General features: G+C 45.4%; 1 protein-coding gene across 1 annotated transcript; it reads right to left on the bottom strand.

Annotated features, from left to right (window-relative positions):
* Positions 1 to 35,988: 35,988 nt before the first annotated feature.
* yes1 (YES proto-oncogene 1, Src family tyrosine kinase) lies at positions 35,989 to 123,254 on the bottom strand. The gene is made up of 12 exons (XM_067979726.1): positions 122,898 to 123,254; positions 75,133 to 75,405; positions 64,459 to 64,558; positions 62,473 to 62,571; positions 52,364 to 52,467; positions 50,456 to 50,605; positions 49,624 to 49,779; positions 49,061 to 49,240; positions 41,011 to 41,087; positions 39,863 to 40,016; positions 39,637 to 39,768; positions 35,989 to 37,583 (listed from the first exon to the last, which is right to left on the bottom strand). Exons 2-12 carry the CDS (start codon positions 75,395 to 75,397, stop codon positions 37,375 to 37,377), a joined length of 1,626 nt encoding a protein of 541 aa, XP_067835827.1. The 5' UTR covers positions 75,398 to 75,405; positions 122,898 to 123,254; the 3' UTR covers positions 35,989 to 37,374.
* Between the last annotated feature and the right edge of the window lie 20,925 nt (positions 123,255 to 144,179).

Genomic DNA, 144,179 nt, shown 5'->3' with positions numbered 1-144,179 from the left:
CTGCTCTAAGGAGAACAGCCCCAGCTTCTCCAATCTATCCTTTTTTTCATTCGTTCATGGGATGTGGGCATCGCTGGCGAGGCCAGCATTTATTGCCCATCCCTAATTGCCCTTGAGAAGGTGGTTTTGAGCCGCCTGCTTGAATCATGTAACTGAAGTCCCTCATCCCTGGAACCATTCTAGTAAATCTCTTCTGCACCCTCTCTAAGGCCTTCACACTTCACATCCTCCCTAAAGTGCAGTGCCCAGAATTGGACACAGTGCTCCAGTTGTGGCCGAACCAGTGTTTTATAAAGGTTCAACATAACTTCCTTGCTTTTGTAATCTATGCCTCTACTTATAAAGCCCAGGATCCCATATGCTTTTTTAACCGCTTTCTCAACCTACCCTGCCACCTTCAAAGATTTGTGCACATATACCCCCAGGTCTCTCTGTTCCTGCACTCCCTTTAGAATTGTACCATTTAGTTTATATTGCCTCTCCTCATTCTCTCTGCCAAAATGTATCACTTTGCAGTTCCCTGCGTTAAATTCCATCTGCCATGTGTCCGCCCAGCCTGTCTATGCCCTCTTGAAGTCAATTACTATCCTCCTCACTGTTAACTACACTGCCAAGTTTTGTGTCATCTACAAATTTTGAAATTGTGCCCTGTACACCCAAGTCCAAGTCATTAATATATATCAAAAAAAGCAGTGGTCCTAGTACTGACCCCTGGGAAACACCACTGTATACCTTCCTCCAATCTGAAAAACAACCATTCACCACTACTCTTTTGTTTCCTGTTACTTAACCAATTTCGTATCCATGATGCCACTGCCCCTTTTATTCCACGGACTTCAATTTTGCTTACAAGCCTATTGTGTGCCACATTATCAAACGCCTTTTGAAAGTCTATATACACATCAACCGCATTGCCCTCATTAAACCCTCTCTGTTACCTCATTGAAAAACTCAATCAAGTTAGTTAAACACAATTTGCCTTTAACAAACCCGTGATGGCTTTCCTTTATTAATCCACACTTGTTCAAGTGACTATTAATTTTGTCCCGGATTATTGTTTCTAGAATCTTCCCCACAACAATGATTAATCTGACTGGCTTGTAGTTGTCGGATTTATCCTTGCACCCTTTTTTTGAACAATGGTGTAACATTTGCCATTCTCCAGTCCTCTGGCACCACCCCTATATCTGAGGAGGATTGGAAGATTATGGCCTCTGCAATTTCCACACTTACTTCCTTCAGCAACCTAGGATGCATCCCATCCGGACTGGGTGACTTATCTACTTTGAGTACAGCCAGCCTTTCTAGTACCTCTTCTTTATCAATTTTTAGCCCATCCAGTATCTCCACTACCTCTTCTTTTACTGTGACTTTGGCAGCATCTTTTTCCTTGGTAAAGACAGATGCAAAGTACTCATTTAGTACCTCTGCCTCCATGGGTAGATCTCCTTTTTGGTTCCTAATTGGCTCCATCCTCCTCTTACTACCCGTTTACTATTTATATTGCCACAGAAGACTTTTGGATTCCCACACATAAGATGTCAAAGGAAAACTTAGCAGAAATGTCTTATTATTAAGAAAGGACATTTTTACTGAAGTTCTCCTTTATAACACTAAACAAAGTGAGTTGGTGCTACTAATATTTCACATATCAGTATAGATAATTACCTGCTTTGTACCAGAACGATTTAGCTACCAAACGTACCATTTTACGTTGACCACACATTTAAATATAACCATTTGCGGGGCACTCGGGCAATCTCCCAATTTCCCATATGGCTAGTCTGCCCCTATTGTGCACCACTTTCACCATTTTATTTTAACACTGGCTTTGTTGTTATCAATACATATTTCTCCTTAGTGTAATAAACTGAGTATGATACTATCCTCTATTCTATACACTTATCACCTTCTGGACAAAGTTCTTTGCTCCATGTCCCCTACCCCAGCTGTAATGGGTCACAGATGAAAGGAGGTATGCATTCTCACTCCATCACCCATTTCAAAATGTCCACAGTACAAAATTTCCATTAAAATTTAGTAATCTCACTCATAAAAAGGGAAGATTTGTGTTTGGAAACACCTTTCTGGTGCAGAAGTAGGGACAGGATAGGTTGTGTTTGGAAGTAGCAGTCCATGCAAAAACAGTTAGAAAAAACAGCATTGCTGTGGGATTTTGTCATGTCCCTGGATGCAAAGTGGGAATAAATGCTTAACGATCAACATTAGCATACTTGCATGTACAAACACAAATATGTTTGTAAAAACAGATGATAAATTATTGGACCCTTCACTTTAGCACACAAACCCCTAAAGGGAATTGAGAACAGCTGCTGTGGCTGAATGCATGACATCTTTCTTTAAACCCATCTGTAACATGATTTACATGAGCGGATTGTTGATAATGCTGAACATGTCTGTTACTGTAGGGGTCTCAACATTTCCATGGGAATTACTTTTATTTTTGGTGAACTTTGGTGTTCGTCAAAGTGAGGTGATGAGAACCAAAATTCAAGAGACATATAAAAACAAAATACTGGGAAATGGAACACTTTTTTTATTTCAGGCACCCAAGCCCTGATTTTAATATGGGGCGAGAGTACAGAGTGGGGGTGGCGAAGCGAGTGGCAGGCTCGCTCTGACTCACCGACGTGAGGCCCTGGCCAGTTTAGCTTCCAGGCCTCATTTCCGTAGTCCAGGCCCGACCGACACATGAACTGGCGACAATGACGTGGAGGCCACCAGGTGGGAGCGAGAAATCGCCAATGACACAAGAAAACAGTCCCTGATTTTTTTTCATTCGTTCATGGGATGTGGGCGTCGCTGGCGAGGCCAGCATTTATTGCCCATCCCTAATTGCCCTTGAGAAGGTGGTGGTGAGCCGCCTTCTTGAACCACTGCAGTCCGTGTGGTGAAGGTTCTCCCACAGTGCTGTTAGGAAGGGAGTTCCAGGATTTTGACCCAGCGACGATGAAGGAACAGCGATATATTTCCAAGTCAGGATGGTGTGTGACTTGGAAGGGAATGTGCAGTTGGTGGTGTTCCCATGTGCCTGCTGCCCTTGTCCTTCTAGGTGATAGAGGTCGTGGGTTTGGGAGCTGCTGTCAAAGAAGCCTTGGCGAGTTGCTGCAGTGCATCCTGTGGATGGTACACTCATCCAGGCAAGTGGAGAGTATTCTATCACACTCCTAACTTGTGCCTTGTGGATGGTGGAAAGGCTTTGGGGAGTCAGGAGGTGAGTCACTCGCCACAGAATACCCAGCCTCTGATCTGCTCTTGTAGCCACAGTATTTATGTGGCTGGTTCAGTTAAGTTTCTGGTCAATGGTGACCCCCAGGATGTTGATGGTGGGGGATTCTGCGATGGTAATGCCGTTGAATGTCAAGGGGAGGTGGTTGGACTCTCTCTTGTTGGAGATGGTCATTGCCTGGCACTTGTCTGGCACGAATATTACTTGCCACTTATGAGCCCAAGCCTGGATGTTGTCCAGGTCTTGCTGCATGCGGGCTCGGACTGCTTCATTATCTGAGGGGTTGCAAATGGAACTGAACACTGTGCAATCATCAGCGAACATCCCTATTTCTGACCTTATGATGGAGGGAAGGTCATTGATGAAGCAGCTGAAGATGGTTGGACCTAGGACACTTCCCTGAGGAACTCCTGCAGCAATGTCCTGGGGCTGAGATGATTGGCCTCCAACAACCACTACCATCTTCCTTTGTGCTAGGTATGATTCCAGCCACTGGAGAGTTTTCCCCCTGATTCCCATTGACTTCAATTTTACTAGGGCTCCTTAGTGCCACGCTTGGTCAAATGCTGCCTTGATGTCAAGGGCAGTCACTCTCATCTCACCTCTGGAATTCAGCTCTTTTGTCCATGTTTGGACCAAGGCTGTAATGAGGTCTGGAGCCATGCGGTCCTGGTGGATCCCAAACTGAGCATCGGTGAGCAGGTTATTGGTGAGTAAATGCAGCTTGATAGCACTGTCGACGACACCTTCCATCACTTTGCTGATGATTGAGAGTAGACTGATGGGGTGGTAATTGGCCAGATTAGATTTATCCTGCTTTTTGTGGACAGGACATATCTGGGCAATTTTCCACATTGTCGGGTAGATGCCAGTGTTGTAGCTGTACTGGAACAGTTTGGCAAGAGGCATGGCTAGTTCTGGAGCACAAGTCTTCAGCACTACAGCCTGGATGTTGTCGGGGCCCATAGCCTTTGTTGTGTCCAGTGCACTCAGCCGTTTCTTGATATCACATGGAGTGAATTGAATTGGCTGAAGACTGGCTTCTGTAATGGTGGGGATATTGGGAGGAGGCTGAGATGGATCATCCACTCGGCACTTCTGGCTGAAGATAGTTGCAAACGCTTCAGCTTTGTCTTTTGCACTCACGTGCTGAACTCCGCCATCATTGAGGATGGGGATGTTTACAGAGTCTCCCCCTCCCGTTAGTTGTTTAATTGTCCACCACCATTCACGACTGGATGCGGCAGGACTGAAGAGCTTTGATCTGATCCGTTGGTTGTGGAATCGCTTAGCTCTGTCTGTAGCATGTTTCTTCCGCTGTTTAGCATGCATGTATCCCTGAGTTGTAGCTTCACCAGGTTGGCACCTCATATTTAGGTACACCTGGTGCTGCTCCTGGCATGCTCTTTTACACTCCTGATTGAATCAGGGTTGATCCCCTGGCTTGTTGGTAATGGTAGAGTGAGGAATGTGCCAGGCCATGAGGTTACAAATTGTGCTGGAATACAATTCTGCTGCTGCTGATGGCCCACAGCGCCTCATGGATGCCCAGTTTTGAGCTGCTCGATCTGTTCTGAATCTATCCCATTTAGCATGGTGGTAGTGCCACACGATACATTGGATGGTGTCCTCAGTGCGAAGACGCAACTTCGTCTCCACGAGGACTGTGCGGTGGTCACTCCTACCAATTTTACAACTGAGTGGCTTGCTAGGCCATTTCGGAGGGCGATTAAGAGTCAACCACATTGCTGTTGGTCTGGAGTCACGTATAGGCCAGACCGGGTAAGGACGGCTGGTTTCTTTCCTTAAAGGACATCAGATATAAGGTTAGTGATTGGGGTGTGTCTGAGCCGATCATGGTCACGGGAAGGGGAAATGAAGCCTCGGGCGGGAGAGGCCCAAGGATTCTTTGTGAGGCCTGAAGGAACACTACTGCTCTACATGGCCCATAAGGAAACCTTAAAAATGTTTTACTTACCTGGGCCTCTCCTGGCTCAGGTACCTTCAAATGCCAACTTCCCCAGGCGCATTTGGCACTGCAGGAGTCATGTGATCTGGGGCTAAAATGATGTCATCAGACCTTGACTTTCGCCTGCCTGGGAAAGAGGGCTCTGACACTGTACAACACACGCCTGTTAAAATGGCGCAGGATGTGAGTGCGGCACAAAGAAGGTTAGTAGCATATTCCTGCGATTTTAATCCCCCTACCCCATAACGTCTGTTCTATTCGGGTGTGTGGGGTTAAAATCAGGGCTCCAGTGTCATGATTGAGCAGACTCTGATCAGATTCAGTATTGTTAGATGCATAGTAAAACTTCCTCTACTCAGCCTGCACTTCATTTTATTTGCCACATCAGCTATCCTGTGGCCTCACCCGTTGAGATTTGTCAAGTTTGCTGTCAACTACTAGTAAATTTAGGATAGTTTCGGGCTTTGGCCAAGCACCCACATGACTGAAACCCCCCCCCCAACATCATTTCATATAGGACTCTTTTGGCCAACAGACAGAGGAGACTTTCATCCCATTAGTTTGAGCAAGATTTGAACAAAGTGGAAGAAGTGAGGTGGGGAGCCTTGCCCACTGAGAGTGCATATTGGAAATTTTGGCATGTACTGCCGCCAATTTTCTAACAACATCATGGGCAGTGGGTACCCGAATTTCTGATATGCACTCTCAGTAGTTGAGGCTTCCTGCTAAGAATGCAAAGTTAAAAGACTATCCCTATTGTGCTAAGCCACAAGTCCATTCGAGTCCTGTTTCTCTCCCTCCTTTTTCCCAGTGAATGTTAGGACCAAGCAGGTGCTCCTGGTGCCTGCCGTGCCTGATTTTCCATCCATTCATTTAAGTTGGCGGAAAATCACGCAATTTCCCAATGGGCGCTCCCTGCGAGCGTACAGTTGGGGAATCAGCCCTGTTACTTTTAGCACTTGATTTCCAGTGGTTTACTTGTTGGTTATAGTGATCACCAGGTAAAACCAATTTTCTAACATTACCCATGTTGCTGGTAATGATCTACTGTAAATGTTAGCAACTGGATCAGCAACAATGCTTCACAACCAATGAAGTACTTTTGAAGTACTGTTGTAATATAGGGAAATGCAGCATCCAATTAGCGCACAGCAAAGTCCCACAAAGATTAATGAAATAAATAACCAGTTAATCTGTTTGAGTGATGTTGGTTGAGGAATAAATGGTGGCCAGGACACCAGTGCGGCTTTTCTGCTCTTCTTTGAATAGTATCATGGGATCATTTACGTCCACTTAAGAGGGCAGACGGGCCTCAGTTTAATGTCTCATCCAAAAGACAACTTTGGTTGTGTCTAAGTGTCGCCTCCTTCTCTTCAAACCAGAAGAATATTTGCAGATACACCTATGCAGCAGGTTAACTGGGTACAGCTGCAGTGTTGTAAAAGACAAGTTTAGATTAGACATCAGAAGTATTTCTTTACACAGAGGGTGATCGACAGATAGAATGGAACAGCATTGAGCCCAGGAGATGTAACAAACAACCTGCTGCTATAATGAAAAAGCGGTCGGGTTGGTGTTCTGCAAGGATGAAATCAAATAGGCAGAAGGAGCTTCTTCATCCAAGTCTATCTTGTGATCAGCGTGCAGAGCTCCCAATTGTTATGCAGTGGGATAAGTGTCATGCACTTTAAATTTCTGGCTTTCTTGGCTTTGTCAAACTTCAAATATTACAAGAATGTCAGGAAATATTGTTAATACTGGCCCGAGAATTTATTGCTGTCACTTAGACACTCTGCTCTTCAGTTACTTCCAGAACTGCCGATTTAAAAGCATAATTTTATTTGGCGTGCCAGTGCATCACTGTGTTAAAAATTGAGACCATAACAAATTATTAAAATACATTATATTCAAAGCATTAATTGAGGCAGTTCTGAGGAATGAGTGCAGTAGGAAATTAGTCACAGTTCCTGCTTCTAAATAAATTATGCAAACGAGAGACCATTAAATAACAAAAAATGATTCAATGATTTGGACCCCCACAGAAGCAGTACAAACACCAGATCAAACAGTTCTGTTTAAAACTTCATGCTTTACAACTACATGGATCTGTTTCTTTGATGTGGAGATTTTTTGATAGTGTTAAATCTGAAAGCAATGTCATGTGACGTTTGATAAAGTACTGTAGCAGTTTTTGTGCTGTACACTGGATATGACAGGCCTGTCATATTGTCTGAGTTTCTTCCCACAGCTTACTTCAGAAAAAAAATTACTCTGCTATATGCTAGAAGGCTGTGTAACGGAAGTTAGTTCAGAACCTCCTACTAGATTGAATGAATTCTATTGTTCCCCATTTTGGATGTGTCACAATTCTTTTTTCAATTTATGGTAAGTCACTTGAATTCAGATTTTAAAAAATAATTTATTCCAATTTTATTCCCTTTTCTCTCTCCACTTCTAAAGGTGGTGACTTTGGCTGGGATATGATTCCATGGATGCTTGATGTTTATGAGTGGTCTTCATAAGTCTAGACTGGGACGGGGTCATTTTAACTTTTATCGCCGGGTGATAAACGGGCGATAGTGAAATGGTTGCCAGTTTTACACCCCCTCTCAATTTTTTTTACGAGGCGGCGTGTAACTATCATCTGTTTTTTGCCTGCCGATAAAAGCTAAAATGACTTTTGCTGACTATCACTGTTCCATTTCAAAATGATAGTTCACAGAAAATAAACCTAAGCCCTGCGGATACGTAACCTATAATTTGCACAGATCCAGAGAATTTTTTACCATCGTCGCTGTGATCTGTATCTTGTTTATACCACAAGTGTCCTTTTTAAAAAAAAATGTTATATTTTAATTTACATTTTAAGATTTTTATGGTGAACAATTTTCTACGGAAGTGGATTGGCTACTGAGTTCATACCTTTGGTCTCACAATCGAAATGGTGCAATCATATTAGAGTTGAAGCAGATATCAAGGACAATTCTGAAATTTGGAGGGGAGCAGAAAAGGAGCTATAACCCATTTGAAGAAGATTTGGGGGAACACGGGTCCACTGCTTGGGTGACGTTCTGCTGACCCAGGAGAGAGCACATAAATTTCCACTCCCAGCAGTTAAAGTGTAAGTGTTTAGAAAGTGTGGGCACCAGCATCCACACTGTCTAAATATTTAAATTAACTCCAGGTCCAGGAGGTCTAAGGGATGCAGTCAAACAGAAGTGTTTGGGAGTCTCACTCCATTGTGCTCTGGAGTCAGATCGGGTCCTGACTGGATTTACACTATGGGGTGGAATTTCCTGATCTCCCACCCTAACTTCAGCGGAAGATTGGTGAAAACCCCAAAGAAACAGGGTAGACAACCATTTATGCCTTCCTCACGGATTTCTGTTAAGGTGGGTGATTGGGAGAACCCCTGTAGAAATTACTGCCGTATGACTGTAGCATTGATTCAAAGTGGGGAACTTGCAACTGCCCTTTAGTTGCAACCCAGTCTCTGGCCCATTTCTTAGGGTAAAGGACATCTAAATACTTAGGGTGGATGCCTGGGCCATTTCTGGTCCTACTGGAGTGTCTGCCTTGGGGAAAGGGGGTGGGGGGAGGATAATAGCTTCAGCACCTTGTTGCAGCGTAAATGGATCCATGGCCCCAACCCTGAAAACATTTTAAAAGTGCATCAATTTGTAAGATGTTAGCTTCCTGAAAGCAAGCAATCACTTTGCTTCAGGGAAACTGGGCATTTAAACTTGAAATTACACCCCCAAAGCTCTTAGACACCAGAGACACTTGTACCCAGTCTTATTAGGGCACAAATGATGGGAAATCCGATGTATGACATGAAACCTTTATTTACATGTTGTCATGATATTTACGCCTGGAACATAGTGTTTTTGTGTCGCTAGGCCCAGAAGTTTTAAGGCCATTGTGTAATTGTACCCTTAAAATAAAACCAGGCAGGAAAACAGTATTTAGAAAGGAGACTAGGATAAATGGTGGCCAGGATGATAGCAAACAGACAAAAAGAAAGATAGATGGGAGCAGGGGAGAATTGAGCTGAGGAAAAGATGGTGCAGCAGTGAAGAAACGAAGTCAGTGTGAACCAGTGAACAAATGGGGAGAGAGTGCAAAGTTGCATTTCAAAGTGGTACCAGCAGTGGTAGCCAATGGCTGTAAAATCCAAATGTTTGTATAATTCTCTCTGAGGTGTCATTCTAAATATAATCTACAATTGTAAGGGATATAAACTGTAATCTGATTAGCGCTGGTTAAGGTGTATGAAAGCAGCCACAGATTTTATTCTATACAATTTCAAAAAGACGAGCCTGGACAGTTAGGAGATTGAACAATGCCCAAAAATTGCCTTGCATTGCAACTAAACTGCTCAAATCGAATAATAAAAAAACCTGGAGTAGGAGGAGAAAACAAGTAAAATGTAATTACCTGTAATTTCAGTTTCACCAGTAATGACAGGGAAATTGATGGCTAGAAGTGAGGGCTCAGATAATGTTTGTTTTGTAATATAATCAGTGTCTCATTACAGTTATGGCAGCATAATTATAGCCTGTCACATTTTTTCATAGATATTAAAGGATAGCTGAGTTTGTTATGGGATGTTATACCATTGAGGGGCTCAACTGATGCCATAAACAATGAGTAAAGCTTGAGTGGATTGCACAGTCCCCAACTCCCAAATATTTTATTTTTTCATTACATATATTTTGGGAATTTCCAATGGGAATTTGAACCCTTCCCTTCACCCAGTTACCACGACTGGGACACACGCAAGGGAGTTGTGAGACACTGACTGCTTTTTGACGAGAGCAGCCTGGTGAAGGGCTACCATTGTATAAAGAGTAAAGTCGCATGCATTTGGGGGCTGTAGATGATCACAGAAGTACCTCTGACCAGAGCTTTACTGGAATACTTTGGTTAAGAAGGGGCAATGAAGTGGGATTAAATGCATCCATGCCATTCAGTGTTTTGATGGGGAATAACTTGGTTACGGCAGCTGTGGGGTGGGGGGTTGTTATAGACGAATGGTTGGTTCAGGGAAGAGGAGATCAGAGTGATTCAGCGCAGCACTGGCCTTGTTAGGCCAGCACAGGCAGCTGCAGCAGTTGCTGACCGAGTTGCACCAAGTCTTGGGCACCCCCATACCTGAAGATACTCAGTGGACTGAGGCGATGTCACATGGAGAACTTGTCAGTTCGACTCTGAGCACCGCGAAGGCAGGCAGAGAGGTGGCAAGCGGTGTGCCACTCATTGCTAGGAGTTTCACAGTCTGGAGCGGCCTTGATAATACCTTCCCAAGTGGCGTAGAGGAGGTGCACACTGTCAACTATGCCCAAGGGCTCAGGCATTGGCAGACAGGATGCTTACCGCTGACCACACAAACCGAATTTAAAAGGGTACCGTATCCTGAGGCGGCTGTCTTCAGCCACCCAGAATGACAGGTATTCAGGAAGGGTGACAGATCTGTTTTTATTTCAGATTTCCAGCTTCTGCAATATTTTGTTTTTGTCTCAATGTACATAAGTGACTTGGAAGCGGGGACAGAAATAAAACTCTCTAAGTTTGGAGGTGCTACCAAACTGGGAGTGACTGCAAACAACAGGGAACAGGATGATCAAATACAGAAGGACCTGGATAGACCGGGGAGCTGGGCTGATGAGTGACAGGTGTTATTTAATGTTGGCAAATGCAGAATCATGGGATTGGGAAAGGATAATAAACAGAGGTAATATAAGCTAAATGGTATTATTGTACAGCACACAACTCAGGAGAGGGATTTGGTGATACTGGTGCGTTGGTCACTGAAACCATCAGCAGTATGTGCAGTGACAATAAGGAGAGCAAATAGAAGCTTGGCTGGATAGCCAGATGAATAGGGCAAAAATCTCAGGAACTGATTCTGAGTTTGCACAGAGCACTGGTCTGGCCCCAAGTGGAGAACCTTTTACAATTCTGGTCATTGTACAATGAAAGAAACAGCCAGGCATAGAGAGGGTGCAGTAAAGGAGAACTGAACTGATAGCTGGGATTAGGCACCTGAACTATAAAGAAAGCTAGAAGATAGCAATGTTTAAACAGAAGAAGAGAAAACTCAGGATCACCTTATAGAAGTATTCAAGATCCTTAAGGGTATAGACAAGATAAACGTCAATATGTTTAACATAGTCACATTTGACAACAAGAAGGCATAGCCTCAAACTTAAAAGAGGAGGGTAAAAATACAGTTTAAATTTAACTAAGTAGAGGGTGGTAAATGTATGGAATGGACTACAGTGGAAGATGATGGGGGATAGTAGGGGCTGATTGTATCAGGAAATTCAAGAGAGAGTTGACAAAATGCCAGTTGTGCTGTTTTTTCAGTGTTTCTGTGGCTCTTCTGCTGGTTATGGTGGACGATCGGGAGAACTTCAATGGAAATTTATCCCATTGAGTACACTCGTATCAAATTTGTCTCTGCTATTTCGAAGGTGACCTTAATGGGTTAATTTGTTATGAGCGCTTTGAAGCTTTCATATGCTAATATCTCACATTGTAATGTTCAAGCTTATATTTTACACAGGTAAAATATTCGTATCTATATTTTATATAGATCAACATGAGTGAAATTCTGCTATAAGCGTATAATATATTAGGGAGTGTTAAATCTTAATCAAAACAGATTACCATAGAATCATAGAAGTTTACAATATTCAGTCCATTGTGTCTGTGCCTGCTCTTTTCTAGAGCAATCCAAAACTAATCCCAATGCCCCGCTCTGTTCCCATAGTCTTGTATCTTTCTCTGCTCCAAATGTTTATCCACTTGTCCCTTGAAAGATGCAATGGTGTCGGCCTAAACCACTCCCTGCAGCAAATCATCCCATGCTCCAGAAACCCTGTGTCTAGAAATGTCTCCTAATCTCTCTCCTCAGTCTCTTAGGGACAACTTAAAATTGATGTCCCTTAGTCACTGACTTCCCAACTAGAGCAAATAGTCTTTCCCTGTATAAAAAATACAGGGAATTTCCCACGAATTAAAAAAAAAAGGGCAATTAGCAGTCCTATCACCACCCCAGCTGAGATCAACTAACTTTTTTTATTCGTTCATGGGATGTGGGCGTCGCTGGCAAGGCCAGCTTTTATTGCCCATCCCTAACTGCCCTTGAGAAGGTGGTGGTGAGGTGCCGCCTTGAACTGCTGCAGTAAATGTGGTAAAGGTTCTCCCACAGTGCTGTTGGGTAGGGAGTTCCAGGATTTTGACCCAGCGACGATGAAGGAACGGCGATATATTTCCAAGTCGGGATGGTGTGTGACTAAGAGGGGAATGTGCAGGTGATGTTGTTCCCATGTGCCTGCTGCCCTTGTCCTTCTAGGTGGTAGAGGTCGCGGGTTTGGGAGGTGCTGTTGAAGAAGCCTTGGCGAGTTACTGCAGTGCATCCTGTGGATGGTACACACTGCAGCCACAGTGCGCCGGTGGTGAAGGGAGTGAATGTTTAGGGTGGTGGATGGGGTGCCAATCAAGCGGGCTGCTTTTTCCTGGATGGTGTCGAGCTTCTTGAGTGTTGTTGGAGCTGCACTCATCCAGGCAAGTGTGAGAGTATTCCATCACACCCCTGACTTGTGCCTTGTAGATGGTGAAAAGGCCTTGGGAAGTCAGGAGGTGAGTCGTTCGCTGCAGAATACCCAGCCTCTGACCTGCTGTTGTAGCCACAGTATTTATGTGGCTGGTCCAGTTAAGTTTCTGGTCAATTGTGACCCCTAGGATGTTGATGGTGGGGGATTTGGTGATGGTAATGCGGTTGAATGTCAGCTAATTAAGCATAGATCCTGATTTGAACCTGAGAGCTTCTGGTCTGTATGACTTGGTTACATATTGACTTTACCACTCAGTCAGTGGGGGTGAGGGTTGGACAGAGGTTATCAATGGGCTTCTTCATTCTACATTTTTGATAATTGTCATTATATTGCTACTTTTCAAAAGAACACTGAAATCTGGGTTTGAACATGTTATCCTATTTATGTGAAGAGTGCCCTGTACTGCCTCTTCATGCATGGACAAGTTTAACTTTGTGAAACAGCCACTTCATGACATAGGATTGCAGCTTCAGTAGGAGTGGCTGCCATATACTCTCTTAATGAGGGAGCATACTGTGTCCACAGTATGCTCCCTCATTGATCCTAACACTGGATAAAATGCTAAACTTTTTTGAGCTATCAAGTGCTATGAGCTAGTAGAAAAAAAAATCCAGGGTGCCTTCTAAAGATTTTATAACAACATTCAGAGTTCCTTCTGCAATCTTACAACTATAAAGTGACCTCAATTGAGGAGGCATTTTAGTTAATTGCAGATTGAGAAAGACTTGCATTTATATAGTGCCTTTCATGACCTAAGGACGTCTCAAAACACTTTACAGCCAATGAAGTACATTTGAAGTGTAGTCACTGTTGTAATGTAGGAAACGCGGCAGCCAATTTGCACACAGCAGGGTCCCACAAACAACAATATAACAATAACTAGATAATCTGTTTAAATAATGTTGGGTGAAGGATATATATTGGCCAGGACATCAGGGAAAACTCCCCTGAACAGCTACAAAATAGTGCCATGGGATCTTTTGTGCCCACCTGAGAGGGCTGACAGGGCCTAGGTTTAACATCTGATCTGAAAGACGGCATTTCCGACAGTGCAGCACTCCTTCAGTACTGTACTGAAGTGTCAGTCTAGATTTTGTGCTCAAATCTCTGGAAGTGGATTTGAACCCACAAACCTCTGACTCAGAGGCAAGAGTGCTACCAACTGAGCCGTGGCTGACACCTAAAATAGAATTAATAAGATTATTAAACTGAATATGATCACTGTGTGCTCCACCGTTACCATTTACAGAATCACTCATAGAATAGAATCATAGAAAGGTTACAGCATGGAAGGAGGCCATTTGGCCCATCGAGTCCGCGCCGGGTCTATGTAAGAGCAATCAAGCTAGTCCCTCTCCCCAGCCCTATCCCCGTAGCCCTGCAATTTTTTCCTTTCAAGTACTTATCCAGTTCCTTTTTGAAGGCCAGGATTGAATCTGCCTCCACCATCTCCTCGGGCAGTGCATTCCAGATTTTTAAAAAAAATTCGTTCATGGGATGTGGACGTCACTGGCGAGGCCAGCATTTATTTGTCTATCCCTAATTGCCCTTGAGAAGGTGGTAGTGAACTGCCTTTTTGAACTGCTGCAGTCCATCTGGTGAAGGTTCTCCCACAGTGCTGTTAGGTAGGGAGTTCCAGGATTTTGACCCAGCGACGATGAAGGAACGGCGATATATTTCCAAGTCGGGATGGTGTGTGACTTGGAGGGGAACGTGCAGGTGGTGTTGTTCCCATGTACCTGCTGCCCTTGTCCTTCTAGGTGGTAGAGGTTGCGGGTTTGGGAGGTGCTGTCGAAGAAGCCTTGGCGAGTTACTGCAGTGCATCCTGTGGATGGTACACACTGCAGCCACAGTGCGCCGGTGGTGAAGGGAGTGAATGTTTAGGGTGGTGGATGGGGTGCCAATCAAGTGGGCTGCTTTGTCCTGGATGGTGTCGAGCTTCTTGAGTGTTGTTGGAGCTGCACTCATCCAGGCAAGTGGAGAGTATTCCATCACACTCCTGACTTGTGCCTTGTAGATGGTGGAAAAACTTTGGGGAGTCAGGAGGTGAGTCACTTGCCGCAGAATACCCAGCCTCTGACCTGCTCTTGTAGCCACAGTATTTATATGGCTGGTCCAGTTAAGTTTCTGGTCAATGGTGACCCCCAGGATGTTGATGGTGGGGGATTCGGCGATGGTAATGCCATTGAATGTCAAGGGGAGGTGGTTAGACTCTCTCCTATTGGAGATGGTCATTGCCTGACACTTGTCTGGCACGAATGTTACTTGTCACTTATCAGCCCAAGCCTGGATGTTGTCCAGGTCTTGCTGCATGTGGGCAAGGACTGCTTCATTATCTGAGGGGTTGCGAATGGAATTGACCACTGTGCAATCATCAGCGAACATCCCCATTTCTGATTTTATGATGGTGGGAAGGTCATTGATGAAGCAGCTGAAGATGGTTGGACCTAGGACACTTCCCTGAGGAACTCCTGCAGCAATGTCCTGGGGCTGAGACGATTGGCCTCCAACAACCACTACCATCTTCCTAACCACTCGCTGTGTAAAAAAGTTTTTCCTCGTTTCACCTTTGGTTCTTTTGCCAATCACTTTAAATCTATGTCCTCTGGCTCTTGACCCTTCCGCCAATGGGAACAGTTTCTCTCTATCTACTCTGTCTGGACCCTTCATGATTTTGAATACCTCTATCAAATCTCCTCGCAACCGTCTCTGTTCCAAGGAGAACAGCCCTAGCTTCTCCAGTCTATCCATATAACTAAAGTCCCTCATCCCTGGAATCATTCTAGTAATCTCTTCTGCACCCTCTGTAAGGCCTTCACTTCTTTCCTAAAGTGCAGTGCCCAGAACTGGACACAATATTCCGGTTGTGGCCGAACCGGTGTTTATAAAGGTTCATCATGACTTCCATACTTTTGTACTCTATGCTTCTATTTATAAAGCCCAGGATCTCGTATGTTTTTTTTACCGTTTTTTCAACCTGACCTGCCATCTTCAACGATTTGTGCTCATATACCCCCAGATCCCTCTGTTCCTGTGCCCCTTTTAGAGTTGTGCCCTCTAGTTTATATTGCCTCTCCTTGTACTTCCTACCGAAATGTATCACTTTGCATTTTTCTGCGTTAAATTTCATCTGCCACGTGTCCGCCCATTCCACCAGCCTGTCTATATCCTCTTGAAGTCTATCACTATCCTCCTCACTGTTTACTACCCTTCCAAGTTTTGTGTCATCTGCAAATTTTGAAATTGTGCCCTGTACACCCAAGTCCAAGTCATTAATATATATCAAGAAAAGCAGTGGTCCCAGCACCGACCCCTGGGGAATACCACTGTACTCCCCCCTCCAGTCCGAAAAACAACTGTTCACCACTACTCTCTGTTTCCTGTCACTTAGCCAATTGTCTATCCATGTTGCTACTGCCCCCTTTATTTCATGGCAGCAATCTTGATGATAAGCCTGCCATGCAGCACTTTATCAAACGCCTTTTGAAAATCCATATACACCACATCAGCTGCATTGCTCTCATCTACCCTTTCTGTTACCTCATCAAAAAACTCTATCAGGTTAGTTAAACATGATTTGCCTTTAACAAATCCGTGCTGGCTTTCCCTTATCAATCCGCATTCGTCCATGTGAGTGTTAATTCTGTCCCGGATTATTGTTTCTAAAAGTTTCCCCACTGAGGTTAAACTGACTAGCCTATAGTTGCTGGATTTACCCTCACACCCTTTTTTGAACAAGGGTGTAACGTTTGCAACTCTCCAGTCCTCTGGCACCATCCCCATATCTACGGATGTTTGGAAAATTATGTCCAGTGCCTCCGCAATTTCCACCCTTACTTCCCTCAGCAACCTAGGATGCGTCCCATCCGGACCGGGTGACTTAGCTACTTTAAATACAGCCAGCCTTTCAAGTACCTCTTCTTTATCAATTTTTAGCCCATCCAGTATCTTAACTATAACTTCCTTTACTGAGACTCTTGCAGCAATCTCTTCCTTGGTAAAGACAGATGCAAAGTACTCATTTAGTATCTCGGCCATGCCCTCTGCCTCCATGAGTAGATTTCCTTTACGGTCCCTAATCATCCCCATCCCTCCTCTTAATACCCGTTTACTGTTAACATGCCTGTTGAAGACTTTTGGATTCCCTTTTATGTTGGCCGCCAGTCTATTCTCATACTCTCTCTTTGCCTCTTATTTCCTTTTACAATTCCCCTCTGAACTTTCTATATTCTGCCTGATTCTCACTTGTGTATCAACCTGACATCTGTCATATGCCTCTTTTTTCCATTTCATCTTACTCACTATCTCTTTTGTCATCCAGGGAGCTCTGGCTTTAGTTGCTCTACCTTTCTGCCTCATCGGAATATGCCTAGACTGTACCCGAACCATCTCTTCTTTAAAGGTCGCCCACTGTTCAATTACAATTTTGCCTGCCAATCTTTGATTCCAATTTACTAGGGCCAGATCTGTTCTCGCCGCATTGAAATTGGCCCTCCTCCAAATGAGTATTTTTATTTTAGAGTGGTCCATGTCCTTTTCCAAAGCTTTCTAAACCTTATGATACTATGATCGTTGTTCCCTAAATGCTCCCCCACTTACACTTGCTCCACTTGGCCCACCTCATTCCCTACAACCAAATCCAGCAATGCCTCCTTCCTCGTTGGGCTGGAAACGTACTGATTAAGAAAGTTCTCCTGAATACACTTCAAAAATTCATACCCCTCTTTGCCCTTATTATTATTGTAATCCCAGTCTAAATTAGGATAGTTGAAGTCCCCAGTTATCACTACTCTATGGCTTTTGCACCTCTCTGTAATTTCCCTGCAAATTTGCTCCTCTATATCCTTCCCACTAGTTGGTGGCCTATAGAATTCACCCAGTAGTGTAATGGCGCCTCTTTTATTTCTTAACTCTAACCCCAAATAGATTCTGTCCTTGACATCCTCTCTTTGCAGTACTACAATATTCTCCTTAATCAATACTGCCACCAACCCCCCCCTTTCTTTCCTGAACACCTTGTATCCAGGAATATTTAGTACCCAATCCTGTCCTTTTTTGAGCCAGGTCTCCATTATCGCCATGACATCGTATTCCCATGTGGCTATTTGTGCCTGCAGCTCACCAACCTTGTTTACCATGCATCGTGCGTTTACACATGTGCACTGCAAACCAGTCTTAGACTTTCTTGTACTCACTCTTAGTCTGATCCCACCTAATGCTGTACTATTACTTGCTCTAGTGCTATCTTTCTCCCGTGATCCTTTTTGCCCTTTGTTTCTCTTTTCCAATGCTACATCCTGGTGCCCATCCCCTTGCCAAATTAGTTTAAACCCCCCCCACCCCCACCACAGCACTGATTAACCTCCCCGTGAGGATATTGGTCCAGCTCCATTGAGGTGCAACCTCCTATTTCTATACTCACTAGCGCGTGGCACCGGGAGTAATCTGGAGATTTCTACCTTTGAGGTCCTGCTTCTTAATCTCTTTCCTAACTCCTTAAAATCTGCCTGCAGGACCTCATCCCTTTTTCTACCTATGTCATTGGACTGATATGGACCACGACCTCTAGCTGTTCACCCTCCCCCGCAGAATGTTCTGCAGGCGCTCAGTGACATCCTTGACCCTGGCACCAGGGAGGCAACATACCATCCTGGAATCACATCTGCGGCCGCAGAAACACCTGCCTGCTCCCCTAACTATGGAATCACCTTTCACTATTGCTCTCCTGACGTTTCTCCTCCCCCGCCCCGTACAGTTGAGCCATCCATGGTGCTGTGGATTTGGCTCTGGCTGCACTCCCCAGTGGAACCCTCTCCCTCACCAGTATTCAGAACTGAATACTGGTTGGAGAGTGAGATGCACTCAGGAGACTCCTGCACTACCTGCCTGATTCTCCTTGTCTGTCTGGAGGTCACCCAGACCCTCTCTGCCTGCTCTCTCCTGAGCTGTGGGATGACCACCTCCTGAAACGTGCTCTCCACGTAGCTCTCAACCTCGCTGATGCACTGCAGTGACGCCAGCCACTGCTCAAGCTCCGAAATCCGGAGCTCGAGCTCCTCGAGCTGACGACACCTCCTGCACCTGTGGTTGTCCAGGACATGGGAAGCGTCCTGGAGTTCCCACATGGCACAGGCCGGGACACTGGGGAATTTTTTATTTTATTAGGTAATAAAGATCGACAAGCATTAAATGAATGTAAATGGATTCCTAATTTTATTAAATTTCTCTTAATGAAAAGCAAGAGGGGCATTATCTTTACTATGTGCAGTCTTGCTCGTATTACTTAGTGATTATAATCGATTGGCTTCCACTGTTCAGAAGTCATTTTAGTTAAATGTCTGTGAAGGAAACAGTAATTCTATTAAATTAATTTAATTGTTCATAGGAAAAGTTTTATTTCACCAGTGACACAGTTCAGGAAGTTTTTGATTACTTTTAATTTCAGTCAAATACATATTGAGGCATTGTCTCTCTGCTTGTTGTGGTGAAAATATTGGACTATCAGATCCAATTCAAAATAGGTTTGATTTCATTATTTTAGAAATGTGAGGCCTACTTTGAGTGTTGGTAATTTTTATGTGATTTAACATCAATGGGAAAATGGAAGTTTTGGTGATGTTAATGGCAAGTTATGTTAATGCCAAATCACATTATACAAATGTGATTTCTATGGAAGTTTAATTTAGCAATAAACACTTGTATCAGTGGATTAAAACCATTAACTAGGCCAACTATTAGGGAATGGATCCAACTAAATTAACTAATGTACAATTTTGCAATATTATTTATTATTGAATCATCTGCACTACAAATCATGTTTGGATCTGTCTTTAATATCACTAAAGGACTAAAGTCTGTCAGTTTGGCTAGAGTAAGAAAGAGAAAGAAGTACTTGAATATATATATAGTGCCTTTCACAACTTCAGGATGTCCCAAAGTGCTTTACAGCCAAGAGTGCTGCATGATGTTATCAGCATTGCCTTTGCATTGTTTTTGTTAAAGGTAGACCAAGATGAAAAGGCAATGTGACAACAAAAAAGAGCGAGGACCAGTCCTGACCTTTGAAAGGACATATTTCTGCTTGCTTCCATTTCCTAAAAGTATCAGATGATCAGTGCTTTCTGAGGTTCAGGCTGAATAGATTCATCTATATCAAATATCATTTCCTCAATGATCCTAGATGCTCTAATTGTGGCCATGAAGTTGACAGCAGCATCAGTTGCTTAGAGACAGGCTCGTTCCAGAGACCAGGGTGTGATTTTGCTGTATTAGCAAAGGCCCCACATCCACCTGCATTCAGAAAATTGCTACTGGCTAGAAAATCTGAATTCACAGCAGACGGAGTAGTTTCCTGAGCGCCGGGGGATCTAGAGGGCCTTCCGGGTCAGTTTGAAATCACGGCCCCAACTATTTACTGTGGTGTTACTCCAGGACACATGGGGATGCTCCTTGTCAGTGCTGTCACTGAAGTGATTGGCAGTAAAAGAGATCTGACTCGAGTCCATACCAGTAAGAAAATTAACAATTTTAGAATCATTATTACTCAGTTATCAACACCAACAACATGCATTTATATAGCGCCTTTAACATAGTAAAACATCTCAAGGCACGTCACAGGAGCGTTATTAGATAAAATTTGACACTGAGCCACATAAGGAGATATTAGGACAGGTGACCAAAAGCTTGATAAAGAGGTAGGTTTTAAGGAACGTCTTAAAGGAGGCGAGATAGAGAGGAGGTGGGGTTTAGGGAAGAAATTCCAGAGCTTGAGGTCTAGGCAGCTGAAGGCACAGCCACCAGTGGTGGAGCGATTAAAATCGGGGATGGGCAAAAGGCAAGAATTGGAGGAGTGTAGAAATCTCGGAGGGTTGTAGGGCTGGAGGAGGTTACAGAGATGGGGAAGGGCGAGGCCATGGAGGGATTTGAAAACAAGGATGAGAATTTTAAAATTGAGGCGTTTCCTGACTGGAAGCCAATGTAGGTCAGCGAGCACAGGGGTGATGGGTGAACAGGACTTGGTGCGATTTAGGATACGGGCAGCAGAGTTGGGAGACTGATGGAGATAACAAATAAAATTAGTAAGGTGTCAAAGAAATATTTTTTGCTGCGTGAGATGGAAGTCAGTATTAAACACTTTGTCTAAGTTTTAGTTTGGCATTGACTCCTTTCAGTCAAAGTACACAAAAAGTTTAAAAACTAGGATCGCTCATGCCCTAACCTAGCTTGATACAATGGGGGAGAAATTCAACCTCATTTCGCCAGTGTTTTCAGACGAAAAGTTACGGTTGGAATGACCATTTCCGGGATATGATTGCCTGATCTCCTCTGGAAGTGCGCCGGCTACCAAATTAGAAGCCAGCGACTGACAGATGTGCAAGGCTTGCGCCTGATACAGATATTAGGCACCTCGAGTATGCAAATCAGGGTCCTAACATTGGTTTTAGGACCCCGATGTAAAATTGGTGAGCAAGTGGGCGGAGCATTCAAGTGCAGTTGTTCCAGGTCTTCAGAGGCCCCTTTAAGGATTTGGAAGTCCCTTTGAGGCCGTCCACTAAAAGTAAGCAAACGTCTTCAATGCTCCATTTCTGTGGAGCCAGGATGTGGTCCTATTATATCATGGATACCCTGAAAGAGGGAGAGGAAGGCAAGATTACATACCTCTTATCCAGTAAGACAGGCTTCTCAATAGATGAGATCACTCCAGCAGCTCAGTTATCTCCAGCACCATAACAACAAGCTAGGAAGTTGTTGCTCAGTTTTTGCTCACTCTTCTTGAGAATGCAAAGCAACTTCTACACGAGGTAACCACAGGCACTTCAAATCCAGTGCTCAAATGTGCCTACACCATACCACATTATATAATTGAGCACACAGCTAAAGAAATACAGAAGATGCCTATGCCTCTTCTAGAACTGTTATTGAGAGAACTATAGGAGTCTTAAATAGGTGCTTTTGCTGCTTTGAAAGATCAGGAGGGGCTGAGACTGCAGGACGGGAAATTAACTGGCTCCTATGCTGAGCCGTTTGACACAACGGGTTGAGGGAAGCGATCCTAGGGTTGGGCCTTGAATGGACCAGAGTTTTTTGGGCTCACCTTGTCCTGAGGCCTTCCTTGTGATCTCCCAGTATCTGATGTGGAAGTTGAAATGCAGTTTTGAGAAAACAGGTGGAATCATTTTGGTAAGAAATCACTGCAATTAAGCATTCCTGTCAAAAACTGGAGGACAAAACATGCCAATTACATCCGTACCTCCAGGAATCCGCTGGCATCTTAACTTGTTGCAGATTTTTAAATCCTGCAACGAATTTCCTCCCCCTCCCAGAAATGTACTCCTAGATACACCATTTGTTACGGTAATGAGCGCACAGCACAATTTCAGCAGTGATTCAGTAACTCACTGGCTGTTAGAAGTCCTACCCTGCTGGTGTCACCGCAGCACAAATGACAGTCCCATAGTAAGGACTGGCAGCACATGAGAAAAGAAAATGTTTCTGTAGATCAAAGACTTTTGCCTACTCTCCCACTGCCTTGCTGCGAACATAAAAGCCTCATTTATAAACCTGTGGGCATCTTTAGAGTAAAACGTTCAACAAGTAATACCAGTTCTTAAACATTCTTGAGGTGATATAGTGTGTGATTACCTATGATTAGATATTTTTCCCTCATTCTTTGACCAATTAAGCATCTACATACAAATGAATAGGCCATTAGTCATAAACTAGTAGTGCATTGTTCTTTTAGTCGTCTGGCTTCATGCAACAGCTGCAGTGGTCATGTGGCTCTTTCCATTGCTACATTATATAGGGCCTCACTGTGGAACAAAGAATAGCTCCTGAAAGGAGATAGCGGCTAAAATCAAGGTGATGCAAAAAAAATTCCAAATACACAAAAATGTGGTCCCAGTGCATTGTCAGTGGGATGAATAGGAAGGACTGATGTATGACAGTTTGCGCTAGATTCAAAGAATGAGCAAATCCATACATGCAGCATTCAGTTTTTGACAAGCTGGCAGACTTTATGGTTCCTTAGCTCACAAAATATCTTAACTGTTGAATTTCACAACTTGCCACTGTAGGATTTAAACTTACTACCTTACTCTACCATAAATATTACACTACCATATCCACATTTAGCAGGTCTTCCTCATAAGTCATGATTGAGGTCTTTCAGTATCTTAAAACCTGAATGCAATTGTTTGGATATTGATAAGATGAAACAACTTACATTTATATAGAACCTTTAATCAGAGGTGGCGGGAGCGGATCTGGTCGTGAACCAGAGCATCAAAGGCGGAGGGAAACAAATAAAGGTACAGGCTCAAAGACCTAAACCCACTCAGAGCATCGGAGGCGGCAGGAGCGGACATGGTCGTGAACTGGAGCAACGGAGGTGGAGAGAGCGGACTTGGTCGTGAACTGGAGCACGGAGGCAGCAGGAGCGTAGCTGGACATGAACCAGAGTATCGCAGGCGGAGGGAATGGACCGGGACGTGAACCGGAGTATCGGAGGTGATGGGAATTAACCTGGTCGTGAACCGGAGTATCAGAGGCCGGGGGAGCGGAACTGGTTGTGAACCGGAGTATCGGAGGCAGTGGGAGGACACCTGGTCGTGAACCGGAGTATCGGAGGTGGAGGAAGGAGACCTGGTCATTGTATCTTCCGGAGTATCGGAGACGGAGGGAGCAGTCCCGGTCGTGAACCGGAGTATCGGAGGTGGAGGACAACACAGTGTGAACAGAGAGTTTGGTAAGTGTGGGAGTTTAAGGGTTAATCTCTTTAAAATCTAGTGCATATTGCTTTCAACTGTTTAAGTTCAATTTTAAAGTTTAAATTTTTAAGTTTCTGTCAGGCTTCAGCAGAGAGAGCTGCTGTAGCAAGTTAATTGGTTAGCTAGATTAAACTGGTACTTGAAGGTGGGGCAGGCCTGAGTCACAAACTGTAGAAATACAGGGGCCTGTCAGCACGGTGTGCGGACAACACAGTGTGAACGGAGAGTTTGGTAAGTGTGGGAGTTGGGGGAAGTGGGGGAAGGAGGTGCTGCTTTGTCTTGCTTTTCCTAACTTTTTCCCCAGAGCGGCAATGGACCTGAGAGTAGAAGACTGAGATTGGGGAATAAAAGCAGCAGCAGACCTGCAACAAGAGACAACTACTGTGCGACGTCACAGGTGAGGCAGGAGAGTCCAAGAGGTGAGCACAGTATAAAAGGAGAGACCTAGAGCGGGAGGAGAGTCTGAGAGTCTAAGGCAAGTCATGGCAGCACAGCTCGCACCCATGATATGCTCCTCCTGCACTATGTGGGAAGTCATGGACACTACCAGTGTCCCTGGCGACCATGTGTGCAGGAAGTGTGTCCAGCTGCAGCTACTGGCTAACCATCTTTCGGAGCTGGAGCTGCAGGTGGATTCACTGTGGAGCATCCGCGATGCTGAGACTATCGTGGATAGCACGTTCAGTGAGGTGGTCACACCGCAGGTAAAGATTACACAGGCAGAAAGGAAATGGGTGACCGCCAGGCAGAGTAAAAGGACTAGGCAGGTAGAGCAGGAGTCCCCTGGGGCCATCTCCCTCTCAAACAGATATTCTGCTTTGGATACTGTTGGGGGAGATGGCTTATCAGGGGAAAGCAGCAAGAGCCAGGTTCGGGGCACCACGGGTGGCTCTGCTGCACAGGAGGGGAGGAAGAAGAGTGGCAGGGCTATAGTGATAGGGGATTCAATTGTAAGGGGAACAGATAGGCGTTTCTGCGGCCGCAAACGTGACTCCAGAATGGTATGTTGCCTCCCTGGTGCTAGGGTCAAGGATGTCACGGAGCGGCTGCAGGGCATTCTGGAGGGGGAGGGTGAACAGCCAGTAGTTGTGGTCCATATTGGTACCAACGATATAGGTAAAAAAAGGGATGAGGTCCTGCAAGGTGAATTTAAGGAGTTAGGAGATAAATTAAAAAGCAGGACTTCAAAGGTAGTGATCTCAGGATTACTACCAGTGCCACGTGCTAGTGAGTATAGGAACAGGAGAATAGACAGGATGAATGCGTGGCTGCAGGGATGGTGTAGGAGGGAGGGATTTAGATTCCTCGGACATTGGGACCGGTTCTGGGGAAGGTGGGACCTGTACAAGCGGGACGGGTTACACCCAAGCAGGACCGGGACCAATGTCCTCGCGGGGGTGTTTGCTAGTGCTGTTGGGGAAGGTTTAAACTAGAGTGGCAGGGGGATGGGAACCTGAGCGGGGAGTCAGAAGGGAATAAAGTTGAGAGCAGCAAGAGAGGGGAAGACCCAGGGGAAATCTACAATACAAATAGTACAAACAGTTGTTCAAGAACAAGTGAAAGGGAAAAGCGTAGAGCAGCGGAAAGAAAGTGTACTTTAGGCACGTCAGATAAAATAAAAACTAGAAGGCGTAAGGCGATTAACCCAGCATCAAAGCTGTGGCAGGGAGTTGGGAACCTGAGCAGGGAGACAGGGGAAAGCGTGTCAGGAAGGGACAGAAGGTATGGAGCAAAAGGTAAAGTGTTAAAAAAGGAAAAAGCAGGAACTAAGTATCACAAAACATTTGAAAGTTCTTTATCTGAATGCACGTAGCATTCGTAACAAAATGGATGAGTTAACGGCACAAATAACTACGTATGGGTATGATCTTGTGGCCATTACAGAAACATGGCTGCAGGGTGACAACGACTGGGAATTAAATATGCCAGGGTATTTAACAATCAGGAAGGACAGGCAGGAAGGAAGGGGAGGTGGGGTGGCTATGTTAATAAAGGAAGGAATCACTGTAATACAGAGAAATGATATTGGGACAAAGGATCAGGATAATGAAACAGTTTGGGTAGAGATAAGGAATAATGAGGGGAAAAAAACACTCGTGGGCGTAGTATATAGACCTCCTAATAGTTGCAACTCTGCTGGAAGAAGTATTAATCAGGAAATAGTCGGGGCATGTAATAAGGGAACAGCTATTATTATGGGGGATTTTAACTATCATATTAACTGGACAAATCAAATTGGGCAGGGTAGCCTTGAGGAAGAGTTTATTGAGTGTATTAGGGATGGATTTCTTGAGCAGTATGTAACTGATCCTACAAGGGGGCAAGCAACCTTGGACCTGGTCCTGTGTAATGAGCCAGGATTAATTAATAATGTCCTAGTTAAGGATCCCCTTGGAATGAGTGACCATAACATGGTTACATTCCATATCCAATTAGAGGGTGAGAAGGTTGGTTCTCAAACAAGCGTACTGAGCTTGAATAAAGGAGACTATGATGGTATGAGAGCGGAATTGATTAAAGTGGACTGGGAAAATAGATTAAAGGGAAAGACGGTACATGAGCAGTGGTGTTCATTCAAGGAGTTATTTTACAACTTTCAAAAAAAAAATATTCCACTGAGGAAAAAAGGGTGTAAAAGAAATGACAGCCATCCGTGGCTAAGTAAAGAAATTAAGGATAGTATCCGACTAAAAACAAGGACATAAAAGGTAGCCAAACTTAGTGGGAGGATAGAAGATTGGGAAGTCTTCAAAAGACAGCAAAAAGTAACGAAAGGATTGATTAAGAAAGGGAAGATAGATTATGAAAATAAATTAGCAAAAAATATAAAAACAGATAGCAAGAGTTTCTACAGTTATATAAAAAGAAAAAGGGTGGCTAAGGCAAACGTAGGTCCCTTAGAGGATGAGACCGGGAAATTAATGGTGGGAAACATGGAGATGGCAAAAATGCTGAACAAATATTTTGTTTCAGTCTTTACGGTAGAGGACACTAAGAATATCCCAACACTGGACAAACAGGGGGCTCTGGGGGGGGGGGGGGAGGAGCTAAATACGATTAAAATCACTAAGGAATTGGTACTCAGTAAAATAATGGGATTCAAGGCGGATAAATCCCCTGGACCTGATGACTTACATCCGAGGGTCTTGAGGGAAGTGGCAGTAGGGATTGTGGGTACTTTGGTAATAATTTTCCAAAATTCTCTGGACTTGGCAAAGGTCCCGGCAGATTGGAAAACTGCTAATGTAACACCCTTATTTAAAAAGGGTAGTCGGCAGAAGGCTGGAAATTATAGACCAGTTAGCCTAACATCTGTGGTGGGTAAAAATTTGGAGTCTATTATTAAGGAGAGAGTAGCGGAACATTTGGATAACCATAATTTAATAGGACAAAGTCAGCATGGCTTTACGAAGGGGAAGTCATGTCTGACAAATTTGCTTGAGTTCTTTGAGGACATAACGTACAGGGTGGATAAAGGGGAACCAGTGGACGTAGTGTATTTCGACTTCCAGAAGGCATTCGACAAGGTGCCACATAAAAGATTATTGCTCAAGATAAAGAATCACTGGATTGGGGGTAATATTCTGGCATGGGTGGAGGATTGGTTATCTAACAGGAAGCAAAGAGTTGGGATAAATGGTTCATTCTCGGACTGGCAACCAGTAGCCAGTGGTGTTCCGCAGGGGTCGGTGCTGGGTCCCCAACTCTTTACAATCTATATTAACGATTTGCAGGAGGGGACCGAGTGTAACGTATCAAAGTTTGCAGATGATACAAAGATGGGAGGGAAAGTAGAGAGTGAGGAGGACATAAAAAACCTACAGGGGGATATAGACAGGCTGGGTGAGTGGGCGGAGATTTGGCAGATGCAATACAATATTGGAAAATGTGAGGTTATGCACTTTGGCAGGAAAAATCAGAGAGCAAGTTATTATCTTAATGGCAAGAAACTGGAAAGTACTGCAGTACAAAGGGATCTGGAGGTCCTAGTGCAAGAAAATCAAAAAGTTAGTATGCAGGTGCAGCAGGTGATCAAGAAGGCCAACGGAATGCTGGCTTTTATTGCTAGGGGGATAGAATATAAAAACAGGGAGGTATTGCTGCAGTTATATAATGTGGAGATGCCGGTGATGGACTGGGGTTGACAATTGTAAACAATTTTACAACACCAAGTTATAGTCCAGCAATTTTATTTTAAATTCACAAGCTTTCGGAGATTTTCTCCTTCCTCAGGCAAATGTTTCAAGAGCTCCTTGAAGCCTACGCATTTATACATATAGAACAATACATGGTGTTTACAGACTGCCCCTGCAACTGCCCGTTGCCAAGGCAATCACCGTGTTCAGACAGAGAGGTGTCACCTGCAGAACCCCCGAATACACATTCAACAAAAAAACAAACAGGGAAAAAAAACAGAGAAAAAAAACACAGAGAGAGGCAGAAACATCCGGAAGGCAGAGAGAGCCAGCAAATGACCCATTATATTAAAAACAGATAACATTTGTTCGATGGTGGGGTAACGTGTAGCGTGACATGAACCCAAGATCCCGGTTGAGGCCGTCCTCATGGGTGCGGAACTTGGCTATCAATTTCTGCTCGACGATTTTGCGTTGTCGTGTGTCTCGAAGGCCGATTTTGCGTTGTCGTGTGTCAAGAGAACAGCGTCCACGACGCCACACAACCCTGCCACGGTAACCTCTGCAAGACATGCCAGATCATCAACACAGATACCACCATCACACGAGAGGACACCACCCACCAGGTGCATGGTTCATACTCCTGTGACTCGGCCAACGTTGTCTACCTCATACGTTGCAGGAAAGGATGCCCCAGAGCATGGTACATTGGCGAGACCATGCAGACGCTGCGACAACGGATGAACGGACACCGCGCAACAATCGCCAAACAGGAGGGTTCCCTCCCAGTCGGGGAACACTTCAGCAGTCATGGACATTCATCCACCGACCTTCGGGTAAGCGTACTCCAAGGCGGCCTTCGAGACACACGACAACGCAAAATCGTCGAGCAGAAATTGATAGCCAAGTTCCGCACCCATGAGGACGGCCTCAACCGGGATCTTGGGTTCATGTCACGCTACACGTTACCCCACCATCGAACAAATGTTATCTGTTTTTAATATAATGGGTCATTTGCTGGCTCTCTCTGCCTTCCGGATGTTTCTGCCTCTCTCTGTTTTTTTTCTCTGTTTTTTTTCCCTGTTTGTTTTTTTGTTGAATGTGTATTCGGGGGTTCTGCAGGTGACACCTCTCTGTCTGAACACGGTGATTGCCTTGGCAACGGGCAGTTGCAGGGGCAGTCTGTAAACACCATGTATTGTTCTATATGTATAAATGCGTAGGCTTCAAGGAGCTCTTGAAACATTTGCCTGAGGAAGGAGAAAATCTCCGAAAGCTTGTGAATTTAAAATAAAATTGCTGGACTATAACTTGGTGTTGTAAAATTGTTTACAGCAGTTATATAAGGTATTGGTGAGACCGCACCTGGAATACTGCATACAGTTTTGGTCTCCATATTTAAGAAAAGACATACTTGCTCTCGAGGCAGTACAAAGAAGGTTCACTCGGTTAATCCCGGGGATGACGGGGTGGACATATGAGGAGAGGTTGAGTAGATTGGGACTCTACTCTGGAGTTCAGAAGAATGAGAGGCGATCTTATTGAAACATATAAGATTGTGAAGGGGCTTGATCGGGTGGATGCGGTAAGGATGTTCCCAAGGATGGGTGAAACTAGAACTAGGGGGCATAATCTTAGAATAAGGGGCTGCTCTTTCAAAACTGAGATGAGGAGAAACTTCTTCACTCAGAGGGTAGTAGGTCTGTGGAATTTGTTGCCCCAGGAAGCAGTGGAAGCTACATCATTAAATAAATTTAAAACAGAAATAGACAGTTTCCTAGAAGTAAAGGGAATTCGGGGTTATGGGGAGCGGGCAGGAAATTGGACATGAATTTAGATTTGAGGTTAGGATCAGATCAGCCATGATCTTATTGAATGGCGGAGCAGGCTCGAGCGGCCGATTGGCGTACTCCTGCTCCTATTTCTTATGTTCTTAAGTTCTTATGAGGGAGGAGACCTGGTCGTGAACCGGAGTATCGGAGGCGGTGGGAAGAGACCTGTTCGTGAACCGGAGTATCGGAGGCGGAGGGAGGAGACCTGGTCGTTGTATCTTCCGGAGTATCGGAGACGGAGGGAGTAGTCTCGGTTGTGAACTAGAGTATCGGAGGTGGATAGAGGAGACCTGGTTGTGAACCGTAGTATCAGAGGCGGTGAGGGGAGACCTGGTTGTCATGAACCGGAGTATCGGAGGCGGTGAGGGGAGACCTGGTTGTCGTGAACCCGAGCATCGGAGCTGGAGGGAGGAGACCTGGTCATCATGAACCGGTATATCGGAGCCGGGGGGAGGAGACCTGGTCATCATGAACCGGTATATCGGAGCCGGGGGGAGGAGACCTGGTCATCATGAACCGGTATATCGGAGCCGGGGGGAGGAGACCTGGTCATCATGAACCGGAGTATCGGAGGCGGTTGGAGGAGACCTGGTCGTCGTATCTTCAGGAGTATCGGAGGCGAAGGGAGGAGACCCAGTCATGAACTGGAGTATCGGAGGCGGAGGGAGGATAATGAAGCAGTCTGTGCCTGCATGCAGCAAGACCTAGACAACATCCAGGTTTGGGCTGATAAGTGACGAGTAACATTCACGCCAGACAAGTGCCAGGCAACGACTATCTCCAACAAATGAGAGTCTAACCACCTCCCCTTGACATTCAACGGCATTACCATCGCCGAATCCCCCACCATCAACATCCTGGGGGTCACCATTGACCAGAAACTTAACTGGACCAGCCATGTAAATACTGTGGCTACGAGAGCAGGTCAGAGGCTGGGTATTCTGCGGCGAGTGACTCACCTCCTGACTTCCCCAAAGCCTTTCCACCGTCTACAAGGCACAAGTCAGGAGTGTGATGGAATACTCTCCACTTGCCTGGATGAGCGCAGATCCAACAATACTCAAGAAGCTCGACACCATCCAGTGCAAAGCAGCCCGCTTGATTGGCATCCCATCCACCACCCTAAACATTCACTCTCTTCACCATCGGCGCACTGTGGTTGCAGTGTGTACCATCCACAGGATGCACTGCAGCAATTCGCCAAGGCTTCTTCGACAGTACCTCCCAAACCCATGACCTCTACCACCTAGAAGGACAAGGGCAGCGGGCACATGGGAACAACACCACCTGCACGTTCCCCTCCAAGTCACACACCATCCCGACTTGGAAATATATTGCTATTCCTTCATCGTCGCTGGGACAAAATCCTAACAGCACTGTGGGAGAACCTTCACCACACGGACTGCAACGGTTCAAGAAGGCGGCTCACCGCCACCTTCTCAAGGGCAATTAGGGATGGGCAATAAATGTTGGACTCGCCAGCGACGCCCACATCCCATAAACGAATAAAAAAAAGACCCGGTTGTGAACCCGAGTATCCGAGGCAGAGGGAGGAGACCCAGTCGTGAACCCGAGTATCCAAGGCGGTGGGAGGAGATCTGGTCGTCGTATCTTCCAGAGTGTATTGGAGATGGAGGGAGGAGTCCTAGCTTTGAACTGGAGTATCCGAGGTGGAGGGAGGAGACCCGGTCGTGAACCCGAGTATCATAGGCGGAGGGAGGAGTCCCAGCCGTGAACCGGAGGTGGAGGGAGGAGACCCGGGTCGTGAACCCGAGTATCGGAGGTGGAGGGAGGAGACCCGGTCGTGAACCCGAGTATCGGAGGTGGAGGGAGGAGACCCGGTCGTGAACCCGAGTATCGGAGGTGGAGGGAGGAGACCCGGTCGTGAACCCGAGTATCGGAGGTGGAGGGAGGAGACCCGGTCGTGAACCCGAGTATCGGAGGTGGAGGGAGGAGACCCGGTCGTGAACCCGAGTATCGGAGGTGGAGGGAGGAGACCCGGTCGTGAACCCGAGTATCGGAGGTGGAGGGAGGAGACCCGGTCGTGAACCCGAGTATCGGAGGTGGAGGGAGGAGACCCGGTCGTGAACCCGAGTATCGGAGGTGGAGGGAGGAGACCCGGTCGTGAACCCGAGTATCGGAGGTGGAGGGAGGAGACCCGGTCGTGAACCCGAGTATCCGAGGCGGTGGGAGGAGATCTGGTCGTTGTATCTTCCGGAGTGTATCGGAGATGGAGGGAGGAGTCCCAGCCGTGAACCGGAGTATCGGAGGCAGTGAGAGGAGACCTGGTCGTCGTATCTCCCAGAGTATCGGAGACAGAGGGAGGAGTCCCGGTCGTGAACCGGAGTATCGGAGGCGGAGGGGGGAGACCCGGTCGTGAGCCCGAGGCGGAGGGGGGAGACCCGGTCGTGAGCCCGAGTGTCCGAGGCGGAGGGGGGAGACCCGGTCGTGAGCCCGAGTGTCCGAGGCGGAGGGGGGAGACCCGGTCGTGAGCCCGAGGCGTCCGGGGGGGAGCCCGGTCGAGTCATTAACCAACTAGTGGGAAGGACATAGAAGAGCAAATTTGCAGGGAAATTACAGAGAGGTGCAAGTGATAATGGGGCACTTCAATTATCCTAATATAGACTGGGATAGTAATAGTGTAAAGGGCAAAGAGGAGGAGGAATTTTTGAAGTGTGTTCAGGAGAACTTTCTTGACCAGTAAGTTTCCGGCCCAACGGGGAAGGAGGTATTGCTGGATCGGATTCTGGGGAATGAGGTGGGCCAAGTGGAGCAACTGTCAGTGGGGGAACATTTAGGGAATAGCGATCATAGTATCATATGGTTTAGAACAGCTATGGAAAAGTACACGGGCCACTCTAAAGTAAAAATACTCAATTGGAGGAGGGCCAATTTCAGTGAGATGAAATGGATCTGGCCCGGGTAAATTAGAATCAAAGATTGGCAGGCAAAACTATAATTGAACAATGGGCAGCCTTTAAAGAAGTGATGGTTCATTTACAGTCTAGGTACATTCCCACGAGGGGGAAAGGTAGGACAATCAAAGTCAGAACTCCCTGGATGACGGGATAAAGAGTAAGATGAAGCAGAACAAGGGGGTGTATGTCAGATGTCAGGTTGATTAATACAAGTGAGAACCAGGCTGAATATAAAAAGTTCAGAGTGGAAGTGAAAAAGGAAATAAGAGGGGCAAAGAGTATGAGAATAGACTGGCAGTTAACATAAAAGGGAATCCAAAAGTCTTCTATGGGCATGTAAACAGTAAACGGGTAGTAAGATGAGGGGTGGGACCAATTAGGGACCAAAAAGGAGATCTACGCTTGGAAGCAGAGGGCATGGCTGAGATACCAAATGAGTAGTTTGTATCTGGCAGTATCTTCTTCCTTGGTAAAGACAAAGTCACAGTAAAAGAAGAGGTAGTTGAGATACTGGATGGGCTAAAAATTGATAGAGGTGGTATTAGAAAGGCTAGCTGTACTTAAAGTAGATAAGTCAACCAGTCAGGATGGGATGCATCCTACGTTACTGAAGGAAGGGTGGAAAGTGCGGAGGTACTGGCCATAATCTTCTAATCATCCTTAGATACAGGGGTGGTGCCAGAGGACTGGAGAATTGCAAATGTTACACCCTTGTTCAAAAAAAGTGAGAGGATAAACCCAGCCACTATAGACCAGTCAGTTTAACCTCAGTGATGGGGAAACTTTTAGAAACCATAAGTGAGACAAAGTTAATAGTCACTCAGGCAAGTGTGGATTAATTAAGTTAAGCCAGTTTGGATTTGTTAAAGGCAAATCGTGTTTAACTAACTTGATTTGAGTTTTTTTGATGCGGTAACAGAGCGTTGATGAGGGCAATGCGGTTGTTGTGGTGTATATGGACTTCCAAAAGGTGTTTGATAAAGTGCCACATAATAGACTTGTCATCAAAGTTGAAGCCCATGGAATAAAAGGGAGAGTGGCAGCATGGATACGAAATTGGCTAATAGGAAACAGAAAGCTGAGGTGAACGGTTGTTTTTCGGACCAGAGTGATGTGTACAGTGGTGATCCTCAGGGGTCGGTACTAGGACCACTGCTTTTCTTGATGTATATTAATGACTTGGACTTGGGTGTACAGGGCACAATTTCAAAAGTTGCAGATGATACAAAACTTGGAAGTGTAGTAAACAGTGAGGAGGATAGTAATAGACTTCAAGAGGATATAGACAGACTGGTGGAATGGGCGGACACATGGCAGATGAAATTTAATGCAGAAAAGTGCGGTGATACATTTTGGTAGGAAGAACGAGGAGAGGCAATATAAACTAAAGGGTACAATTCTAAAAAGGGTGCAGGAATGGTGAAATCTGGGAGTATATGTGCACAGACCTTTGAAGGTGGCAGAGTATGTGTCCAGTTCTGGGCACTGCACTTTCGTAAGGATGTGAAGGTCTTAGAGAGGGTGCAGAAGAGATTTACTGGAATGATTCCAGGGATGAAGGACTTCAGTTAAGTGGATAGACTGGAGAAGCTGGGGTTGTTCTCCTAAGAGCAGAGAAAGTTGAGAGGAGATTTGATAGAGATGTTCAAAATCATGAAGGGTCTAGACAGAAGAGAGAGAAACTTTTCCCATTGGTGGAATGGTCAAGAACCAGAGGACATAGATTTAAGGTGATTGGCAAAAGAACCAAAGGTGGCATGAGGAAAAACTTCAGTGTATACCATCTACAGGATGCACTGCAGCAACATCGCCAAGGCTTCTGCGACAGCACCTCCCAAACCCAGGACCTCCACCACTTAGAAGGACAAGGGCAGCTGGCACATGGGAGAAGACAACCTGCACGTTCCCCTCCAAGTCCCACACCTCCTGACTTGGAAATACATTGCAGTTCCTTCATTGTTGCTGGGTCAAAATCCTGGAACTCCCTACCTAACAGCACTGTGAGAGAACCCAAGAAAGCAGCTCAGCACCACTTTCTCAAGGGCAATTAGGGATGGGCAGTAAATGCTGGCCTTGCCAGCGACACCCACATTCGATGAACAAATTAAAAAAAGAACACAGCGAGTGGTTAAGATCCGGAATGTACGGCCCGAGGAGGTGGTGGAGGCAGATTCAATCGTGGTTTTCAAAAGGGATATGCACTTGAAGGGAAAGAATTGCAGGGCTATGAGGAAAGGGCGGGGGAGTGGTACTAGGTGGATTGCTCTTGCAGAAAGCAGGCATGGACTCGACAGGACAAATGGCCTCCTTCCGTGCTGTAACCATCATATGATTCTATGAAGAAAAGTGCTCACTGAGCCGAAGGACACAAAATCAGAGAGAGGATTAGCGGGTGTGAGCAGGTGGTCAAAAATCTCAAGGGCAATTAGGGATTGGCAATAAATGCTGGCCTTGCCAGCGACACCCACATCTCATGAACAAATAAAAAACATGGTGGGTGTTAAAGGAGGAGAGGGAGGTAAAATGGCAGAAGGATTTAGGAAGGGAATTTCAGGCAATGGGACTTGGGCAGTTGAAAGCACAGCCGTCAATGCTGGATGAAGGGAGGCAAGAATATGCAGAAGGCTGGAGCCAGAGGAAATTCGGGTCGGGGGCAAGTTACTGAAATAAGGAGGAATGAGGCCATGCAGGGATTTAACGACAAAGATGAGAATTTAAAATTGAGTTGTAAGAGGGTCAGGCATCAATGTAAGCCAGTGAGGATGGGGGTGATGGGCGACCAAGACTTAGTGCAGGTTAGGATACAAATAACAGAGTTTTGGATGAGCTGGCATTTACGGAGGGTGGAGAATGGAATGTCAGCAAGGAAGAGCCGTGGCGTAAATGAGTCTGGAGGTACCAGAAGTACGTACGAGGGTTTCAGCGGCAAATGGGCTGAGGTGGGTGGTGTTACGGAGGTGAAAGTAGATGTTCTTTGTGATGGACAGGATATAGGATTAGAAACACTGCTCAGGGTTGAACAGGATGCGAGGCTGCAAACAGTCTGGTTGAGCCTGAGACAAGAGTTGGGGAGGGGGATAGAGCTGATGGTGTGGTATGGTATTTGTGGTGGGGGCTTCCCAGCATTTGACTACAGGAAATTATGACTCATCCAAGAGTAGATGTTGGACAAGCAGTCTGACAGCTCAGAGGCAGTGGAGAGGTTGAGAGAAGTAGTGTAGAGCTAGATATGATCAGTGTACATGTGGAAGCTAACCCTATGTCTGCAAGAGAAATCCTTTTTGCATGGTTTTTCACATATCTTAGAAGCTAAGGAATTGCCTTAGAGATGGGATATCAATAAAGTAGATTTTGCCAGAGTACACTATAAATGGCACAAAACCGAAAATTATGCATTGCAATAGAAAATTTTGCTTGGGGGAGGAAGTGATGAGAAAGAGAAATGGGGTGAGATTGTGAAATGCCCCAAAACAAAGCCAGGTAAAACAATAATTAAGAAGGTGACACAAATTAGTATTTATTTACTGTACAAACGCTATTACAGGAATGATTCAGTTCAGTAATGAAACAAAATGAAATCACCAGAAAGCATTTCTGGCAGTGATGGAGTTCTGATATCAGTACAGAAAACAGACAACCAAGCTTGCTTATTTTCAAAAAAAGTTACAAAAACAAAAATCATAGGTTCTGTGATTTCATACAGAGCCCTTTAAAACTGCTATCACAAAATACACTGGAGGGGAAAAATGTACAAGTGATGGCACTGATTAGGAAGATGTGCTCTGTAGAACAATTTCCACAGCTAGAGCAAGTCCTGTAAACATTTGGAAGTTAGAATTCATTATCTAGAAATGCTGTTGCTCACTTTCAGGGAATTGTGCTTCAGCACTGATAAGATCATGACTAAGTTTCAGCATTCCTTCCCACAGTATATAATAAACTTACAGTTGCAGTTCACACATGATTGACACTTCTAGCTAGGTCACTATCACAATTGCAGCAGTACCACCCCATCAATTATTGCTCAATATGTCTGGATTTGCAAGTTATGATTACTTTGTTCATAATTTCTGATTTTCAGCATGTGTTTCTTTAGTAGAAATAAGCTGCATCCTTAAATACCAAACCGTTTACAATCACTAACGGACATTTGTTCATTCTGAAATCAACTTTTCCCAACAAAAATCAAAAAGCGCCCATACCTATCTCCATGAAGCTAATTGTACATGATTTCAAGTTTAAAAGAATTGTAGTTTAGTTTATAAACAATGTTACAAAACATTAGTTCATTATTTTCCTGTGTTTCTCAATTAAATCCAAGCAAACTATGTATAAAATTTAAAATCTCATGCTGCATTTCCAGTTACATCAGTAGAAGTATTGAACACAGTGCAATACTCACACATACTGTCATCTGATTATTGAGGTCTCCCAATAAATCAAGTTTAGCTCTTGCACTCATTCTACATTTAACAGACCCAGGCCAATTTAGTCTAAGAAGTTTATGTCAGATTGCTATATCAATAGTCTAAAAAGTTAAAGACTTATTCCTCTTCAAAAATACAGAACTTTACTTAATACCTAGGTTAGAGTTTTATAAGATCGTATAAGTCTTCACATTTAGAAACATGGGCCATGTTGCTCCTGCACCATATTTAACCTAAAAATTATTAGTGTTCACAAAAATTCCTTTAGTACCCTGAAGTGAAATGGCAAATAACGACATGTTCAGTTCAAGAAAAAAAAAGTGGTTCTGTGCAACCGCGCAGTGGCATTCCAGACTGTGGATATCAACGTTGGCGCAGTATCGAGAAGCAAGACACCATTTGGGAGTCCTTCAGTCTTGGCAGACCAACAGCCTACTGCAGTTGACTTGGCTTATAGATTATCTCCAGGTTGGTACTGGGGCTCCGTAGCAGTAAAGTAGTCTTCCAGGAAGGATTGTATATATTCGAATGTTGGTCTTTCATCTGGATCCTTCTTCCAACACTGTTTCATGAGCTCATGGAGAGACTCTGGGCATCCCTGAGGGCAAGGCATTCTGTAGCCACGTTCCACTTGCTCCAGAACTTCCCTGTTCACCATACCTGGGGAGAAGGTTTGAATAATTGGCAACTGACCTGCGTATCTATTAAATTAAAAACTTGCCCCATCCTTTTTCCAGAAGAAAAACATGTGTGATTTTTAAGTACCTACTAGATGATGACAAACTTGTACTGTGAATCTGTTAACTAGAAACTAAATTCAGGCTGCATGGATTTTATGTAGGACCCTTAAAAGCTATCAGAGAATTTCATTTTGGATGTCTGGATCAGATTTAAATCCAGAAAACTATTTTTCTCAATTATTTTTATGCAAGAGAAATGTAACTAGGTCACGGCACTTCAGGTGCACATCCAGGTACTTTTTAAATGAGTTGAGACTTTCTGCCTCTACTACCCATTCAGACAATCCAGACCACTTCCACCCTCTGGGTGAAAAATTTTTCCTCAGCTCCCCTCTAATCCTTCTACCAATCACTTTAAATCTATGCCCCCTGGTTACTGACCTCTCTGCTAAGGAAATAGGTCCTTCTTATCCACTCTATCTAGGCCCCTCATAATTTTGTAACCCTTAACCTCCTCTGTTCCAAAGAAGAGAACAACCCCAGCCTATCCAATCTTTCCTCATAGCTAAAATTCTCCAATCCTGGCAACACCCTCGTAAATCTCCTCTATACCCTCTCTAGTGCAAAAACATCCTTCCTGTAATCTGGTGACCAGAACTGTACACAGTACTCAAGCTGTGGCCTAACTAATGTTTAATACAGTTCCAGCATAACCTCCCTGCTCTTATATTCTATGCCTCGGCTAATAAAAAAAAAGTATTCCAGATGCCTTCTTAACCACCTTATATACCTGTCCTGCTACCTTCAGGGATCTGTGGACATGCATTCCAAGGTCCCTCACTTCCTCTACACCTTTCAATATCCTCCCATTTATTGTGTACTCCCTTGCCTTGTTTGCACTCCCCAAATGCATTAACTCACACTTCTCCGGATTGAATTCCATTTGCTACTTTTCTGCCCAACTGACCAGTCCATTGATATCTTCCTGTAGTCTACAGCTTTCCTCCTCACTATCAACCACACTGCCAATTTTTGTATCATCTGCAAACTTCTTAATCATGCCCCCTACATTTAAGTCCAAATCATTAATATATATCACAAAAAGCAAGGCCCCTAGTACTGAGCCCTCCGGAACCCCACTGGGAACAGCCTTCCAGTCTCAAAAACACCAGTCGACCATTACCCTTTTCTTCCTGTCACTGAGCCAATTTTGGATCCCATGGGCTTGTACTTGTTTGACCAATCTTCCATGTGGGTCCTTGTCAAAATCCTTGCTAAAATCCATGTACACTACATCAAATACACTACCCTCATCGACCCTCCTTGTTACCTCCTCAAAAAATTCAATCAAGTTAGTCAGACACGACCTTCCCTTAACAAATCCATGCTGACTGTCCTTGATTACTCCGTGCCTTTCTAAGTGACTGTTTTTCCTGTCCCTCAGAATTGATTCCAATAATTTGCCCACCGAGGTTAAACCGACTGGCCTGTAATTACTCGGCCTATCCCTCGTTCCCTTTTTAAACAATCGTACAATGTTAGCAGTCCTCCAATCCTCCGGCATCATGCCTGTATTCGGTGAGGATTGGAAAATGATGGTCAGAGCCTCGGCTATTTCCTCCCTTGCTTCTTTTAATAGCCTGGGATACATTTCATCTGGCCCTGGTGATTTATCTACTTTCAAAGATACTAATACTTCCTCTCTCACTAATTTTATCCCATCCAATATTTCACACTCCTCCTCCTTAACTACAATGTCTGCACCATCCCTCTCTTTTGTGAAGACAGATGCAAAGTATTCATTAAGAACCATACCAACATGATCCTGTACATCAGGAGAGTAGGCGTTGGTAGCACACCTGTTCTCCTGGTGTACAGAACCACCACATCTGCCCACAAGTTGTAACTTCTATGATTCTATAAGTTACATCTCTAAAAACTAACTTTCCTTCATTAACTGAAACATTCACCTAAATGCTTTCTCAGCATTTTACTGGAAGACCCAGTGGTCAAGAATTTTGCTTTCTGTTTACCTGGATATGGTACTCTTCCTTTAGTAACCAACTCTATCAGCAGAATTCCAAAAGACCACACATCAGATTTGATTGTAAACCGCCCATATAAAGCAGCCTCCGGAGCTGTCCATTTGATAGGAAATTTGGCTCCTAAGCGAGAAGAATATGTTAGCTATTGACAAGATCCGTATACCTATACAGAATTATGCATTTTTCTAACATAGATAGAATTATCAAACTCTACCTTGTCTTGCTGTGTATTCATTGTCTTCAATCAACCGTGCCAAACCAAAGTCTGCTATTTTACATACAAGATTGTCACCTACAAGGATGTTGGCTGCCCTCAGATCTCTGTGGATGTAGTTCATTCGTTCAATATACGCCATACCATCAGCAATCTTATCGAACACAAAAGTTCAACAAAATTAAGCAGATATTTTATATAATAATTTTAATCAACTACACCAAGTGGTATGATACAAAAATCAGCATTTATAGTTAGAATAAGAAAACTGCCATGTGCATTAGTAAAAATCGAAGTGACAAGATTGAACATTTACTACTATATTCAGGGATACAGTACCCTTTTACTAATACTAAGTATCTGGGACACAAAAAAAGAATCACACTTACGACAATTAGCAAAAGAACTATGATGCTTGGAATACACCCTATGAATTTTACCGTACACAGAATAAGCTCGACACAAACAACACTAACACAGATTTTGTTAATTAGCAAAACTCATATATAAATCAATACTAAAATAGGGTTGGATAGTATGGTACATTAAGCCAAAGGTAGGGATATCCATGTTAGAATCCCAGCTTCTGCTGATATTCAAATAAGGGCTTCACTGAGTGATAGGGTTGCCAAACTTTTGCTAAATCCAAAACTGAACAGAGGCTGAATAGGGCAATGCAACGGGTAAGCGATAGGAATGTGAATTCAGGAGATTCCAAATGATACCAATGTAATGACATGATGCACATTAAAATCAACATTTTATTTTGTCAAGAAATATGTGCAATTTGCCCAAATCATGGACTCCAACTTACAGGTTGAAATTACTTTCAACAGTATTTATACTTAGTGCTAATGCATTTGTTAAGCTATTTTGTTTAAAAAAGTGGTCTAATCACTTACAAAAGTAGCAACCTTACTGGATGGGAAGTTTCTGATTTGACTAGGCACTGGGAGAGGAAGCAGAAAACCCACCAAAATGATTAAACAAAACTATCATGCAATGCTGTACACCTATATACTTGGCAAAGAACAGTAATCGTTGAAGCTTCACAGTTTAGTCTCAACTTTGTGCGTGCTTCTATAATCAAACAATTTTAAATTCTTTTGCAATAAATGTAGCACTTCTATAATAGACAAATTACTGACCTGTGCAGCCATATCAACAAGCTGCGGAAGTTTCAGAAATTTCCCATCACCTTCCTTTACAAAATCCAATAAACTTCCTGTAACAGTAAACAAAAAGTTAATCTTCAGTTTATTTGTACCACTTTCATTATTTGTTTTTGAACAATTAGGGCAGTGCCACACCTTTGTCTCCTGGAACTGTTTCCAGCTCCAATTTGACAGCGCTTTTGTGAGATAACGTAGCAGCAACGTTTGTGGCCACCCGATTTCTTTTTACAAGCAGTGCTGGATATAACTGGATGAAACAAAGGCAGTATATTGAGACCAAAGTTCCCTCTAATTCTTTTTCGGCCATGTGCGGAATGAATTTGGGTTTGTGCTCTGATATAAAGGCTTGTGCGCCACCGTCAAAAAAGATCACAACTTTGAATAGAACATCTTTTTAAGAAAACATTATTCAGGGTATATAACAAACAGAACAAATGTACAAAACAATGGATAATTGTAACAATTTAATGTTATATTGGCTGATAAATGTATATAGTTTATGAAATAGGTTTCTTAAGTTGCAGGAGGATTGAGCAGACCAGTCTAGTTATATTTTATTAAAAATTATCTGATGGGAACGATTCTAATCAGCTAATGACTCTGATTCAAACAGAAATAAATCGTGTGCAATCAGAATTTTAAAATTGAGTCAGAAATACAAAACAGCTTTCAAATCAGTCTGTGAGAATTTGGGAACAGTTTAATTAAAGCTCTCCCCCCCCCCCCCCCCCCACCCCACCCCCACCCACTCCATTGAATCCTCAGCCAGGTTTAAAAAATTATTGCATTACAATTGTTCATCTTGCAGGTCTCATTAGTTTTCGCTGCCTCTATGTAAGGAGGGTGCAGTTTGGTCATGCACGTCATTTCTCCATGTGTTTCCAAAGGTTGAAGTTATATATTTAAGGAAAGGAAATGTAAGGACTTATATTTAGACCGCGCCTTTCATGATCTCTAGACGTGCCAAAGTACTTTACAGCCAATTAAGTACTTTTGAAGGGTAGTCACTGTTGTAGTGTAGGAATCGCAGCAGACAATTTGTGCACAGCAAGATCCCACAAACAGCAATGAGATAATGACCAGGTAATCTGTTTTAGTGATGTTGGTTGAGGGATAAATATTGGCTAGGACACTGGATTGAACACCCCTGCTCTTCAAAAAGTGTCATGGGATTTTTTTTAACGTTCATCTGAGAGGACAAACAGGGCCTCGGTTTAACAACTCATCTGAAAGACGGTACCTCTGACAGTGTAGCATTCCCTCAGTACTACACTGGAGTGTCAACCTGGATTATGTACTCAAGTCTCTGGAGTGGAACTTGAACCCACGACTTTCTGACTCAGACAAGAGAGTGCTACCCACTGAGCCACCACTGACATGAATGCTATACAGAACCGTATGACCACTACCTGTAACAATCCCTAACCAGAGGTAGCATAATTCTATAAAACAATTATTTATTACTAGGCAGCCATTCAGATTTGACTTTGCGTATTTGAAAAGTCCTGTTAAACGCCAGGATTGTTCTAAATGTCTAGTTTAGAGTCTCCCCGCTTGTAGTTCTGTGAATTAAAGGTATCTCACAGGCAGGAGGCTATATCACTCATTGAAGATTCACACTAAACATCAGTTGGACACTAAGGGCACTGTCCCTTTAAGAAGCCAGCAATTCCCTGTACAAATACAGGAGCGTTGCCAACTCCTGAGCGATGGGTTAATGGAGCAGTGCTGAAACTGGGGAACAGCTGGCTTGTGTCACTCAGGATAACCTATTATCTTCACATTCCCAGCCAGACTGACTCAGGACAACTGATCTCTTGCTATTTACTGTTAAACCTCGTTACAGAGCAGCCTGGGTTATCGTGAGACTTCCAAACATGCCTGGGCCGACTCTCCTTTTGCCCAGGCATGTTTGGAAGTCTCGCGAAACATGAGACTTCCAAACATGCCTGGAAGTTCTCTCTCCAGGCATGTTTGGAAGTTTCTCTCTCCCTCTTCTGAATGTGTCAACTCTCAACAGCCGATAGTGCCACAGAAAACCCTCCAGTGCTTTACCCACCAGCGCTTTACCCACCAGCCATTCTCTACAGGTGCACCCAAGCAGTGAACGTCAGCAAGGTATCTGACCATTGAGGACAGACAGATCCAACCTTCTATTATGGCCGTCCGTCCGTCCACAGCTTTCAGTCAGGGTCACTTGATAATGATCACAAAGGGAAACCCTCACCCCGGGACAGTGAATCACAGGCAGTGCTCTCACCACTGATATCAGCTAACTCGACACTGACCAGAGAGCACTGGTTTGGTGCGTGGACGGAATGTTTACGTGCACGGTACACAACAGACTGCTGTGCGGTCGCACAAGTGCACAGCTTAGAGGGAACGGTGATTGAGACAGTGAAATGGGTTAGCAGTCAGTTAGTGATGGTTGCATGTATTGTCGAGAGCTTTGCTGGAAGCTGTATTCTGTGTACAGCTGACCAAACAAAAATATTGTTTGGTATACATTACTTCAGTTTACTAGTAGGCAACCTACTTGCTGCAGAGTTGCACATCACTGGACCCTAGAACAATTTATTTTACTTTATTACTGGAACCCATATCCAAACATTAACACAGGATACTGAGCTGCATATCACATGGTCATTTATAGATGATTTAATAAAGTTACGAACAAATAAAAAAAACTGCTCTACAGCGGACTGAAGAATGAATGTGCTGTGGTACAGATTCTCCAAAGATTCTCTGAGAATTTGCAAAAGTGATGTCACAGTCGACGTAGCAGTGGAGCCAGTGAAAGCTAAAGTAAGTTAATTTAGTATACGCTCTTATAATATTAATTGCTGTTGGTTATCATTGATTGAGAAATAACTATCTTAAAAAAGGGTAAATAAATAGATAATAAATGAGTTAAAGGGGTACTAAGATAAAACATATAAATAACATCAAAGGCACATATATTATATATAAGTAGACTCCAAACATAACGGAGGGACAGCTGAAGCCCACTGCCTGCAATTCCTGCGCCTCATGGGAATTCCAGGATACTTCAGGTGTCCTGGGTGTGTAGGAAGTGTGCAGGAAGTGCCTCCGGTTGCTCAAACTCGATTTCAGGTTTTCAGAGCTTGAGGATCGGCTGGAATCACTGCCGGGCGTGCAGGAGGCTGAGAATTTCTTGGATTGTATGTTTCAGAAGGTGGTGACACCACAGCCACAGAGAGCTCAGGACAGTAAGTGGATGGCCATCCGGCAGGGTAGGAAGAGGCAGCAGTGCAAGAATCCTCTGGGAACGTGTCACTCACTAACCGGTTTTCAGTACTGAATATCGGTGTGGGTGACGACACCTCAATAGTGCAGTTGGGAGCAGGGCACCATGGGGCAAAGTGTAGGAAAGGGATGATTTGGTTGAGGGGGTCAAAGACAGAATCTATTTAGTTAGAATTAAGGAATAATAGAGGAGCTATTACGTCACTGGATGTACACTTTAGGCCACCAAATAGTCGGAAGGAGATAGAGGAGCAAATTTGCAGAAAGAAGCAGTGGTTATAGGGGATTCAATAGTCAGGGGGACTGACAGGCATTTCTGCAATTGCTGACATGAGTCCCGCATGGTGTGGTGCCTCCCTGGACATCACAGAGGGTGCAGAACATTTTGAGGGGGGAAAAGGGACATTTGGGAATCAATGACATAGGAAGGAAAAGGGTTGAGGTCCTGCAGCCAGAGTTAAAGGAGGTAGGGAGGAAGTTAAAAAGCAGGACCTCAAAAGGTAGTAATCTCTGGATTACTCCCAGTGCCACGTGTTAGAGAGTACAGGAATAGTAGGATAAGACAGGTTAATGTGTGGCTGGAGAAATGCTGCAGGAGGGAGGACTTCAGATTCCTGGGGCATTGGGATCAGTTCTGCAGCAGGAGGGATCTGTTCAAGATGGATGGGTTGCACCTCAACAGAGCTGGGACCAATGTCCTCACGGAGAGGTTCGCTAGTGCTGTGTGGGTGGGTTTAGACTAATTTGGCAGGGGGATGGGCACCAGGATGAAACATTAGAGAGGAGAAAACGTGCACAGAAGATTGGGAGAGACAAATAGCACCAGAGTAAAGAACAGTTCAGAAATAGGAGGGATCAGAGAGGGGGGCAAATGCAAGGCAGTCTAAGATGAGTTTGGAGTGCATGTGCGTGATTTGCAGGCACAAGTTGTCACATGGGACCATGACATAGTGGTAATAAGAGTGACCTGGCTCAAAGAAGGGGAAGATTGGGGACTTATTATTCCTACAATGTATTCAGGAAAGATAGGAAACGAAAAAAAGGGGGGTGGGGTATTGATCAAAGAAACTATTACAGCACTGGAAAGGGATGATGTAGTTGAGGGGTCAAAGACAGAATCTATTTAGTTAGAATTAAGGATCAATAGAGGAGCTATTACGCTACTGGGTGTACACTATAGGCCACCAAATAGTCAGAAGGAGATAGAGGAGCAAATTTGCAGGCAAATTACAGAAAGATGCAAGAACTATAGAGTAGTGATAATGGGGGACATCAATTATCCCAATATAGACTGGGACAGTAACAGTGTAAAGGGCAAAGAGGGGGAGGAATTCCTGAAATATGTACAAGAGAACTTTCTTGATCAGTACGTTTCCAGCACAATGAGGAAGGAAGCAGTGCTGGGTCTAGTTCTGAGGAACAAAATGGGGCAAGTGGAGCACGTTTCATTAGGGGAATAGCGATCATAATATCATCATGTTTAAAATAGTTATGGAAAAAGACAAGGAGCAATCAAGCGTAAAAATACTTAACTGGAGGAGGGCTAACTTCAGTGAGTTAAAAGGGATCTTGCCCAGGTGGATTGGAATCAAAAATTGGTGGGAAAAACAGTAAATGAACAATGGGAGGCCTTCAAGGAAGAGATTGTTCGGGTACAGAGTAAATATAGTCCAAGGGGGAAAGGAAGGGCATCCAAAGCTAGAGCTCCCTGGATGACTAAAGATGTAGAGATTAAAATTAAACAGAAAAAGGAGGCTTAAGACAAATGTAAGGATCGTAATACAGTGGAGAACCAAGCTGAATACAGAAAGTACAGAGGAGATCTAAAAAGAAATTATAGGGCCAAAGAGAGATTTTGAGAATAGATTTGCAGCTAACATAAAAGGGAACCCAAAAGTCGTTTATAAACATATAAATAGCAAAAGGGTAGTCATAGGAAGGGTGGGGCTGATTAGGGACAAAAATGATTTTCTTGTGGAGGCAGAGGGTATGGCTGAGGTACTAAATGAATACTTCACATCGGTTTTCACTAGAGAAGAGGATGCTGCCAATGTAGCAGTAAAGGCGGAGGTAGTAGCGATATTGGCTAGGATTAAAGTAGATAAAGAGGAGGTACTTAAAAGATTGGCAGTACTCAAAGTAGAAAAGTCACCTAGTCCAGATGGGATGCATCCTAGGTTACGGAGGGAAGCAAGGGTGGAAATTGCGGAGGCTCTGACCACAATCTTCCAGTTCTCCTTAGATATAGGGGTGGCGCCAGAGGACTGGACGACTGCAAATGTTATACCCCTGTTTAAAAAAGGGGAGAGGGATAAACTCGGCAATTACAGGTTAGTCAACCTAACGTTGGTGGTGGGGAAACATTAAGACAATAATTCAGGACAAAATTAATTGGCACTTGGAAAAGTATGGGCTAATAAATGAAAGTCAGCACGGATTTGTTAAAGGAAAATCGTGTTTGACTAACTTGATTGAGTTCTTTGATGAAGTAACGGAGAGGGTTGATGTGGGTAGTGCAGTTGATGTGTATATGAACTTTCAAAAGGCACTTGATAAAGTACCATATAATAGACTTGTTAGCAAAATTAAAGCCCATGGGACTAAAAGAACAGTGGCAATGTGGATACAAAATTGGCTAAGGGACAAAATGCAGAGAGTAGTGCTGAACGGTTGTTTTTCAGACTGGAGGGAAGTATACAGTGGCGTTCCCCAGGGGCTGGTATCTTTTTGATATATATTAATGACATGGACTTATCGAAATTCATAGATTTTACAGCACTGAAACAGGCCATTCGGCCCAACTGGTCTATGCTGGTGTTTATGCTCCATACGAGCCTCCTCCCACCCTCTTCATCCAACCTTATCTGCAGAACTTTCTATTCCTTTCTCCCTCATGTACTCACCTAGCTTCCCCTTAAAGGCATCTATGCTATTAGCCTCAACTACTCCTTGTGGTAGCATGTTCCACATTCTAACCACTCTTTGGGTAAAGAAGTTTCTCCTGAATTCTTTATTAGTGACTATCTTACATTTATGGCGCCTAGTTTGGGTATAATTTCAAAGTTTGCAGATGACACGAAAATGCAGTAAACAATGTGGAGGACATAGACAGACTGGTAAAATGGGCAGACACATGGCAGATGAAATTTAATGTGGAGAAGTATGAAGTGATATATTTTGGTAGGATGAATGAGGAGAAGTAATATAAACTAAATGGTACAATTTTGAAGGGAATTGCAGAGAGAGACCTGGGGATACATGTACATAAATCTTTGAAGGTGGCAGGATAAGTTGAGAAGGCTGTTAAAAAAAGCATATGGGATCCTAGGCTTTATAAATACAGCCACAAAGTACAAAAGCAAGGAAGTTATGTTGAACCCTTATAAAACACTGGTTCAGCCGCAACTGGAGTACTGTCTCTAGTTCTGGGCACTGCACTTTAGGAAGGATATGAAGGCCTTAGAAAGGGTGCAGAAAAGATTTACCAGAATGGTTCCAGGGATGAGAGACTTCAGTTACGTGGATAGACTGGAGAAGCTGGGGTTGTTCTCCTTAGAGCAGAGAAGGTTGAGAGGAGTTTTGATAGAAGTGTTCAAAATCATGAAGGGTCTAGTCAGAGTAGATAGAGAGAAACTGTTCCCATTGGCAGATGGGTTGAGAACCAGAGGACACAGATTTAAGGTGAGTGGCAAAAGAACCAAAGGCGACATGAGAAAAAACTTTTTTATGGAGCAAGTAGTTATGATCTGGAATGCGCTGCCTGAAAGGGTGGTGGAAGCAGATTCAATCATGGCTTTCAAAAAGGAACTGGATAAATACTTGAAGGGAAAAATTTTACAGGGCTATGGGGAAAGAGCAGGGGAGTGGGACTAATTGGATAAGCTCTTTCAGAGAACCAACAGAGGCATGATGGACTGAATGGCTGCCTCCTGTGCTGTACTGAATATGAAGTAAGATCCCGATCTTTGTCATACTTGGAGATGGGTGGAAGGCAGGAAAGAGTGGGGCCTGCTGCTTCCCTACATGGTAACGGGGCTCCTATTGCATATTATTACAGAACAGTTTCAAAAGCGGCTTTAGTAACCTGAAAGTCCTTTGGTCAAACACGAGTGGTACAAAGAGGACCGAAATTAATTTAAAATTAGTGGTATGTGGGTTAATCACTAATTGTCAAATACTATGTCTCCCAAATCATACAGAAAGGGCATTTTAGCTACTAAGGGTTAGAATTGGACTTATTTCGAGGGGTAGAATAACCTCCATTGTCAGAGGTGCCAATCTTTCAATGGTCACAGAAGATCACATCGCACTACTTGAAGAGAAGGGAGCTCTCTTTTTGTCCCGGCTAACATTTTTCCCTCAACCAACACCACCAAAAACAGATTGCTTAGTGACCTCAGGGCATGATAAAGTCTTTTTTATATATACAAGTTTGTTCTTTCTTCCCTCAATTTCTGTTATGGGATCTTTTCAGTTCCCTACTTTGGGTGCCAACTGCAGAAATATTTTAATGCTGTTTATTTCAGGTTCTACTTTATCTACAAACTTATTTTTCCTTACCGGTGACAGGAAGAGATTTCTTTAACTTTAAAAATATTTTAATATATATAAAGAACAAAAGAAGAAATGTGCATTGCACAAGCGTCCTTGGCGTTCAACTGGAATTCACTCGGTGTCCAAATGAACACCAAAGCTTCATGTGCAATAGCGTATGTGTACTCAGTTTTACAAGACAGTCATTTACAAATAATCTAACCTTTTGCCATGTATTCTGTTACAATGTAAATTGGCTCTTCTGAGACAACAGCGTACAATGGTACAAGTTTATCATGACGCAATTTCTTCATAATTTGAGCCTCTTGCAAAAAAGCTTCTGGAGACATGGTACCAGGTTTTAGTGTTTTAATCGCCACTTTTGTGGTTCCATTCCAAGTTCCTGAAAAATGAAAGGGGATAATATACTGGATGCATTTCCACAATTCAAAATTCAGTTGCAGTGATTCCTTATCTTTCCCAACTTAAAACAGGTATTATGTGTTGTACCAAAAGAAAAAAATAGCCGAATAAACAATTCTCTTTACATGAACAAAACTGTAACCAGACAATTCTACCATATCTTTAGTTATTAACCATAAACTAGTGCTGTCATTGAGAAATGTAGTGCTGAAAACAGAGTGTAATAATATTGCAGCTAAGTTTAGCAAATTTTCCGAAACATATGTTTGAATTGATTAAAAAAACACCCTTTCAGTTAGGAGTTTTTCTGAACATGGAGTGTATTTTTAAGGGGGCTACCCTTACCCCTTCCCATAAACTTACCCATCCAAACTTCACCAAAACAGCCCTGTCCAAGTTTAATTTCCAGACGTAAGGAATCCCGAGGAATTTCCCATGCATCTTTAGCCAGTCCCTGGGTTTGTGGTTTCACAGTAGGGCACACAGTAGTTAATCTATGGCACAAGCCATCTGCATGATCTAAAGAAATTAGTAAAATACAGTTTCACTAACAAGTTAACATTTTGAAAAGTGAAAGTCACAAACCAGTTACATTAAAAAGATGGAATGTAGGTAACATACACAAACATTTTGTAATACTACTACCCATCAATTAAAGATTTTATCCTTTTGGATTCTGAATTTGGTGACAAATTTTAAACTGATAAGGTACATGTCATTTCTTTATGATGTAATACCTCCTGGCTATAATGAGCAGGTAGTTGAAAATCATTTTTAATCCCATCCTAGATAAATTTAAAAAAAATAAAAAATTCTGAGTTTAAAAAATAACCTGAGTCACCTATTCCAATTACAATGGAACAGTCATTATAAACCAGACCATGCTATGATATATTGGAATGTTGTGCTTGAATCAGTTGGAGGCAACTACGGAAATAATTCAATATTCTATAGAATCATGGCACATTCATGAAGCACTACTGGTAGAAAGAGGCTTCTCTATACATTAACTCAGGCAATGTAGTTTTTTTTTTAAACATGTAGCACAAACTAAAACTTCACCTTGCTCTTGAGTATGTGCTTACACTTGAGAGTGAATGAAATGAAAGAATGAAAATCATGAGAATCATCACTTTTCAAATAGTGCATGTACTTCTGAAACTCAATTATCTGAACCTTTTTGAGAGGGAGGTACCTGTGTAGTGTTTCACCAGCTTCTGTAGTGACTCGAACTGTGCTCTTGTTGTAATGTAATAACCACCGCTGTCAAGTTTTCTGATTTTGTAGTGTTTGACATTATCACCTTTTACTTCATCCCAATCTCTTATTGAAAGGGAGTATGCACCTGAAAGATAATTTGGGAAATTTTAAAAATCATGATTCCATTTTTAATAGGTTTAGTGCAGACTCACATCTCCATTTTCTGATTAGCTCAGGCTTTCTACTGTGACAACCAAGCAGATAGGAGGATAAATATTTTTAGCTTCCCTTCAGTCAATATTACAGTTCCACTTCCGCTTGATTGGCACCCCATCCACCACCCAAAACATTCGCTCCCTTCACCACCGGCGCACAGTGTCTGCAGTGTGTATCATCCACAGGATGCACTGCAGCAACTCGCCAAGGCTTCTTCGACAGCACCTCCCAAACCCGAGACCTCTACCACCTAGAAGGACAAGAGCAGCAGGCATATGGGAACACCACCACCTGCACGTTCCCCTCCAAGTCGCACACCATCCCGACTTGGAAATATATCGTCGTTCCTTCATCGTCGCTGGGTCAAAATCCTGGAACTCCCTTCCTAACAGCACTGTGGGAGAACCTTCACCACATGGACTGCAGCGGTTCAAGGCGGCGGCTCACCACCACCTTCTCAAGGGCAATTAAGGATGGGCAATAAATGCTGGCCTCACCTGCGACGCCCACATCCCATGAACAAATTAAAAAAAAACTTCAATGTCAACACCCAGCCCGGGAAGTACAGAAAAACACAAGAGGTAGGCCCTAACTTACCAGGACAGCTAAACTACAATTTCTTCCTTTGCAATTCTTCACCTTCCTAACCACGTCACTGTCAGCACTGCCGCAAACTACTGGCCATTTGTGCCCCGAGCATACTGTTGCTTGCACCCTGACTCTTCGCTCGCTGTGAGCCTTTGTTCTGATCAGTTGATTATCTCTTCTCCCCTCACCTTGAACACCCTCCTGCTCACTCCAGAGCCTCCTCTCCGTAAACGTTAATCAATGCTATCAGAAGATGTACTAATTATTCTTAAACAAGTGTTTTTGCATTACACATTTAAATGTATAGTAACATTTCACAATTTAATAAAAATGACTAATATACAGGAATACAAGCTGGAAAACTCTAGTATTAGTTTGAATTTTTAATTATACCCCCCCCCCCCCCCCCAGTTTTTCTCTCCTCCTACACCCCTCCCCACACACGTATGTGTGTAGGGTATATTGGCTGGCCTGCCAGGTGACATGCTCAAATAGTTTGAAAAGAATGTTATGTCGAAATCTTGTAAAGTCAACATGAAAAGGTGTCTGCCATCTTTGTAAACAATTCCATCAGTATGATCTCTACAATCCTACATGTGCAAATAGGAACAAAAATTGTCTATTCTCATCAGAAACATCTCAAATGTGGTGAAAGTGAATAGATTCTCAAATGTGGGACTGCAGTGATGCCTCAACAGAAGAAACAATCATGCTCAAGTTAAAACAATGTTAACAAAAATGTAACAACGTGTTCGTAAAATAATCAAAAATATGTTTTTTTTAAAAACGAATTTCATTTAACCAAGACAACAGAAGCAGATTTAAGGGGAAAACCAGGCTCTAATTTATAGTTGCCAATTATTTTTAAATTCATCAAACTAAGATCATGGCAGTCACTCCCCAAATAGTTAGAAAATACTTTTTACTTCTCTTTCCCACCCTCTGCCTCAGTTCACGATTTCCACACAATTTATATTTCTTACATAACCATTTCTCTGTACACATATTCACCATTTGCTTCACAAAAGCTCTTGCATAATTGTAAGACTTCTAGATTATTTACTGCCCTATTAAACACTTAAAATAAAATAATTCTTACCCTTTGTGGTTTCACTCTCTCGAACTAAGAATGTGCCACGTGGATTTCCTGGATGTAACAGCAATCTCTCTGCATCCTTCCGACCCATTTTACCAAAATACCACCTAGAAACAAACCATAGAAGGAATAAAAGAGTACTTTAATTGAGTAATGCTGATTTAAAAATGTTGACATACACTTTTTAACCAAACCAAACATGAATCCAAAAAACAGGAAAAGCATGATACAGGCCTTAAAGCAGTGACACAAAGAACTGTGCTGTTGTCAGATTTCAATTTTGAAAAAAATTTTGCATATCAGCTTGACCACATAAATCGGCCAAAAAAACAACGAGAACTGTGCTAAGATCAAGAACCAGTCTCGGGTGAGTGAAAAAGCAAAGGAATGAGGGATTAGAATGGCAAGAATGAAGAACTATTGAAAAAGAACTCAACACTGCAGAAATACCAGAGACTAAAGGTGCATTTACACTAGTGTAAAGTGGTATCATTTGCACCATCGCTGCAGTTATAAAGGTAAGTTCTGCAAGACCCTGAGCTCACACGCAACCAGCTGAGGTTGTAAAATTGTTCACCTGCTGCAGCAGGAGCTAGAACTCAAGTATTAAAGTGTAGCCTTTTTGTTTTTGCTGTGCCATTGTAAACAATCATGCAACTTTTCGATCACCATCAAGTTTGCCCTTTTATGGCAAGCTGCAGCCCTTTAAGAGCTGTTCCTTTAGTGTATTTTGTGATTCCTAACCAAGTGTACTACAGGCCAAGCTCTCTCGGCAAGCTTTTCCTGTGCCTGTAGCTTATTCAAGGGGCTGAGCTTATAATTGCAAAATTGGGCACAGTATGGTCCTGTACTACAGGCACACACACATAAAAAATCACTTTTGCAAAATTGAGATTATAGCGTAAATGCAATCTGATAAAGTGGAGGGAGTTTCACGCTTTGTTTTGGAGTCAGTTTGGGCCTTAATTCCAGATTTACATTCCACAAGTTTGTTGTCTGTGCCAAGCTGAAACCGTTGTGCACCAATGCTAAAGTTATAGTGTAAATGCAGTCTTAGAGACTGGTAAAACAGAGAAACTGGAGAATGTGCACATGAACAAAATGCTTGGAAAACATGTTGGTGAGTTGTACATTTTAAGGGTGGGGTGTGGGGAGAGGTGGTGTCATGTATCAATATATAAAACTGGGAACGAGTTATTGCCAACCGGTGGCTGCAAAATAATATTTGTAATCTGGGGACAAAGTGTTCGTTTGACCTGGAAGTGTCAAGGGATGAGTAAATCTTGTACTATAGTTTTAAAAAGAGGTGGATGTGGAAAGCCTGTTGCTTTGTGTGTTTCAATTAAATAGCTCATACAATTCTCATAGGTGTTGCAAGGGTGACAGGATGGGATAAAACAGCTGTGTGGAATTCAGATGACCAGGCCACTGGCAATGTGTCATACCAAGAAAACCGCAGAGTACAGATAACAATGATTTTGAATTGTATTTGGAACAACTAGAGCACTGAATGGTTGCAAATGATGGCAATGACGGAAAGGCCAGTGTTTGCTCATGCTAATGGCCTTGACATTATGGCTCCTCCTTGTGCTTACAGAAATTGTTCAGATTTCACAAATTTAACCAAAATGAAGGGAAACTGCTTTCACTTGCTTTAAAACATCTAACTACTTATTGTGAATGTTTCTTTTTAAATAATGCTCTGTGAGATGGTTGTTTGTGGGTTGAGGAGTGAATCCATTCAGAAATAACTTGAATTTATATAGCGCCTTTAACGTAGCAAAACGTCCCAGGGCGCTTCACAGGAGCGATTATCAAACAAAATTTAACACCGAGCAACATAAGGAGATATTAAGAAAGGTGACCAAAAGCATGGTCAAAGAGGTAGCTTTTAAGGAGCATCTTAAAGGATGAGACAGAAGTAAAGAGGCGGAGAGTTTAGGGAGGGAATTCCAGAGCTTGGGGCCTAGGCAGCTGAAGGTACGGCCGCCAATGGTGGAGCGATTAAAATCGGGATGCGCAAGAGGTCAGAATTGGAGGAGCAGAGATCTTGGAGCGTCCCATGTTCCGAAGTTGTAGGGCTGGAGGAGGTCACAGAGATAAGGAGGGGAGAGGCCATGTAGGGATTTGAAAACAAGGATGAGAATTTTAAAATCGAGGAGATGCTGGATCAGGTGCCGATGTAGGTCAACGAGCACAGGGGTGACGAGTGAACGGGACTTGGTGCGAGTTAGGAAATGGGCAGCAGATTTTGGATGAGGTCAAGCTTATGGTGTGTGGAATTTGGGAGGCCGGCCAGGAGAGCATTGGAATAGTCAAGTCTAGAGGTAACAAAGGCATGGATGAGGGTTTCAGCAGATGAGCTGAGGCGGGGGTGGAAACAGGCGATGTTACGGAGGGAGAAGTAGATGGTGTTGGTGATGGAGTGGGTATGTGGTCGAAAGCTCATCTCAGGGTCAAATAGGAAGCCAAGGTTGAGAATTGTCTGGTTCAGCTTCAGACAGTGGCCAGGGACAGGGATGGAGTTGGTGGCTAGTGAACGGAGTTCGTGACAGGGACTGACGACAATGGCTTCGGTCTTCCCAATATTTAGTTCAAGGAAATTTTTGCTCCTCCAGTACTGGATGTCGGCCATGCAGTGTGACAAATCAGAGACACTGGAGGGGTCGAGGGAGGTGGTGGTGGTGGTGGCGAGGTAGAGCTGGATGTCTTCAGCGTATACGTGGAACCTGATATTGTGTTTTCGGATGATGACACTGAGGGGAAGTATGTAGATGAGAAATAGGAGGGGGCCAAGGATAGATTCTTGGGGGACTCCAGAGATAATAGTGCGGGAGCAGGAAGAGAAGCCATTGCAGGTGATTCTCTGGCTACGACTGGATAGATAAGAATGGAACCAGGCGAGCGCAATCCCACCCAGCTGGACGACGGAGGAGAGGCGTCGGAGGAGGTGGTCAACCATGTCAAAGGCTGCAGACAGGACGAGAAGGATGAGGAGGGATAGTTTACCACGGTCACAATCACATAGGATGTCATTTGTGACTTTGATAAGGGCCGTTTCAGCACTGTGGCGGGGCAGAAACTTGATTGGAGGTATTCAAACATGGGAGTGCGAGAAAGGTGGGCACGGATTTGGGAGGCAACAACACATTAAAGGACTTTGGAGGGGAAAAGGAGGTTGGAGATGGAGTGGTAGTTTGCAAGGACAGAAGGATCAAGGGTGGGTTTTTTGAAGAGGGTGATGATTACAGCAGATTTGAAGGGGGGCAGAAGCTCTTGACAAAAAGAGACTTAATTATTAAGCCTGCCTGTGACACTGCCCTAGCCGTGGAAGTGACAAATGTAAAAGAATTATCAGGAAATGCAATTGCACCGGCCATTAGAGTTAATAAACTAAATTGCTGCTTCAGGAGTGAGAGAAATGGGTACCACGGTATCTTTGCATGCAACTTTCATTAAGAAAGACAGATTTTTTAGAAGCGTGGAAAGGGGAAAGTACCGTGAAATAAATAGAATCAAGCTGTAATCATCATGGGAATTGCCTCCCAGGATTGCAAATTTAAGGATGTAAAATGCCATATATGATCAAAAAATGGACATATAGCATGAGTGTTGAAAAACATAAAGACCCCACTACCAATTCAATATGAAGCAGGTGAGGATTTTCTGGCAGTCTGCACTATGTATTTGGCCAGTTTTATTTGCGGGGCGGGGAAGGAGAGGAAGAAGAGGGAGGGAAGGAAGGGGATTAGCAGATTTAACAGAGCAAGATCAAAAGTACTTCTAATTTGGGTGGATAGCCATTCAAACTGACTGGAGGTTTTTCCCTTGTCCCAGGCAACTACTACCAAAACCAACAAAATCGTTTGGAACTTATTTGCTTCTTATACAACAGACCTGAGTAAGTAACCTCGGCAAATGGACCACACTTCACTGCTGTAGAATTTGCCAACTCGGGACAAAATTAACAGTCACTTGGACAAGTGTGGAATAATTAAGGAAAGCCAGCATGGATTTGTTAAAGGCAAATTGTGTTTAACTAACTTGATTTGAGTTTTTTTGATGAGGTAACAGAGAGGGTCGATGAGGGCAATGTGATTGATGTGGTGTACATGGACTTCCAAAAGGCGTTTGATAAAGTGTTGCATAATAGCCTTGTCATCAAAGTTGAAGTCCACTGAAAAGGGCAGTGGCAGCACGGATATGAAATTGGTAAGTGACAGGAAACAGAGTAGTGGTGAATGGTTGTTTTTTGGACTGGAGGGAGGTATACAGTGGTGTTCCCCAGGGGTCAGTATTAGGGCCATTGCTTTTCTTGATATATATTAATGACTTGGACTTGGGTGTAAAGGGCACAATTTCAAAATCCGCAGATGACACAAAACTTGGAAGTGTGGTGAACAGTGAGGAGGATAGTGATAGACTTCAATACGACAGATAGGCTGGTGGAATGGGCGGACACGTGGCAGATGAAATTTAACACAGAAAAGTGCAAAGTGATACATTTTGGTAGGAAGAACGATGAGAGGCGATATAAACTAAAGGCTACAATTCTAAAAGGGATGCAGGAACAGAGATATCTTTGAAGGTGGCAGGTTGAGAAAGCAGTTAGAAAAGCATACAGGATCCTGGGCTTTATAAATAGAGGCATACAGTACAAAAGCAAGGAACTTAAGATGGACCTTTATAAAACACTGGTTCGGCCATAACTGGAGTATTGTGTCCAGTTCTGGGCACCGCACTTTTGGAAGGATGTGAGGGCCTTAGAGAGGGTGCAGAAGAGATTTACTAGAAAGGTTCCAGGGATGAAGGACATCAGTTACGTGGATAGACTGGAGAATGTAGGGTTGTTCTCCTTACAGCAGAGAAGGTTGAGAGGAGGTTCGATAGAGGTGTTCAAAATCATGAAGGGTTTAGACACAGTAGATAGAGAGAAACCGTTCCCATTGGCGGAAGGGTCAAGAACCAGAGGACATAGATTTAAGGTGATTGGCAAAAGAACCAAAGGCGACGTGAGGAAAAACTTTTTTTTTAAACAAAGCAAGTCGTTAAGGTCTGGAATGCACTGCCTGAGGGGGTGGTGGAGGCAGATTCCATCATGGCTTTCAAGAGGGAATTAGATAAGTATTTGAAGGGAAAAAATTTGCAGGGCTACGGGGAAAGGGCGGGGGAGTGGGACTAGCTGGATTGATTTTGCAGAGAGCCAGCACAGACTTGACAGGCTGAATCGCCTCCTTCAGTGCTGTAACCATTCTATGATTCATGAGACTAAATGGAATTAAAAAGTAATTTTGTCTCCCCATGCCACCATACCTCAAATGGGGTTTTGGAAAGGTCTTTTCAACCATTTAAACAAGCACTTTAAACAGATACTACATTCTGTCGAGATGAAAATTAAACTGTTCCTGCAGCAGTTGGTAAGCCTTCTACTGTTGCACAGAGGCACCCTGAACTCAAATGGGCCATTGTCGCACTGAATTATTTTTAAAAGTGCCAGCCGAGGATCCATTTCAGCTGTTGAAGCCTGACTTGGCCAATGTGATAGAAGCAAAACAACAATGTCAGAAGGCTCTTCGTAGCATAGGTCAAGTGATACTTAAATGAGTGCTACATCAGCAAATGCGAGTGAAAAACTGGAGGGAAGGAACATGCTGTCCAGGGAGTCACCCCAACTATATCCATTAGTGTAATTAATGCTTAGCTACGAGTCTATCCAAAGCAATTTGTCACCAGCACTTGGAAGGACTGAAGGAACCAAAAGCAGAAGGCATTATGCACTGAAACTACAGAAAGAAAAATTGAACTAAGGCTTAATGAGCATATTAGTGGACTTACAAATGCAATGGGGAAGGAGTATAATGCAATGTGTGTAAAATGAGGTAGGGGGTCATTGCAGTCTGGTGGTTAGAAAGTAATTGTTTCTAATGTGGGGAGGAAGCACTAGTTTGACCTTGAAGTGTCGAGGTAGGGACTGGTAGAAAAAGTTATCCAATGATAAAAACGTTTTTGGTTGCCGCCTTGCATATCTGTTCGAAGCAGATGTTTGACATTTATATATGTGTATGGAAAGTACTGATGACCAGGTAGAGCCAATTAAAGTACTAACCAATCTGATGTAATCACTTATCTAAAGAATTTTTTTATATATATAGCATCTTTTCACATCTGAGAAACATCTCAAAGTGCTCCTCACAAATTTAGAAACCATACATTCAGTCCCTTCATCCAAGTCATTGATATAGATTGTAAATAGTTGAGGCCCCAGCACTGATCCCTGTGGCACTCCACTCATTACATCTTGCCAACCTGAAAATGCCCCATTTATGCCTACTCTCTGTTTCCTGTTAGCTAACCAATCCTTTATCCATGCTAATAGGTTACCCCCTACACCATGAGCTCTTATTTTGTGAAGTAGCCTTTGATCTCGAGGGCAATTAGGGATGGGCAATAAATGCTGGCCTCGCCAGCGACGCCCACATCCCGTGAAAGAATTTTTAAAAATGTGGCACATTGTCAAACACCTTCTGGAAATCTAAGTATACCACATCCACAGGATCCCCTTTATCCACGTTGCTTGTTACTTCCTCAAAGAAATCTAATAAATTATTCAAACACGATTTCCCTTTTGCAAAGCTGTGTTGACTCTGCCTGATTGCATTGAGATGTATTAGTACCAATACATCTACTATCTCTGCAGTCACTTCTTTTAAGACCTTAGAATAAAGTCAGTCAGGACCTGGGCACTTGTCAGCTTTTAGTTCTATTAATTTTTTCAGAATCCTTTCCCTGGTGATTGTAAATGTTTTAAGTTCTTCCCTCTCTTGATTCAGAGTTATTTTTGGCATGTTATTTGTACCCTCTACAGTGAAGACAGATGCATTTTCCTTATTCTCCATTATTAATTCCCAAGACTCACTCTTTAGAGGCCCAATACTCACTTTACTTACTCTTTTCCTTTTTAAATACCTGTAGAAACTCTTACTATCTTTTTATATTTCTAGCTAGCTTTCACTCGTACTTTAATTTTTCCCTCATTATTCTTTTAGTCATTCTTTGCTGTTTTTTTATATTCTGTCCAGTCTTCTGACCTGCCACTAATCTTTGCAGAATTGTATGTTTTTTGTTTCAATTTGATACAATCTTTAACTTCCTTAGTTAGCCACGAATGGTACGTCCTTCCCTAGAGTCTTTCTTTCTCACTGGAATGTATCTTTGCTGAGTGTTATGAAATATCTCATTAAATGTCTGCCACTGCATCTCTACTGAAATATCCCTTAACATAATTTCCCAGTTCACTTTAGCCAGCTCTGTCTTCATGCCCTCTTAATTGCTCTTATTTAAGTTTAAAACACTAATCTCCTCTCGCTCAAATTGAATGTGAAATTCAATCATATTGTGATCACTGCTACCTAGAGGCTCCTTTCCAATGAAGTCATTAATTAATCCTGTCTTATTACACATTACCAGATCTAGAATAGCCTGCTCTCTGGTTGGCTCTAGAATGGGCTGCTCTAAGAAACTGTCCCGAAAGCACTCTATGAACCCATCTTCCAGGCTACCTTTGCCAATCAGTTTCTTCCAATCTATATGTAGATTAAAATCACCCATGATTATCGCTGTTCCTTTCTCACAAGCCTCCATTATTTCTTCCTGTATTCCCTGTCCTACAGTGTGGTTACTGTTAGGGGGCCTATAAATTACTCCCACAAGTCACTTCTTGCCTTTACTATTTCTTATCTCTACCCAAACTGATTCTACATCTTGGTCTTTAGAACTAAGGTCATTTCTCTATTATACTCATGTCATCCTTAATTAACAGAGCTACCCCTCTGCCTTTTCCTAGCTTCCTGTCCTTCTGAAATGTCAAGTACCTTAGAATATTCAGGTTCCAGCCTTTGTCATCTTGCAGCCATATCTCTGTAATTGCTATCAGGTCGTACATATTTATTTCTATTTGAGCTGTCAATTCATCCATTTTGTTACGAATGCTACTCACAGATACAAAGCCTTTAGTGATATCTTTTTACTGTTTTTGCAATCTCAAGCCTTATCTGTTGGCGCACTCTTAAGTTTGCATGCTCTGTCTCTTCCTGCCACTCTCTGATTATCATTTCCCTTATTGCTACCTTGCTCTCTTGCCTTGTCGTCTTTCTTTAATTTATCATATCTTCCCTTACTGGATCCCTCGCCCCCACTATTTAGTTTAAAGCTCTCTCTACCGCCCTAGTTATACAATTCACCGGAACACTGGCCCTAGCACGGTTCAGATGAAGGTCATCCTAACGGTACAGCTCCCACTTTCCCCTGTACTGGTGCCAGTGCCCCGTGAATCGAAGCCCATTTCTCCCACACCAATCTTTGAGCCACGAATTTAACTCTCTAATCTTATTTACCCTATGCCAATTTGCCATGGCTCAGGTAATAATCCAGAGATTATTACCTTTGAAGTTCTGCTTTTTAATTTAGCCCCTTGCTGCTCATACTCCCTAAGCAGAATCTCTTCCCTCATCCTACCTACGTTGTTGGTACCTACGTGGACCACGACAACTGGATCCTCCCCTCCCACTGCAAGTTCCTCTCCAGCCCAGAGCAAATATCCTGAAACCTGGCACCGGGCAGGCAACACAGCCTTCTGAACTCTTTTCTCGGCTGTAGAGAACTGTGTCTATCCCCCTGACTATACTGTCCCATACTACCACTACATTCCTAACTCCCCCAAAGGTTAATGACCCTCTGTGAAAAGAAAAACTCCGGACATCCAACCTGGTTTGATGTTTATGTAACTTGTACACATGTACCCTCGTTCTCCTTAACCTACTTGATTCAAATAGTCATTTACAAGGACATAGTCTGGTCTCTTCATTATTTTAAATACCTCAATAAAATCCCCCCAAAGTCTACACCCAGCTCTCAGCCTATGGTGACAACTAAGGGGTATTAAAGTACTTTGATCAATCTAGTGGCCCTCCTTCGAACCTTTTCCAGGATCACTATATCACCCACCATGTGAGGGAACCAAAACTAGACACAGTATTCTAAATGAGGCCTAACCAAACAAATTCCCACAAACAGCAATGAGATGAATGACCGGATATATTTTTGGTGGTGACTGAAGGATGAGTATTAGCTAAGTCACTGGACGAACTCCCTGCTTTTTGAATAGTGCCACGGAATCTATAATGCCCAATTGATCAGACAGACAATCTAATCTATCTAATGTCTCATTTGAAGGGCAATAACAATGCAGCAGCCACTCAGTACTAGATTGAAGTGTCATCTTAAATTACCTGTGAAAATCCTAGAATGGGATTTGAACCCAGAACCTTTTGAACCAGAGGAGAGACTGCTATCAGCCGACACTTAATTCAGTTCAGGCAAGTTCAGCAAATTATGGACAATAACTAAAACACCAATTCAAGTATTTAGGAGTTTGGACCACACCCAAGAAGTGGCCTGTGTAAACTGGAGGCACTCTTTTGGACATATATGCCAGCCTAGCTGCATAGTGGCTCTAACACAATTTCCCAATACACACAGTGAACACTCTCCCTCATACCTTAATTAAGGTCACGCAGTTCCATTTGAGGTAAAGTGTTCCCATGCTTCACTTTAAAATAATAACGTGTATGTACACACAGATAACCAGCTCCTCTCTCATGCCCTTCTGATTTATCATTGTTTTTAAATAGAGGACTCCATGAGATCTGCTGTAATCTACCCACGTGAACGTGTCATATTAAACCCTGAATGCGGCACCAGAACTCACTGCAACTATGGGATAAGGAGGAATATTTATTACGTGTATTTATAAAACCATTAGGTTACTTTAGGCTCCTTTTAGTTAAAAGCATTTTAGAACTAGAAAAGTGAAAACGGATCACAAAACAGCAAGAGACATACTGGGAAGAAAGAGCTGCAACAGTGGGAAGGATTCATCATACTGGGTAACTAATGAAAAATCTTGAGTCATCTGCCAACCTCCTTTCTAATAAATGTGTTATGATCCACAATTGAAAAAAAATTGAACAGCTAGTAGCAGACCTCAAATGGTGGAATTTCAGACACCAGCATCAAACTTCCTGAAAGATTTGAAACATAGAACGAGGTCTTACTCTTCTGCTTGGATGGAGTCAGCAGGAGCCACATAATTGCTGGGAATGTAACCTTTTTTTCCTGTAGTGATAGATCGGGCTTCCCACCAGTCTCCTTCCCTGTAACATCACAAGAGCAATAAATATACCATACTATCTTAATGGTCATGCAGTTGGTCATTCGGGGATATTGCAATACATTTCAGATTAAACACTTTTCAGAGAAGAACTGAAGTATCGATCTGGAGTTTGAAATCATGTCAAAAAATGTTTTAAGAAAGGAGAAAGAACATGCATTTATATAGCATCATTCATGTCCTCGGGTTGTCTCAAATATTCTGCACCCAATGAATTACTTGTTACATGTAATCACTGTTGTTTTTATAGGCAAACGCAGCAGCCAATTTGTACACAGCAATGAGATGAATGATCAGCTAATCTATTTTTTAGTGATGTTGGTTGAGGGGTGAATGTTGGCTAGGGCACTCGGAGAACTCCCTGCTCTGCCTCAAAGTAGTGCTATGATGCCCAGTTGAACAAGCAGACATCTGATGGTTTAACATCTGATCTGAAAAAGGTACCTCCAACAATGCAGCACTCACAGCATTGTGTCAGCAGCGGTGTTTTCTCCCAATTATAAAATGTGTTAAAATCCATGAAACTTTAATATGCTTCTAAGCAAAGAGTTACTTCGGGAAATTGGAATAGATTTTGGAAAACACTCCAAGTGCGTCAATATTAAAGAGAAAAAATGTGAAGGCTGAAATACTGGTGGCAAGTGATCACTTTTTTGACATGTCTACCATACATATTCACTCAAATTCATGGGTCATATTAAATAAATGAAGCTGCTGTGCCCTACAGATACTACAATTTATTTTACAGAACTATTCAAATCATGGTACTTGCAGTATAGATTAGGTCAGTGGTTCTCAAACTTTAAGGCATAGCTCACTGCTGAGTTGCTAACAGTGTCCAGGTGGGGCATGGTAAGTGGGCAGGAAAAAACATTGAACGAAGAAGTGGTTAAAAAAAATCCATGAGATTCTATTTGCCGCTATGCATAGATGAATATTGGTCAGTTTCTAAACAATTTAAATGTAGTGCATAGTGGCCATATTCTCCTACTAAACCCAACTCAAAATATGATGCACTCCAGCAAAGCAGTGCAATCCCATCAAATATAGCACATCACCTCTTTAAGAGTTAGCACCTCCTTTAAAAAGCGTAATGCCTTTTCTAGAATGACCATGAACGAACAGCCAAAATTGTTAACATTTAAATCAGATCTGTAGAATAGCGTACCTAAGAAGTTCATTGCATTTGAAAGACATTCAGTTAAATAAATTTAGACTGTAGAAGTTCCTTGTATATTTGCGTAATAAAAATTTAAAAATGATATACAAATTAAATCCGCTGTTTAAGATTGTAATTTAATGGAAATGTGTATAGCTGCAAATGGTTATACTTGAGTGCTTGGTAAGATATACATGAATGAAAATTAAAGCAATCTAACAATCAGATAAAATTCTAATTATAAAATCTTATGAATCCTACACTATTTCAATAAATAAGATTTTCAATTTTTGTTTTTAGTTTCCCTCCATTCATATACTGTAATTTCTATCAAAAAATAACATCTATCTAATGAAATGAATTAATTTACCAATATCAATATGCATAACTAGTGGGGCTTGAGATGCTATGGGACTTCTTTTTGGTGGAGCGTGATTATGAAAAGTTTTAGTGTTACTGGTTTACGGTCTTTCAGTGTGGCAATTTCATCAATGCTTTTCAATTCATACAAAGGAAAACAATGATGGGGGATGCTTATAAGTGACTTGCAGCTTTAATGTAGCATAGTGCTTAATATTTTTGAGTTGATCATCCTAAGCTTCTAAAAAAACATTATACTAAACCTGCGCAGGAAAAAAAAGATCATTTGTAATAATAAACTACAGAAAGCTTAGAAACTATCATTCATCTCCAAAAGTCCAAAATACTTACGTATTGTTTATAATCTGGAATCTCTCACCCTTTTTGAAAGATAGATCTTCTGTTGTTCTCGCTTCGTATTCGTATAAGGCCACAAAAATAGTTACTCCACCTTTAATAAGATGTATAGACTGCAGTTACTACCTTTTTTAAATTTGCAGTTTTCAAAAATTAACACCTTTAACACTGATAACTTAAATTAAAACCACAACCGCTTTAAAAAACCTGTATGAAGAAGAGGAGATTTATACAATGGATTTTGTTCCTTGTGCTTTCCTGCTTCAGTTGCACACACAGGGCAGTGTGTGTCACAAAAATGGCAACAGCCAATGATAAGAACATTGGGACCAGCTTTCGGAAGGCACACATCTGTGGGACTAGATTGATCTTACCACCCTCCTCATTCTATTGACCCAAAGAACAAACAGAGCTCCCCACTAACAGCTAAATGTGAAAATTAGTTTTGGCTGAGATATGAAGCTAGAGGCCCTCAGCTATGCAGTATAGATTTCATTTTCAATTTAAGCAACTTCACTTACAATATAATTACATATGAGTGAAATAGTAAGGATATATATGTGATTAACAAACTGCAGATTACCTAACCGTTGCATGTTGAAACAAATAAGTTACGGTTTAAAAGAAAAATTATATTGAGAAGTCATTTGAAGGGACAAAGCCAAAGTTGAAAAAAGTAAGAGATAAGTTAGAAAGCCGTGACTAGATGATACCACGCCTGAGTTTTAAAAGCTTTACGACTGTACTACAAAGAGAAATAAGAAGTAAAGAGTTCAGGTTTTGGGAAGGAATGAGTTACAATAGGAGATTGTGCAATAAGTCTCTATTTCAACAGTGAGGATTTAGGGTAGAGGAAGTGTGTGCACAATGATGCACTTCTCACGTGCAGAGGCCATCTCGGAGCATTTTACAATGAGGATTGGGATACGGTGGCCGAGTTTGGAGAAACGGCAGATAAATAGAGAGGCTAGGATGAGGAGGAGGGTTTCAAGGAGGATTTTTAATTCAGGGAGGGAGATGGCAAAGTGGAGGAAAGTGGGTGGAGAATTTCAAAGTGCAAGAACATAGTATCTGAACAAGAGACTGCCAATTGTGAAGTGAAAGAAGCATGGAATGAGAAATCCAGTTTTAGAGGATTGATGGGTCCATGCATGGCTGTAAAGTTAGAAGATCACTAAGGTAGGGTGAGACAAGGCTTTGGAGTGATTTGAAACAAGGATGAGGATTTTCAAATCAACGTGCTAGGGCACAGGGAGCTTGGAAAGTATAGGGGTGATGGCAGTATGGAACTAAAGCTTGTGTAAAGTTGATATGGCCACTTAGGGCTGACCTTGAAGAAGTCAAGCTTGGGGTGATGAAGGCACAGAGTAGGGTTTTGGCAGCGGAATGGGAGAGATTGGGCAGAAGAGGTCAAACTTTGAGGTTGAAGCAGACCGTTGTAGTAAAGTAATAAATGTAGGAGAGGAAGCAGAGTGCTAGGTCGAGTAGTAGCAGGGTTAGGAAATTCCTGGCTTAGCGTGAGATGGCAGCCAGGGAGTTTGGTGAAACTGAGATCAGAGGCAAGGAAGTGCTGACAGGTGCTAAGGAGAGTGGCCGTGATCTTGCCAACATTCAAATGGAGGAAGTGTGACAAGAGGCTTTAGACCAGCCTCCTAGATATGGGGGTAATAGTCAAGTCTTCGACAGACTTGGGCTTCATAGATGGTTAAGAGGTTTGAGGGATAAATGTTTGGTATGAAAAAGGAAAGAGCTTCAGAAATAGAGATGTGGGATTTCAATTTAAAGTCAGAGTAGATAATGAAGCCAAGAATGCTGGTAGATTGAGGAGGATTAAGGGTGAAGCCATCATGAGTTAGAGATGGTAGCTATTGGTTAAACTTGCAAGACATGAAGAAACTGTGGCTGAAGAATTGAAAGAAATTAGATTTTCATTGTTTCAGAGAAGGGGGTGGGTGAGACCAAGAAACTGTGATATCAATCTTACACAAGCTTTAGTTCCATACTGCCATCACCTCTATACTTTCCAAGCTCCCTGTGCCCCAGCACTTGGTTTGAAAATCCTCATCCTTGTTTCAAATCACTCCAAAGCCTTATCTCACCCTACTTAGTGATTTCTAACCTTACAGCCATGCATGGACCCATCAATCCTCTAAAACTGGATTTCTCATTCCATGATTCTTCCACTTCACCATTGGCAGTCTCTTGTTCAGATACTATGTTCTTGCACTTTGAAATTCTCTACCCACTTTCCTCCACTTTGTGAGCAATAAGGATGTACAATTTTAAGAATGTTATTGAATGTACAGTGCAATCATCAGCAAAGAGTGGATAGGGCTGGGTGAGAAGTAGAGAAAGAGGTCACTAAAGGAATAGAGTACAAAAGAGAACTGAGAAAGACGACCTGGGGAACCCTCTGAGTTAATGGAAAAAATGAGTCAAGAGGATGAGTCATCAACTACTGCCCAATACAGCAATTTGACAGGAAACTTAGCTTTGATGAGAAGTCATATGATGGTAATTCATTTACAAATCCTGTTCATGGTGATGGCAGATGATTCTCAAGAGCAGAGAACAGGCAAAAAACCCACTATTGGACAAGCTGAAAACCTAAATACAGACACAACCAGTGATCCAGCTAGCCTATCCTCTCAATTTGTTTACTATGATTCAGGAACAAAAAGTTCTGTATCCCCTTTCCTAATAGTAATTAATCTAATTCTCTAAAAAAAAACTGCCATTGTTAATGTTCAAGAATCAGCCTCAAATCCCTGCTCTGGACTCCTTCTAATTCTGTATCTTTCCAGCAATTTTGAGACCAAAACTGAACAGTTCTGTAGGGGCAGCCTCACTAAGGTCAGATACATCTTCAAAATTAACTTCTTTGACTTAAAAGTCACAACTTCAGCTATAAATCCCAACATTTCATTTGCTTTCTTCACCACTTGCAAACAATGAACTGATGGTTTGAAAGACATCCTAAAGCTGATTAACCTGAAGTGACCTTGAGCTACATCCATCTTTCCTTTCCCCTCTCCTCCCAAACCAAGTCTTTTATATATTGTATATAACCAAGTTGCAAACGTCCTAATCTATATACATGAGTAGAATGTACCCCACCAGTTCTTTAAAATGTAGAGTACGAACAGTGACTGCCCAGTTGGACTGTGGCACAAAACGGTGAACAAGACTTTGATCTGATCGACTAATCACATAGACCTTTATTTTGCGGTAAATTTAGAATTTTTCTTCACCTCTCTTTCTTGGTCCAAACAATTTGCTTTTTCAAATCTCTGCAGTAAAGATCCTCTTGTCTCCCTAATGAATCTGCAGGTGAATGCAGCACTCGGTGTGTTACTGGCCTGTATGGGCAGGGAGGTCCCAGACACAGTCCTCCATCGGTAGTGAGTTAGCTGATCTCAACATTGGGCAGCAGTAGGGGTGCTACAGTTGACCCTGGGACCAGTGAGTTAGAGAGAGAGAGAGGGAGAGGGAGAGGGGGAGAGAGAGGGCAAAATTGGCCAGGGATCCAGAGGGTGACTAGTAGCTGGGGATAGGATAGGTCTCGAGCAGTGGTCTTTGAGAAGCCAGCTTGTAGCTTGTTCCATGAGAGGGCAAATTCGGCCAGGGATCCAGATGGTTACTAATAGAGGCGAGAACGTGGAACTTGCTACCACACAGAGTAGTTAAGGTGAATAGTACAGATGCAATTAAGGGGAAGCTAGACAAGTACATGAGGGAGAAAGGAATAGAATGATATGCTGATAGGGTGAGATAAAGTAAGACGGGAGAAGGCTGTTGTGGAGCATAATCACCGACATAGACTAGTTGGGCCGAAAGGCCTGTTTCTGTGCTGTAGAGTCTTTGTAATCCACCAAATCTTCTAGATATCTTTCCTACTGGTATCTCAAGCACACCACATCAGCTCTACACCAAAGTCTTGTGACTTCTGTCTAATATCTGACCGTACACTCATCTGTGTTGAACTTCATCTGCCAGCTCCTTGCCCATTGACCTAGCCTGTCTACATCTCTCTGAATTATTGCAGATTGGCTTCATTGGCCACTACACCTAATTTGGTGTCCTAAGCAACCTTGAGACACAATGAATAATATTCTGCCTTTGAAGTCATTTATATAAATCATCAAGAGCAGCAGCCCCAACACTGACCCCTGAGAGACTCCACTGGCCGCCGTTTCTGCTCTGACACATCCCCATGCACCAGCAGTCTCTGTCTAGCTTTCAGCCATACATGAATCTAGCCCAATACTTTGCCACCCCTCCCATGGGAATACATTGTGAATCAGTCGTATTATATGTGACGGTACCAAACACCTTCATGAAATCTAGGTAGGTAACATCCATCAGATAAATAACCACCTCAAAAGAACTCCAGTAACGGTCAGATGTGACCTGCCCCATCTGAACCCATGCTAGCTTTCTCTAAGTCATGGCCTTCCACATGATCTCTTTTGGTACACCTTAAAGTCTTGAATACTTTCCCCACCATCGAGGCAAGGTTTACAGGTCTGTAATCTGAAGGTTCATCCGATGCCCATTTTCAAGATGACGCTACTTTCCAATCCATTAGGATGTTATTTCATACCAATAAGCTCTAAAAGACTCCAGCGGGGATTTGTAATCTCCTCAGCCAATCCCATGTGCACCCTTGTGAGGAAGCTGATCACTAGGATGGCTCTGATAAATATTACACCAGGGCTTTCAAGGTGATGAATAATTTGAGAGTTCAAAGTAGCTTCCATAACTTTAGAATGCAGAGATACAAGAGCAATAGCATAGTTTAAAGGTAGAGGGAGATCATTTCTCATGAGTAGGGTGAATATGACCAAATTTCAAAGGAGAAAGAGGTAAGTCCTGAGGCACACAACTTGAGGACGATGGGAAGGATGCCGTCAAGATCACAGAATGTACTATCCAAAAGACGGAAGATAAAATTTGATGTCGGGTCATAATGATAAAATAAAATGGAGCAATGCAGAGTTTTTTTTTACTGGGATCATTGAGGTTAGAATTGGAGGGGAGAATGAGCCAAGATTTATTTTTAGGAGAACACATCTTTATCATATATTCTGAACTTGCTTTGAAATTTAAATGCTGGGTATATTTAAATTCAATTAAGAAATAGTAACACAAAGGACTCTAATAAGTCTATCAGGAGAATAAAGTGTTTTAAAAGGAACTCTAACATTCCAAATCTTAACAGTATCCATCACATGCTGTATAGATAAGATGGTCGTCTTCATTCCTTGGAAAAATAGCAACCTTTAGAAACAAACAACAAATTGTGTTATGCCATGGAAGTTTGCACCATGGTGCTGCCATTTTGGTCAGTTGATTTTTCCCACTCTGCTGTATACAAGGCGTCATTCTAAACTGCATTCTTGGTTCTTTGTCTAGAATCTGACAGAATTTAAATTGGGGTGTAATATAAAGGATAAACTAACAGAGGGATAGGGAGGCAATTTCCTTTGTATGTGGAGGCTAAACCTTTTAAAGAATGAAGACCATACCAACAGTAGCTAATCCAACATTCTTCCTCATTCCTTTAACCTTTTTATACTAATGGGAAGTAAAACAAAGCATAATAGAAAGTGGCAGTGGCAGCATGAAGACCTATGATTTCCAGCCTGCATGGAACACAGTGGGACCGAAGAGCTTGCTGCCCTGAACTGTCAGGTCATGGTAATCCTCAGTGAAAGCATGCGAGCTGTTCCAGATAGCTGCATGACAGATTTTTTTTTCTTCCAATTTTCTCCCTTCCCTCCTTTCTTGAAGGCTGGTGAATGGCCCCAGAGGCACTAAGGAAATCATCAAATTGCATTTCTATAGTGCCTTTAATGTAATATATATTCCATGGTGAAAACAAATGCTGAGCATTGTAGTTTAGGTGAGATGAAGAAGGCATGTTTGTTTAGGCTTTAAGGAGGCTTTGGAAGGGAGGGAAAGAGGCTGCATGTTGAAGGGGTTTAGCAAGAGAGTTCGAGTGCAGATCCAAGTGGCCATTATTGATGTGAATTTCAACTTCATGTAGTGCTAGCTGCCTATTTGGCTATGTGCTGGAGGCACCCCAACAGGTACAAATGCACTTCCAGCACAGAACACAGGAAAGTGATTAGAAAGAGGAACCATGATAACGTTCCCCACTATAGGCCAGGGATACTGAGGCCAATTTTAGTGGCTTATCGTGTTTTGGGATTTTTGATCATTTTGTTTCCCTCAGAGGATTTAGGAATGAGTTACATTTAACATGTGTTTTTAAAAAAAGCTAATTTGCAGAGGTTTAAAAAAAACAGCTGCAACAGAGACAGCAAGGATTTATGTATTAGTGAGCCAACTATTCTCATTATTGTCCACAATGACTGGGAACATTAAGCAATTCATTGTTTCTGATGGCCTAACAAAAAACACACCTGTGACGGTAGGGATAATTCCATTCATGTGAACCCAGGATGTCTGCTGAGAATATACGCTTGGAAGAGGAGGTAGTCTGTTTGGTTGACAAGCCTACTGGCGAATATCTGAACAAGGAAGGAGTCGGTGGCCCCACCCTTCCACTTCCTGTAAATACTCAAGAATATAGGAGAAAAGAGACAAATGGACAGGCAGTGAGGTTTTAAAATGGGAGATTGCAAGGTGCAGCCCTGTGCCCAGAGCTGTAAGCTAAAACAAAGGTAATATTTTGCAGTTAGCAGTTGTATCGAAAGAAAAGTAATACCAAAAACAAGTCAGTTAGCACACGAAAAAGACAGGGTGCGTGGATTATTATAGAGAAGAGAACAGAGATTGAGCGAATAAGATGGGATTTGCTTTAACAATCACTCTGTACACTCACTCGCTGCAAGGTAAAGCAACTTAGCTATTTGCATCAGGCGTTGTCTCACTAGTATTTCTGAGTCTGCATACTGAACATTTGGAGGCGCACGTGAGGATATGTGCAAACGATGCAATATGCAGTTCAGATCATACCCCTGGGTTATGCTATCACATAATTAGATATTGGGCAGCAGAGGCACAGTCCTGAAAGTATAACATTTTGGGATACAGTATATGAGTAATTTGATACAAGATATATGGTAAGTCTAGTATGCTTGGGAGGAACAGTTGACTTTGGACCTATGGTTCCCAAAGCTTTCAACCCTTGCAGGTTTTTCTCACCTAATGTCTGGGTCTGTTGTAGATTAATTGATAGAGGCTGAATACCATGGTTAGTCAAGAACTCCATTATTGTTGCATCATGCTACTACCCGGATGGTAGGTGAACTACATGGATCAAAGTCTTTTCTCATCTAGCAATTCCTATGTACCAGGGTCAGCTAACATTACAGCATGAGGATTGGACGTGGCACCTTATGGTTCAGAAAGTCACTGGATAAACTCTGATTGGGGACCCTTACAAATACCTTCGAGAAGAGCCCTCCACATGTTCTCTCAAGATGAGGCTGCTGCACAAATGGAATGAGTCAGCAAACCCTGTCTTGGATCATTCCCAGTGACTGTACAACCATATTCTATGCAAATTTTGAAACCTGACAGGAAGGCAAGAATGAGCTGATTAACACTAAATTAAAGTAGGCTCAAAGTGCTGATATTGAAATGCAGTGAAATACAGGCCAAGGAAAATAATTGATGCCTGTTAGAAATTAAAACTTTTAAAGTCAGATTTTTATTGTTAAAGTTACTTCTAGAACTAGCTACAAGATGGCTTCTAGTGAAGAAAAAGACCAACAGAGAATAACATCAATGTCTTTTCTTGTTTTCCTCCACTTCCTTTGCCAATTTTCCCCTTCCCAGCTTGTGAAGATACTGACCTACATTTTCTGATCAGAACATCAAGGTTAACATATTCATTTTATATGAGTTACCATCAGCATTATGATCAGAAAACCTAGGCCACTGACACCGAGCACAATTCCACGTGTACTAGTTGCCTTTCAGAACCTTGCCCAAGTGGGAAATCTTCTTGTGTGAGCCCAGAAAGCGAGTCAACAGTCTATGAGACTTGGGGTGGGGTGGGGAAGGGAGAAGGGGAACAGCACATCATGGTGAAGCCTGATCTTGTCTATATATGCACATCCAGCAAATGTTATCGGATATCGATCAGAAGTAGGGACATTGAGGTCAATTGCAGTACCACTACCACCACTGTGGCTAAGGTCAGCTACTCACAACAGTCCAGGGCTTAAACCTGGAATGCTGTTCTCTTTATGGTTCAGCTACTCACTGCTTTAACTAGATAAGCTATCAAAGGAGGCAAATATGCTTTTTCTGATGTGAGCACACAACAGACAAGATTACTGCCAATAATGGAGAAAAAGACTAAAGGTGTGGTTGGGTGAAGGTCACCTAACCAAAAATAGCAGAACGGGACAAATTTCTTATGAGGGACAATGTCCTTCATGTGTTTTTTCTTCCGCTACTTGAAAATGGAGGAAGAACAACTGAAGAATAAATGCTATAATTTACATGACTTCTTATTTTGAAGTCTCTAAAGACAGCCAGGAAAGGTGGTGATGTTGCTTTGTGTAGGAAATGTAATCAGCAGCAAAAAGCTCCATATGCGCTCAGGATTATTGTATTTTGGGAAACATAGTCTTGCGTACAAATGTTTAAGGCTCCAAGACTGACTCCTTACCATATTTCTCAGCAGTAAAAGAAATATTTCTGCCCCATTCTATTTTCTACCAGTAAAAAAAATTGTATCCCCACCCCACCCAAACAGTCAACATATCACTGAACTGCCATCAACAACAAATAACTAGGTCTACAACTTTACCATTCATTCAAAATAAATCTAAAACTAATTTTTCCAAAATGGAGCTGGCTGTGATTGAAATGGAGGTTACTGTGAATAGTTTTGATTGTGTTTTGTGTTAGTTTCTGTTTAAGGTTAATTGAATGAAGTGTAATGTAAATTTATGCTATGCAAAATAAAAGCAATCCAGATAAAGTGAGTCAATTTACAGTGTACACACAGCAGCAGAGGAAAGGTAGTGTGGTCATAATGGTAATTGTCAATGTTTGTTTCATGTGCAGCAAGGTGAAGCACAGTTGAGCAAAACATCAATCAACCCAGCCCTTATTATGACTACATTTGTGCTGGGTGGGGGGGGGGGGGGTGGGGTCATGGGTGGTATTAGAATCTGCACAATGGATGCGGTATTAGTGCCATAGTCACATAGTACAGAAACAAATTTCCCTAGCTGCAAATTTTATTCACAAAATATTGGTATAACAAATATGGGCTAATTTGCCTTTCATCACAAGTTATGTCATTTTGCAACATAGCTGCATAGCACTAAATTGTCTTCACAGATGGTTAGAATTTAAAGATCCAAGGTCAGGAATGTAATACTGATGCTATGACATACTTGCCATTTGGTGGTAAGATGTGGGTATGGTAGCCAAGTGGTTATAGTGCAGACTAACAATCCAGAAGTCACAAGTTCAAATCTCACCATGGAAAGTTGTGATATTGAACTCAACATTTTTTTGGGTTAGCACTATAAAAAAATGTAAAAACCCAACAGGTTCACTAATATCTTTCAGGGAAGAGAACCTGTAACCCCTACCCAGTCCAACCTACATGTGACTCCAGTCCCGCAATGTGTGGTTGACTAAATGCCCTCCAAAGTGGCCTCACTTCTCAGTGCAACTAGGGATGGATGATAAACGTGGCCCTGTCAGTATCACCCATATTCAGAGAACAAATAAAAAAAATTACTTCCACGTGGAAAGTTCCTGATGTCATCCAGGGAATTGCTAAGCAGATGGACAAATAACAATGGTAAATTAAACTAGGCCATTCACACATACTTAATGGCTAATTTGAAAGCATGTCTGTAGTGGTCTGGGAACATGGTGCATGTCTTTCCTCTTAAGGAATAGTTTTGGCATGGGTGGGGAGTAGGAGAGGGGAGAATGCCATAATGGAAGAAAAAGGAAACAAAAAAAAATGAAGGAAAGAACGTCAAAGTCTGCAGTGTTGTTTTTGTACCATGACCCTGGAAAGATGGGGCTTACACTGGTGAATTTACTCAAAGGACGATGTTCCTAACACATCAATACTAAACTTTTTAGTGTAAGTCACCATATGGTTAGAGCTGAAGTTTTGCTCAACTGCCATTGTGCCTGAAAAAGATGTTCTGATTGTAACAAGCTAACAGGATAATCAATATTTTAAATCACATCTTCAAAGGAATTTTAGCAATTGAACACTGGTTTTCATTCTACTCTAAAGAGCACAGGGTGCAACTCTAGGGCAAAACGTACATCTTCACAAGCAGCACGCAATTACTTATGCATTGATTATCCAAGGAAATCTTCCTAACTCTACAACTAATGCATCATTACTGTGCTCAAAATATTCTTGTTTTGTTACTCTTTCAAGGTCTCATTATTCAATGATGCAAGGTCACTTTTCTAACAATGCAAGTGCTATCATTTGACCTTGCAGATATTCACCGGCTACCTCCCAAAGTAATACAGGTGCAACTTTAAAATATATTAGCAGTTTGAAGAAATCTCACTAGCTCTTAAATATTTTTTTGCAATGCCAAGTTCATCTGTAGCATGACAGTCTGTTTGCAAGTTGTAGAATGACACAAGGTAGAAAGGCAGATCATATACTCAAAAATTGATGTAACTACTCACCTGTAACACCACTTGTGTACTGGCTGGGTACAATCGTAAACGATGAAGAAGCACCTCCAAATGGTGCCATACCAGCTGACCCACCAAATGGCGTGATGGAATGGTTGTTGAAATTACTCGATGGTCCCTTTGGTGCTGGTGACTGTGTCAGTTGGGTGGGATCAGGACCATAATGAGTAATTTGTGCACTAACAGTTCCGGTAGTGTCACCTGGTCTGTACTTCATAGCTGGCTCTTTGTCCTCCTTGCTCTTTATGCAACCCATGATTGAATCTGCAAACAAGAAAAAACTATTAGTGTGCACTATAAAACAAACATCCAGACTGCCTTTAAACACAAAGGGTATTGACAAAAACAGAGAACATCAATACAACAAAATTATAGTCAGGAAAAACCATCTTGGGGATACAAACAATGCACTTGCCTGTTCACACAGCAGTTACAATAAAGGAATGCAATCTTGAAAAGAGAAGATTAATTGGTTTGGGTAAAAGAATACACAATTATGAAACTTACAGTACATAAATATCAGACAACAAAAGGAATTCTTTACCAGACCGCTAGGCTTGAAGTTTAGACCATAAGAGATAGGAGCAGGAGAAGGCCATTCGGCCCCTCGAGCCTGCTCAGCCATTCAATGAGATCATGGCTGATCTGATTTTTACCTCAACTCCACTTTCCTGCCTTTTCCCCACATCCTTTGACTCCCTTGCTGATCAAAAATTTGTCTAACTCAGCCTTGAATGTATTCAATGACTCAGCCTCCACAGCTTTTTGGGGTAAAGAATTCCAAAGATTCTCCCATGAGGGGTAACATCCTCTCAGCATCTAACCTATCAAGTCCCCTCAGAATCTTGTATGTTTCAATAAGATCTCCTCTCATTCTTCTAAACTCCAATGAGTATAGACCCAACCTGTTCAATCTTTCCTCATAAGACAACCCTTCCATACCCGGAATCAACCTAGTGAACCTTCTCTGAACTGCCTCCAATGCAAGTATGCCCTTCCTTAAATAAGGGCACCAGAACTGTACACGCAGTACTCCAGATGTGGTCTCACCAGCACCCTGTACAGTTGTCGCATGACTTCCCTGCTTTTATACTCCATCCCCCTAGAAATAAAGGCCAACATTCCGTTTGCCTTCTGCATTACCTGCTGCACCTGTATGTTGACTTTTTGTATTTCATGTACGAGGACACCCAGATCCCTCTGTACCGCAGCATTTTGTAGTATTTCTCCATTCAAATAATATTTTGCTTTATTTTTCCTCCCAAAGTGGATGACTTCACATTTTCCCACATTATATTCCATCTGCCAAATTTTTGCCCATTCGCTTAACCTGTCAATATCCCTTTGCAGACACTTTGCGTCCTCATCGCAACTTGCTTTTCCACATATCTTTGTATCATCAGAAAATCTGGCCACAAGACACTCCGTTCCTTCATCCAAGTCATTGATATATATTGTAAATAGTTGAGGCCCCAGCACTGAGCCCTGTGGCACCCCACTAGTTACAGATTGCCATTTTGAAAATGAACCTTTTATCCCGACTTTTTGTTTTCTGTTAGTTAGCCAATCCTCTATCCATGCCAGTTTATTACCCCCAACACCATGAGCTCTTATCTTGTGCAGTAATCTTTTATGTGGCACCTTATCGAATGCCTTTTGGAAATCCAAATATACTGCATCCATTGGTTCCCCTTTATCCACCCTGCCCGTTACTTCCTCAAAGAACTCTAATAAATAAAGTTTGAAGAGCCGAGGTTCAACTTTCCAAGTTTTCAAACTTTGGGCAGCAGAGGCAGACACAGAGGTGATCTTCAAATAAGCAGCAGCGATGGACATCATAGCGGAAATGAGCAATAGTGAGAGAACAGCAGATGATGGTGGATCAGATCAGGCCAGGTGGAAGGGGACAGCAGATGGCTGGGGAATAGACCAGGCCAGCAAAGTCAGGTCAGGAAACAATGGCAAAAAGCTAAGTGGAGTATAGATAGCCAGACAATTTTTGCAGGAAGGTTTCAATTTTTGTGCATAGAGATTTTGATTTTGTGAGTATAGCAGGGTTTGCACCATACATAGGCATTTTTGTATATGATGGGCTGGGAGTTTTCATATGGGGGTCTTTCATTTTTGCATGCAAAAACTATTAATGTGAAATCACTTCTCCATATATGTGGAGATGTTTTATTAGAAAATCAAGTTTTTGTGTTGGACATGATGTTTGATCAGATTCTGTCTGACCCCAAAGTATTTTAATCATAAGCAGCCCAATCACTGGCTGTGGTATGTGTATCCAGCCCCTTGTTCTAAATAGTTGGACACCTCAGACTTACAAAAGCTAATACAGTGGGCAGATCGGTTACGCATGACAGTATTGAACACGGATTAGCACTTACAAAAAGATACAAAATAGGCTCTTTCACACTGACTACTAAACAAAAATCTCTAAACTCCCCCATTTACTGAAAAACTCATTCCCATCACCAAATCAGATTAATATCAGCCTATACAGAATTTTCCAATTGCCAGATAGCAATCACTAACCATTTTTGGAAATTAAATAACTTTTTTTTAATCATTAGAAGTTAGGAGCTAGCTCCTGTTAGCTGAAGAGGAAACCTCCCCCTTTAAGAGTGCAGAATGGCATTGACAAACTATCAGCAGTCTGTTAATCATTAACTTCAGAAAAAAACACCCTACAGTAAGTTTCCAGTTTTCCAAGAGTTCAGCCTGCAGCAGCTGCTGACATCTGCTAACAAAAGCTGTAGCTGATCTTCACAAAGCATATGTTCAGCACCAAAATATCTGACCACCCGAGAAACTAATATTCAGAAACAGTGAAACCTCTGTAAGGAATGATCCTGATTAAAGGAAATCAAAACTAAAAATTTAACCAATTCCAATGGGCTTTAATAATTTTTCCCATTTTAGGGAATCACAAGATTCATTCAAGGAAACCTGACAAACTAAAAATGCACATTAATACACTAATCACCGTTCCTAGATCTGTTTGAGGATGTAACCTTCTATTGTGTTCAACTCCAAAATCTGCAACAAGTAAAAAAAAGACTTGGATTTATTTTAGCGCACCTTTTCCACATCTAGCAAAAGTCTGAAAGCATTTCACATACAAATTAATTACTTTGAAATGTAATTCAAATGACTTATTATGTAGGCTAACATAGCAGCCATTTTACACATAGCAAGAGCTCAAACAAATCATCATTTTGGTGGTGCTGGTTAAGCGGAAATGTTGTCCAGGATATTGGTAGAACGCCCTGCTATTCTAATAGCTTTGTGGGATTTTTAATCTCCACTTGAATCTCTGGTACAGGGAAACTAGGCCTCTGTTTAACATCTTGTCCACAGGACAGCACCACTCCCTCAGCAGTGCACTGGAATCTCAGCCTAGATCATATGCTTTTAAACCGGCATCCTAGAAGTGGAACCCAGGGAGGTCCCTGGAATTATTAGATTTATACGGTCATCGTATCTCAATTTTTCTATTTTTGTTGACTTGCTAGCACATAATTTCTGTGACTGCTTACTAATAAAACATATTTTCTGCAATGACAACACAGTTTTCCTTTGGGTAGCTCACATCATCTTTTGCAAGTTAGAAAAAAGTAGGTCCCTGGGATTGTCAATCTTTGCAGGGGGTGTCCCACACAAAAAAAATCTGAAAACCACCGCTTTGCTGATGAGCTCTAACTGTGGAGTGGGGCTTAAACCCACAACTTTCTCAGTTTAACGCACTTGAAGAGTACTATATAAACAATATTTGCATTGTGCATGCACGGTGTGTGTCGTAGTGGATCGGCATTGGCCAACTGAAGTCTCCTAAGCCAGATGTGGCTCTTTTGTGACTCGTGGGGCTCTTTGAAGGTTTGTCTGTTCTGATGTTTACAATCCTATACTTAAAATTAGTGGCTCTCTATTATTAATCAGGGAATCCTTAAATTAAGGGAATCAGATCCAAAACAATTCCCCTTAAATGGATTTCAATATGCCGACTTTTAATAATGAACTTATGAAAGCACACCTGTTGCCAGAGAAAACTGAAGAACCTGACATCTTTCCATATAAAGATACGTGAGCCAGCACTGTATGGAAAGGTCTGCCTTGGTGATTGATCTCGGTTGGTCTTAATAGAAAACTAATCCCCTAATATTCCAGCCTGATCATCAAATCAAATGTTAGGTCAGGGGAGAGGGAGGTCATTAATCAGTTTCACAACACAAACCTTGCTTGTAGCACAAGCATATGATTTCCTAACTACATTTCCAGCGTTTACATAACAGATTTAGACATCTAAATCCATTTATGGCAAACTCATTAAAAATATTCAAGTCTCATTTCCCCCAACAGTGTAGCAATGAATTTTTATGTTGTAGGTGTGTGTGTATTCCTCTTTCACCCAAGAAAATCTCCAACTACTGCCGAGAATGCAGATGACCTGCTCAAAGCAGGACCTCAAAGGTAGTAATCTCCGGATTACTCCCGGTGCCATGCGCAAGCGAGTATAGAAATAGGAATATGGAGTAGATGAATGCGTGGCTGGAGAGATGGTGCAAGAGGGAGGGCTTTAGATTCCTGGGGCATTGGGATCAGTTCTGCGAGAGGTGGGACCTGTACAGGCTGGATAGGTTACACCTCAACAGAGATGGGGCCAATGTCCTTGTGGGGAGGTTCGCTATTGCTGTGGGGGAGAGTTTAAACTAATTTGGCGGGGAATGGGCACCAGAATGTAGCACTGGAAAGGAGAAAGAAGGCGCACAAAGGATTAGGAGAGACAGATAGCACTAGAGCAAGAAATAGGACGGTATTAGATGGGATCAGACCAAGAGAAAACAAGAAGGTCTAAGATGGGTTTACAGTGCATGTGTGTAAACGCACGAAGCGAAGCAAACAAGGTTGGTGAGCTGCAGGCGCAATTAGCCACATGGGAACATGATGTTGTGGTGATAACGGAGACCTGGCTCAAAAAAGGGCAGGATTGGGTACTAAATATTCCTGGATACAAGATTTTCGGAAAGATAGGGAAGGAAAGAAAGGGGGGCGGGGGGTGGCAGTATTGATTAAGGAGAATATTGCAGTGCTGGAGAGAGAGGATGTCCTGGAGGGGTCAAGGACAGAATCTATTTGGTTAGAGTTAAGAAACAATAGAGGTGCCATTACACTACTGGGTGTATTCTATAGGCTACCAAATAGTGGGAAAGATACAGTGGAGCAAATTTGCAGGGAAATTACAGAGATGTGCAAGAGCCATAGAGTAGTGATAATAGGGGACTTCAACTATCCTAATATGGACTGTGATAGTAATAGTGTAAAGGGCAAAGGAGGGGACTAATTTTTGAAGTGTGTTCAGGAGAACTTTCTTGACCTGTACGTTTCTGGCCCAACAAGGAAGAAGGCATTGCTGGATCTGGTTCTGGGGAACGAAGTGGAGCAAGTGTCAGTGGGGGAACATTTAGGGAACAGTGATCAGATTAGCTATGGAAAAGGACAAGGAGCAATCGAGAGTAAAAATACTCAATTGGAGGAGGGCCAATTTCAGTGGGGTGAGAATGGATCTGGCCCGGTAAATTGGTATCAAAGATTGGCAGGCAAAACTGTAATTGAACAATGGGCGGCCTTTAAAGAAGTGGTGGCTCAGGTACAGTCTGGGTACATTCCCACGAGGGGGAAAGGTAGGGCAACTAAAGCCAGAGCTCCCTGGATGACGAAAGAGATACTGTAGGATGAAGCAGAAAAAAGGGGCATATGACAGATGGCAGATTGATAATACAAGTGAGAACCAGACTGAATATAGAAAGTTCAGGGGGGAAGTGAAAAGGAAATAAGAGGGACAAAAAGAAAGTATGAGAATAGACTGGCAGCTAACATAAAAGGGAATCCAAAAGTCTTCTATAGGCATATAAACAGTAAACGGGTAGTAAGAGGAGGGGTGGGACTGATTAGGGACCAAAAAGCAGATTTACGCATGGAGCCAGAGGGCAGGGCTGAGGTACTAAATGAGTACTTTGCATCTGTCTTTACCAAGGAAAAAGATGCTGCCAAAGTCACAGAAAAAGAGGAGGTAGTTGAGATACTGGATGGGCTAAAAACTGATAGAGATTATTAGAAAAGCTAGCTGTACTTAAAGTAGATAAGTCACCCGGTCTGGATGGGATGCATCTTAGGTTGCTGAGGGAAATAAGGGTGGAAATTGCAGAGGTACTAGCCATAATCTTCCAATCATCCTTAGATACGGGGGTGATGCCAGAGGAGTGGAGAATTGCAAATGTTACATCCTTGTTCAAAAAAGGCTGTAAGGATAAACCCAGCAACTACAGGCCAGTAAGTTTAACCTCGGTGGTGGGAAAACTTTTAGAAACGATGATCCGTGACAAAGTTAATAGTCACTTGGACAAGTGTGGATTAATTAAGGAAAGCCAGCACGGATTTGTTAAAGGCAAATCGGGGTTAACTAACTTGATTGAGTTTTTTGATGAGGTAGCAGAGAGGGTCAATGAGGGCAATACGGTTGATGTAGTGTATATGGATTTCCAAAAGGCGTTTGATAAAGTGCCGAATAGGCTTGTCATCAAAGCTGAAGCCCATGGAAAAAAAGGGGCAGTGGCAGCATGGATACGAAATTGGTTAAGTGACAGGAAACAGTGAGTAGTGGTGAACGGTTGTTTTTCGGACTGGAAGGAGGTATACAGTGGTGTACCCCAGGGACTAGTTCCACTGCTTTTCTTGATATATATTAATGACTTGGACTTGGGTGTACAGGGCACGATTTCAAAATTTGCAGATGACACAAAACTTGGAAGTGTAGTGAACAGTGAGGAGGATAGGGATAGACTTCAAGAGGACATAAACAGGCTGGTGGAATGGGCGGACACATGGCAGATAGACTTTAACGCAGAAAAGTGTGAAATGATACATTTTGGTAGGAAGAACGATGAGAGGCAATATAAACTAGAGTACAATTCTAAAAGGGGTGCAAGAGGAGAGAGATTTGGGGGTATATGTGCACAAATCTTTGAAGGTGGCAGGGCAGGTTGAGAAAGCGGTTCAGAAAGCAAATGGGGTCCTGGGCTTTCTAAATAGAGGCAGAGAGTACAAAAGCAAGGAGGTTATGATGAACCTTTATAAAACACTGGTTTGGCCACAACTGGAGTATTGTGTCCAGTTCTGGGCACCGCACTTTTGGAAAGGTGTGAAGGGCTTAGAGAAGGTGCAGAAGAGATTTACCAGAATGGTTCCAGGGATGAAGGACTTCAGTTACGTGGATAGACTGGAGAAGCTGGGATTGTTCTCCTTAGAGCAGAGAAGATTTGATAGAGGCATTCAAAATCATGAAGGGTCTAGACAGAGTAGATAGAGAGAAACTGTTCCCATTGGCGAAAGGATCAAGAACCAGAGGACAGATTTAAAGTGATTGGCAAATGAACCAAAGGCGACATGAGGAAAAACGTTTTTACATAGTAAGTGGTTAAGATCCAGAATGCACTGCCTAAGGGGGTGGTGGAGGCAGATGCAATCATGACTTTCAAAAGGGAATTGGATAAGTACTTGAAGGGAAAAAACTTGCAGGGCTACAGGGAAAGGGCAGGGGAATGGGACTAGTTGGATTGCTCTTGCAGAGAGCCAGCATGGGCATGACGGGCCAAATGGCCTCCTTCCATGCTATTACCATTCTATGATTCTGTGCTGATTGCTAGGTGTGCAAGGAGACTCCAACAACTGTCCTGTCCCTACCCTTTCACAAATAAGTTTCTGGCCTTTGCACTTCCTGATTGCATCACAGCTGAGATCAGCAGTACACAAGATTCCAGGCACAAACCATTGCTCCCAGCCTTGTCATACCATGAACTGGAGCTCCATCATGTGTATATTATTCCAGTCATGTATAGAATAATAGATGGTTGACAGTAATAAGATTGTAACTTACTCTCAAGGTTCAGAAGACACAAGTCATAATATAACTCCAGTGATTTATGAAGACAACAAAGCCCAATTACTTACTCCACTATCACTTTTTAAACTATGTACTGTAAACTCTGTAAAAGTAACACTGAAAAGGAAGAAATAAAAACAGAAAATGCTGGAAATACTCAGCAAGTCAGGCAGCATCTGTGGAGAAAGAAACAGAGTTAATGTTTCAGGTGAATGACCCTTTGTCAGAACTGGAAGAAGTTGAAGATTAAACAGTTTTTAAGCAAGGTAGTGGAAGGTGGGAGTACCTTCACCACACGGACTGCAGCGGCTCACCACCACCTTCTCAAGGGCAATTAGAGATGGGCAATAAATGCTGGCTTTGCCAGTGACGCCCACATCCCATGAACGAATAAAAAAAAATCATGATCACTGCTCCCATTTTTTCAGGCAGCAAGTGCTGGTAATGGTTCTGATGTTGCCATTTACAGCTCTAGACCCATCTTTTGATTCTTCACTTGTCCCATTACCACCCTCCTTGCCTTGCACCATCATCCCATATGTCATTCAATTACTCCTGCCCTCCGCCCCATCAGAGGCCTTCCCTTCTGTTCTTTCCTCCCCTCCACTCCCTGACTCTGTACTTGCTTAAAAACTGTTTAATCTTCAACTTCTTCCAGTTCTGACAAAGGGTCATCGACCAGAAACGTTAACTGTTTCTTTCTCCGCAGAAGCTGCCTCACTTGTGGAGTGTTTCCAGCATTTTCTGTTTTTATTTCAGATTTCCAGCATCCGTAGTATTTTGCTTTTGTTGAGAAGCAAGGCTGAATTAACAATCGAAGAGGCTACTATGATCTTATCACTGTAGAATATTGTTGTGCGATTCACAGGAGGATTATAATAGAGCGTACTTCCAATTCTTAAGGAATTCATTTGGCATCAAAAGCAAGATAATTGAGCTCAACATTTTTGGGCTAACCACCTGCACGTCAAAATAACTGTACAATCTTGAAACCACAGGTTGAATTATTGAAAATTAAAGAGCTACCGAATAATGTATGCCGTGAGTATAGTGCATTCCCTCTTCCATACAGTTGAATGTTTGAATATGTACATTACAACGGTGACTACGCTTCAGAAGTGTTTCATTGGTTGTAAAGCACTTTGGGACGCTTGAGGTCATGACATGCGCTATATAAATGCAAGTTCTTTCTTTTCATTCTCATAACAGCTTGCATTATATAGTTTCTTTAACGTAGAAAAATATTCAAAGGTGCTTCAGAGGCCTAAGGAAAATGGAAGCCATGCCAAAGAATGAAAAATTAGGTGGGATGACCAAAACTTGGTGAAAAGGTGGGTTTTAAGAAAGATCTTAAAGGAATCAAGTGAGGTGGAGAGACAGAGGAGTTTAAAGAGGGACGGATGCATAAAGCCAGAGTCAGAGGAGCAGAGAGTTTGAGAGGGTTTGGAGGGCTGGGTTCAAACCCAGTGAAGCTCATGGGATCTTTTGGCTCCTTTTTATTAGCACTGGTGATCATGGTGACTGACGTCATACTGACTTGACTGTCAGTATGGTTCAACATGTCGATGCCCTTAACTTAGGATTAACGATTATGATTAACAATTTAAGTGTAAAATAACGACCAATAGCTACCAGGAAATAGACAGGAGGGAAATTTTTATCGCTCTAAATCAGAAACAAAGGAATCAAAAGCCTAATGTACATAATAATGAAATGACTATATGCTTATTAGAATTGTAGGCTATAATCTCCATTGTGTAGTTTACAAATGCAAAGGCTAATCCACCTCACATATTAATGGAAACTAGTAGCTCTGCTTACGAAATGCTCAGAGTAACCTATTCCACTCTTAACTATCAACTGCAGCCAGAGAATATCCTGTAATGGCTTCTCTTCCCCACCCCTGCACTGTTATCTCAAGTTCCTGAAGGGTCTATCCTTGGCCCCCTCTTATTTCTCATCTGCATGCTGCCCCTCAGTGACATCATCCGAAAACACGTCAGGTTCCACATGTACGTTGACGACACCCACCACCAACGCCATTCCCTTGCCAACAATTCCACCCCCCTCACTGACCACTACCTCAGGCTGAACCATGCTGTTCACATCCTCGATTTTCTATTCGATCCTGAGCTGAGCTTCTGACCCCATATCCTCTCCAACACAAAGACTGCCTACTTCCACCTACGCAACATCATCCGTGTCTGCCCTTGCCTCAGCTTATCTGTTGCTGAAACTCTCATCTACGCTTCTACTAGCCCCAGACTTGATTGTTTGCCCAACATGGACGAGCCATAATTTTCCCCAGCTAAACATTGGAAAGCCCGTCACAAACTCTGCACCTTTGTCATCAACTCCATTTCCCTCCCTGGCCACCGTCTCAGGCTGAATCAGATTGTTTGCAGCCTGTTCAATCCCAAGCTAAGTTTCCAACCTCATAGCCACTCCATCATGAAGACCGCCTACTTACACCACTGTAACATCACCTGTTTCTGCCTCTACCAATAGCCCATCTGTTGCTAAAATCCTATGTCACCTCCAGACTTGATTATTCCAATGATCTGTTGGCCAGCCTCCCATCCTCCGCCCGTCATAATATCCAGTTCATCCAAAACTCTGCAGCCTGCATCCTCCCACACCAAATCCTGTTCACCCATTAACCCTCTCCTTCTAGCCTACAATGATTCCCAGTCCCCCAATGCCTCAAATTTAAAATTCTCATCCTGGGTTTGAACCCAGCCCTCCAAACCCTCTCAAACTCTCTGCTCCTCTGACTCTGGCTTTATGCATCCGTCCCTCTTTAAACTCCTCTGTCTCTCCACCTCACTTGATTCCTTTAAGATCTTTCTTAAAACCCACCTTTTCACCAAGTTTTTGGTCATCCCACCTAATTTTTCATTCTTTGGCATGGCTTCCATTTTCCTTAGGCCTCTGAAGCACCTTTGAATATTTTTCTACGTTAAAGAAACTATATAATGCAAGCTGTTATAAGAATGAAAAGAAAGAACTTGCATTTATATAGCGCATGTCATGACCTCAAGCGTCCCAAAGTGCTTTACAACCAATGAAACACTTCTGAAGCGTAGTCACCGTTGTAATGTAGTACATATTCAAACATTCAACTGTACAGAAGAGGGAATGCACTATACTCACGGCATACATTATTCGGTATCAGCAATTTTAACAAGCACTGCTTTCTAGAGAGGACATATGAACCACGCACTCTGCATATTCAGTTTACAAATTTCCGAACGGCACAGAGAATGGTAGGGTTTCCCTTTCTCATGAGACAAAACACTGTTGCAATCCAGTGTTCCATCTTGTGCCACCAAAACATGCTAATTGTGCATGACCTTTCAATGCTTGCTACTGTATTTTCCAATACTTGATTTATGAATTCACAAATTCAGATCATTTAAGGGTGGTGGAAGCAGAGTCAATAACTACTTTTAAAAGGGAATTGGAAAAATTTGCAGGGCTACGGGGAAAGGGACTAATTGGATAGCTTTCAAAGAACCGGCACAGACATGATGGGCCGAATGGCTTCCTTCTGTGCTGTATCAAATTATGATGATTCTTTGTAAACTACGGAGCATTTTGTTTTATCTTTATAAAAGCTAAAGGCACAAGAATGAAAACACTCGCTTGCTCCCAAGTTGCTAGTCACATGCGAAAGAAATCCATCAATTCTTGACTATCCTACTAGTTAGATAGTCTCACAAAAAGCAAAACTTACTTGCAGCAAAAAGCAAGGGAGGTGAGGGAACATAATGCTATATCACCCATGCCTGTTAGTAACCATGGTTGTAAAACCTATTTATCTTGCTCGCCTGATGGCAGGGAGAACTGAATAGAAGTATTTTCCCCCCTTTTTTAAGGGATTGCAGAGAAGAGCACATAAGAATATTGAACATTCACCTGGTCTCGATGAGCCTCAGACAGCTGGGATGGACATCTCATTTTTCTGTCAGCTGTTTGAAATCACAAAGTAGGTTCCTTTCACTTATAAACCACAACAGCTGACGGAAAGAGGTCATCCCCAGCTGTGCTCTAAATGTAGGTCTCAGTGGAATACTGCCAGAGCTTAAACTAATCTGAAATTTTAGGTTTTTTTGATTGGTAACATTTGATTGGGAAAACAGCACAGTTGTATTAATAGGAATGCAACTGGGTGCTTTGCTGGAGGAGGTCAGGCAGTAAAAAGGAAGCATCACCTGTAAGTGCATTTGAACTATTTGATGTTATCAATTGATATGATTATTTGTCATGATAAGCATATGTGGAGAAATAAACTGGTTTGTCCTTCATAATAAGTACCAAGTTTCTACATATAAAAGTCTTTGCACTTCCTCCTCACACTTTTCCAACCCCATTTGCGGCTAGGTGGAAAGCTTCTGGTAGTTACATCACTTTATTTAAAGGAATATCAGCCATTGCAAGTTTAATAGATTTAAGTATAATCCAAATTAATTTTAGTGCTGTTACATATCCTCTAAATAGGCAGGTTAAATAGCTTCTCCCAGATCATACTGCTTGTAATCAGCATCTATGTAATTACCTTTAGCTATTACTCTCATAAGCTAATTCAAGGAATCCCAACTATAATTTCATCAATTTAGATGTTTGGCATTTTTAGGCAACCCCTAGTTAGCAATTTAACTCCCACTAGATGGGATTATTGTTATTCTATACACGATAATATGGTGCTTTATTAGTTATGAATATCGACATACATAAGGACTAAACTACTTCATTGCTTATTTACTAGTTTTATTTTTTCAATTATGACACATTGTAACTTTTTCAAACATTCAATTTGGTTACTTCTGGTTCACCATACCAGGATATATTACGCTTATGACAGTATTTATTAGATGTAAATTTTTGGTCAAAGTGCAAATAAGAGACGAGTGCCAAAAGCAGGTATAGGTCCAGAAAAAGAATAAGATGGTGACCCAGAAATAAGGTGTAACATTTTACTATAAGCTATACTTTGTATATTTCATTTAGTATTTGGTAATTTGTTACTGTATTTCCTATGAACATTTTGTACTACATAACAATACTGTGGCTACATTGTAAATACAAAGCAAATACACACCAAGAAGCTATTTGCAAGGTCAGCTGGTTGTTCCAGAAGTTTATATACTTGCAGAAGCCAATTAAGTTCAGATGCTTGAAATACTTCTAGGCTACATTTTCTGAATTCTACAATATGTTAATAAACATACACAAATTCCTACATTGCATCTAACCCATTCTAATATTTAAATGTTTACTATTTATGCCAGTTTTTCCATTTGCTGGTAAGAGGGAGATATTCCTAGCAAGTTACTAAAACATTTAGGATGAAGTGCGTTATATTGGATGCACTCTCTCATTTAAACTTAGCACCAAGCATTAGCCCCTACTTCATTTCCTCAACTGTAGGTAAAGGGATGCTACAGCCAACAACTTACCAAAGAGCATTAAAAATATTTTGAATTTATTAGGCACACATATAATTTAGTTTTATTTAAGCTGTACACAGCAGGCATTTATTTTTCCAAGAAGCTATGCATGACTTTGGCCATGATATTCATTTCAGGATGTATGAACCCCAGATACCCTGCAACTTGCAACCAGTGCAGACATTGATTCTATTTGAACTTAATGAACAGTATGATGATTTCATATGGTCTCTAAAGTGTCAAAATAATGAAAACAAATATTTGTATGCAAATGCTTAAATTAGAGGATGGAAAAATCAGAGGGTGCAGGTCAATAATTAGCCAGCACTTCCCGCAAGGACAGCTTCCAGCATGGAGCACCCAATCAGGGAATCAGCCCTCGCGTACCTTAATAAAATGGATAGGCTTCTTCAAAATTAGGAAAACATAGAGCACAGTCCTACAAGAGTCATAGAGTTATTGACATGTCCAACTACTGACCTATTTGATCCAGCTTTACTGTAACCTGCTAGAATGACATTTTACACTTAAGATTAAAACTTTTGCATTTCAACATTTTGATGCATCCTGGGGTTGGATTTTATACACTAGTGTATACTTCTATAGAATACAAATTCTTTTTGACTGAAATGGACAGCAAAGCTGCAGACAGAGCAATGAACCAATGTGACTGCAAATGGGAGGAAGAAAATTGAAATCAACATTCTAGCAAGAATTTTGCTATTCCTTTTTAAATTATCCGCTTGTATTGGAGGCTTGGTCACAATGTTTTCAATATGACTTTCTGCTGTGTGTTGCAAAAATACATAATCAGCATCCTCACATCTGCAATACACAAAAAAACCCTCCACAGTTCAGATATTCAGCGAAGCCTCTTGTATCAAAGCAAAACTGCTTATCCCAACTAACTTACTTTACTACATAGTAGTGCTGTACAGTTATCAAAACGGTAGTGTGAATGAAAATAGTGCATATAGACACAGACATCAAGATTTTACAGAGCTGCAAGAAAGCAGACAAGATCCCGAAAGGACTACAGATCACGAACCCACTCAAGTCCACATACAACTCGGATTACGCTGAGAGACTCTGCCGTCGTACCTCTCGCACACTCCGCAACCATCTCGTACACCAACTCTACAGCAGACGCCGCAACCTCGAAACTAAGATAGAGTCCATACTCTCAACCTGTACTCAGGACACAGCAGACCAGCTACGAGATACCGCCAAACAGACGAGGCAACGGAACTACGCTGCCTACATGAAAACCAAGAGCAGGAAGCTTGAGAAACTCGGCATCACCACCAGCATTGACCAAGCTTCCCCTGGTACCACGGTTGCAACCACAGGGAAGTCTATCGTCAATTTGTCCGACCACACCCTTCAACCAGACAAAATCGAAGTTCTCAGCCGAGGGCTCAATTTCTGCCCCACTACCAAAATGGACCCCACTAGTCTCGCGGCGGACACAGAGGAATTCATCAGGAGAATGAGGCTCCGGGAATACTTCCACAAACCCCAAGATTTCAGCAGCGAACCCAATGAGACAATCAACGATCCGGAACAGCAGACAGAGGGATCCGCGGTACAGCAACCGAAGAGGAAAGAGTCACACTGGACTCCTCCGGAGGGTCGCTGCCCTCAGCTGGACATGTATGCTCAAGCTGTCAGGAAATGCGTCAATGCCAGATTCATCAGCCGCACTCAGAAGACAGTCCAGAATGTCACCCGAGCACAACGCAACGCCATCAACGCTCTCAAGACCAACCGCAACATCGTCATCAAACCAGCGGACAAAGGAGGAGCCATCGTCATACAGAACAGAACGGACCATTGCAAAGAAGCATACCGACAACTGGACAACCAGGAACACTACAGACGGTTACCCGCAGATCCGACCAAAGAACACACCCACCAGCTCAACAAACTGATCAAGATCTTCGATCCAGACCTTCAAAACATCCTACGCGCTCTCATCCCACGTACTCCCCGCGTGGGAGACTTCTACTGCCTCCCAAAGATACACAAAGCCAACACACCCGGACGTCCTATCGTATCAGGCAACGGAACCCTGTGTGAGAACCTCTCTGGATACATCGAGGGCATCCTGAAACCCATCGAGCAGGACTTCTTCACTGCACAGGACCTCCAACCAACACTATACACCAGATACATCGACGACATTTTCTTTCTATGGACCCACGGCGAGGAATCACTAAAGAGACTACACGATAACATCAACAAGTTCCATCCCACCATCAAGCTCACCATGGACTACTCCTCAGAATCAGTTTCTTTCTTGGACACACGAATCTCCATCAAAGACGGGCACCTCAGCACCTCACTCTACCGCAAGCCCACAGACAACCTCACGATGCTCCACTTTTCCAGCTTCCACCCTAACCACGTCAAAGAGGCCATCCCCTATGGACAAGCCCTGTGAATACACAGGGTCTGCTCAGACGAGGAGGAACGCGATGGACACCTACGGACGCTGAAAGACGCCCTAGTAAGAACGGGATACGACGCTCGACTCATCGATCGATAGTTCAGACGGGCTACAGCGAAAAATCGCATAGACCTCCTCAGGAGACCAACACAGGACGCAACCAACAGAGTACCCTTTGTCGTCCAGTACTTCCCCGGAGCGGAGAAACTACGCCATGTTCTCCGCAGCCTTCAACATGTCATCAATGACGACGAACACCTCGCTATGGCCATCCCCACACCTCCACTACTCGCCTTTAAACAGCCACCCAACCTCAAACAGACCATCGTTCGCAGCAAATTACCTAGCTTTCAGGAGAACAGCGTCCACGACACCACACAACCCTGCCACGGCAACCTCTGCAAGACATGCCAGATCCTCGACACAGATACCACCATCACACGAGAGGACACCACCCACCAGGTACATGGTTCATACTCCTGTGACTCGGCCAACGTTGCCTACCTCATACGTTGCAGGAAAGGATGCCCCAGAGCATGGTACATTGGCGAGACCATGCAGACACTGCGACAATGGATGAACGGACACCGCGCAACAATTGCCAGACAGGAGGGTTCCCTCCCAGTCGGGGAACACTTCAGCAGTCAGGGACATTCAGCCACCGACCTTCGGGTAAGCATACTCCAAGGCGGCCTTCGAGACACACGACAACGCAAAATCGTCGAGCAGAAATTGATAGCCAAGTTCCGCACCCATGAGGACGGCCTCAACTGGGATCTTGGGTTCATGTCACGCTACACGTTACCCCACCAGCGAACAAATGTTATCTGTTTTTAATACAACGGGTCATTTGATGTCTTTTCGATGTGTCTGCCTCTCTCTTTTTTTTTGGTGGTTTGTATATTCGGAGACCTTGTAGGTAACACCTGTCTGTCTGCACACTGATTGCCTTGGCAACAGGCAGTTGAAAACACTGTCTGTAATCACCGAGTATTGTTCTGTGATTTATAAATGCGAAGGGTTCGAGGATTTCATTTCCACATTCACCTGAGGAAGGAGGAAGCCTCCCAAAGCTTGTGAATTTCAAATAAAATTGCTGGACTATAACTTGGTGTTGTAAAATTGTTTACAATTATTTCCTGTTAGAAAGACTTGCATTTATATGGCGCCTTTCGTGACCTCAGGCGTCCCAAAGTGCTTTACAGCCAAAGAAATACTTTTGAAGTGTAGTCACTGTTTTAATGTAGGAAATGTGACAGCCAATTTGTGCACAGCAAGGTTTCACGAACAGCAATGTGACAATGACCAGATAATCAACATTTTAGTGATGTTGGTTGAGGGATAAATATTAGCCAGGACACCGGGGAGAACTCCCTTGCTCTTCTTCGAATAGTGCCATAGGATCTTTTACGTCCACCTGAGGAGGTAAACGGTTTAACATCTCATCCGAAAGATGGCACCTCCGACAGTGCAGCACTCCCTCAGTACTGTTCTCCCTTCCTCTCCAAAATCTTCTGCATGCTTTTTTAAAAAATATATCTTACATGCACTTCCAGTCATTTTTTCCCCATTATAAATTCCTACGTCCACATTTAGAATGTCAACTGCCTATGTAATCTTGTCACACTAATTACACCTCCCCTCCCCCCCGCCCTGTGGAGACACTGCAGCACCTACACTGGCAGGTGGGCATAATTAAAACCAGATAAGATTACGAAGGTATAGGAAGTATAAAATACATAATGTATTCCTTTAAAATGGAGCCTGAATTACATTTGCACGCCCTGATCCAATTATCCCCTGCCTTCTAACCATACTTTACCTGAAGATTACATTTGATCTTGACTCACTGTAGTGATAACATGTTTCCTTTGGATAGCTGGCAGTGTTATTCTGGAAATTAGGATGGAGGTTCCCCTGGAGCGTCAATATTTGCAAGTGGTCCTCAAAAAGAAAAGTTTGAAAATATAGTTCTAAGGGTGAAGCTAAGGCACGCTGTTTAAGGATAGCAGAGGGAACCTCTCACTGTGTGCGACTCATTGTGCATCTGACCTGAGAGTGCTTTATGATGAACACGGGTTCCAAAATTAAAGGGTATTTCATTTCTCAGCACTGAATCTCAAAATTACCCCCAAAACAAACCTTGGAATTATCTCCTTGTGTATCCTATATTTACACAATCTGCCATTTTCTAGGGAGAGGTCAAACATAAAGTCAAATAATACACTAATTTCTCCCAACCAAAGGGCAAGAGTCTGGCTTCACAGGATACATGCGAGCACAACATATCATTTTTAAATTATTTCATAGATTTAAAAAATTGATCATGCATTAAATGTAATTTCCAGTAATCGATCTTAAACAGTAGAGGACATAAGGAGCAAAAGACGATAACTTCATCTGTAAGAGGAGCTCACCTCACTTGCACCAACTGCATGAGTCAGCCTTATTTGAGCTTATTATTTGAAAGCGATTTCTCCCCTTCACTGTTATGCATTTATTCATTACCAACGACTGCTAAGATCTCATACACACAAGGAACTCTAGATTTAGAACTAATTAAAGAATTCTACAGCTACCAAGCATTGGCTTTATATTTGTAATCAAATCATTGAAATGGAGGGCAGATTAAATCCAAAACTACAGTAACAATGTTGCTCACATCACACAATTATTTGGGCTGAGCAAAAAATGCTGAGATAAGCACCTACTCATTGTTACACTGTGTCAGGATCCTTCAATGTTAAATAATATATATACAATTCAAGACCAACGTAGCTGTAAAAGCTACAAATATGACTGGACAAAGCAACACTGTAGCCTGCAAGTGCACAAGATATATTTTTTGTCATTCAGGAAGAGGCCAGGCAACTTTTCAAATGGATTCCACACTAGCAATTATAGGCCAGAGTGAGTACCAGGATTTTAGTTAAATGTAATGGTGGAGTATCATTTCCTGAACAGACCTAGCCCAGCACCAATGAGTACTGCTTAAAAATGGATGACTTGTATTTTGTCATATTTGTTACCAAACTGCATCACAGAAAACTTTCCCAAAATCCATGGTAGTCATTTTACTGACTCATTTTGACTCCTATAACAAAGCAATTTGCTGCAATTACTCTAAAACCTATTGGTCTGCAAGTATAACCACTTTAAAAAAAAGTTTGAAAAATCTCAAATTGAGCCCCGACAATTTCTTCACTTCTTAATGGATGGATCAATCTATTTCACTGACCATCTTTTGAAAAATCCCAAAACTTGGGGAAACAGGCAATTAATTAAATGCTCTATGTGGTTTCATTGAAACTGATTCCACCCTAACTATGGCTAGTTACCATGTTACCATTTGTCCCCAACAATTGCCAACATATGTGATGGCTACATTGTTACCTCCTCACTCTGTAGTGGTTGAGCTGGCTTCATAAAGTGCACAGCTTTGAGCTCCCCTGAGCAGCAGTACAATGCACCACATCCAATCTTCATTGTAACGTAAAGAGTCTGATCAGGTCTTTTTGTTTGTTCGGCATCTGACACTTGGAAAAATCTATCATGCTTAATAATTTCCAAACCAAATTACTGAGGAATCCACGTGTGGTAGTTCTGTTTGCCAGACATGGATAGCACACTCACTCCCAGTAAGGACAGACCCCATTTACACTTTAAATGCCTGATTACAATACTGTGACTTAGAAGCCTAGATTTTCCGGTTGACAAGAGACATAAAGTGGGCACAGCCACTTGCAAAAAGGTGGTAGGGCCGTAACACTAGTTCTCCATCAATTTCGCACATCACGTGTAATGTTAGTGGGAATAGTTGATGGGCATAGGAAACTTGAGACAATTCATAGTATCATAGTATGTTACAACACAAGAGGTGGCCATTTGGCCCATCGTGCCTGTGCTGGCTCTTTGAAAGAGCTATTCAATTAATCCTACTCCCCTGCTCTTTCCCAATAACCCTGTAAATTTTTTCCCTTCAAGTTTTTATCTAATTCCCTTTTGAAAGTTATTACTGAATCTGCTTCCACCACCCTTTCAGGCAGTGCATACCAGATAATAACAACTCTTTGCCTAAAAAGTTTCCTTATGTCGCCTCTGGTTTTTTTTGCCAATCACCTTAAATCTGTATCGTCTGGTTACTGACCCTTCTGCCACTGGAAACAGTTTCTCCTTATTTACTCTATCAAAACCATTAATGATTTTGAACACCTCGACTGAATCTCCTCTTTACCTTCTCTCCTCTACGGAGAACAATCCCAGGTTCTCCAGCCTCTCTGCATAACTGAAGTCCCTCATCCCCGGTACCATTCTCGTGAATCTCTTCTGCACCCTCTCTAAGGCCTGACATCTGTCATAGAATCATAGAAGTTACAACATGGAAACAGGCCCTTCGGCCCAACATGTCCATGTCGCCCAGTTTATACCACTAAGCTAGTCCCAATTGCCTGCACTTGGCCCATATCCCTCGATGTCCTAAAGTATGGTGCCCAGAACGGAACACAATACTCCAGCTGAGGCCTAACTAGTGTTTTATAAAGGTTTTGCATAATTTCCTTGCTTTTCTACTTTGTGTCTCTAGTAATGCAGCCCAGGATCCCATATGCTTTTTTTAAAAAACATCCTCTCAACTTGTCCTGCAACCTTCAATGATTTATGTATGTGCACCCCAGATCTCTCTGTTCCTGCACCCCCTTTAAAATTGTACCATTTAGTTTATATTGCCTCCCCTCACTCTTCCTACTAAAATGTATCACTTCACACTTCTCTGCGTTAAATTTCATCTGTGGAGATGCCGGTGATGGACTGGGGTTGACAATTGTAAACAATTTTACAACACCAAGTTATAGTCCAGCAATTTTATTTTAAATTCACAAGCTTTCGGAGATTTTCTCCTTCCTCAGGCAAATGTTTCAAGATCTCCTTGAAGCCTACGCATTTATACATATTGAACAATAATAAATGGTGTTTACAGACTGCCCCTGCAACTGCCCGTTGCCAAGGCAATCACCGTGTTCAGACAGAGAGGTGTTACCTGCAGAACCTCCGAATACACATTCAATAAAAAAACAAACAGGGAAAAAAAACAGAGAAAAAAAAAACAGAGAGAGAGGCAGAAACATCCGGAAGGCAGAGAGAGCCAGCAAATGACCCATTATATTAAAAACAGATAACATTTGTTCGCTGGTGGGGTAACGTGTAGCGTGACATGAACCCAAGATCCCGGTTGAGGCCGTCCTCATGGGTGCGGAACTTGGCTATCAATTTCTGCTCGACGATTTTGCGTTGTCGTGTGTCTCGAAGGCCGCCTTGGAGTACGCTTACCCGAAGGTCGGTGGATGAATGTCCATGACTGCTGAAGTGTTCCCCGACTGGGAGGGAACCCTCCTGTTTGGCGATTGTTGCGCGGTGTCCGTTCATCCGTTGTCGCAGCGTCTGCATGGTCTCGCCAATGTACCATGCTCTGGGGCATCCTTTCCTGCAACGTATGAGGTAGACAACGTTGGCTGAGTCACAGGAGTATGAACCATGCACCTGGTGGGTGGTGTCATCTCGTGTGATGGTGGTATCTGTGTCGATGATCTGGCATGTCTTGCAGAGGTTACCGTGGCAGGGTTGTGTGGCGTCGTGGACGCTGTTCTCTTGAAAGCTAGGTAGTTTGCTGCGAACGATGGTCTGTTTGAGGTTGGGTGGCTGTTTAAAGGCGAGTAGTGGAGGTGTGGGGATGGCCATAGCGAGGTGTTTGTCCTCATTGATGACATGTTGAAGGCTGCGGAGAACATGGCGTAGTTTCTCCGCTCCGGGGAAGTACTGGACGACAAAGGGTACTCTGTTGGTTGCGTCCCGTGTTAGTCTCCTGAGGAGGTCTATGCGATTTTTTGCTGTGGCCCGTCGGAACTGTCGATCGATGAGTCGAGCGTCATATCCCGTTCTTACTAGGGCGTCTTTCAGCGTCTGTAGGTGTCCATCGCGTTCCTCCTCGTCTGAGCAGACCCTGTGTATTCGCAGGGCCTGTCCATAGGGGATGGCCTCTTTGACGTGGTTAGGGTGGAAGCTGGAAAAGTGGAGCATCGTGAGGTTGTCCGTGGGCTTGCGGTAGAGTGAGGTGCTGAGGTGCCCGTCTTTGATGGAGATTCGTGTGTCCAAGAAAGAAACTGATTCTGAGGAGTAGTCCATGGTGAGCTTGATGGTGGGATGGAACTTGTTGATATTATCGTGTAGTCTCTTTAGTGATTCCTTGCCGTGGGTCCATAGAAAGAAAATGTCGTCGATGTATCTGGTGTATAGTGTTGGTTGGAGGTCTTGTGCAGTGAAGAAGTCCTGCTCGAACTTGTGCATGAAAATGTTGGCGTATTGGGGTGCGAATTTGGTCCCCATGGCTGTTCCGTGTGTTTGGGTAAAGAACTGGTTATCCTCAGGAGACTAACACGGGACGCAACCAACAGAGTACCCTTTGTCGTCCAGTACTTCCCCGGAGCGGAGAAACTACGCCATGTTCTCCGCAGCCTTCAACATGTCATCAATGAGGACAAACACCTCGCTATGGCCATCCCCACACCTCCACTACTCGCCTTTAAACAGCCACCCAACCTCAAACAGACCATCGTTCGCAGCAAACTACCTAGCTTTCAAGAGAACAGCGTCCACGACGCCACACAACCCTGCCACGGTAACCTCTGCAAGACATGCCAGATCATCGACACAGATACCACCATCACACGAGATGACACCACCCACCAGGTGCATGGTTCATACTCCTGTGACTCAGCCAACGTTGTCTACCTCATACGTTGCAGGAAAGGATGCCCCAGAGCATGGTACATTGGCGAGACCATGCAGACGCTGCGACAACGGATGAACGGACACCGCGCAACAATCGCCAAACAGGAGGGTTCCCTCCCAGTCGGGGAACACTTCAGCAGTCATGGACATTCATCCACCGACCTTCGGGTAAGCGTACTCCAAGGCGGCCTTCGAGACACACGACAACGCAAAATCGTCGAGCAGAAATTGATAGCCAAGTTCCGCACCCATGAGGACGGCCTCAACCGGGATCTTGGGTTCATGTCACGCTACACGTTACCCCACCAGCGAACAAATGTTATCTGTTTTTAATATAATGGGTCATTTGCTGGCTCTCTCTGCCTTCCGGATGTTTCTGCCTCTCTCTCTGTTTTTTTTTTCTCTGTTTTTTTTCCCTGTTTGTTTTTTTATTGAATGTGTATTCGGAGGTTCTGCAGGTAACACCTCTCTGTCTGAACACGGTGATTGCCTTGGCAACGGGCAGTTGCAGGGGCAGTCTGTAAACACCATTTATTATTGTTCAATATATATATAAATGCGTAGGCTTCAAGGAGATCTTGAAACATTTGCCTGAGGAAGGAGAAAATCTCCGAAAGCTTGTGAATTTAAAATAAAATTGCTGGACTATAACTTGGTGTTGTAAAATTGTTTACAAATTTCATCTGAGTTGAGAGCTTCATTTGAATATTTTCCTGATATAATTTAGACATCAACTCAATTTCCTGATGTTCCTGCTTGCCATTTAATCTCCCATATAAAATGGGTGTCAATGTTTGAGAGGGACCAAGCTGTGTATATTAGTTCATTTAAAGAAGCCTGTAAGTTTCGATACACAATTTTAAGCCCATTTCTCAATTTCACAGGAGCTCCTGTGTTACTTTGAGTCCTTAACACAGGAACAGGTCATTTGGCCCAAATGGTCGATGCCGGTGTTTATGCTCCACACGAGCCTCCTCCCTCCCTACTTCATCTACCTTTTTCAGCATATCCTTCTATTCCTCTTTCCTTTGTGTGCTTATCTAGTTTCCCCTTAAATGCATCTATGCTATTTGCCTAAACTACTCCTTGTGGTATAGCTTTTTTCTCCAACGGCTGCAATCGTGTCAAAATGCGTTTTCCATGAGAATCCCCTTAAATCTGTGCTGTTTGGTGGAGGAGGAGTGACAGAGGGAGGTAAGGAAGGAGAGGCTGCACTGGAAGCGCTCTGCCTTTATACTTAGAAACCAAGATAAAGAGAAGCAATGTTTACCCAGGCGGCGATTCACAAATCTGTGACTGAATTGTGCCACATGCTACAAAGTGACTTGCAATTTAATTCATTTACAAGCACAGCACTACCAGTGTGTAAGATCAAAACAGCCATCACCTTTTACACCTATGGATCATTCCAAGATGCCACTAGCAATATCACCCACATTAGTCAATCTGCAGTACACAGATATATAAATCAAGTGATAGAGAAGAAAGTGGTTAGCTGAACTGCAATCGGTTCTCCTATTTTCCCATTTCCAGCCCCCTTTATGGCCTCATCCCCCCCAGGATTTGCAGGGTTATTCTTCATTTGGAAGTTTGTTCATGCAGAATGAGGGGTTGCAATTGCCTTGATTCCATACCCAAAATGCCAGCATGCCGCCCACAGCGAGTGTGAAAACACGTACATGCATCCAGATATGGGTGGCAGGTTCCCTTCACTCAAGGACATTCGTGATCCAGCTGGGTTTTTATAACAACCCATCTGATTTCATGGTCACATTCTGGTGCTAGCGCATAAATGATCATATTTATTGAATTCAATTTCACTACTTGCCACAGTGGGATTTGGATGCATTACCTCTGCATTGTTAGTCCAGTACCATAACCATTAAGCTACCATCCCCATCCTGCCACCTCAGCACAGAAACACATAATATTCATGTCACTGAATGGTGGCTCCTCTAGTTGGAGGTGCAGAAGTTCCACAGCAGCTGTTTGCCTATCTGCAACCCAATCATGGTAGTCACTGAGCCCCAGTTATTCCAACAAGTGTTTTCATACCTCCGACACCAATGACGAGGACATCAAATAGGATGAGCAACCTTGGCTCACTACTTTTCTTGAGATAGGTAGGCTAGATTTTCTTCCACCTGTTTTCAGGAGGCCCCAAAGCATTAACAGGGAGAAACAGAGGTAGGGAGGCCTACCCCCGAATCCCTACCTCAAGAAAAGTGCCTCAACGATTTTCCTTCCCGCCTCATGGCGGGGAAAGGAAATTTTTGGCTATCACATCGTGCTCGTGCAGGGCGTGGGTAGGTGGGTGCAGCTCGGTGGAGTGGGAGATTTTCCTCTCTTACCACCCAATGGCTTCCAATGGGAAAGAACTGTGGGCCTGCTTGCAGCGGGCTCCATTGTGGAAGGCCACAAGTGTCCAGCAACAACCTTACAGTTTTAAAACTACATTTGAGTTTTTCCACAACTACCCTTAATTTTTCTTAAATTCACAAGTCTTTTTTGAAAGGGTCTTTAAGTACGGTAAAAATATATTTCGGAATTTTTTTGATGCATTTTTAAGTTTCATCACACATTTCACATCCTGTGCCATGTGGGAACTCCAGGACGCTTCCCCTGTCCTGGACAACCACAGGTGCAGGAAGTGTCGTCAGCTGGAGGAGCTCGAGCTCCGGATTTCGGAGCTTGAGCAGCAGCTGTCATCACTGCAGTGCATCAGCGAGGCTGAGAGCTACGTGGAGAGCACGTTTCAGGAGGTGGTCACCCCACAGCTCAGGAGTGTGCGGGCAGAGAGGGATTGGGTGACCGCCAGACAGACAAGGAGGATCAGGCAGGTAGTGCAGGAGTCCCCTGAGGGAATCTCACTCTCTAACCAGTATTCAGTTCTAAATACTGGTGGGGGAGAGGGTTCCTCTGGGGAGTGCAGCCAGAGCCAAGTCCATAGCACCATGGGTGGCTCAGCTGTACGGGGGGGGGGGGGGGGGGGGGGGGGGAGGAGAAACGTCAGGAGAGCAATAGTGATAGGGGATTCTATGGTTAGGGGAACAGATAGGCATTCTGTGGCCGCAGACAAGATTCCAGGATGGTATGTTGCCTCCCTGGTGCCAGGGTCAAGGATGTCATGGAGCGGCTGCAGAACATTCTGGAGGGGGAGGGTCAACAGCCAGAGATTGTGGTCCATATCGGTACCAACGACATAGGTAGAAAGAGGGATGAGGTCCTGCAGGCACACTAACATCCTTCAGGGAAGGAAACTTGCCGTTCTTACCCGGTCTGGCCTATATGTGACTCCAGACCCACAGCAATGTGGTTGACTCTTAATCGGCCTCTGAAATGGCCTAGCAAGCCACTCAGTTGTAAAATCTCGCTAAAAAAAGTCATAAGAATAAAAACGGACGGACCACCCGGCATCGGACCACTAGGCACCGGACACGACAAAGGCAAACCAAGCCCGGTCGACCCTGCAAAGTCCTCCTCACTAACATCTGGGGACTTGTGCCAAAATTGGGAGAGCTGTCCCACAGACTAGTCAAGCAATAGCCTGACATAGCCATACTCTCAGAATCATACCTTTCAGCCAACGTTCCAGACTCTTCCATCACCATCCCTGGGTATGTCCTGTCCCACTGGCAGGACAGATCCACCAGAGGTGGCGGTACAGTGATATACAGTCAGGAGGTAGTGGCCCTGAGAGTCCTCAACATTGACTCCGGACCCCATGAAATCTCATGGCATCAGGTCAAATATGGGCAAAGAAACCTCCTGCTGATTACCACCTGCTGCCCTCCCTCAGCTGATGAATCTGTCCAACTCCATGTTGAACACCACTTGGAGGAAGCACTGAGGGTAGCAAGGGCACAGAATGGGTGGGGGACTTCAATGTCCATCAACAAAACTGGCTCAGTAGCACCACTACTGACCGAGCTGGCCGGGTTCTGAAGGACATAGCTGCTAGAATGGGCCTGCAGCAGGTGGTGAGCGAACCAACACGAGGGAAAAACCTACTTGATCTCGTCCTCACCAATCTACCTGTCGCAGATGCATCTGTCCATGACAGTATAGGTCGGTGTGACCGTCGCACAGTCCTTGTGGAGACAAAGTCCCGTCTTCACACTGAGGACAACATGCAACGTGCTGTGTGGCACTGCCACCGTGCTAAATGGGATAGATTCAGAACAGATCTAGCAGCTCAAAACTGGGCATCCATGAGGTGCTGTGGGCCATCAGCAGCAGCACTGTATTCCAGCACAATCTGTAACCTCATGGCCTGACATATTCCTCACTCTACCGTTACCAAGCCAGGGGATCAACCCTGGTTCAACAAGGAGTGTAGAAAAGCATGCCAGGAGCAGCACCAGGCGCACCTAAAAATGAGGTGCCAACCTGATGAAGCTACAACTCAGGACTACATGCATGCTAAACAGCGGAAGCAACATGCTATAGACAAAGCTAAATGATTCCACAACCAATGGATCGGACCAAAGCTCTGCCATCCTGCCACATCCAGTCATGAATGGTGGTGGACAATTAAAGAACTAACGGGAGGAGGAAGCTCTGTGAACATCCCCATCCGCAATGATGGCGGAGTCCAGCACGAGTGCAACCGTCTTTAGCCAGAAGTGCCGAGTGTCTGATCCATCTCGGCCTCCTCCCGATACCCCCACCATCGCAGAAGCCAGTCTTCAGCCAATTCGATTCACTCCACGTGATATCAAGAAACGGCTGAGTGCACTGGATACAACAAAGGCTATGGGTCCCGGCTGTAGTGCTGAAGACTTATGCTCCAGGACTAGACGCGCCTCTAGCCAAACTGTTCCAGTATAGCTACAACACTGGTATCTACCTGACAATGTGGAAAATTGCCCAGGTATGTCCTGAGCACAAAAAGAGGGTCAAATAAAATCTGGCCAATTACCGCCCCATCAGTCTACTCTCAATTATTAGCAAAGTGATGGAAGGTGTCGTCGACAGTGCTATCAAGCGGCACTTACTCACCAATAACCTGCTCACCAATGCTCAGTTTAGGTTCCACCAGGACCACTCGGCTCCAGACCTCATTACAACCTTGGTCCAAACATGGACAAAAGAGCTGAATTCCAGAGGTGAGGTGAGAATGACTGCCCTTGACAGCTGAGAGGAGCCGAGTGGAGCGGAGGGAGCGTCCGATAAAAGGCAGGATTTCAGAGCGCTGAGAACAGCTGAGAGGAGCCGAGCAGAGCGGAGGGAGCGTCCGATAAAAGGTGGGGTTTCAGGGCGCTGAGAACAGCTGAGAGGAGCCGAGCCGAGCGGAGGGAGCGTCCGATAAAAGGCGGGATTTCAGAGCGCTGAGAACAGCTGAGAGGAGCCGAGCCGAGCGGAGCTGCGACCGAGTTCGAAGTGACGTCAGGAATCAGATCGGGACGCGACACAGGGGAGGCACCCGATTGGTGAGTAGGTTCAGGTGAGTATTTCTACTTATCGACAGTAACTAAAGTAAAAAGAAAGGGAAGGTCTGCAGGTCTTATAGGAAGTAGCTTTTTTCTAAGTGAATCAAGGTCCCTAGTGTAGTTAACATTCTCTAAATTAAGAACAATTTAAAGGAGTAAACTCCTTAAAGGGAGTGGTAAGTAGTTTTTCTTTCCTTTTCTTTCTCTTGACATTGTAGTTGTTGTTAAGCTAACTTAAGGGTTAAGTCATGGCAGGAGATCCCACAGCCGTGTCATGTTCCTCTTGTGGGATGTGGGAATTCAGGGATCCTTCCTGTATCCCTGATTCCTTCACCTGCGGGAAGTGTGTCCAGCTGCAGCTATTGTTTGACCGCTTGACGGCTCTGGAGCTGCGGATGGTCTCACTTTGGAGCATCCGCGATGCTGAGAAAGTCGTGGATAGCACGTTCAGTGAGTTGGTCACACCGCAGATAAAAATTACTGAGGGAGATAGTGAATGGGTGACCAACAGACAGAGGAAGAGTAGGAAGGCAGTGCAGGGGTCCCCTGCGGTCATCTCCCTCCAAAACAGGTATACCGTTTTGGATACTGTTGGGGGAGATGGCTCACCAGGGGAAGGTGGCAGTGACCAGGTTCATGGCACCATGGCTGGCTCTGCTGCACAGGAGGGCAGGAAAAAGAGTGGCAGAGCTATTGTGATAGGGGACTCGATTGTAAGGGGAATAGACAGGCGTTTCTGCGGACGCAACCGAGACTCCAGGATGGTATGTTGCCTCCCTGGTACAAGGGTCAAGGATGTCTCGGAGCGGCTGCAGGACATTCTGGAGGGGGAGGGTGAACAGCCAGTTGTCGTGGTGCATATAGGCACCAACGATATAGGTAAAAAACAGGATGAGGTCCTACAAGCTGAATTTAGGGAGTTAGGAGTTAAACTAAAGAGTAGGACCTCAAGGGTAGTAATCTCAGGATTGCTACCAGTGCCACGGGCTAGTCAGAGTAGGAATGACAGGATAGCTAGGATGAATACGTGGCTTGAGAGATGGTGCAAGAGGGAGGGATTCAAATTCCTGGGACATTGGAACCGGTTCTGGGGGAGGTACAAATTGGACGGTCTGCATCTGGGCAGGACTGGAACCAATGTCCTAGGGGGAGTGTTTGCTCGTGCTGTTGGGGAGCGTTTAAACTAATATGGCAGGGGGATGGGAACCGATGCAGGAAGTCAGTGGGAAACAAAGTGGTGACAGAAACAAAAGGCAGTAAGGGAGTGTGTGCAGGACATGACCGGACAGATGGTCTGAGAAAGCAGGGCAAAGACCAAGGGAAGTCTAGATTAAACTGCATTTATTTCAATGCAAGTAGTCTGATGGGCAAGGCAGATGAACTCAGGGCATGGATGGGTACATGGGACTGGGATGTTATAGCTATTACTGAAACATGGCTAAGGGAGGGGCAGGACTGGCAGCTCAATGTTCCAGGGTACAGATGCTATAGGAAAGATAGAGCAGGAGGTAAGAGAGGAGGGGGAGTTGCGTTCTTGATTAGGGAGAACATCACGGCAGTCGTGAGAGGGGATATATCCGAGGGTTCGCCCACGGAGTCTATATGGGTAGAACTGAAAAATAAGAAGGGATTGTACTACAGACCCCCAAATAGTCAACGGGAAATTGAGGAGCAAATATGTAAGGAGATTACAGACAGCTGCAAGAAAAATAGGGTGGTAATAGTAGGGGACTTAAACTTTCCCAACATTGACTGGGACAGCCATAGCATTAGGGGCTTGGATGGAGAGAAATTTGTTGAGTGTATTCAGGAGGAATTTCTCATTCAGTAATGTGGATGGCCCGACGAGAAAGGGGGCAAAACTTGACCTCCTCTTGGGACATAAGGAAGGGCAGGTGACAGAAGTGTTAGTGAGGGATCACTTTGGGACCAGTGATCATAATTCCATTAGTTTTAAGATAGCTATGGAGAAGGATAGGTCTGGCCCAAAAGTTAAAATTCTAAATTGGGGAAAGGCCAATTTTGATGGTATTAGACATGAACTTTCAGAAGTTGATTGGGAGAGTCTGTTGGCAGGCAAAGGGACGTCTGGTAAGTGGGAGGCTTTCAAAAGTCTGTTAACCAGGGTTCAGGGTAAGCACATTCCTTATAAAGTGAAGGGCAAGGCTGGTAGAAGTAGGGAACCTTGGATGACTCGGGAGATTGAGGCACTAGTCAAAAAGAAGGAGGCATATGACATGCATAGACAGCTGGGATCAAGTGGATCCCTTGAAGAGTATAGAGATTGCCGGAGTAGAGTTAAGAGAGAAATCAGGAGGGCAAAAAGGGGACATGAGATTGCTTTGGCAGATAAGGCAAAGGAGAATCCAAAGAGCTTCTACAAATACATAAAGGGCAAAAGAGTAACTAGGGAGAGAGTAGGGCCTCTTAAGGATCAACAAGGTCATCTATGTGCGGAACCACAAGAGATGGGTGAGATCCTGAATGAATATTTCACATCGGTATTTACGGTTGAGAAAGGCATGGATGTTAGGGAACTTGGGGAAATAAATAGTGATGTCTTGAGGAGTGTACATATTACAGAGAGGGAGGTGCTGGAAGTCTTAACGCGCATCAAGGTAGATAAATCTCCGGGACCTGATGAAATGTATCCCAGGACGTTATGGGAGGTTAGGGAGGAAATTGCGGGTCCCCTAGCAGAGATATTTGAATCATCCATCGCTACGTGAGGTGCCTGAAGATTGGAGGGTAGCAAATGTTGTGCCTTTGTTTAAGAAGGGCGGCAGGGAAAAGCCTGGGAACTACAGACCGGTGAGCCTGACATCTGTAGTGGGTAAGTTGTTAGAGGGTATTCTGAGGGACAGGATCTACAGGCATTTGGAGAGGCAGCATGGTTTTGAGAGAGGAAAATCATGTCTCACGAATTTGATTTGAGTTTTTTGAAGGGGTAACCAAGATGATAGATGAGGGCTGTGCAGTAGACGTGGTCTACATGGACTTCAGCAAAGCCTTTGACAAGGTACCGCATGGTAGGTTGTCACATAAGGTTAAATCTCATGGGATCCAAGGTGAGGTAGCCAATTGGATACAAAATTGGCTTGACGACAGAAGGTGGTTGTAGAGGGTTGTTTTTCAAACTGGATGTCGGTGTCCAGTGGTGTGCCTTAGGGATCGGTGCTGGGTCCGCTGTTATTTGTTATTTATATTAATGATTTGGATGAGAATTTAGGAGGCATGGTTAGTAAGTTTGCAGATGACACCAAGATTGGTGGCATTGTGGACAGTGAAGAAGGTTATCTAGGATTGCAACGGGATCTTGATAAATTGGGCCAGTGGGCCGATGAATGGCAGATGGAGTTTAATTTAGATAAATGTGAGGTGATGCTTTTTGGTAGATCGAATCGGGCCAGGACCTATTCCGTTAATGGTAGGGCGTTGGGGAGAGTTATAGAACAAAGAGATCTAGGAGTACAGGTTCATAGCTCCTTGAAAGTGGAGTCACAGGTGGATAGGGTGGTGAAGAAAGTATTCGGCATGCTTGGTTTCATTGGTCAGAACATTGAATACAGGAGTTGGGATGTCTTGTTGAAGTTGTACAGGGCATTGGTGAGGCCACACTTGGAATACTGTGTACAGTTCTGGTCACCCTATTATAGAAAGGATATTATTAAACTAGAAAGAGTGCAGAAAAGATTTACTAGGATGCTACCGGGACTTGATGGTTTGACTTATAGGGAGAGGTTAGACAGACTGGGACTTTTTTCCCTGGAGAGTAGGAGGTTTAGGGGTGATCTTATAGAAGTCTATAAAATAATGAGGGGCATAGATAAGGTAGATAGTCAAAATCTTTTCCCAAAGGTAGGGGAGTCTATAACGAGGGGGCATAGATTTAAGGTGAGAGGGGAGAGATACAAAAGGGTCCAGAGGGGCAATTTTTTCACTCAAAGGGTGGTGAGTGTCTGGAACGAGCTGCCAGAGGCAGTAGTAGAGGCGGGTACAATTTTGTCTTTGAAAAAGCATTTGGACAGTTACATGGGTAAGATGGGTATAGAGGGATATGGGCCAAGTGCAGGCAATTGGGACTAGCTTAGTGGTATAAACTGGGTGACATGGACATGTTGGGCCGAAGGGCCTGTTTCCATGTTGTAACTTCTATGATTCTATGATCTGACCGAGAGTGGCACCAAGGAGCCCTAGTAAAATTGAAGTCAATGGGAATCAGGGGGAAAACGCTCTAGTGGCTGGAGTCATACCTAGCACAAAGGAAGATGGTAGTGGTTGTTGGAGGCCAATCATCTCAGCCCCAGGACATTGCTGCAGGAGTTCCTCAGGGCAGTGTCCTTGGCCCAAACATTTTCAGCTGCTTCATCAATGACCATCCCGCCATCAAGAGGTCAGAAATGGGGATGTTCGCTGATGATTGCGCAGTGTTCAGTTCCATTCGCCACCCCTCAGATAATGAAGCAGTCCGTGCCCGCATGCAGCAAGACCTGGACAACATCCAGGCTTGGGCTCATAAGTGGCAAGTAGCATTCGTGCCAGACAATGACCATCTCCAACAAGAGAGAGTCGAACCACCTCCTTTTGATATTCAACGGCATTACCACTGCCGAATCCCCCACCATCAACAGCCTGGGGGTCACCATTGACCAGATACTTAACTGGACTAGCCAAATAAATACTGTAGCTACAAGACTGGGCATTCTGCGGCGAGTGACTCACCTCCTGACTCCCCAAAGCCTTCCCACGATCTACAAGGCACAAGTCAGGATTGTGATGGAATACTCTCCACTTGCCTGGATGAGTGCAGCTCCAACAACACTCAAGTAGCTCGACACCATCCAGGACAAAGCAGCCCGATTGATTGGTACACCATCCACCACCCTAAACATTCACTCCCTTCGCCACCGGTGCACTGTGGCTGCAGTGTGTACCATCTGCAGGATGCAATGCAGCAACTCGCCAAGGTTTCTTCGACAGCACCTCCGAAACCTGCGATCGCTACCACTCAGAACAAGAGCAGCAGGCACATGGGAACAACACCACCTGCACGTTCCCCTCCAGGTCACACACCATCCTGACTTAGAAATATATCGCGTTCCTTCATCGTCGCTGGATCAAAATCGTAGAACTCCCTACCTAACAGCACTGTGGGAGAACCTACACCACACAGACTGCAGCGGTTCAAGAAGGTGGCTCACCACCACCTTCTCTAGGGCAATTAGGGACGGGCAATAAATTCTGGCCTTGCCAGCGATGCCCACATCCCATGAACGAATATAAAAAAAGGCAGATTTTAAGGGGTTAGGAAAGAGATTAATAAGCAGATCCTCAAAGGTAACAATCTCCGGATTACTCCCGGTGCCACATGCTAGTGCGTATAGAAATACGAGGATCGAGTAGATCAATGTGTGGCTGGAGAGATGGTGCAGGAGGGAGGGCTTTAGATTCCTGGGGCATTGGGACTGGTTCTGAGGTAGGTGGGGCCTCCACAGCCGGACAGGTTGCAGCTCAACAGGGCCAGGACCAATATCCTCGTGGGGAGGTTTGCTATTGCTGTGGGGGAGGGTTTGAACTAGCTTGGCAGGGAGGTGGGAACCTGAGCGTAGATTCAGAAGGGAGGGAACCAGAGCTGGAAATGGAAGGCAGAAAATTAGTGAGTTTGGAAGGCAGAGGAAACAAAGGTTAGAAACTGTTCAACAAAGGAGTTTGGCAATGCTTAATGGTACATACCTCAATGCAAGCATAGTGAATAAGGCAGATGAGCAAATTGACAGATAGACACGTGAAAGTACGAGATCTTAGCTATTACACAAACATGGCTTAAACAGGGGCAGGAATGGCAGCTCAATGTTCCTGGTTACAGGGTTTTCAGATGAGATAGAGAGGGGGTGGCAATATTGGTTAAAGAAACAATTATGGCTGTGAGGTGGGATGAGTCAGGAGTGTGATGGAATACTCTCCACTTGCCTGGCTGAGTGCAGCTCCAATAACACTCAAGAAGCTCAACACCATCCAGGACACAGCAGCCCGCTTGATTGGCACCCCATACACCACCCGAAACATTCATTCCCTTCACCACTGCCGCACAGTGGCTGCATTGTGTACCATCCACAGGATGCACTGCAGCAACTCGCCAAGGCTTCTTCGACAGCACCTCCCAAACCCGCTACCTCTACCACCTAGGACAAGAGCAGCTGGTACATGGGAACAACACCACCTGCACGTTCCCCTCCGAGTCTCACACCATCCCGACTTGGAAATATATCGCCGTTCCTTCGTCGTCGCTGGGTCAAAATCCTGGAACTCCCTTCCTAACAGCACTGTGGGAGAACCTTCACCACACGGACTGCAGCGGTTCAAGGCGGCGGCTCATCACCACCTCCTCAAGGGCAATTAGGGATGGGCAATAAATGCCGGCCTCGCCAGCGACACCCACATCCCATGAATGAATAAAAAAAGAACTGTATGCAGTATTCAAGCTGTGGCCTAACCAATATTTTATACAGTTCTCGCATAACCTCCCTGCTCTTATGTTCTATACCTCGGCTAATAAAGGAAAGTAGCCCATGTGCCTTTTTAACCACCTTATCTACCTGTCCTGCTACCTTCAGGGATCTGTAAACATGCACTCCAAGGTTCCTTTGTTCCTCTGCACCTCTCAATAGCCACCCATTTATTGTGTACGCCCTTGCCTTGTTTGCCCACCCCAAATGCATTACCTCACATCTCTCTGGATTGAATTCCATTTGCCACTTTTCTGCCCACCTGACCAGCCAATTGATATCTTCCTGCAGTCTACAGCTTTCCTCCTCACTATCAATCTTCTTGATCAAGTCCCCCACATTGAAGTCCAAATCATTAATATATACCACAAAAAGCAAGAGACCTGGTACTGAGCCTTGGGGGACCCCACTGGAAACAGCCTTACAGTCGGAAAAACACCCATCAACCATTATCCTTTGCTTCCTGCCACTGAGCCAATTTTGGATCCAACTAGCCACTTTCCCTTGGATCCCATGGGCTTTTACTTTTTTGACCAGTCAGCCATGTGCGATCTTGTCAAAAGCCCTGCTAAAATCCATGTACACTGCATCAAACGCGTTACCCTCATCGACCCTCCTTGTTACCTGCTCAAAAAATTCAATCAAGTTAGTCAGACACGACCTTCCCATTGGTAAGAAATCCATGCTGACTGTCCTTGATTAACCCGTGCCTTTCTAAATGACGATTTATGCTGTCCCTCAGAATCGATTCCAACAATTTGTCCACCATCGAGGTTCGACTGACAGACCGAATAATTATAGGCCAGTCTCTCTCCCTTTTCAAACAACGGTACAACGTTAGCAGTCCTCCAATCCTCTGGCACCATGCCTGTAGCCAGGGAGGATTGGAAAATGATGGTCAGAGCCTCTGCTATTTCTTCCCTTGCTTCTTATAACAGCCTGGGATACATTTCATCCGGGCCTGGTGATTTATCTACTTTCAAAGATGCTAATCCCCTTAATATTTCATCTCTCACTATGTTTATCCCATCCAATATTTCACACTCCTCCACCTTAACTACAATCTCCGCATCGTCCCCCTGTTTTTTGAAGACAGAGGCAAAGTATTCATTAAGAACTATACCCACATCTACCGCCTCCACACACAGGTTACCTTTTTGGTCTCTAATGGGCCCTACTCTTAGTTATCCTCTTGATCTTTATTTATAAAACATTTTTGGGTTTTCCTTAATTTTGCTTGCCAGTATTTTTTCATGCCCTCTCTTTGCTTTCCTAATTTCCTTTTTAATTTCACCCCTGCATTTTCTATACTATAGGCGTTCTGCAGTATTGAGGTCTTGGTGTCTGACGTAAGCTTCCTTTTTTTGCCTTATCTTACCCTGTATGCTCCTCGTCATCCAGGGGGCTCTAGATTTGGCAACCCCACCCTTTTTCTTTGTGGGAACATATTTACTCTGACCCCCTTGAATGCCTCCCACTGCTCTGACACTGATTTACCTTCAAGTAGCTGTTTCCAGTCCACTTTTGCTAAATCACTTCTCAGCTTAGTAAAATTGGCCTTTCCCCAATTGAGAATTTTTACTCCTGTTCTATATTTGTCCTTTTCCAAAACCAAGCTAAATCTAACTGAATTATGATCACTACCACTAAAATGCTCTCCCACTGATACTCCTTCCACCTGCCCAGCTTCATTCTCTAAAAGTAAGTCCAGAACTCTTGTTGGGCTTGCTGCATACTGGCTAAAAAAAGTTTTCCTGAATGCATTTTAAGAATTCTGCACCCTCCACACTTTTTACACTAATTGGATCCCAGTTAATATTCGGGTAGTTGAAATCCCTTACTATTACTGCCCTACTGTTTTTGCACTCAGAAATATGCCGACGTATTTGCTCTTCTATCTCCCTCTGACTGTTTGGGGGTCTGTAGTACACTCCCAGCAGTGTGACTACCCTTTTTTTGTTCTTTAGCTCAACCCATATGGCCTCATTTGATAATCCTTCTAAATTGCCTTGTAGATGGTGGAAAGGCTTTGGGGAGTCAGGTGAGTCACTCGCCGCAGAATACCCAGCCTCTGAACTGCTCTTGTAGCCACAGTATTTATATGGCTGGTCCAGTTAGGTTTCTGGTCAATGGTGACCCCCAGGATGTTGATGGTGGGGGATTTGGCGATAGTAATGCCATTGAATGTCAAGGGGAGGTGGTCAGACTCTCTCTTGTTGGAGATGGTCATTGCCTGGCACTTGTCTGGCGCGAATGTAACTTGCCACTTATGAGCCCAAGCCTGGATGTTGTCCAGGTCTTGCTGCATGCGGGCTCGGACTGCTTCATTATTTGAGGGGTTGCGAATGGAACTGAACACTCTGCAATCATCAGCGAACATCCCTATTTCTGACCTTATGATGGAGGGAAGGTCATTGATGAAACAGCTGAAGATGGTTGGGCCCAGGACACTGCCCTGAGGAACTCCTGCAGCAATGCCCTGGGGCTGAGATGCTTGGCCTCCAACAACCACTACCATCTTCTTTTGTGCTAGGTATGACTCCAGCCACTGGAGAGTCTTCCCCCTGATTCCCATTGACTTCAATTTTACTAGGGCTCCTTGGTGCCACACTCAGTCAAATGCTGCCTTGATGTCAAGGGCAGTCACTCTCACCTCACCTCTGGAATTCAGCTCTTTTGTCCGTGTTTGCACCAAGGCTGTAATGAGGTCTGGAGCCAAGTGGTCCTGGCGTAACCCAAACTGAGCATCGGTGAGCAGGTTATTGGTGAGTAAGTGCCGCTTGATAGCACTGTCGACGACAACTTCCATCACTTTGCTGATGATTGAGAGTAGACTGATGGGGCGGTAATTGGCCGGAATAGCTTTGTCCTGCTTTTTGTGGACAGGGCATACCTGGGCAATTATCCACATTGTCAGGTAGATGCCAGTGTTGTAGCTTTACTGGAACAGCGTGGCTAGAGGCGCAGCTAGTTCTGGAGCACAAGTCTTCAGCACTACAGCCAGGATGTTGTTGGGGCCCATAGCCTTTGCTGTATCCAGTGCACTCAGCCGTTTCTTGATATCATGTGGAGTGAATCGAATTGGCTGAAGACTGGCTTCTGTGATGGTGGGGATATGGGGAGGAGGCTGAGATGGATCATCCACTCGGCACTCCTGGCTCAAGACGGTTGCAAACGCTTCAGCCTTGTCTTTTGCACTCACGTGCTGGACTCCGCCATCATTGAGGATGGGGATGTTTGCAGAGCCTCCTCCTCCCGTTAGTTGTTTAATTGTCCACCACCATTCAAGACTCGATGTGGCAGGACTGCAGCTTTGATCTGATCCGTTGGTTGTGGAATCGCTTAGCTCTGTCTATCGCATGTTGCTTCCACTGTTTAGCATGCATGTAGTCCTGAGTTGTAGCTTCACCAGGTTGGCACCTCATTTTCAGGTACGCCTGGTACTGCTCCTGGCATGCTCTTCTACACTCCTCATTGAACCAGGGTTGATCCCCAGGCTTATTGGTAATGGTAGAGTGAGGAATATGCCGGGCCATGAGGTTACAGATTGTGCTGGAATACAATTCTGCTGCTGCTGATGGCCCACAGTGCCTCATGGATGCCCAGTTTTGAGCTGCTAGATCTGTTCTGAATCTATCCCATTTAGCACGTTGGATGGTGTCCTCAGTGCGAAGGCGGGACTTCGTCTCCACAAGGACTGTGCGGTGGTCACTCCCACCAATACTGTAATGGACAGATGCATTTGCGACAGGTAGTTGGTGAGGACAAGGTCAAGTAAGTTTTTCCCTCGTGTTGGTTCGCTAAACACCTGCTGCAGGCCCAGTCTGGCAGCTATGTCCTTCAGGACTCGGCCAGTTCGGTCAGTAGTGGTGCTACCGAGCCACTCTTGGTGATGGACATCGAAGTCCCCCACCCAGAGTACATTCTGTGACCTTGCTACCCTCAGTGCTTCCTCCAAGTGGTGTTCAACATGGAGGACTGATTCATCAGCTGAGGGAGGGCGGTAGGTGGTAATCAGCACGAGGTTTCCTTGCCCATGTTTGATCTGATGCCATGAAATTTCATGGGGTCCAGAGTCAATGTTGAAGACTCCCAGGGCCACTCCCTACTGACTGTATATCGCCGTACTGCCACCTCTGCCGGTGGGACAGGACATACCCAGGGATGGTGATGGAAGAGTCTGGGACGTTGGCTGAAAGGTATGATTCTGTGAGTATGGCTATGTCAGGCTGTTGCTTGACTAGTCTGTGGGACAGCTCTCCCAATTTTGGCACAAGTCCCCAGATGTTAGTGAGGAGGACTTTGCAGGGTCGACTGGGCTTGGTTTGCCTTTGTTGTGTCTGGTGCCTCGTGGTCCAGTGCCGGGTGGTCCGTCCGTTTTTATTCTTATTATGATTTTTTTTAAACGAGATTTTATAACTGAGTGGCTTGCTAGGCCATTTCAGAGAGCAATTAAGAATGAGCCACATTGCTGTGGGTCTGGAGTCACATATAGGCCAGACCGGGTAAGGACGGTAGGTTTCCTTCCCTAAAGGGCATTAGTGAACCAGATGGGTTTTTACAACAATCCGATAGTTTCATGGCCACCATTACTGATAGTAGTATTTTAATTCCAGATTTTATTTAATTAATTGAATTTAATTAATTGAATTGAAATTCCCCAGCTGCCGTGGCGGGATTTGAACTCATGACTCTGGATTATTAGTCCGGGCCTCTGGATTACTAGTCCAGTAACATAACCACTATGTTACCGTACCCGTTACTGGTCACCACATTACAGGAAAGATGTGATTGCACTAGAGAGGGTACAGAGGAGATTTACGAGAATGTTGCCAGGACTAAAGAATTTTAGCTATGAGGGAAGATTGGATAAGCTGGGGCTGTTTTCTTTGGAACAAAGGAGGCTGAGGGGAGATTTAATTGAGCTATATAAAATTATGATGGGAGTAGATAGAGTGGATTGGGAGCACCTATTTCCCTTAGCAAGGGGGTCAGTGACCAGGGGGCATAGATTTAAAGTAATAGGTAGAAGGATGAGAGGGGAGCAGAGGAGAATTTTTTTCACCCAGGTGGTGGTGGGGATCTGGAACTCACTGCCTGAAAAGGTGGTAGAGGCAGAAACCCTCAACTCATTTAAGAAGTACTTGGGGGATGAGCACTTGAAGTGCCGTAACCTACAGGGCTATGGACCAAGTGCTGGAAAGTGGGATTAAGCTGGATAGCTCCTTTTCGGCCGGCACGGAGATAATGGGCCGAATGGCCTCCTTCTGTGCCGTAACTTTCAATGATTCTATCTTGTGGACACTTGAATGCATTCGCCATGATACATGTTCACTGAGGACATTCAGCTCTACCTCTCCACCAACATTCTCGACCCACTCACGGCCTGTGTTGTAAGATTGCTTGCCCGACATCCAGCATTGATATGAAACCTTTTCTCACAAGTAAGCAGACCGATGCTTTGTCAGCTGACATCCTGCAACTTTTTCCAGTTAAACACTGGGAAAACTGACGCCATTGTCTTTGGCCCCCACCACAAACTGTGTACCTTTGCCACAGATTCCATTCTCCTCCCCGGCCACTGTCTCAGGTTAAACCAGACTATTCACAAACTCAACACCCTGTTTGATCCTGTGCTGAGCTTTCAAAGTCATCTCCTCTTCATTATAAAGACCACCTACTTCTACTTCCCTAACATTGCTTGCTTCCGTCCTTGCCTCAGGCTATCTGCTGTTGAAACCATCATCCATTCCTTTGTCACCTCCAGACTCGACTTCAATGCTGTCCGTGGCGGCCTCCCATCTTCCATAAACTTCAGCTCTTCCAAAACTGCGCTGTTTGTATCTTATCCTGCACCAAGTCCTGCTCACCCATTACCCCTCTGCTCGCTGGCCTAAACTGGTTACCCCCATATTCAAAATTCTCATCCCTTCATGGCATCGCCGATCCCTATCTCTAACTTCCCCAGCCCTACAACCCTGAGAACTCTCATGTTCCTCCGACTATAGCCTCTTGTGCCCCCACTCCCTTCTACCCACCATTGGTGGCTGTGCCTTTGGCTGTCTCGGCACCACGCTCTGTAATTCGTACCCTCAAACTTACTGACTCGCCACCTTCTTTTCCTCTGCTCTGCAGACCTCCAGAGTATCTGATATGCATGTGTGACAACCTGAAGAACCAAACTACGAGTCACTGAAATTAGAGAGTTTCACTAGCACTTTTCATGTTCACTAGGACTCCTAGTTTGTAGATAGAAACCATAACTAAACACCTGAGTGCTGAGGGCATGTTGTCTCAAACAGAACTGTATTCACTAGCCTCAGGAAGCTGTGAAATACTAAGAAACATTAACATATAATCCATTCAGTTAAAGTATTAACATTTAAGAGTTTTGGCTTCCAAATATATACTGCAATTAGAAGCTGGGCTTCACAAACATATTTTAAATAGATTTTCTTACAAATATTTCAAGTATACAACTTCTAATTTTGAAACGGGGTTCAGCAAAATGCTGATTAAATTTCAATGTATCTTTTGTTCTGTTTAATTTGTATGCAAGCCCATTTACCTGGTTTCTACTGTAGATTATGTTACAATGATTAAAGAAGTAAACTAGCATAAGAACATTGGAATGTGTGTAGCACAGAAGTACTTCATGTCTTTGACAGTTGTGGGGGGGGGGGGGGCGAGAGAGAGAGAAGAGAGATAAAGATATTTTCTCTTTCAAGTCCATGCTATTTAAAAATAAATTCCTCCCTATTTTCTCCTGAATTATGCTGACCTTCACTATGGCTTGGTTCAATGGATGATGGCTGCCCTCCAGTACCTTGCCCATGTGATCATTCTTCATATGAGCCTAAACCAACATCACAGCCAAATTGATCCTGTTCTACTTCAAGGTCCAGATGTGCACCATCCAGCAGAGGCCGTAGGATAGCAATAAGTAGGAACCCAAGCTGACTTTTCCCCTTCTAAGCCAAAGTCACTGAAGCCATGTATGTGTAGCGCTGTAACTGCTGTTCAAATTAAGATCAGCTAGCTCAGCACCAACTGGAAACTTCTGACTTACTGGTCTGTATGACTTTATGCAACACTAGGCAGTGCCTTTTATTTACACCACACTAGGAGGAGTAAATCCTCATTTCCATCTCCTGCTGGCGCACTGCCTCTCTCAATCAGTCTGGTGGGCAGGACACACAGAGCCACCAACTTCTACAGTTAAAGTTAATGCTTTGTGACAGGCTACACTGGTGGTAAGGAGGGAATAGTTTTGCTCGGGTCCCCCCCACAAACTGAAACGTAAAACATTTGTAGTACGTCACTGTAGCCAAATTAGTGGAAAAACTTGCCTGTGAAGGATAACCAGTTCAAATGAATCAAAGTGGGAGCTTTAAATGTGTGCACTTTAGATTGGAATTCAGTTTAGCAAGAGATGCCAGTTTGGCCTTAATATGTTGAAATATGAAGCTGCAATGTGCAGTATGTAAAACAGCCACAACATTTTTGTAGGTGAAACTGCTTTCCCTGGAAACAGACAATGCTCAGACAAGTAGACACCGCTTTGCAATGTAATCTTAGATGCCAACATAATTTGATGTATCTGAACAAGTGTGTGCACAGGCACGCAAACCATCACATTCCACAACCACCTAAAGTTTTCCTTTTAGTTAGCTATGAACTCCACCAGTAGTGGTTATATTATTTTATGAACACATTTTACAAAGCAGCATGTAGAAACACCAAACTGGGAAATTAAGTTAATAGTAATATTGCTACAAAACAAATAGAACTGCTTAGGACTACAAATGTTATATACTAGGTATATTAAAATATGTCTTTGGCCGGTGATTAAAGAATTTCTTTTAAGTTCAAAGTAAATTGAAATATTACCTGTGAAATTAAGCTTTGGGATAATAGCATACAAGTTAGTTAGTCTGAAATCCCTCTGCTATTTCAGCTCATCTTAAATGGGCTAACATCTCCGCTAAATTAATGGAGAGGAACATCTAAAAAAACACTCATATAGTAGTACTGTGTGGTCTCATTTCAAAACCAGAGAGGGAAAAAAACGGAAAGTTCTACCCCACACCACGGGCAAGCACGTCAATAACTAGCTGCACTTTACTGACACAGCAAATATTTTTTGAGAAACGAATGTGAGGGGTCAAGTCTAACAGTGCAGAACACACCAAGATTGAAGAGACTAATAAGGAACCTAGGAAATAGTGATTACATGATTCTAGGCTTGGGTTTTAGAAGCCCAAAGATAGGAGTTCCATAGTTTTGCCATCCCTGGAAAGATGACGTTAAGAGTAGGCGACTATCATCAGTATTGACCTCAGCACAACAGGGATGTACGCTACAGTGAGTTTTAAAAAAAAATTCTAAGAACAGTGGAGATATGGGGAAGGAGAGAGAGAGCGCTGTATGTAACAGCAAGCCTTGTTGAAAAGGAATGGTAAGCCTAGAATAATTTCTCCCAAAAATAATGCTCTGGAGAAATGACGTAACATTGTACAGAAATTTTCTTCGAACTTTTTTCAAAAATCTTAAAACAATGAAATTTGTAAGCAAAATACATGCCCATTCTGAAATCTATAATGTATACATACCAAGAAATCTGCTGAGCTGTGTCCAGATTTAAAAAAAATTGTACAGCTCCAATTAGACATTCTATGTAAGACAAAAAGGTGACACACAAGCCATGCTTCCTATGTCAGAATGTAGAAGGCGTATGATTTTTATGTTCATTTCATGCAAAAACCACTGTACATACATGTCTGCATGTAAACAGTACTCCATACAAGTTTAGGGTCTTGCCATAGATATCTATCATATTAGGTGCAGCAGTCCTAGTCACTCCTGTAAGTGGTCTGAGCGTCTTGCATTTCGGGGTGTGCCCGTCATGCCCAATGTCTAACTGTACGATAGCATAATCAAGGAATGGAACAATAGTATCTCTGTGACCTGAATTGGATATTCATATCTTCCACACTTACGAAAACATGGTGAGACAAGAACAGATATAAATGAATAAGCTGCTTTATTTCACAGACACCTTGGTGAGCAAACATGTTCATACTGGCTGGGCATATGTTATGAAGAACACAGACTGTAAAAGAGATTTCTGTTAGATACTCAGATGTAATTGCAGAGTATCTTAATTTGGCCCGACACAGACAATAGCTGTGCAGAAAAAGAGTCCAGATACTCGTGAAATATTGCGCTTTATTTTAATATCCTAATAAGGGTGCAGGAATATGGAGAAAGCTAAGTAATGATTAATTTATGATTGTAACATTATAGGTAACCATCAGGTACTCCTTTAATGGGCAAGACTCACACTGTCTGACGTATGCTAACGGTTTAATTCCAAAACATTACTCTCATCTGATTTCAAGATATTTTCAGACTTGCACCTTTCTGAGAATGTGTTTTCAACTTCTACTGCAGTATTTCCTAGAATCTCGTGCATGCGCAGCATATACAGATGGATTTCTGGTAGCATTCTATAAGAAATGTACTGATACCACATTGCCAATTGTGAAACATGTTGAATGTACTATTGAGTAATGCAAAATCTACACTACAGCAGTAAAGCAGAAACTAGCACTAATTGCTGAATGTTCTTCAGTATGTGGTCCAGCAATATGGGGTATTTGATGATTTTGTGGTTTCTCACACTTCTTAATTTTTATATATCCCTTTCTCTAGGTCCCTGCAGCACCTACTGGTGCCACACTGTCAATAGCTGAGAGACAATGCACAAGTCTAAACTGTGGTGAACTGCCCTCCAACATTCTCCCCTCGCAGTAGGCGAAGTGGGAACTGAATCCACTTACTACCATTCCATGCTTTGGCACAGAACATGCTGGGCTAGCTATCAAGAGCTCGAAAAAGGGAATACTGTAAACGTTGCTGCTTGCAGCCTCAGGGGTTGTACCTGTTAAAAGATCTCTTTATATTTCAAAAACACAATGCCATCACTTTCAGTATTAAGTTACTGGATAAAGCAGATCTCTGTTGGAACGAATGTGAGTGTTTTTGATTAAGGGATTTTAAAAGAGTACTGTTCTGACCAGCAATATTTCTAAATTAAAGAAGCTACTGTAAACATTGTAACTCAGTAATTGTATCTATATAGCTCCTGATGATACAACAGTACAAAGTAGATTGCACACACATCAGAACAAATGTTCAAAGAAATCATCAGTTTTGTAACAGACTGTGTGAATTATTTAAGCTCTGAAAAGAACATCTGATAAAGAACATTAATGAAGGAGTCAACTGCAGACAGTCATAAACTTTAATTACAGAAGATTTCTGCTTACTAAATGGCATCTCTCCATATTGGTTCCTAGAAGCCAGCTGGGAACGGTCATTTTGTAGGAACTCCCCAAATGTTATAGTGAAGACCCACTTAAGTGACTTTGTGAATGGGAAGTGGACTGTGGTAAGTATTCTCCATTCATGTCATCAATGAAAAATTTCAGAATATGATTATATATGGGATAATTTAGGGGTATTCAACTTCCCTTCACTACATTAAAACTACAGTATACATGCTACTAAAACAGTCAGAATACATTATAGTTACACGATCAGAAAATCGAAGACAAACTTCTTGTTATGGCTATGTTATACAATGAAACAATCAAGTAACTAAAAAAAATGTTGCATTTGCTTCCATTGTTTCTTTACTGCAACATCAAACTATTTCCATGCTTAAACTGCGCCACTTAGTATGTTCAACACATTTCATAATTGATTATACAATATCAATGCTGGTAAAAAGACTAGATGAATTTTTCACTGACCATTTGAACAGATAAGGGATTATACAAGCTTTTAAACCGGTGTAACAAATTTGTACAAACTATAATTGTGAAGTGCAGATAACATTTAGAAATATTTTGTATTTTGATAAAGGTTATGGCATAGTTTCAATCACATGATTTAAAACTTTAAATGCAATTTATGAAAACTAATTGTGCAAGTCATTTCTTCTTAGTTTTAATGTAAAGTTTTATATTAAGTTTAAAATTTGAAAGCAATACAAAACTGTATGGCATTTTGAAAAATGCAAAAGTACAAACACGATCAATATAAAGGATCCAGTTAATTCAATGGAATGGGTAAGGAATAGACAGCATATTGTGAATCCTAACGTGTTGAAACATGCATATTTCCAAATGTAGGCTACTCAGTTCCCATTTTAAAAAGTTTAGATATTGGTTACAAAATAATTTAACTGTTTGCCACTAACACCAACATTCAATTTGTCACCCCACCCTTAAAAAGAACTTTCTCAATGGTTTTACTTGGTATATATTAATTGCTGCTTATAAATGGATAATTAATCACATCTCTATGAGTGACTAATGTTGTACATATCCCACACACTTGTTTTAGGGAGGAGTTTCTGCCACGTCAAACCTAAATTTGTCTAAACAAATAAGTTACATGGGTTTTAAATTGATAGGTATACCAAAATCAGGAAGAAGATTCTATCCACAGGATCAAAACCAGGCTTTCAAAAACTGTTATACATTTCAACTTTTAATTTCAGCTCATAATTTCAGGAAGATTTTCAATAGTGTAACACTACTGCTTTTGCATGAATATGAAGCAATATTGGATGCACATTGACGTGAAAGCAACACTTAACTTGGAAGTCAGATTTCATTGTTGATGTGCTCTCTTTTAAATGAAGTATTTAACCTACCCTCCTCTGCCAATCTACCCAAAAGGTGGATATAAAAGGAAGTTCTCTTGTGTCCTACAAACATTCAACCCTTTACCAACACCATCAAAACATTCTCATTTGCTGCTTGGGGAAACTGGCTGTGTGCAAATTGGCAGCTGTGCTTGTCTACAAAATAGTGCCTATACCACAAAAGTAATTCATTGGCTGTGAAGCACTTTGGAACATCCTGAGGATGTTTAAGGTACAATACAAACGCGTATTCTTTTTTTCTTCAAAGATAATGCTCAAGTGGTTCACTGGAGCACTTTATAAACTTATTTTTTGTTTCTAAAAATGTTATATAAAAGTGCTAATTCTCATCCTTAACAATAACTTGTACTTCTATTGTGCCCTTTATCCAACACCCTGAGGCATTTCATTTTAATTTTAAAGATATTTTGGCCTGGAATGCGGTACACTTTTCACATTCTTCTCAGTCAGAGGGACAAACATCTTACGACCCTTCTACATTGCTCTTAGTGTCAACTCCCAATGGATGGCTCCTGCGCAGCCAATGAAAACATGAGCCAGGAAGACCCAGTAAAAGTGGTTTTATTGTATTGAAAGGGCACAGATTGAACCTTAACCGACCTGCCACCAAACTGCAATCAGATGCAGATCCGTTTCTTTCGATTTGGTTTTCTTAACTTGAGTTAAATCTCTAACACCAAAAATACACTTTAGGACTAAAGGCCGAAATATAAACCCGAGCAGAAGCATTTCGGCCAAGGGGCCGGGATGGGGAGGGGAGCTTCCGCGTGGGGCGGGGGGCGCCGGACCGGGGGGCGTGGGGCGGAGGGCAGGGGGGGGGCAGGACCGGACCGGGGGGCGGGGGGACCGGACCGGGGGACGTGGGGGCAGGGGGGGGACCGGACCGGGGGGCGGAGGGCAGGGGGGGGCAGGACCGGACCGGGGGGCGGAGGGCAGGGGGGGGCAGGACCGGACCGGGGGGCGGAGGGCAGGGGGGGGCAGGACCGGACCGGGGGGCGGAGGGCAGGGGGGGGCAGGACCGGACCGGGGGGCGGAGGGCAGGGGGGGGCAGGACCGGACCGGGGGGCGGAGGGCAGGGGGGGGCAGGACCGGACCGGGGGGCGGAGGGCAGGGGGGGGCAGGACCGGACCGGGGGGCGGGGGGGCAGGACCGGACCGGGGGGCGGGGGGACCGGACCGGATCGGGGGGCGGGGGGGGGGGATCGGGGGGCGGGTATGAACCCCTGGAAGTTTCAGCAAATATAACTCGGTTCGGAAACGGACACCCCCGGCACAGGCCCCTCTCCCCGGGAGGGACGGGGACCCCGCGGGCAGTAGATGTTTAACGGCTGCAAACTTCAGTCCGACTCCGGGGAGCGCCGGATCCTCGCGGGGCCGCAACCCCCGTCACCCGCCCCAGACTCAGGCCGCTGACCCTCGCCCGGCCCCGGCCCCGGCCCCACTCCAGTCCCAGCTCACCTTCTCTCCACTCGGGGCTCCGTCTCTTCTTCACATCCGCATCACTTCATCAGCTCCTGCAGCCGGGAGGACGGAGCGGGTCCGCGGACTCACGCGAGATCCGGGGCGGGCCGGGCCACACCAGGCCGGGCCGGACTCAGTGCGCGGCCGCGGTCATCACCTCTCCCCCCGCCAGCTCCACACAGCGAGGGAGCAAACACCGAGCGGCGAGCGAGATACCAAATTAAACCCCCGACCGCAGGCTCCGGGCCTCGAACCTACATCGTCCTCCCGCCGGCCATGAACTCACTCCGACTCCGACACAACGCGCTTCCTCCGCTCGGAGTTGGCTACAAGATGGCGCCACTTCTGGCAGGGGAGGGGGCAACGGGCACTGGGCGCTCGGCACCGCCACCTGCTGGTCCAGGCAGACAGTGACAGGGCGCTCGGCACCGCCACCTGCTGGTCCAGGCAGAGAGTGACTGGGCGCTCGGCACCGCCACCTGCTGGTCCAGGCAGAGAGTGACTGGGCGCTCGGCACCGCCACCTGCTGGTCCAGGCAGAGAGTGACAGGGCGCTCGGCACCGCCACCTGCTGGTCCAGGCAGACAGTGACAGGGCGCTCGGCACCGCCACCTGCTGGTCCAGGCAGATAGTGACAGGGCGCTCGGCACCGCCACCTGCTGGTCCAGGCAGACAGTGACTGGGAGCTCGGCACCGCCGCCTGCTGGTCCAGGCAGACAGTGACAGGGCGCTCGGCACCGCCACCTGCTGGTCCAGGCAGACAGTGACTGGGAGATCGGCACCGCCGCCTGCTGGTCCAGGCAGACAGTGACTGGGAGCTCGGCACCGCCGCCTGCTGGTCCAGGCAGACAGTGACAGGGCGCTCGGCACCGCCACCTGCTGGTCCAGGCAGACAGTGACAGGGAGCTCGGCACCGCCACCTGCTGGTCCAGGCAGACAGTGACAGGGCGCTCGGCACCGCCACCTGCTGGTCCAGGCAGAGAGTGACTGGGCGCTCGGCACCGCCACCTGCTGGTCCAGGCAGAGAGTGACTGGGCGCTCGGCACCGCCACCTGCTGGTCCAGGCAGAGAGTGACAGGGCGCTCGGCACCGCCACCTGCTGGTCCAGGCAGACAGTGACAGGGCGCTCGGCACCGCCACCTGCTGGTCCAGGCAGATAGTGACAGGGCGCTCGGCACCGCCACCTGCTGGTCCAGGCAGACAGTGACTGGGAGCTCGGCACCGCCGCCTGCTGGTCCAGGCAGACAGTGACAGGGCGCTCGGCACCGCCACCTGCTGGTCCAGGCAGACAGTGACTGGGAGCTCGGCACCGCCGCCTGCTGGTCCAGGCAGACAGTGACTGGGAGCTCGGCACCGCCGCCTGCTGGTCCAGGCAGACAGTGACAGGGCGCTCGGCACCGCCACCTGCTGGTCCAGGCAGACAGTGACAGGGAGCTCGGCACCGCCACCTGCTGGTCCAGGCAGACAGTGACAGGGCGCTCGGCACCGCCACCTGCTGGTCCAGGCAGACAGTGACTGGGCGCTCGGCACCGCCACCTGCTGGTCCAGGCAGACAGTGACAGGGCGCTCGGCACCGCCACCTGCTGGTCCAGGCAGACAGTGACAGGGCGCTCGGCACCGCCACCTGCTGGTCCAGGCAGACACTGACAGGGCGCTCGGCACCGCCACCTGCTGGTCCAGGCAGACAGTGACAGGGCGCTCGGCACCGCCACCTGCTGGTCCAGGCAGACAGTGACAGGGAGCTCGGCACCGCCACCTGCTGGTCCAGGCAGACAGTGACAGGGCGCTCGGCACCGCCACCTGCTGGTCCAGGCAGACAGTGACTGGGCGCTCGGCACCGCCACCTGCTGGTCCATGCAGACAGTGACTGGGCGCTCGGCACCGCCACCTGCTGGTCCAGGCAGTCAGTGACTGGGAGCTCGGCACCGCCACCTGCTGGTCCAGGCAGACAGTGACTGGGAGTTCGACACCGCCACCTGCTGGTCCAGGCAGACAGTGACTGGGAGCTCGGCAACGCCGCCTGCTGGTCCAGGCAGACAGTGATTGGGCGCTCGGCACCGCCGCCTGCTCGTCCAGGCAGACAGTGACTGGGAGCTCGGCACCGCCACCTGCTGGTCCAGATAGACAGTGACAGGGAGCTCGACACCGCCACCTGCTGGTCCAGGCAGACAGTGACAGGGAGCTCGGCACCGCCGCCTGCTGGTCCAGGCAGTCAGTGACTGGGAGCTCGGCACCGCCACCTGCTGGTCCAGATAGACAGTGACAGGGAAATCGACACCGCCACCTGCTGGTCCAGGCAGACAGTGACAGGGAACTCGGCACCGCCGCCTGCTGGTCCAGGCAGTCAGTGACTGGGAGCTCGGCACCGCCACCTGCTGGTCCAGATAGACAGTGACAGGGCGCTCAGCACCGCCACCTGCTGGTCCAGGCAGGCAGTGACAGGGCGCTCGGCACCGCCACCTGCTGGTCCAGGCAGACAGTGACAGGGCGCTCGGCACCGCCACCTGCTGGTCCAGGCAGTCAGTGACAGGGCGCTCGGCACCGCCACCTGCTGGTCCAGGCAGACAGTGACAGGGCGCTCGGCACCGCCACCTGCTGGTCCAGGCAGACAGTGACAGCGAGCTCGGCACCGCCACCTGCTGGTCCAGGCAGACAGTGACAGGGAGCTCGACACCGCCACCTGCTGGTCCAGACAGACAGTGACAGGGCGCTCGACACCGCCACCTGCTGGTCCAGGCAGACAGTGACTGGGAGCTCGGCACCGCCACCTGCTGGTCCAGGCAGACAGTGACTGGGAGCTCGGCACCGCCACCTGCTGGTCCAGGCAGACAGTGACAGGGCGCTCGGCACCGCCACCTGCTGGTCCAGGCAGACAGTGACTGGGAGCTCGGCACCGCCACCTGCTGGTCCAGGCAGACAGTGACTGGGCGCTCGGCACCGCCACCTGCTGGTCCAGGTAGTCAGTGACTGGGAGCTCGGCACCGCCACCTGCTGGTCCAGGCAGACAGTGACTGGGAGCTCGACACCGCCACCTGCTGGTCCAGGCAGACAGTGACTGGGAGCTCGGCACCGCCGCCTGCTGGTCCAGGCAGACAGTGACTGGGCGCTCGGCACCGCCGCCTGCTGGTCCAGGCAGACAGTGACTGGGAGCTCGGCACCGCCACCTGCTGGTTCAGATAGACAGTGACTGGGAGCTTGGCACCGCCGCCTGCTGGTCCAGGCAGACAGTGACTGGGAGCTCGGCACCGCCGCCTGCTGGTCCAGGCTGTCAGTGACTGGGAGCTCGGCACCGCCACCTGCTGGTCCAGATAGACATTGACAGGGAGCTCGACACCGCCACCTGCTGGTCCAGGCAGACAGTGACAGGGAGCTCGGCACCGCCGTCTGCTGGTCCAGGCAGACAGTGACAGGGAGCTCAGCAGCGCCACCTGCTGGTCCAGGCAGACAGTGACTGGGAGCTCGGCAGCGCCACCTGCTGGTCCAGGCAGACAGTGACAGGGCGCTCGGCACCGCCACCTGCTGGTCCAGGCAGACAGTGACAGGGCGCTCGGCACCGCCGCCTGCTGGTCCAGGCAGACAGTGACAGGGAGCTCGACACCGCCACCTGCTGGTCCAGGCAGACAGTGACTGGGAGCTCGGCACCGCCACCTGCTGGTCCAGGCAGTCAGTGACTGGGAGCTCGGCACCGCCACCTGCTGGTCCAGGCAGACAGTGACATGGAGCTCGACACCGCCACCTGCTGGTCCAGGCAGACAGTGACTGGGAGCTCGGCACCGCCGCCTGCTGGTCCAGGCAGACAGTGACATGGAGCTCGGCAGCGCCACCTGCTGGTCCAGGCAGACAGTGACAGGGCGCTCGGCACCGCCGCCTGCTGGTCCAGGCAGACAGTGACAGGGAGCTCGGCACCGCCACCTGCTGGTCCAGGCAGACAGTGACTGGGAGCTCGGCACCGCCGCCTGCTGGTCCAGGCAGTCAGTGACTGGGAGCTTGGCACCGCCACTTGCTGGTCCAGGCAGACAGTGACAGGGAGCTCGGCACCGCCACCTGCTGGTCCAGGCAGACAGTGACTGGGAGCTCGGCAGCGCCACCTGTTGGTCCAGGCAGACAGTGACTGGGAGCTCGGCACCGCCACCTGCTGGTTCAGATAGACAGTGACTGGGAGCTCGGCACCGCCGCCTGCTGGTCCAGGCAGACAGCGACTGGGAGCTCGGCACCGCCGCCTGCTGGTCCAGGCAGTCAGTGACTGGGAGCTCGGCACCGCCACCTGCTGGTCCAGGCAGATAGTGACTGGGAGCTCGTACCGCCACCTGCTGGTCCAGGCAGACAGTGACAGGGCGCTCGGCACCGCCACCTGCTGGTCCAAGCAGACAGTGACAGGGCGCTCGGCACCGCCACCTGCTGGTCCAGGCAGACAGTGACAGGGCGCTCGGCACCGCCACCTGCTGGTCCAGGCAGACAGTGACTGGGCGCTCGGCACCGCCACCTGCTGGTCCGGGCAGACAGTGACTGGGCGCTCGGCACCGCCACCTGCTGGTCCAGGCAGACAGTGACAGGGCGCTCGGCACCGCCACCTGCTGGTCCAGGCAGACAGTGACTGGGAGCTCGGCACCGCCACCTGCTGGTCCAGGCAGACAGTGACAGGGCGCTCGGCACCGCCACCTGCTGGTCCAGGCAGACAGTGACAGGGCGCTCGGCACCGCCACCTGCTGGTCCAGGCAGACAGTGACAGGGCGCTCGGCACCGCCACCTGCTGGTCCAGGCAGACAGTGACAGGGCGCTCGGCACCGCCACCTGCTGGTCCAGGCAGACAGTGACAGGGAGGTCGGCACCGCCACCTGCTGGTCCAGGCAGACAGTGACAGGGCGCTCGGCACCGCCACCTGCTGGTCCATGCAGACAGTGACTGGGCGCTCGGCACCGCCACCTGCTGGTCCAGGCAGTCAGTGACTGGGAGCTCGGCACCGCCACCTGCTGGTCCAGGCAGACAGTGACTGGGAGCTCGACACCGCCACCTGCTGGTCCAGGCAGTCAGTGACTGGGAGCTCGGCACCGCCACCTGCTGGTCCAGGCAGACAGTGACTGGGAGCTCGACACCGCCACCTGCTGGTCCAGGCAGACAGTGACTGGGAGCTCGGCACCGCCGCCTGCTGGTCCAGGCAGACAGTGACTGGGCGCTCGGCACCGCCGCCTGCTCGTCCAGGCAGACAGTGACTGGGAGCTCAGCACCGCCACCTGCTGGTCCAGGCAGGCAGTGACAGGGCGCTCGGCACCGCCGCCTGCTGGTCCAGGCAGACAGTGACAGGGCGCTCGGCACCGCCACCTGCTGGTCCAGGCAGTCAGTGACAGGGAGCTCGGCACCGCCACCTGCTGGTCCAGGCAGACAGTGACAGGGCGCTCGGCACCGCCACCTGCTGGTCCAGGCAGACAGTGACAGCGAGCTCGGCACCGCCACCTGCTGGTCCAGGCAGACAGTGACAGGGAGCTCGACACCGCCACCTGCTGGTCCAGACAGACAGTGACAGGGTGCTCGGCACCGCCACCTGCTGGTCCAGGCAGACAGTGACTGGGAGCTCGGCACCGCCACCTGCTGGTCCAGGCAGACAGTGACTGGGAGCTCGGCACTGCCACCTGCTGGTCCAGGCAGACAGTGACAGGGCGGTCGGCACCGCCACCTGCTGGTCCAGGCAGACAGTGACTGGGAGCTCGGCACCGCCACCTGCTGGTCCAGGCAGACAGTGACTGGGCGCTCGGCACCGCCACCTGCTGGTCCAGGCAGTCAGTGACTGGGAGCTCGGCACCGCCACCTGCTGGTCCAGGCAGACAGTGACTGGGAGCTCGACACCGCCACCTGCTGGTCCAGGCAGACAGTGACTGGGAGCTCGACACCGCCGCCTGCTGGTCCAGGCAGACAGTGACTGGGCGCTCGGCACCGCCGCCTGCTGGTCCAGGCAGACAGTGACTGGGAGCTCGGCACCGCCACCTGCTGGTTCAGATAGACAGTGACTGGGAGCTTGGCACCGCCGCCTGCTGGTCCAGGCAGACAGTGACTGGGAGCTCGGCACCGCCGCCTGCTGGTCCAGGCTGTCAGTGACTGGGAGCTCGGCACCGCCACCTGCTGGTCCAGATAGACATTGACAGGGAGCTCGACACCGCCACCTGCTGGTCCAGGCAGACAGTGACAGGGAGCTCGGCACCGCCGTCTGCTGGTCCAGGCAGACAGTGACAGGTCGCTCAGCAGCGCCACCTGCTGGTCCAGGCACACAGTGACTGGGAGCTCGGCACCGCCACCTGCTGGTCCAGGCAGACAGTGACAGGGCGCTCGGCACCGCCACCTGCTGGTCCAGGCAGACAGTGACTGGGAGCTCGGCACCGCCGCCTGCTGGTCCAGGCAGACAGTGACAGGGAGCTCGACACCGCCACCTGCTGGTCCAGGCAGACAGTGACTGGGAGCTCGGCACCGCCACCTGCTGGTCCAGGCAGTCAGTGACTGGGAGCTCGGCACCGCCACCTGCTGGTCCAGGCAGACAGTGACAGGGAGCTCGACACCGCCACCTGCTGGTCCAGGCAGACAGTGACTGGGAGCTCGGCACCGCCGCCTGCTGGTCCAGGCAGACAGTGACATGGAGCTCGGCAGCGCCACCTGCTGGTCCAGGCAGACAGTGACAGGGCGCTCGGCACCGCCGCCTGCTGGTCCAGGCAGACAGTGACAGGGAGCTCGGCACCGCCACCTGCTGGTCCAGGCAGACAGTGACTGGGAGCTCGGCACCGCCGCCTGCTGGTCCAGGCAGTCAGTGACTGTCAGCTCGGCACCGCCACCTGCTGGTCCAGGCAGACAGTGACAGGGAGCTCGGCACTGCCACCTGCTGGTCCAGGCAGACAGTGACTGGGAGCTCGGCAGCGCCACCTGTTGGTCCAGGCAGACAGTGACTGGGAGCTCGGCACCGCCACCTGCTGGTTCAGATAGACAGTGACTGGGAGCTCGGCACCGCCGCCTGCTGGTCCAGGCAGACAGCGACTGGGAGCTCGGCACCGCCGCCTGCTGGTCCAGGCAGTCAGTGACTGGGAGCTCGACACCGCCACCTGCTGGTCCAGGCAGATAGTGACTGGGAGCTCGGCACCGCCACCTGCTGGTCCAGGCAGACAGTGACAGGGCGCTCGGCACCGCCACCTGCTGGTCCAGGCAGACAGTGACAGGGAGCTCGGCACCGCCACATGCTGGTCCAGGCAGACAGTGACAGGGCGCTCGGCACCGCCACCTGCTGGTCCAGGCAGACAGTGACAGGGCGCTCGGCACCGCCACCTGCTGGTCCAGGCAGACAGTGACATGGAGCTCGGCACCACCGCCTGCTGGTCCAGGCAGTCAGTGACTGGGAGCTCGGCACCGCCACCTGCTGGTCCAGATAGACAGTGACAGGGAGCTCGACACCGCCACCTGCTGGTCCAGGCAGACAGTGACAGGGAGCTCGGCACCGCCGCCTGCTGGTCCAGATCGACAGTGACAGGGAGCTCGACACCGCCACCTGCTGGTCCAGGCAGACAGTGAAAGGGCGCTCGGCACCGCCACCTGCTGGTCCAGGCAGACAGTGACAGGGCGCTCGGCACCGCCACCTGCTGGTCCAGGCAGTCAGTGACAGGGCGCTCGGCACCGCCACCTGCTGGTCCAGGCAGACAGTGACAGGGCGCTCGGCACTGCCACCTGCTGGTCCAAGCAGACGGTGACAGCGAGCTCGGCACCGCCACCTGCTGGTCCAGGCAGACAGTGACAGGGAGCTCGACACCGCCACCTGCTGGTCCAGGCAGACAGTGACAGGGCGCTCGGCACCGCCACCTGCTGGTCCAGGCAGACAGTGACTGGGAGCTCGGCACCGCCACCTGCTGGTCCAGGCAGACAGTGACTGGGAGCTCGGCACCGCCACCTGCTGGTCCAGGCAGACAGTGACAGGGCGCTCGGCACCGCCACCTGCTGGTCCAGGCAGACAGTGACTGGGAGCTCGGCACCGCCACCTGCTGGTCCAGGCAGACAGTGACTGGGCGCTCGGCACCGCCACCTGCTGGTCCAGGCAGTCAGTGACTGGGAGCTCGGCACCGCCACCTGCTGGTCCAGGCAGACAGTGACTGGGAGCTCGACACCGCCACCTGCTGGTCCAGGCAGACAGTGACTGGGAGCTCGGCACCGCCACCTGCTGGTCCAGGCAGACAGTGACAGGGAGCTCGGCACCGCCGTCTGCTGGTCCAGACAGACAGTGACAGGGAGCTCAGCAGCGCCACCTGCTGGTCCAGGCAGACAGTGACTGGGAGCTCGGCAGCGCCACCTGCTGGTCCAGGCAGACAGTGACAGGGCGCTCGGCACCGCCACCTGCTGGTCCAGGCAGACAGTGACAGGGCGCTCGGCACCGCCGCCTGCTGGTCCAGGCAGACAGTGACAGGGAGCTCGACACCGCCACCTGCTGGTCCAGGCAGACAGTGACTGGGAGCTCGGCACCGCCACCTGCTGGTCCAGGCAGTCAGTGACTGGGAGCTCGGCACCGCCACCTGCTGGTCCAGGCAGACAGTGACAGGGAGCTCGACACCGCCACCTGCTGGTCCAGGCAGACAGTGACTGGGAGCTCGGCACCGCCGCCTGCTGGTCCAGGCAGACAGTGACATGGAGCTCGGCAGCGCCACCTGCTGGTCCAGGCAGACAGTGACAGGGCGCTCGGCACCGCCGCCTGCTGGTCCAGGCAGACAGTGACAGGGAGCTCGGCACCGCCACCTGCTGGTCCAGGCAGACAGTGACTGGGAGCTCGGCACCGCCGCCTGCTGGTCCAGGCAGTCAGTGACTGGGAGCTCGGCACCGCCACCTGCTGGTCCAGGCAGACAGTGACAGGGAGCTCGGCACCGCCACCTGCTGGTCCAGGCAGACAGTGACAGGGAGCTCGGCACCGCCACCTGCTGGTCCAGGCAGACAGTGACTGGGAGCTCGGCAGCGCCACCTGTTGGTCCAGGCAGACAGTGACTGGGAGCTCGGCTCCGCCACCTGCTGGTTCAGATAGACAGTGACTGGGAGCTCGGCACCGCCACCTGCTGGTCCAGGCAGATAGTGACTGGGAGCTCGACACCGCCACCTGCTGGTCCAGGCAGATAGTGACTGGGAGCTCGACACCGCCACCTGCTGGTCCAGGCAGACAGTGACTGGGAGCTCGGCACCGCCACCTGCTGGTTCAAATAGACAGTGACAGGGAGCTCGACACCGCCACCTGCTGGACCAGATAGACAGTGACAGGGCGCTCGGCAGCGCCGCCTGCTGGTCCAGATAGACAGTGACTGAGAGCTCGGCACTGCCACCTGCTGGTTCAAATAGACAGTGACTGGGAGCTCGACACCGCCGCCTGCTGGTCCAGGCAGACAGTGACTAGGAGCTCGGCACCACCACCTGCTGGTCCAGGCAGACAGTGACAGGGCAGCGCCACCTGCAGGTCCAGGCAGACAGCGACTGGAAGCTCGGCACCGCCACCTGCAGGTCCAGGCAGACAGCGATAGGAAGCTCGGCAGCACCACCTGCAGGTCTAGCAGACAGTGACAGGGAGCTCAGCTGCGCCATCTGCAGGTTTAAGCAACAAGAACGGTGTATAAAATCATAGAATGGCTGCAGCACGAAAGGTGGCCATTTGGCCCGTCGAGTTCATGTTGGCTCTCTGCAAGAGCAATCCAGATAGTCCTACTGCCCCGCCCTTTCCCTTCAAGTACTTATCTAATTTTCTTTTGAAATCCACGATTGAATCTACCCCCACCACCCCCTCAGGCAGTGCATTCCAGATCATAACCACTCACTGTGTAAAAAAGCTTTTCCTCATGTCGCCTTTGGTTCTTTTGCCAATCTTAAACCTTAAATCTATGTCCTCTAGTGCTTGACCCTTCCACCAATGGGAATAATTTCTCTCTATCTACTCTATTTAGACCCTTCATGATTTTGAATATCTTTATCAAATCTCTTCTCAACCTTCTCTGCTCTAAGGAGAACAACCCCAGCTTCTCCAGTCTATCCACATAACTGAAGTTCTTCATCCTTGGAACCATTCTAGTAAATCTTTTCTGCATCCTCTCTAAGGCCTTCGCATCTTTCCTAATGTGCAGTGCCCAGAACTGGACACAATACTCCAGTTCTCGCCGAACCAGTGTTTTATAAAGGTTCATTATGACTTCCTTGCTTTTGTGCTTTATGCTTCTATTTATAAAGCCCAGGATCCCATAGGCTTTTTTAACTGCTTTCTCAACCTGCCCTGCTACTTTCAACAATTTGTGCACATATACCCCCAGATTTCTCTGTTCCTGAACCCCTTTTAGAGTTGTGCCCTCTAGTTTATATTGCCTGTCCTCGTTCTTTCCACCAAAATGTATCACTTCGCACTTTTCTGCATTAAATTTCATCTCCCACGTGTCCGCCCATGCTACCAACCTGCCTGTATCCTCTTGAAGTCTATCATTATCCTCCTCACTGTTTACTACCCTTCCAAGTTTTGTGTCATCTGCAAATTTGGAAATTGTGCCCGGTACACCCAAATCCAAGTCATTAATACATATCAAGAAAAGCAGTGGTTCTAGTACTGACCCCTGGGGAACACCACTGTACACCTCCCTCCAGTCTGAAAAACAACCGTTCACCACTACTCTCTGTTTCCTGTCACTTAGCCAATTTCGTATCCATGCTGCCACTGCCCCTTTTATTCCATGGGCTTCAACTTTGATGACAAGCCTATTATGCGGCACTTTATCAAACACCTTTTGGAAATCCATATACACTACATCAACCGCATTGCCCTCATTGACCCTCTCTGTTATCTCATCAAAAAACTCAATCAAGTTAGTTAACCCCGATTTGGCTTTAACAAATCCGTGCTGGACCACACTCTCCTCCTCGCCCCCATTAGACCTGGATCACCCTCTCCTTTCCCCCCCATTAGACCTGGATCACCCTCTCCTTTCCCCCCCATTAGACCTGGATCACCCTCTCCTTTCCCCCCCATTAGACCTGGATCACCCTCTCCTTCCCCCCCCCCATTAGACCTGGATCACCCTCTCCTTCCCCCCCCCCATTAGACCTGGATCACCCTCTCCTTTCCCCCCCATTAGACCTGGATCACACTCTCCTTCCCCCCCATTAGACCTGGATCACCCTCTCCTTTCCCCCCCATTAGACCTGGATCACCCTCTCCTTCCCCCCCATTAGACCTGGATCACCCTCTCCTTTCCCCCCCCATTAGACCTGGATCACACTCTCCTTCCCCCCCCCCATTAGACCTGGATCACCCTCTCCTTTCCCCCCCATTAGACCTGGATCACACTCTCCTTCCCCCCCATTAGACCTGGATCACCCTCTCCTTTCCCCCCCATTAGACCTGGATCACCCTCTCCTTCCCCCCCATTAGACCTGGATCACCCTCTCCTTTCCTCCCATTAGACCTGGATCACCCTCTCCTTTCCTCCCATTAGACCTGGATCACCCTCTCCTTTCCCTCCCATTAGACCTGGATCACACTCTCCTTCCCCCCCATTAGACCTGGATCACCCTCTCCTTTCCCCCCCATTAGACCTGGATCACCCTCTCCTTTCCTCCCATTAGACCTGGATCACCCTCTCCTTTCCCCCCCATTAGACCTGGATCACCCTCTCCTTCCCCCCCCCCCCATTAGACCTGGATCACCCTCTCCTTCCCCCCCCCCATTAGACCTGGATCACCCTCTCCTTCCCCCCCCATTAGACCTGGATCACCCTCTCCTTCCCCCCCATTAGACCTGGATCACCCTCTCCTTTCCTCCCATTAGACCTGGATCACCCTCTCCTTCCCCCCCCCCCATTAGACCTGGATCACCCTCTCCTTCCCCCCCCCATTAGACCTGGATCACCCTCTCCTTCCCCCCCCATTAGACCTGGATCACACTCTCCTTCCCCCCCATTAGACCTGGATCACCCTCTCCTTTCCTCCCATTAGACCTGGATCACACTCTCCTTCCCCCCCATTAGACCTGGATCACACTCTCCTTTCCTCCCATTAGACCTGGATCACCCTCTCCTTCCCCCCCATTAGACCTGGATCACCCTCTCCTTCCCCCCCCCCATTAGACCTGGATCACCCTCTCCTTCCCCCCCCATTAGACCTGGATCACCCTCTCCTTCCCCCCCCATTAGACCTGGATCACCCTCTCCTTCCCCCCCCCCCATTAGACCTGGATCACCCTCTCCTTCCCCCCCCCCCATTAGACCTGGATCACCCTCTCCTTCCCCCCCCATTAGACCTGGATCACCCTCTCCTTTCCCTCCCATTAGACCTGGATCACACTCTCCTTCCCCCCCATTAGACCTGGATCACCCTCTCCTTTCCCTCCCATTAGACCTGGATCACCCTCTCCTTTCCCCCCCCATTAGACCTGGATCACCCTCTCCTTCCCCCCTTTCCCCCCCAGTAGACCTGGATCAGACTCTTGAGCATGAACGGCAGCGAACGGATTTCTCAGAAAGCCCAGCATATCAAGTGATGTCATCAGACGCAGTGTCACTATTCACTTTGTAATGTTTCTACCCAATAAAACTGAAAACAATCCATGACCCACACACAATGCCCCATCAGTCACTGCAGCTCTTTCCCAGAGTGTTTAGTTTGACGGAGTGATTAGTGACAGTGTGGGTCCTTCCTGTTTTCGATTGATGCGTGACGTCCTCCTGCACTTGTGCCGGGCCACCCAATGATGTCACTCTCAGCGCATGCTAAAAAGCAATGGCTCCGCTGGTGATGTCACTTCCAATTACGTCACCCTCACCTATTCTCATTGAATGAAATGCGCCCCCACTAAATCAACCTTGCAGCTCATCTTATGTAAAATAGTCAATGCTGTAGATTTGTCAAATTCAGCCTCAGAGATATGGTTACAGCCCCCCGCATGATCTTGCAGTGCTTGTTCCTGGGGCCACATATTTGAAGGAGCCCACAAGTCAACTGCTGGGTTGGCCTGGCAAATGTTTTCAGTGTCAAAGCGAGGTGGGAGGCTGCTCAATGTGGAGGCCTCACTCCTCCAGCAGACAGGGGAGTTTGGTGGGGGTTTTTACAGATCATACTGATAGCACTCGACAAGGTTCCACATAAGAGACTGTTAATAAAAATGAGAGCACATGCAATTGGAGGCAACCTATTGGCTTGGATAGGGAATTGATTAAGAGATAGGAAACAGAGCATAGGGATAATGGGTATGTACTCAAATTGGCAGGATGTGACTGATGGTTGTCCCCCAGCGATCTGTACTGGGGCCATAGCTTTTCACCATATTTATAAATGACTTGGATGTAGGAATAGAGAGTTGTATGTCTAATTTTGCTGATGACACTAAGTTAGGTGACACAGTAAATAGTGTGGATGGGAGCATAAAGTTGCAAAGGGACGTTGATAGATCAGGTGGGAGGGCAAAACTGTGGCAAATTAAGTTTAACATGGGAAAGTGTGAGGTCATCCACTTTGGACCTAAGAAAGATAGATCAGAGTATTTTGTAAATGGTGAGAAGCTAGGAGCTGTGGATGAGCAGAGAGATATAGGAGCCCAATTATAGAAATCACTAAAAGCTAGCGGACAGGTACAAAAAATAATTAAAATGGCTAATGGAACGTTGGCCTTTATCTCAAGGGGGCTGGAATACAAAGGGGAGGACGTTATGTTACAGCTGTACAGAGTTCTGGTTAGACCCCATCTGGAATACTGCATTCAGTTCTGGGCACCAGACCTCAGGAAGGATATATTACATTTGGTGCGGGTGTAGCGCGAATTCACCAGAATGATACCGGGGCTAAAAAGGTTAAATTATAATGGCAGGTTGCATAGATTAAGCTTGTAATCCCTTGAGTATAGAAGATTAAGGGGTGATCTGATTGAGGTTTTTAAGATGATTAAAGGATTTGAGAGGGTAGATGGAGAGTAACTATTTCCTCTGGTGGGAGATTCCAGAACAAAGGAGGCATAACCTTAAAATTAGAGCTAGGACGCTCAGGGGTGATGTCAGAAAGCACTTCTTCACACAAAGGGTGGTGGAAATCTGGAACTCTCCCCCCCAAAAAAAAAGCTGTTGAGGCTGGGGGTCAATTGAAAATTTCAAGACTGAGATTGATAGATTTTTGTTAGGCAAGGGTATTAAGGGATAGGGAAACAAGGTGGGTAAATGGAAATAAGATACAGATCAACCATGATCAACAACAACAACAACAACTTGCATTCAATAGCGCCTTTAATGTAGTAAAACATCCCAAGATGCTTCACAGGAGCATTATCAAACAAAATTTGACACAGAGCCACATAAGGAGATATTAGGACAGGTGACCGAAAGCTTAGTCAAAGAGGTAGGTTTTAAGCAGAGACTTAAAGGAGGAGAGTGAGGTAGAGAGGTGGAGAGGTTTAGGGAGGGATTTCCAGAGCTTAGGGCCGAGGCAGCTGAAGGCATGGCTGCCAATGGTGCAGCGATTAAAATCAGGGATGCGCAAGAGGCAAAAATTGGAGGAGCGCTGAGATCTTGGAGGGTTATTGGGCTGGAGGAGGTTACAGAGATAGGGAGGGGCAAGGCCATGGAGGGATTTGAAAACAAGGATGAGAATTTTAAAATTGAGGCGTTCCCAGACGGGAGCTAATGTAGGTCGGTGAGCACAGCGATGATGGGTGAACGGGACTTGGTGCGAGTTAGGATATGGGCAGCAGATTTTGGATGAGCTCAAGTTTATGAAGGGTAGAAGATGGGAGGCCGGCCAGGAGAGCATTCGAATAGTCAAGTTTAGAGGTAATAATGGCATGGATGAGGATTTCAGCAGCAGATGAGCTGAGGCAGGGGTGGAGACCCGCGATGTTACGGAGGTGGAAGTAGGTGGTCTTGGTGACGGAGCGGATATGTGATCAAATAGGACGCCAAGGTTGCGAATAGTCTGGTTCAGCCTCAGGCAGTGGCCAGGGAGGGGGATGAATTGGTGGCTAGGGAATGGAGTTTGTGACAGGGTTCGAAGACAATGTCTTCGATCTTCCCAATATTTAGTTGGAGGAAACTTTTGCGCATTCAGTACTGGATGTCAGACAAGCAGTGTGACAAATCAGAGACAGTGGAGGGGTCGAGTGAGGTGGTGGTGAGTTAGAGCTGGGTGTCATCAGCGTACATGTGAAACCTGTTGTAGTGTTTTCGGATGATGTTGCCGAGGGGCAACATGTAGATGAGAAATAGGAGGGGGCCAAGGATAGATCCTTAGGGGACTCCAGGGGTAATGGTGCGGGCGCCTTAAAAGCAGCCATTGCAGGAGATTCTCTGGGTATGACTGGATAGATAGGAATGGAACCAGGCGAGCGCAGTCCCACTCAGCTGGACAATGGAGTAAAGGGATTGGAGGAGGATGGTGTAGTCAACCATATCAAAAGCTGCAGATAGGTCGAGAAGGATGAGGAGCGATAGTTTACCTCAGTTACAGTCACATAGGATGTCATTTGTGACTTTGATTAGGGCCGTTTCAGTGCTGTGGGAGGGGTGGAAACCTCAACGGAAGCTCAAGGAACAGCACCTCATCTTTCGATTAGGCACTTTACAACCTTCCGGACTCAACATTAATTTCAATAATTTCAGATCATAATCACTGCTCCCATTACTATATTTAATAATTTAATATGACGTTCAAAAAATCAAGAGGAGTGTTATGGGCCTTAATGACTCGTGGAGGCTGATGCATGTCAGGAAGGGAGAATGCTTCTCTTTGCCACTGTATAAAGTATATTCCCACACTAATTTTCTGCTTTCCTCAGAGACAATGATGTGGGGAATTCAGAGTGTCCCGATCAGGAATGTTGCTGTTTCAGATGAATCATCAGTGTGAGTGTAAATTGAGCCACTGAGTGATTGATTCTGTCTGATGGTGGAGGATGAATTTCTACTATTACATGGTCAGAAGTTACTTGTTCATCAGGGAGATGCAAAGATGTATTTTGAGTATGACTCAGTGGACTCACAAGGGATCCATATTAGAAGTACAGAAGCAATCCTAAGGGGGGAATTATTTATTTCATCACAACTATGCAGAATGTTAAGCAGGGTAATAGATTAAATTGTGGGAATACATAAAGCTCACAACCAAAATGCGTATTAGGATATCCTCAGAGGGAGTATTGAGAAAAATAATGCAAATCAAGTTTGAACATAATGCAATATTTCAGAAATGGGAGAGCACAACATATTTAGAACAAAGGCCAGAAATGATGAACAGGGGCAGGTAGGTTACTGGCTTGGAAGTTGTTTAAGGCTGAGGTGTTGATATACAGCTAAGGAGTGGACAGAGAAATAGAAGACAGAAAAAAATTAACCAGGTGTTGTTATGAACTATCCAGCTCATTGTTGGTGTATTGGCTTGGCTTAGATAGTAGCACTCTTACATTGGAAGTTGTGAGTTCAAATCCCACCATGGCAAGTTGTGAAATTGAATTCAATAAACCTGGTAATTTGTGGGCTAGCACCAGGAAAAATAGAGAAAAATATTCATGAAAACTTCATTGGTGTAAAAATCCAACTGGTAAACTAATGTCCTTCAGGGAAGGGAATCTGCCATCTCTACCTGGTCAGGCCTGCATGTGACTCCAGTACAATACTGAATGGTTGATTCTTAATGCCTTCTGAAGTGGCCTAGCAAGTCACTCGGTTGTAAACAATCATTATGAAGTTAGGAAAATATTGGTGGGATCTTTCAGCAACGACCCAGGCATCTTATAGGAACATAGGAACAAGAGTAGGCCATTCAGCCCCTCGTGCCTGCTCCGCCATTTGATAAGATCATGGCTGATCTGTGATCTAACTCCATATACCTGCCTTTGGCCCATATCCCTTAATACCTTTGGTTGCTAAAAAGCTATCTATCTCAGATTTAAATTTAGCAATTGAGCTAGTATCAATTGCCGTTTGCAGAAGAGAGTTCCAAACTTCTACCACCCTTTGTGTGTAGAAATGTTTTCTAATCTCACTCCTGAAAGGTCTAGCTCTAATTTTTAGACTGTGCCCCCTACTCCTAGAATCCCCAACCAGCAGAAATAGTTTCTGTCTATCCACCCTATCCGTTCCCCTTAATATCTTATAAACTTCGATCAGATCACCCCTTAACCTTCTAAACTCTAGAGAATACAACCCCAATTTGTGTAATCTCTCCTCATAACTTAACCCTTGAAGTCCAGGTATCATTCTAGTAAACCTACGCTGCACTCCCTCCAAGGCCAGTATGTCCTTCCGAAGTTGCGGTGCCCAGAACTGCTCACAGTACTCCAGGTGCAGTCTAACCAGGGTTTTGTATAGCTGCAGCATAACTTCTGCCCTCTTGTACTCCAGTCAGGTACCAAGTTTGGTTCAACTGGGAGTGTAGAAGGGTATGGCATAAGCAGCAGCGGGCATGCCTTAGAAGGAGGTATCAACCTAGTGAAGCTACACAGGACTACCTACATGCTAAACACCAAAAGTACCAGGCTATAGATAGGGTTAAGTGCTCCCACCCAACCAACAGATCAGAATAGAGCTCCCTAGCCTTACCACATCAAGTTGAGAATGGTGGTGGATTCAGTTGTATACAATCAGTGCCAAGTTCAAAAATAAGGAAAAAAATCAATAAACGCATTGGCATCATTAACATTCTGGGCATTACCATTGGCTAGCAGCTTAACTGGACCACTCATATCAACACCGTGGCAGCAAAATCAGGGCAGATGCTGAGTACTCTGATGAATAGCTCATCTCCTGATCCCTCAAAACCTATCCACCTAGCCACAAAGCTCAAGTCAGAGTGTGATGGAATATTCCCTGTTCATCTGGATGGATGTAGTTGCAGCAACAGTCAAGAAGCTCAACACCAATTAGGACAAAGCAGTTCACTTTCATGGCACCTCTTCCACTGGACTCCAAACTTAAGTCTTAAGTTTATATCTGGTGAGTTTAGTTAGTAGTCTAATAAATAGAAGCATGGCAGGGAACCTCAGTCCTGTCGAATGCACATCCTGTGTTATGTGGGAAATCCAGGATGCTTCTTATGTCCTGGACAACCACAGGTGCAGGAAGTGTTGTCAGTTGGAGGAGCTCGAGCTCCGGGTTTTGGAGCTTGAGCAGAAGCTGGTGTCACTGCAGTGCATCCGCGAGGCTGAGAGCTACGTGGAGAGCACGTTTCAGGAGGTGGTCACCACGCAGCTTAAGAGTGTGCAGGCAGAGAGGGAATGGGTGACCGCCAGACAGACAAGGAGGACCAGGGAGGTAGTGCAGGAGTCCCCTGAGTGCATCTCGCTCTCTAACCAGTAAATACTGGTGAGGGCGATGGTTCCACTGAGGAGTGCAGCCAGAGCTAAGTCCACGGCACTGTGGGTAGCTCAGCTATACCGGGGGTGGGGGGTGCGTGGAGGAGGAAAGTCAGGAAAGCAACAGTGATATGGGATTAAATAGTTGGGGGAACAGGTGTGTTCTGTGGTGTTTCTGTGGCCGCAGATATGATTCCAGGATGGTATGTTGCCTCCCTGGTGCCTTGGTCAAGGATGTCACTGAGCAGTTGCAGAACATTCTGAGGGGGGAGGGTGAACAGCCAGAGGTCATGGTCCATATTGATACCAATGACATAGGTAGAAAGAGGGATGAGGTGCTTCAGGCAGATTTTAGGGAGCCAGGAAAGAGATTAATAAGCCAAACCTCAAAGGTAGTAATCTCTGGATTACTCCCAGTGCCACGTACTTGTGAGTACAGATATAGGAGGATAGAGCAGATGAATGCGTGGCTGGAGGGATGGTGCAGGAGGGAGGGCTTTAGATTCCTGAGGCAATGGGAGTGGTTCTGGGGGAGGTGGGACCTGTACAAGCCGGACGGGTTGTACCTCAACAGGGCTGGGACCAATATCGTTGTGGGGAGGTTTGCTAGTGCTGTTGAGAAGGGTTTAAACTAGCTTGGTAGGGGAATAGTGACCTGAGCGTAGTTTCAGAAGGGAGAGAAGCAGAGCTGGAAATGAAAGGCAGAAAATTAGTAAGCGAGTTTGGAAAGCAGAGGAAACAAAGGCTAGAAAATAAAAAAGTTTGGCAGTGCTTAATGGTATATACTTCAATGCATGGAGTCTAATGAATAAGGCAGATGAGCTAAGGGGACAGATAGACACATGGAAGTATGATATCATAGCTATTACTGAAACATGGCTTAAAGAAGAGCAAGAATGGCAGCTCAATATTCATGGTTACAGAGTTTTCAGGTGAGATAGAGAAGAGGATAAAAAAGGATGGGGGTCACAATATTGGTTAAAGAAACAATTACAGCTGTGAGGAGAGATCACAGAATCATAGAAAATAGGAGCAAGAGTAGGCCATCCGGCTCTTCGGGCCTGCTCCGCCATTCAAAATCATCATGGCTGATCGTCTAACTCAGTACCCTGTTCCCGCTTTTTCCCCATATCCTGTGATCCCTTTAGCATTAAGAAATATATCTATCTCCTTCTTGAATATATTTAATGACTTGGCCTCCATTGCCTTCTGTGGTAGAGAATTCCACAGGTTCACCACCCTCTGAGTGAAGAAATTTCTCCTCATCTCTGTTCTAAATGGCATACCCCGTATGCTGAGACTGCGACCCCTGGTTCTGGACTCCCCAGCCATTGGGAACATCCTCCCTGCATCTAGTCTGCCTAGTCCTGTTAGAATTTTATATGTTTCAATGAGATCACCTCTCATTCTTCTAAACTCTAGTGAATATAGGCTTAGTCGACCCAATCTCTCCTCATACGTCAGTCCTGCCATCCCAGGAATCAGTCTGGTAAACCTTCTTTGCACTCCCTCCATGGCAAAGACATCATTCCTCAGATAAGGAGACCAAAACTGCACACAATACTCCAGATGTGGTCTCACCAAAGCCCTGTACAACTGCAGTAAGACATGCCTGCTCCTGTACTCAAATCCTCTTGCAATGAAGGCCAACATACCATTTGCCTTCCTAACTGCTTGCTGCACGTGAATGCTCGCTTTCAGCGACTGGTGTACAAGGACACCCAGGTCTCGTTGCACCTCCCCCTTTCCCAATCTATCACCATTCAGATAATAATCTGTCTTTCTGTTTCTACAACCAAAGTGGATAATCTCACATTTATCCACGTTATACTGCATCTGCCATGTTCTTGCCCACTCACCCAACTTGTCTAAATCACATTGGAGCCTCTTTGCATCCTCCTCACATGATATGTTAGCAGGATCATTAGATGAGGCCTTATGGGTTGAACTGAAGAACAAAATGCTGGGAATATACTATAGACCCCCAAACAATCAGAGGGAGATAGAAGAGCAGATATGTAGGCAGATTTCTGAGAAGTGCAAAAACAATAGGGCAATAATAGTAGGAGATTTCAACTACCCTAATATTGATTGGGATACAATCAGTGTAAAAGGTGTAGATGGCGCAGAATTCTTAAAATGCAATCAGGACAACTTTTTTAGCCAGCACGTAGCAAGCCCAACAAGAGAGGGAGCAGTTCTGGACTTAATTTTAGGGAACGAAGCTGGGCAGCTGAAAGGGGTATCAGTGGGAGAGCATTTTGGTGGTAGCGATCATAATTCAGTTAGATTTAGCATAGTTATGGAAAAGGAGAAAAGTTCTAAATTGGGGAAAAGCCAATTTTACTAAGCTGAGATGTGATTAGGCAAAAGTGGACTGGAAACAGCTACTTGAAGGTAAATCAATGTCAGGGCAGTGGGAGGTATTCAAGGAGGAGATAGTGAGGGTTCAGAGCAAATATGTTGCCACAAAGAAAAAGGGTGGGACTGCCAAATCTAGGATGTCAAGGGCCATACAGGGTAAGATATGGCAAAAAAGAGAAGCTTATGTCAGATACCGAGAGCTCAATACTACAGAAGGCCTAGAGAAGTATAGAAAGTGCAGGGGTGAAATTAAAAAGGAAATTAGGAAAGCGAAGAGAGGGCATGAAAAGATACTGGTAAGTAAAATCAAGGAAAACTCAAAAATGTTTTATAAATACATAAAGAGCAAGAGGATAACTAAGGAAAGAGTAGGGCCTATTAGAGACCAAAAAGGTAACCTGTGTATGGAGGCAGAAGACGTGTTTATGGTCCTTAATAAATACTTTGCATCCGTCTTCACAAAAGATGGGGACGATGCAGACATTGTAGTTAAGGAGGAGGAGAGTGAAATATTGGATGGGATAAACATAGTGAGAGAGGAAATATTAAGGTGTTTAGCATCTTTGAAAGTAAATAAATCACCAGGCCCGGATGAAATATATCCCAGGCTGTTAG

Source organism: Heptranchias perlo, chromosome 3 (assembly GCF_035084215.1).
Source record: "Heptranchias perlo isolate sHepPer1 chromosome 3, sHepPer1.hap1, whole genome shotgun sequence".
Lineage (NCBI taxonomy): Eukaryota > Metazoa > Chordata > Chondrichthyes > Hexanchiformes > Hexanchidae > Heptranchias > Heptranchias perlo.
Note: the sequence above shows the minus strand (reverse complement) of the source record. Positions and strands in the feature narration are given on the sequence as shown.

Coding starts and splice junctions, on each gene's coding strand:
- yes1 (XM_067979726.1), bottom strand. CDS start 75,397: ATGGGTTGCATAAAGAGCAAGGAGGACAAAGAGCCAGCTATGAAGTAC. Junction 52,468..62,472: donor GACTCCATCCAAGCAGAAGA/GTAAGACCTCGT, acceptor GTTTGTTTCTAG/GTGGTATTTTGGTAAAATGG. Junction 40,017..41,010: donor TTGTTGATATGGCTGCACAG/GTCAGTAATTTG, acceptor GTGTTCGATAAG/ATTGCTGATGGTATGGCGTA.